The sequence below is a fragment of the Sorex araneus genome, chromosome 3 (assembly GCF_027595985.1).
Source record: "Sorex araneus isolate mSorAra2 chromosome 3, mSorAra2.pri, whole genome shotgun sequence".
NCBI classification, from domain to species: domain Eukaryota; kingdom Metazoa; phylum Chordata; class Mammalia; order Eulipotyphla; family Soricidae; genus Sorex; species Sorex araneus.
In genome coordinates, this window is record NC_073304.1 from 176,107,493 (window position 1) to 176,250,686 (window position 143,194).

Sequence of the window (143,194 nt, forward strand, 5' to 3'; positions counted from 1 at the left end):
TCATTTATTTCTTTTGTTTTGGGGGCCACACCTCCGGTGCTCAAGGCTTATTACGCCTGGCTCTGAGCTCAGGGGTCACTCGGCGGGGCTCTGGGACAGTGAATCGGGGTCAGCCTTAATCCCCCCATCCTGCGCCCGGACCCCTCCAGTTTGTTTTTATTTAGCTCAGCCCCAGCTTCTGAGTTCGTGGGGACCGAGCGCCCCCCACCCCGTCCGCACCCCACCCCACCGCTTGCTGCTTTCGGATGCCCAGACGACCCCCGCCTGTCCCTGACTGTGGGAGACCCCGACGTTCCACTTGTCACACAGTGGAGACGTGTCCAGGGCTTCCGGACAGTCCTGACCCTGGATTAGTGACCGCGGATGAGAAACCACGTGATCCGGGGCACGGGGTTGGGGGGGTTGTCATCACTGCACCCGCGCCGGGTACTGGTCCAGGATTCTGTCCTCCTGGTCCCTCCGTCTCTGTGTCACCTGCACACTCACACGGGCCTCTCAGACATCTGCCCCGCCCCCTTCTGCCGCTTCTGCGTTTGAATGTGGGTTTCCTGTGTCCCATGATGTTCAAATTAGAGCGAAGGGCGCTGGACCTGGACTCTGAGGCCAGTTCCCATCTTGGTGGGTTTTCTAGCCCTCCTAGCCTGTTTCCCAGCTGTTAGGTGGAGGCTGGTGCTCCCAGAGTCCGGGGCTACCATGCAGAGGTATTCTGTGGGGTCAGGGACAAGAAGTGCCAGTTAGTGACCGTCCGTGAAACCCCTTGGGAAGAACTGGGGTGGGGATGATCTTTCACGGCCAACGTTGATCGTTGTTCCCTAATCCCCAAATGTGAGTGTGAGCCTTGAGTTTTCTATTTTTAAAAATGGACTCTAAAAGTCTTGGGTACAATGACCTTTCTTTCAACGCTCTAGCGTCCTTTTACTTTCTGGGCTCAGCTTCTTCTTCTTCTTTTTTTTTTTTTTGCTTTTTTTGGGTCACACCCGGCGATGCACAGGGGTTACTCCTGGCTCTGCACTCAGGAATTACCCCTGGCGGTGCTCAGGGGACCATATGGGATGCTGGGAATCGAACCCGGTTCGGCTGCGTGCAAGGCAAACGCCCTACCCACTGTGCTATCACTCCAGCCCCTGGGCTCAGCTTCTTGAGCAAAACTAGGCCAAGATGAGATCTTGGTCCACTTCGGAGGTGAAGCCTTGTTGGAGAGATTCACTGGGGCTGGTTTATCCACACAATAAAAGAATTTCACTTCATGGTCTTTTGAATGTCTTATTATTGTATCATCGGGGCCACTCCTGGTGTTGCTCAAGGGGGCAGTGCCAAGCTGAGGGCTGAGCTGGGCACCATCAGAGCCACTGTCTTCAGGGGCTCACTGGCTTTTGCTGTGCTTCTGTTTCATATCTACTGCACAGAACAAGGTAAGTCTGTATGGAAGGGGATTTAGTCTCTGCTGACGCTTAAAGTTTTTATAAGTCAAATAGTTTTACTTAGGAAATATGAGAGAAGAGAGAGGAAATAGGGAAACTTGGAGAAAAGGGAGGGCATATATAACCCAACATGGCATGTGGCCAGTCCCAGAGTGGAATCCAACACTGCCTACTTTTTAAAAGTCCTGATGTTAAAAAAAAAAAAAACATTTATTAGCCCTCATACCATGTTCTTTTCCTGTATTAATGGTGCCTCGTTCTTTCTGGAATACTCTTTTCACTCTATGTCACAAAGTCCAGCCCATTTCCCAGACCCACATGCTGCCACCGTGGAGTTCCTGTGTTGCTGTAGCCACAGCACAGGGCACGCAGTCTTAGCACCTCACAGCAGTATATGGAGCAACTACTCTGTGCCTGGGAAAACCACAGGGATGCACAAGGACCCTGCCTTCGTGGGGCTCGGAGTCTAGATTGAGGAAGAGAGGTGATAGTAGGCATTTAAACAATAAAGAACCAAGGGCCAGAAAGATAACACAGCAGTAGGGCACTTGCCTCGAGTGAGGCCGACCCAGGTTCAATCCCTATCACCCTATGTCATCTGCTGAGTTCCACCAGGAGTGATCCCTGAGAAAAGAGCCAGGACTAAACCCTGAACACTTCTGGGTATGCTTCCCAAACACACACACACACACACACACACACACACACACACACACACACACCAAGAAAATTATTAATGCTGGCCCTCCGCTAGCCAGACTCGCGGATCTGAAGTTCTGCCAGTCTGCTGCAGTATGGGTGGGTTTCACTCCTTCATATGACGGCAACAGTTAAAGTGGTTCTTACCCCAGACCACATAATTACCTGCAATCCCACAGGATGCATGTAAGGTGATGGGGCGGGGCAGTGTGACCCCACACCAAAAGCCTCTCTCCCTTGCCTAGAGAAAGAGGGTCGTTTCTCCAAGACTGGCTTCCACCTGGATTCCAAGATCCCCAGGAGCATGGATTTCTCTTCCAAGACCGTGGGTCACCCTAGCCCCTCTTTCCTCTGCTACTGGCTTCCGGTTAGGTCAATGGCTATTTGCCATATATCACTGTACTCTTTGGACCTGCCAATGGTCTGACTGTAGCTCTTTTTTCTCTCTTTCTCTTATTGTCTGAGTATGACAGACTTGGCATCATTTAGAACCAGTTTTTCCAAGGCATATTTATACACATCAGTCGCTTACTAATTAGTAACAGCCTGGCCACTGTTTTATGCTTCACCCCAGGGTGGGAGCTTACTCACCCTCCTCTTATACAACATAGCAGACAACCAATATGCAATCGATCCTCAATAAAAGTAGTCGAGAAATGAGCAACTATTTGTGTAAAGGTTCCCAACCATTCTTCCTCGGACCATAATTCCTTTCTAATTGGCCTTCCTACTAACCTTAGAATTTGGCTCTAATTTTCCCTTCCTAGTCTATCAGTTCCTACTGAAACCACAAGTGCAGTTTTCTTCTTTGTGGAAGAAAAGCTGAGACTATGTGTGTGTTTCAACCGACCTCACCACCATCCACATGCCAATCACGTTGTGGTGACTTGGTCCTTCCACAGCCTTCATCGTTCAAGTCTTTCTTTTCCACATCCTCCACCCACTGTGTTTTGAACAATATGTGCTCATCTCTCCCCATTGCACCACAAATCGAGACAATCAGGTACCCAACCTTGGGTTTTCTTTCCTTGTAAATATATCTCCACACTCTAACGTAATTTTCCTCTTTAGGCACAGAAGAGCAACTATTGCCCTTTGCCCTGAATGCTGGCCCCACAGGCCTACTTCTCCTTTCTCTATTGGTGACCTCTTTCACCCAAGAAATGCAACATAGACAAGCTGTTAGAAATTTCTTATGCCATTCATTTTGATTTAATTTTTCGTGCTTGCATGATCAGAAACCCTTTTCTGTTGCCACATTGTCAGTAACCCCTCCACTGAGTTCCACAACCCCATGTGAGCTTGCAACCCACAGTGTGATGAGCTAGGTCAGGCCGGAGAGGCTAAGGGGTTAGGGTTATGGTGTTAAGGTTTGCATGCACCTATTCCAGTGCAACCTTGGCACTGCATATGGGCCCCCAACCACTGCCTGGACCCATCCCTGAGCACAGAGTCAGAAGTAAGTCCCCAGCACCACTGGCTGCGGCCTCAAAATGAAAAAAATGAAGCAGCAGCTAGGGTCAGTCCAGTGGACTGTCCTGTTTCATCTTTTGTCCCTCTCCTCTGGCTACTACCTTTTCACTTCTCTCTCTAGCCATCAACACAGTCAAAGTGTGCTTGGAAACCCGTGTTGACCCTGGTGCTCTTTGAAGGTGTCTGAAGACAAGCTGTCTGAATCAACACTCATTTAGAGATGACTCATGGCCCGTCCCTTCCCCAGGCAACTGCCTTTGTGGTTCCTCATAGAAGGTTGTACCTACCAACTTCGAGTACCCAGAGCGGGCCTCACGCATTGCCGAGCTGGCGCAGCTCCTGATTACCCGCCTCACCACCCAGTTTGCATCTTTTTATAGAGTACCAGGGACTGTTGGTACACAACTTTATCACAGGAAACCCGGAAGACTCTCTTGCCTGTAAATAGGCATTTGTAAGACAGATAACAGACAATATAATAGGATGCTACATAGGAAGTTTGTAGAGTCCCAAGAGGTAACAGGGTGGCTGGAAACTGTGATAACTTTAATCAATGCAGGAAGTTTTCACAGACTCCAAACTTGCCAGAATTCCCCCCAATCCTCCTACCCCTCCGCCCCAGTAGTTCAGAAGCAATTACTTATTGGAATGAAGTAAAGTACTTGGTGGAATTTGCTGGGCAATGTTCTAGAAGAATGGTATTGCTTCCACCTGGATGTTAAGACATCTGGGTTTAACCTCTGTCAGTTTCACCTCCAAAGTGAGAACAAGTACATCAGCCTTAGGGTGGGCTGGGCTAAATTAGAGACTCATTTGTATAGTGCTTGGAATGGTGATGGATCCAGGGTACCCCACAAGCACCCCTCCCCCCATCTCCAGCTGTGTTCCAACTTGATGGAGTGTCTGTCACAGGTCACCCTGAGTTCCGCAGCAGATGTGGGCCAGGCAGCGGTGGGCAGTCAGCGATGCCTTGCTGAGCAGTAAGGAGTGAGTATCCCCCACGGAGAAATTGCTCCTCTCCAGCCTGCCCCTGGCCCAGAGGACGTACCAGAAGGAGGGACTACCTGGGCACTGCTCTGCCCTGTCGCTTGCGTCACCTCCACCTTGGGTCAGCCCTGGGGACACCGAGTTCAGTCTGCCCCACTCAGGTGTTTATGTGGCCATTGTTGTACTGAGCATCACCCTTAGGAATTTATTTGACTAAAAGCTCCCCACCCAGAACCTTCTTTCCCCGGCACATGTAGGCGGAGCAATGGGCAGGTTAGGCATTTCCTGCCCAGATGATTTTGTAGGTGGGGTGCAGTAATGACCTACTTGTTTATTTTTAGTGCACCTCTGGTCTGAAGTGCTGTGATGGAAAGAATTGGTCGTGGAAGCTGTACGGATTGGCTTCAGAAGCAAACTAGAATGAAGACCTGCCAGGAGTGATCCCTGAGCACAGAGCCAGGAGGAAGCCCTGAGCATGGCCGGGCGTGACTCCACTCATCCCCAAATCTGTCATTGTCATTGTCATTGTCATCCTGTTGCTCATCGATTTTCTCGAGCGGGCACCAGTCACATCTCCTTTGTGAGACCTGTTGTGACTGTGTTTGGCATATGGAATACGCCACGGGGAGCTTGCCAGGCTCTGCCGTGTGGGCGGGATCCTCTCAGTAGCTTGCTGGGATCTCCGAGAGGGGCGGAGGAATCGAACCCAGGTCGGCCGTGTGCAAGGCCAATGCCCTACCTGTAATGCTATCGCTCCAGCCCATCCCAAATAATGATAATGATAACATTTGTTTCACAGTCGGTTTTCATGAGAACAATGGCCTGTGTTCTCATGTTACGATTGTTAGTTCGGGAAGCCTGCTAGTGGCCAGCATGGATCTAGAGTGTTGGGAATGACCTGTCAGGCCAGACAACAAAAAATTTGAACCAGTATTTTGTTTATTCCAGAGACCTCTATTGGACTTGTACCCCAGAATAATGGAAAGTTAGAGATTAAATGTTTATTGGACAAAATTACATTTAAAACAGTCTGGCCATTTCAAACCATTGAAAGGATCTAACGGAAACGTTAAAGCAAGTTATTATTACACATATACATTGTACATGTTTCTCACTCCAGTAAGTGGACTCCTGGGGCTCTTTTATTTCAAAATCATTTCCAATGGAAGATCCACATTTATACTTTTTACTGCTGCACTATTTACCTCACAATCATCATAAAACCTAAAGGCTTATTTGTGTCTGTGGCACAGAAATGTTCGTTTTTATTTCAAAGCTGGGTATTTCTGATTCTTCTGAAAATGTATGGAATGAATTCATTTTCAGGTAAGTAGCACTGAAGATCAGCTTTATTACAGATATTAAGTTTTTTTTTTTTTAATGGATACCATGGACTGGAACAATAGCACAGCGGGTAGGCGTTTGCCTTGCACGTGGCTGACCGGGGTTCAATTCCTCTGTCCCTCTCAGAGAGCCTGGCAAGCTACCGAGAGTATCCGGCCCTCATGGCATGAGCCCGGCAAGCCACCCGTGGCATATTCCATATGCCAAAACAGTAACAACAAGTCTCACAATGGAGACATTATTGGTGCCCGCTCGAGCATATCGATGAACAACAGGACAACAGTGCTACAGTGCTACTGTGGATAAGACATCTGTACGGAATTCTGGACACTCTCCAGACCACCAATATTTCACTTCACAAATACAGTCAGACTGTATTTCCAACAATGAGTCTCAGCTTTTGGGTTCGCAACATTTGTTCCCATTGAGGTGAGGGCATTTCTGCTACTTAGTTACTATGCAGAAAGGAAGGGAAAAGATTCTCTTGGCTTCCTGTCCAGCAGGATTTGAACTCTGTGTGCTGAGTTCTGGCCGGCCACAGAGATACAAAGAGAGAATGTGGGGCCTTGCAGCTTCAGGAGACGGAGATGCAGACAGCTGTCCACAGAGAAAGCTCAGGCAGCCTAAGTGCCGGACTGGAGCTGTGGGGGAGGACGCTGGAGAGAATTCTATTCTTCAGTGCCCACAACTTTCCCACTCACCCGGAAAACTCTCCACCCAAGCCCTGTCCCTTCTCAGCCCCATGGCAGGTCGTCGTGGCACTCTGTCACATGTGGTCTGAACCACACAGTGCTCACGAGTCTGGCTGCGTATCCCCTGGCTTCGTGTGCCCAGGGGTAGACGCCACAATACCTAGCGGCCTGGATGAAAGACTCACGTTTGTACTCCTGAAATCGCTCAGAAGAGCCAAACTTAGGAACCTCTTTCTTCTTCTGTTGTTGCCTAAGGGGCATTTCTTTCTCTTTAAAACAAAAATTATTTGAGGGCTGGAGAGATAGCACAGCGGGTAGGGCATTTGCCTTGCACACGGCCCACCCGGGTTTGATTCCCAGCATCTCATATGGTCCCCTGAGCACCGCCAGGGGTAATTCCTGAGTGCAGAGCCAGGAGTAACCCATGTGCATCGTTGGGTGTGACCCAAAAAGCAAAAAAAAAAAATTTAGTTTTACAGAGTTGTTCAAAATATGTGCTTGCATTTAATATTTGAACTCCAACCCTACCACCGTTACACCTTCCCACCATCATACTTCGGATGTTTCCATCCTAAACCCCAACCCCCTGCCTTAAAACAGCCTTAAAACTGAAATAATTTATTTTGTAATGCTGTTATGAATAATCCACTAAAAGTGATCCAAGAAAGGTTTCTTAGAGGAAAGTGTGTGAATGTTGTTGTATTTCACCCAGGAGCCATTAAGCCCTTCTATAAGAGATTAGTAACATATTGTTAAATGTTGAGCCTTGGTGCTTATATGTATATATTGTCACTGTCACTGTCATCCCATTGCTCATTGATTTGCTCGACCAGTAACATCTCCATCGTGAGACTTGTTGTTACTGTTTTGGGCATATCGAATATGCCACGGGCAGCTTGCCAGGCTCTGCCATGTGGGCGGGATACTCTCAGTAGCTTGCCGGGCTTTCCAAGAGGGACGGAGGAATTGAACTCGGGTTGGCCATGTGCAAGGCAAATGCCCTACCCACTGTGCTATCCCTCCAGCCCTATATCACTGTATCACTGTCACCCTGTTATTTATCAATTTGCTCGAGCGGGCACCAGAAACGTCTCCATTGTGAGACTTGTTGTTACTGTTTTTGGCATATCAAATACACCACGGGTTGCTTGCCAGGCTCTGCCGTGCGGGCAGGGTACTCTTGGTAGCTTGCTGGGCTCTCCGAGAGGGGCGGAGGAATCGAACCCGGGTTGGCCACGTGCAAGGCAAACGCCCTACCCGCTCTGCTATCACTCCAGCCCTATATATCTGTATAAATATATTACCCCCTATAATCAGTTGCCTTCTACTTTAAACCCCATCAAATGTGGTGTGCTACTCTGGGTACACTGGTGGCGTAAAGTATGAGATGTTGCAGCCATGTGGTCCGGGAATAGATTCCCTCACGGGTGAGGCCTGTCAGAGCATGTGGAGCGAGGCTGTGAGCATGGCAGCGGTTCAGTTCTGGAGGTTTTTGGCTCCTGGGGCTGGCTCCACTGGGGCAGGGGGATCTCACCTGCTCCCTCCCGGTTGCCCCAAATGCAACAGCCTGGAGCCAGTATGGTGGCATGGCTATGGTGCTCTTTTCCGAGAGATTTATTCCCAAAGGACATTTCTTCTGAAGTAGCTTAAACGCGAAAACACTTTATGCATCCACGACCCGTTCATTTTCACCATGCCACTGAGCGTTTCTGGGGACACACTTCTGTGGGGGAGGGTCTTCCACCTACTTGATTCCTGACAATGAGCTGCCAGGACATCGAGAATAACCAATGATAACTAAAAAATAAGAATGAAAATAGTGATCACTATTACAGCACAGGGCATAAGAACTAAAATGTCCAGGGGCTGTCCTGGGTCTCGGCCATGATTTCTGTGCACTCTGGAATCAAGGTGAGAAATTCTGTTAGAATGTGAGAAAATAAACCCCCCTGTGGCCCAGGGATGTGGTGTAGAAGGTAGGGCCTGTGCCTTGCATGCCCACAGCTACCATGTGTTCTCCTGAGCTCTGCTGGTGGGGTCCCTGGGCAACCAGCAGGAGAAATCAATCAATCAATCAATCAATCAATCAATCAATCTGCCGCCTGTCTTGCTAACTGCATCATCTCAGTGCTCCGTCAGAGCCAGTACAGGCGGAACTGCTACAAATGGCAGAACTGAGGTGCCACAATTTGGGTGGTTGAACGGGGGAGTGAGACTCCAGCGATGCCCCCCAGAGGGTCAGTTCACATCACTGATGCTCACCCACAGGGCTGGACAGTCTAGTGCCAGGGCCCGGGATGCAGAAACTCTCGGCTTCTGCAGTGTGGGGGCCACCAGGGCTGCACTCAGTGGTGCTGGAAGGGTGCATTCCTGTTGGGGTTTGTCTTGGTTCTCTGGCCCCCGCCCCTGCACTAGCTAGCTGCACCCCCGCCCCCACCCCTGTTTTTAAAGTTGGAGAAGCAGCCAATCCAGACAGGAGAGATTTCAAGGCTCTGCGGCCACAAAGAGGTGAACCAATATGTTTTTATTTTCAGCTTGTCACCTCTATCTTTTTATAAAAACAAAAAGTCTAGGGGTCAGAGTACAGCGAGCGGGGAGGGTGCTTACTTTGTACATGGCCAACCCAGGTTCGATTCCCGGCATCACATATGATCCCTGAGCACAGAGCCAGGAGTAAGCCCAGAGCACCGCTGAGTGTGGCCCCCAAAACAAAACAAAAATGCAAAAAATCTGCTTTAGTGACATAAAATAGAAATTCAATGCTGTTTTTTCCCCTATTCCCTGTCCTGATCTTGTTTCTTGAGCAAACTTCTGGGCCTCTGAGGTGCCTCATACGTGAATGTAAACCACTTCCTAAAGTGGCTGTAAATGGGGGACACAGCCAGGAGAAAAGTGAAGACTGCCACACCAGTGCTTCTCTGCTTCCCACAGCCCTGAGGGGAGTCAGCCCCAGGAGTGGGTGTCTCACCCATTAGCCGCCAAAGCTCCTCCTTCGGGTTGTTGTTCTCCATAAATGGCAGCAAATCTGCCATTTAAGGAGAACATTTAAGGAGGGGCACTAGCAGTTCAGTGCTAATGGAAGGTGACAAGCTGAAAACAAAATCCATAATTTCACATTTATGATATAAACATGAACTACAGATCTTCTCTCCTGCATTTGGAGAGCTTGCTTAGAAATTTCCCAGGGCATGCTCTTAAAGGGATAGTGTCATCAAGATCATGGACAGCTTTTCATGGTGGGTGAAATTGGTTCTCCGTGCCCGGAGGGGAGGGAGCCAAGGAATACTAGGGTCAGCAGTCTTGTATCAGAATTGCTGGAGTAACTGTTTTCCAAGTCAACAGGGCTGTGAATCCCAGGGCGGTGGCACCCACGTGGGTGCGTTGGCTTGAAAACTCTCCCAGGGGATTTGAACAGCTGAGCAAGATCCACGTTCTCAGGAGGCGTGCGCAGTGCTGTAAACATGCTGGCCGGGCATGTATATGCTGGAACGTGTTCGAGCGTGCTGCGGGCCTTCAGACAGGCCTGCTGTGAGCTGATGAGGTGATGCTGTGATGGCTTCTGTGCATTAGGAGACGAGAGAATCACGGAGAAGCCTTGGAGCATTTTTCCCCGCGCTCCCGAGAGAGGACCAATGTTTCTCTGCCCACCATGAGCCTCGGTCCATGCTGCAGCAGTCACGGGAAACCCCATGGATTAACACGCCTTAATACGCCGCCCGACAGAAACACCAAGCCCGGTAGAGTCCATTAAAAGCAAAGGGCTCTTGGAAATAACAATTTTGAGACATTTTAGCTGCATGACTTTCACCCACAGGCTAACTGGCACTGTCGGTGTGAGCCCTGAATGCAAAGATGGGAGTAAACCCTGAGCACTGTTGGGGATGACCTCGAGCCAAACCCCAACAAAATCCATGAACCAGCCTTTGTCCACCTTCTTGCCGCTGTGCTTTGGGGTCTGTTACATCAGTTAATTTTTCTTGGCCTAAACACGCGCTTCTTTGGTTACCGCGGGTTGGAAACACGTGTTCCACGTCTCCAATCCTTGGCTTTAGCAGACGCTCAGACCCAGCTGACTGCCAGTGAGGTGGCACCTCCACAGAGCCCCGGACCTGGCAGCAGCAGCCACCTGGGAGGCGGGACCCGGCAGGATCCTGACTTCTGGCGCTGCTGCTTGCTCGCAGCTGCCACCTCCTGGGAGAAAGTGCCTACTACACTGTGACTGTGTGCTTGGCTCAGGAACAATGCCTGAATTTTCCTTCATTTAGGAAAACTCATCAAGGCTTGTCTAAGCCCTGTGCCCCACTTCCGAACCCCCGGCCTCAGTCTCAGTACCCTAGAAATGATGGGTATGAAAACACTGTTTCTGGAGCATTTGCTTCTGGCATTGGGCTGGAAGAATCAGTAAGACACTGAGAACATTTGTTACTCCTGGGGAGCATCTATTCCATCCCTAGACCCACCAAAAATGATTTCACTAGGCGCGGGGAACATCTTTTACCTTAATATTGTGGTCAACTTCTCCTTCCGGCCCCAGAACCCAACTCGGCTGAGCTTCTTGTCTCAGATGACTTTTCAGAGCAGTCTGTTTCCATTGCGGGGTGTTGAATTTCATGAAGAACACCATAATCGATGTTAATCAATTATTAATCCCTCACCCTGACACTATCAACAGGGTTCCTAGAGAGTCTGAAAAAGTCGATTCGGGGCCTTGCTGACTTCCTGTTCACAGCCACATGGTCCCTTCCAGCCAGAGTTTCAAACAGGTGTGGAATGACAGCCCAAGACAGAGCTGTGTCGTTGGTCTTTTTAGCACTTGACAGTGGAGAATCTCAGTTCCCAGTGAAGAACCTGGACACTACTGATATTGAAGGTTTCAAGTCATCATTTACTGTGTCACTCTGTCCTGCCCCGTTGTGGCTTTTATTGCAAAGACTAGGGATACATACACACATGTACTTGCACACACAAGAGCAAACATGCATGCACATATATACATACATGAATACACACACCACACACATGCATGCACACACGAGCACGCAGATGCAAACATGCATGCACATACATACACACCACACATGTATGCACACATGAGCACACATATGTACATGCACACACAGATGCAAACATGTATGCACACACATACAAGAATGCACACACCACAGACATGAGCATATGCACACACACACACATTTGTGGTGCTTTGTGCACCTCCTTGTTGCAAAACTTGCCGGAGGTGTGGTGGTGCTCATGGAGCCACACACTTTAGCTGCGTGTCTGCACAAACCTGGCTGCAGTGTGCCCGAGACCACACACTCTGACTGTGCTGGGGCTCAGAGTGCTCAGCCCTCTGAGTGGGACCGGGGGTGGGGGGGTTGAACCCAGTGTCTCGCAATTGCCACACAGGAACTCTTGCCTCGGAGCCGGGCCCTGGGGCTCATGAGTTTAGTCCTGAACACTTTGAAAGAAGGTCAAGGTGGATCGAGGTGTATGATCTAAACCCTAACACGGAGCCCTTTTATTCACATGAGGACAGGCATGAATGTGGGCGCCAGGGCCCACGCCCGGTCTTCCGCCTCTGCAGACATGCTCTGCTGCCACTCTGCTCAGCGAGGTGTGCAAACGCCAGGAACAATTCGCCTAGGACGGGGCTTAAGGGCCCTTTGAGATCCAAATCAACTCCAACCTTGGTTCCTAAATGCCTGGAAGTCCCAAATATGCCAGAATTGGGGCAGTGTGTTCTTCTGGGGCAGCTTGGCAGGACTCGGTGTTGCTGAATTGACACTGTTTTTCTTCATGGTGACAACTTGGTGACATAAGCGCAGCAAGGGCCCTTGGACATACGGACTGCCCAGCCCTGGTTTCTAGAGGTTTGGGTCTTTTAAATCCCATTTTCCCCAATTTGGTTTCTCCTCTCCCCTTTCCTTTGTTGCTGGGATGCTGTGGGTACACTTAGCTGTGGTACCTGCTGGTTGCAGTGTCTGCTGATGTAGTGTCCGTGGATGTGGGTTTGGTGGCTGTGGTATCTGGTAGCTGTGAAGTTAACTGTTCTGGTGTCTGCTGATGTGGTGTCTGCTGGCTGTCGTGTTTGCTGGCTATGGTGCTTGCAGGTTTGTGGTGCTCACATACACTTTGCCCGCTTCAGTGCTCACTTGAGAATGTTATTTATATCAGTTCCTTAAGCAAACTCTTGTTTCTCTCCTAATTCCCACCACGGAAATGGTGAAGCCCTCATGTCTACTAATTTGCATAGATGGATCTAAGAAAATTTTCACATATAAAATTGACAAAAGTAAATCTAAAGTTTACTAAAATTTGCACAGGAAGGAGTATTTTTATTCTGAAATACAGATACCCAAAGAGGAAATACACTTGCTATTCATCACTTCAGCTCAGTTGTCCTTATAATTTCTCCAGGTTCATTATATCTTGTTTCATAATGTCCAGTTCAGACCTCAAAGCTTTAATCATTTGTTTTTTGAGCTCAACTTCTTTTAGAAGATTCAGCTTTTCTTGCTCATAATTCTGAAAACAGATTCAGTCAACTCGGTTATATAAGAGTAAAATGAAGACATCATATACAAACAGTTCTTGCCCTCAACTCTACTTCACGATTCACTGCTTCCTAAGTAACCTTCACATTTTAGTCTGGAAGAACCCTGTGGCTCTTCACTTAGAAACCATCCTGATTCTCGGCAGTACTTTCAGACTAGATTCAAGGTCATGCTAATTTGAAGGTAACTGCTTCGAGGAAGTAGAGTGTTGGTAGGTTAACACATTAAGTCATCCCTGCCTGTGCTTAAGTTTTCCCAATGAAAACAGCTTTATTTGATCACGAAAAGCTCTACCAGTAGCTCTGAATAAAATGGAGAAATAATAGGCTAGGTAAAACAAAGAAATACTGAACCAACCTTTTGTTTTAGAAAGAAATCACCCAAGAAATGCTCTCAGGATGAACCCCTGAGTGAATTCCGGGCTGAGGCAAAAGCATTACAGAAGCTAAGGACAAAGTTTCCGATAAACAGGCTGCCAGTTCAAACTCCTTCAGCAAGCTTTCAAAAACAAGCCAAGGGAGGGAGCCGGAAGTGGGTACAGTAGGTGGGGTGCTTGCCTTGCACACGGTTGACCCAGATTCGATCTCTGACATCTCATATGGTCCCTTGAACCCTGCCAGGATTGAGTGCAGGGCCAGGAGTAAGCCCTGAGCACTGCCGAGTGTGGCCCCCAAACAAACAAAAAAAAGTAAAAGAAAGCTATATTAAACAAGAGCTTGTAATATTCATATTAGTCTCCCCACACCTTGGGGCTAGAGAGCACAAAGGTTAAAGCACTTGATTGCCACTGAGCTTAGCCCTACAGTCTATGGTCCCCTGAGCACCGCCAGTAGTGAGCATAGAGTTAGGAGGAGCAACTCAGGAGCCAAAAGCCGCTACAAGCCTGAAGTAAGGACTAGTCTAGTGAGAATGAGGGAAATCTTTGTGGATCAGCTCATACCAGACTTGTGCGCAGCGGAGGGGGGAGGGAGATCTATTTAGTCTGGAAGAACCCTGTGGCTCTTCACTTAGATCTATTTGGATGTTGGATGGCGTTAGCTGGGCTCTGATCTGCTGCAAGTTCTTCCTGGTCAGCAGCTGTGGGGGTGGCCTAGGACAGGTGATGGGGGCTGGATGCAGCAGCAGCAGCAGATGCAAATGTTGCCTAGGTCAGTGGTGCTGGGGACAGGTCAGTTTCTTAGTGGTTACTTAGGGGTTAAATATGAGAAACAAGGGTCAATTATTGTATAAAACTCATGGATTTGGGGTGTGTGTGGCTTAGGGACTAAGGGGCCTCTCCTGGTGATTTTCCTCTGACTTGCAGGCTGGCTCAATGCTATGCCCAAGGGACACCAGGGACATTTGGGTCATGCTTGGTGGCATCCAGGGTTACACCTGGCAGTGCTTGGGGGACTGTCAGGCTGGGAGTTGAGCACAGGTCCTGAGGCATGTATACCTGAACTTTCTCTCTACCCTGAACTCCTAGATTTCAGGTTCAAACAATTGGCTGATGTGATTCTATTTAGTCTATTAAGCTAAAGAAATTGTGAGTGGCGGGTTAGAGAGGGGCTGGAGCAATAGCACAGCGGTAGGGCATTTGCCTTGCACTCGGCTGACCCGGGTTAGATTCCTGAGCCCCTCTTGGAAAGCCTGGCAAGCTACCGAAAGTATCTCACCTGCACGACAGAGCCTGGCAAGCTACCTGTGGTGTATTTGATATGCCCCAAACAGCAACAAGTCTCACAATGGAGACGTTACTGGTGCCCATCGAGCAAATTGATGAGCAACGGGATGACGGTGACCATGAGAGTGGGTTAGAGAAATAGAACTTCAGGTAAGGCACTGCACGAGGCTGCTCGGGGTGTGATCCCCAACACTGGACTTGGACCTGGGCCTGGCCAGCAGTGATCCTTGAGCACTGAACCAGGGGTAAGCTCTGATCGGGCACAGCTGGATGTGCCACCTTCCTCCCCTCCCCGTGGCCCCCCAAATTAAAAGACCCAAAGAAATAGCAAATGAGTGTTTGGTTAGTAAACAGGGAGCCAACCATTCTGTTTAATGTTACTTTTGATAGGCATTTCAGTGGGTATTTAGGCATTTCAACACACAAGTCTAGATTTTGGGTCCACTAAGGCCTGGCCCAGCAGTATAGGCCTTTCACATATTATCTAAACCAGGAAAGAAATGAGGTCACATAAGCAAAGTGCAGGCAGAATAAAATTTAAAATCTCAGATGCAATAAGGAGAGCTCGTGCCACTTGATATTTTTCAAACTCAGGAAAGGGTTGGCAATTATAGTAGATATTTCATTTAACTTATGGGAGTAGGGGATGGAGGAACCAGATCTTAAATCATTAGAAAACATCATAAGGTAATACACTGCCGATAGCTCATCGCCTCTGTAAGCGGGGCCTGGGTCCTACCTCCGTCATGGCTGTCATCTCGTCCTGACATCTATGTAATTCTCTCTGAAGCCTGCTTTGGCTTTCCACCAGCTGCAAACCAAGCTGTGCAGATTTCAGTTGCTCTTCTTCAAGTTTTTTGATTATGCCCTGGAGATCTAAGGCTCCATCGGACGCCATTGTAGTTTTAGTCAACTCTAAGTAGGAAAAATTAAAAGCACTCAAGCTTCAGTTAAAAACTCTACAAAATGATAAAAACACATCAGTGTTTATCTCTGTGTATCTCCAAGATACATGGTGGCAGGGCAGTTGTGCCCCACCTTTGCGTCTATTATATATAGTCTCACCCCATGCTGCTGCCCTATAGTAGGACAGCACCGGTGAGCTGGCTTCGAGGGCTGGAGTACCTGCTTCACGTTTCTCTCTGCCAGGCCTACCTCTCCCAGCTGGAATGGCCTGGCTGGGTCTTTAATCTTCTTGAATTGTTTCTCACCTTTCCCTGAGGACTGTAGGATAACATGGGGTTTGTCCTTTTAGCCTTGCCGCAGGGAACTTAGTTTACCTTAAAGCAATGTCCTTTCTGTATGGACACAGTAAGAGATATATCAGACTTAAAGTTTGGTTCTTCCTGAGGACATTCACTATATATTCCAGAACACAGTCCTCAGGCCAGGTTAGTCTTCCTAATCCCAGCAGGGTACTAGTCTCGTCGTTACTTTCGGATCATGACAGCTTTTATCTATGACCATGTTCTCAACCAATAGTTTAGTATTGTGGTGCTTTGGCCTGGCCCATTTTGATGCCAGGGTAGCTCACAGCTTGCCCTGGGTCCATTCCGTCCCTCATCAGGACCTTGTTTTTGGGGTGCTAGGAACTAAGGGCAACTGAGTCGAGAAAGCAGATGCCCAGGAGTAAATATTATTGGAGTCAATCAGCTCCCAAGTTACAAAGCATTAACATTAACTGTCTTCCTGTGTCCATACAGAAAGGACATTGCTCTAAGGTAAACTAAGTTCCCTGCAGCAAGGCTAAAAGGACAAACCCCATGTTATCCTACAGAGGACCTCAACTCTTTTCTCCTACCCCAAGCCTCTCCTACTGAGACATCCATAGCCACATACTTTAAATGCCACTATTCTATGGAAGTACCTCCTGGAGAAACTGTAATGGGAATTGAGCTGTGCCTGCCCCACGTTCCCTACGGCAGCTCCCTTGGTGGCACTCCTAGGCCCTGCCCTCTGCCCCCTACTTCCTGGGTCCAGTCCTGGAAGGAATTTCAGAGCCTCCAAGCATCTTAGGACAGAACCAGTTGTTGCTATAGTGACACTCATGTTTCACTTTGCCATGTGCAAAGTGAAGATTTTTACAGTGCAGATTTTTACAGAGAGTGATAGCACAGTGGTAGGGCGTTCACCTTTCACGCGGCTGACCTGTGTTCGATTCCTCCGCCCCTCTTGGAGAGCCTGGCAAGCTACTGAGAGTATCGCGCCCGCACAGTAGAGCCTGGCCAGCTACCCATGGCGTATTTGATATGCCAAAAACAGTAACAAGTCTCACAATGAGAGACGTGACTGGTGCCCACTCGAACAAATCGATGAGCAACAGGATGACAGTGACAGTGACTCATTTAAGTCCACTGAATGACCTTATGAGGTAGGTATTATTTTCTGGAAGGAAACTGAGCCCCAAAAGGAAAATATGTTGGTGAAGTGTTCGGACCAGAACCGGAAGGAATGCAGCCTTCTGCCCGCAGTCCAGGCCCCTGGTGCATGCGAGTGAGTGCATGTGTGGGGGCTGGAGTAACAGAAGCTGTGCTAGGTGAACAGAGCCCAGTGCCTAAAACAATTAAGCAACAAGAACTGAGATTCAGTGAGCTTTTCTGAATCCCTGTAACTGTTCAAAAAATTCTGTCTTTGGAGTCCTTTTTAATTTTCTCATTTGAGGAATTGCCTGTATATTTTCTTTTCATCAGTAGCCTTTTCTTCCATGTTGGATCATCCTATCAGCAATTAAACATGATGAATTCCATCTTTCAAAAAAAAAAAAACAAACCCACAAGCTTTTCTTGACCCCACTCACCTCCACCCCCTTTATTCATTCCTCAAATAACAGAATTTATAGGGGCAGGGGGTTTGCATCAGCTAGGGTCAGTTTTGTTACCTTTTTTACGCATTTATCCTAACTTTTGAGGATGTGGTTCCCACCCAGTGGAATGGCTCTTGTCAAGGTCTCTAAGGAGTCCTCATTTCCTTGACATCTGAGAGTTTCATGCTCTCCTTAACTGTGTTGGAATGCTGTAAGTGCCTTGCTTTCCTCTTCTGCAGATTTCTTTTTCTGAGCTAGACTCCACTATGGAAGATGGATCTGGGTTTGAGCACTGGCAATGAGGACACCTTCAGGCCACAACACAGCCAGTAGTAGACCCAGAGTCAGAGGCCAGTTCCCATCACTGCCCTACACTGAAATGCACGAGATTCCATCTTCCCTATGGGAGGCATTCTAGCCCAGGTGCATCACAGACCAGCTTAAGTGAGGCGGTCTTAAATGTGCTTTGGCTCCCTTCGGGCCAGGGGAATGCTAATCCTCCGTTGTCCTGACGTCTGCCAGGTGCAATTTCATTTTGCATCTTCCACTGTCGTCTGAGTGGGCCCATGTGCTCAGCGCGGTGCAAAGAACGCGGAGAAGTGGCTATCTGCAGTCCTGTCTGGAAGATGCCCCCGCTACAGAAGGTGAGTCTCCCTCATCATCACAGACAGCGATGCTCCAAACGCCCAAAGAAGAGGTGCTGAGCTAGAGGCTGGCGCTGGATCTGCAGGGTCGGGGCGGGGTCCTGCCACACGGCAGGAATGAGCTGCATGGGAGGAGACCATACTCCTAAGGGAGGAGACCTAAGCCATACTAACAGTCAGCCACTCTTTTACCTGGGTGCTTGGGGACACGCCTGGCGGTGCTGGGGGCCAGCGCCCTGCCCGCTGCACTGTGGCCAACGTCCCCGTTTGTGACCCGGGGAGGGGCGCAGGATCAGGGGTCTACACAGGCGTCCCACGGGCGGCACGGTTCCTCCCTAACCATTACCTTTGGCACACGGCTCACCTTCTCCACCGGTGAGCCTTTCCTTTCGCCCTACCCACGTCCTGGGACCTAACCCAAGCCCGCTTGCCTCGCTCCGGCTCTCACCCCGCGAGCAAAAGTCCCTGCACCGGCTCCCTCCGGCCCCGAGACAACGGCCGGGCGCCGCGGGGGATTGTGGGAGGCGCGGGCGCCGCGCGGGGCTCCTGGGAAACGTAGTTCCGCCCGCCAACATGGCTGCGCCCAGAGCCCGGTAGTGAGTGCGAGCGCCGGAGCGAGCACGGGAGAGGTGAGACCTCGTGGGGGGGGGGGGGGGGTTGCTGGTCATTGGCCGGCCTGGGGGCTCCGGGCTCCGCGCGGGCCTCAGCTGTCGGGGTGGGAGGGGCGCGTTTGTGGGGGTTTCCCCGGGTTTGGGAACTCGGGCGTTTGTGACCCGGGCCGGTCCCGGGACTTCACTCCTGTGGCCCCCATCATGCGCCCTTAAAATGGGGAGGCGCCAACAGACTCCGCAGCTGGGGTCCCCGCCGGTTGTTGGGGGGATTCACTCAGCCTGGTCAGGGAGCACGGGAGCCCCAGCTGGCCTGGTCTGTCTTTCTGCAGGACCCAGGGACAAGGGACAGGGCTCCCCGAGACTCAGCAGCAGCGACCCCTGCCAGTTGTTGCGGGGAGTTACTCACTCTGGCCAGGCAAACAGCCCCAGGCTGGCCCTGTCTGTCTTTCTGCAGGACCCAGGGACAAGGGACAGGGCACCCCCAGATCTCAGCAGCTGGGTCCCCTGCCAGTTGTTGGGGGCATACACTCACCCTGGCCTGGCAAACAGCCCCTGGCTGGCCAGATCTATCTTTCTGCAGGACCCAGGGACAAGGGACAGGGCACTCCTAGACCTCAGCAGCTGAAACTCTTGACAGTTGTTGGGGGGATTCACTCAGCCTGTCCTGGCAGCACAGGAGCCCCAGCTGGCCAGGTCTGTCTTTCAGCAGGACCTGGGGACAAGGGACAGAGCACCCCCAGACTCTGCAGCTGGGACCCCCTGCCAGTTGTTGGGGGCATACACTCACCCTGGTCTGGCAAACAGCCCCTGGCCAGCCGAGTTTGTCTTTCTGCAGGACTACCAGGCACAAGGGTCAGGAGACAGACAGACACAGACAGACATTCAACCCCCAGGCCACCCGCGGGCGCACATCGAACCCCAGAACCTAACTACGTGGTACTGTTTATTATCTGATGCACGCTCTTGTCCTTTCAGTGTGCCATGGACAGCGGTCACCGAAGTAGCTGCAAACTTAGCAAAGCTGAGAAGAAGTCTCTGAGGAAACAGGTCAAAGCCAGACACACGTTGCTGAGGCATGAAGGCATCGAGGCAGTGGCCCATCCCACCCAGGTGACTGACTGTGCCTGCCGTGGGTGCAAAGGGTGCTGTGCTTGCAGGAGAGGCTGCCCCTCTCTGTTCTGTATCGTGCAGGGATGGTTGAACTGCAGGGCTCAGGCCCCATGCAGTTCCCTCTGTTATGCGGGCAAGAGGCTTTGCTGGGTGAACATTAATAGCAGCTAACGCTCTCTTTGCTGTTTCCAAAGCTTACCTAAATTAACATTTCTATGTAATTCCCTGAAAAACCTATGGAAAGGGTGAGAAAACTAAGGTCCTCAGAGGTTATATATGATCCTTGGTATAAAATGACAATAAAATCCTCATTTCAATGATCCTAATCCATTCTTCTATTCCCTATGTCAGTCCGCATTATAAACCATTTTTATTTTATGCTGTGAAACATTTTTTTTTATTCGTTAGATCTTATTTACAGAGTATTTTCATTATCTCATGGCAATTATTTAATAATAAGTATCTGAGGGACTCTGAGAACTTCTCAGAGCATCGTGCGTCCCTCAAGGCAGGCTTCTGCTCCGCCGTGCGCCTCATCTTAAGTTAGGAGTGACTACTTAAGGGAGACTTAAGGGACTCTTTGAGACAGAGATCTAAATCAGTATAAGGTCCATTCTGGGATTTAATTGTGGGGCGTTTCCTCTGGGTTTGGGGACTTCAGTGTTTCTGACCAGTATCAATCCAGTGACTTCACACCTGTGACATCATTAACAGTTAATTGGACTTAATTAACTATTAGACACTTCAGAGTTGGGGAAGGGGCTCAGACTCAGCATCTCATACAAGCACGGCACGTGTTCTGTCACCTGAGCCACCTTCTGCCCCTAGAAATGTTTTTTAAGTGCAAAGACTGCATGGGCACTAGACCCTTAGAACTAGGATAGAGATGTGGGGAGAGAACTCAAAGGGGTGGCGTATACTCAGCCGGTGGTACTGAGCGGTGTCCAGCCTCAGGCCAGGACTACCAGGAGAGGCCTGCTTGGCCTCGGGACACTGCTGGGATGACCCTAGTTTTAAATAGTCACAATCATTGGAATCTAGAAAGGAAATCAGTTTAACTGCAGAATGAATTAGATACTTGGGATTTTTTTCCTAGTATAGCAAAAGTGTTGATTCTAGACACTGACAGGAATAGATTTTTCCTAATCTCTGCCTTAGCTTTATCTTTTTATTTCTCAGTTTTCCTATAAAATTCACTTTGTAGAATCTCTGAAGATTTTAACAATAATTGATAATTGAGGTGAAGCATATAGCACGGTTTCTGACAAAAAAATATCTGCAAGTGTTAAGCCCTTCCATTTTTCCTCTCTCCTCTTTTCAAGTTAGATTTATGGACCCCCCAAAATTACCTTTTGATTTTTATGTGTGATCATTTTAGAAACAGCAGAAAGTTGCTTTAAAATCTTATTTACAAAATAGGAGTATTTTTAATTTCCAGATACTTAGTTCAATGTTCATTCATGCTTCATATGGAATGATAAAACCGAGGGACCAGAGGTAGCTTAGCGGGTTGGAGCACATGCTTTGCACTCAGGAGGCTCAGGGTTGATCCCCCGACACCATCCAGATAGAAACAGCACCAGCCAGGGCTGGCCCCCAAACGAACAAAACTTGCAGAACTGAATAACCATCAACAGAAAACTTTATTCTTTAATAAATAAAGCTCTGTAGAAAACTTAATGCAAGAACAATCTTATTTAAAACTCCTAATGAAACTCAACGGGTTCCTGTCAGTTGCTCAAGTTATTTTCTCTTTTTGTTTTCTTCCTTTTGTTCTAGAACCTGGTTGTGGCCAATGGTGGTTTGGGTAATGGCATCAGTAGGGACCGGCTGCTCCCTGTTGTAGAGGAATGTGGCCCCGTGGATGCTCTCCTCATGCCTCCTAATAAGCCCTACTCATTTGTAAGATACAGAACGACGGAAGCATCCGAGAAAGCCTATGCTGCCCTCAATGGAAAAGAAATAGAGGATGATTTAGGACAGAAGATCATTCTGTACTTGAATTTTGTGGAAAAAGGTATTCTCATATACCTATCTTTTAAAAATGCTTTCTTTTTAAAAGTTTCTTGTGTGTGTGTGTGTGTGTGTGTGTGTGTGTGTGTGTGTGTGTGTGTGTGTTATGGTGACATTTGAATGCCTAATTACTGTGACGTCAGCTAAGAAGCTCCTTTTAATTTAACAAACTTACTTAAGCCCTTGTTTGTGCCAGGCACAGGTCTGGTAGGTAAAGGTTAAGACAGAGCCTGCCTTTAAGGAGCTGGATATACATATAATATATACTTCCATTATGTATGGTCCTTAGTTTGGAATCCTGGTACTAATTGTGTTTTGAAAATTTACTGTTGACAATTCAGGTTATCATTTTATTTCATAGTGTCTGTCCAGAAGCTTTTAGCTAATTGCTTCAGGATTCATTGTAATCCAAATGATTATATGTCAAGTTTCAGATTTATGGAGGAACATCTTTAGCTATTCAAACTCCCTAAAGCTTTGTAGGGCATCTGAGCATCTGTCCAATAGAACTTTCTGGGTGGGAGAGAATGCCAGTGAGCTGAATGCCTGCCCAGGTTCCATCCCCAGCACCATATGGTCCCAAGCACAGCCAGAGATGATCCCCACGCTCTTGGTTTCATCTGGTGTGACCCCCCCCAAGACAAACAGATGCAAAAGGACTTTCACTGGTGACCAAATTGTTCCCATAGTCATACCTGTGCTTTCTGGTATCATGTGATCCAGGAACTGAAATTTTACTTGTATTTATTTATTTTTGTGCTACACCCAACGTGCTCTGGGCAGTCTCTTCACTCTGTGCTCGGGGCTCACTCCTGGTGGGGCTCGGGGCTGTATTCTATGCCGGACTCAGCCATGAGCAAGTCCAGCTCCTGACCTACCTACTAGCTTTGCTGCACAGGAACTGAATTTTTTTTTAAATTTTTAAATTTTATCACCATGTGGAAAGTTACAAAGTTCTCAGGTTTATGTCTCAGTTATACTGTATTCAAACATAATCCCTTCACCAGTGCCCATATTCCACCACCAAAATCCCCGGTATACCCCCCGCCCCTCACCCCAACTGTATAACTGATGAATTTCACTTCATTTTCTCTTCACCTTGATTACGTTCTATATTTCAACACAAAACTCACTATTGTTGTGGGAGTTATACCCCCAAACAAGATAACCCTACTAAGGAAGCATTTGATAATTAGTTTTCCATTAAAAGATTGTATGTTTTCAGGTTTTAGAAAAGGTCGCGTGGCTGCATTAGCGGCCTCGCGGCTCGGATGTGTCCCAGTCCCGAATCCTGGAGCCGTGTTAGTTGCTGCTCAGTGTCGCCAGGGCTCCATCTGGAGAAGGTGTGCAGGCTGCACCTCCTCCTTCCGGCTCCCCGGTGTTGTTGGCCCCAATTCGGGTCCGGAGCATTTTCCGGGCCGCGTTGCTCACCAGAATGCCTGGCCGCTTCTCTAGGAACTGAATTTTTAATGTAAACTTATTTAAATTCAACGTAAATTTATTTAACTAAATTAATTCAGTTAATTTTAAATAGATACTTTATCCACTAATTTATAGAATTACTTCAGGGGTTATTATAGCTTTATTACACTTATTACACTGTCCCATGGAAATGAGATGCAGTAGGATGAACTTTGATTTTACTGCATCACTGTATCACAGTCATCCTGTTGCTCATATATTTGCTTGAGTGGGCACCAGTAACGTCTGTATTATAAGACTTGTTACTGTTTTGCCATATGGAATCTGCCACGGGTAGCTTGCCAGGCTCTGCCGTGTGGGTGAGATACTCTTGGTGGCTTGCCAGGCTCTCTGAGAGGGACGGAGGAATTGAACCTGGGTCAGCCATGTGCAAGGCAAACGTCCTACCCACTGTGCTATTGCTCTAGTCTGTGTGCTATCGCTCCTCTCCACTCTTGTTCTTTTTGAATGTTCCCACCTTAATTCTAATGATGCTGAAAATATGAAACATAAAGTTTAAAAGAACATCATCTGAGTACTTCAGCTAGAACTTTGATTTAGACACCTAATATATTTCTATATTTTATATGTGTGTGTGTGTGTGTGTGTGTGTTTGTGTGTGTGTATTTACCACCTGTAGAGGCAGTTAAAGAGTTCTTTTAAAATATCTTGTGGGGGTAGGTTGATAAATATAATCCAATCTAATTTTTTTTTTCAAAGTGAGACTCAAAAGAAACTTAAAGCCTTTAAAAGTTATTAGAAGTGATTATTCTCATTGTATTTAATTTAAAATTTGACTTAAGTTTAAGGCATTGAAAAAAAACCAAACTGGGTTACCAGATAGGAATTCAAACCCTGTCACCACGTGCTCCCCAGAATGGTCTGTTCGCTAATACTAAATGTAAATTACTGTTTCCTTTATTTAGTCAAAATATTGTAGGGAGGAACATTCCCAGTGGAACTCAGGGACTATTTCTGGCTCTGCGCACAGGGCTCAGGAAACCTGAGTTACCAGGGACCGAATCTGGACCTCCCGCACACAAAGCAGACCTCTCCAGCCTCGTCAGAATTCATCTCCCTTTTCATTCTAGAGATGAACCTAACTAAAATTTTGGAGGACAGTGGGATTTCAGTTATTTTTCATGCCGTAGTGTTTTTATTAGAAAGTTTTATGTTGTTTTACATTTTCCTGCTACTTGAAGACCTGAGGTAGCTTCGAGATCACCAGGGCAGGGCTGGAGAGACAGCTTGTGAAGGTCCTTGCCTTGTGATGTGGGCAACCCTGTTTCTACCCCCAGTAATGGGCCAGGAATAGGCTCTGAGCATCTTGGGGTGCGGCCCCAGCCCCCAGACTCTCAACCGCCAAGAAAAGAACATAAGAGCAAAAATGAGATTTTACATTCTTGGTGTTCATTATTTAGAGACAACCTGATTTTCCAGTGTAGAGAAATACTGTAGGTTGTATATGAAAACTTGTTTCTTAGATTCAAAAAGTGACTCGGTCATGTTCAAAGAGAAAACCTATTAAGTACTGTTGTGCTTCTGTGAGTCATTGCAGTAAACAAAGTGGAGCATGATTTTCAGCTCAATCTATATGTCATGTAGCATTCTTGTTTCTAAAAATAATAATTGGGAGTCTTATGAACTGACAGAGCTACTGGACAGAATTTGTATTTTGGGACTTTTAAGTTTAGTGTTTAACTACTTCCATTTGGTTTCTCACAGTACAGTGGAAAGAATCGGGATGCCAGGCCTTACCTCCAGGCCTCACAGTAATAGAAAATATTGTTTCTTCTGAGGTTGAACAACTGCTTCTGGAAAGTATTAACTGGACAGAAGATACAGACAATCAAAATTGTAAGTAAGATACTTTGAATCTGATAATTGAAAGTTTTTGTGAAATGCCATGTCACTGCTCCCTCTTTTCTCCTCCTCCTTTGGTTTTTTAAAACTCTTAATATTTTCTCAGAATTACTGAATGGAACCTGGATACATTGTTAGACAAATCATGTCAACAATTCTTAAGAACATTTGAGATTAGTAGCATTGATATAGAACTCTCAGTTTTAAGCTCTACACTGATTGATATTTATTATCTAGCATTTGGTCTAATGTTTTGAAGCCCCTCTGCAGATTAATTTATTTGACTCACTCAATCCTAAATCATATTTCCTCTTAAGGAATCAACAGTTCAATACCACACTATTATAGTGTCTTAAACGCCTCTTGAGAGCAAATGAAAATTAATCTGATTCTTTCTAGATCATTTGCAATATGTACTTAACTCTTTTACACCATGGGGTCCAACTCTTTTAAGTGTCAAAATTTTGGATTTAAAAGAATAGTGTAATAGTATAGTCCCCTCAGCACCCGTGGGATTAGGCCATCGCCCTGACTGGTTTGACCCTTAAACAAAACTAAAGAACAGATCTGAGGTAGAATAGTTAATTTTGTTAAAGACACTAAGATGCCAGTTAACAAAACTTACCTTTGCTATCCTGATTATTATTTTTTTTCAGTTTTATTTCCTTTTATTAAAGAACTATAGTCTATAAAGTTATTGATAGTTGAGTTCTAGACATATAATATTTCAACACCAATCTCACCACCACGATCAACTTTTCCCCACCAATGTTCCCAGATTCCCTTCCTACCCCTGCTATCCTGATTATTATCTGCAGTACTGACATGGGAATAGATGAAAGAATGAAATTCTTTTTCTGCTAAATACTTTATTTTCTTCTCTTTGCATAGTTCAGAAATCCTTAAAACACAGGCGAGTGAAGCATTTTGGTTATGAATTTCACTATGAGAACAACAATGTGAATAAAGATGAGCCGTTACCTGGGGGTAAGTAATTGTTAACAAATGATACATGGTGGTCCAGAAAAAAAATTGAAACATATTAGAAAAATATGTTTCATTTGCCGCTTGGAGGAAAAGGTTTGAAACAACTGATTAAATTTAAAACACTTTAAATTTATAGTTTTGTTTTGTTGTAAAAAAATTTATGTACAGATCTAAGCTAAAGTCCCATTTGAATACTATCTTTCTCCCTTGCTTTTCAGAAGTATAACTATTAACAACTCAGTATGTATTTTCCAAGTCTTTAAAAAAATGAGTTTATGTTAAGGGTAGTTATCTAGAAAAGCTTGTCATTTTTAACATGTAGTATTATATGGCATGTTATAAATTCTATGATCATGTAGCACGTGTATCACTCCAGCTTGCTTGCTTCCTTTCAGGATACTTAGTGTGGTTTGATTTGGACCATACCTGGGTTTATCCTAGCTGCGTTGCCCGGTTGCCCGGCGGTGTTCCGGGGGACCCGGTCAGGGTTTGACCAAACCTGGTCCTCCTTGCATGCCAAGCATGCGCACCAGCCCCGTCTTGAACACCTTCATCATTTTTCATTGTGTTGGTTTCTCCTTTTTGTTAGTTTTGCTTGTTTCGAGTTTTCCCGCGTTAGAGAAATTTTGCAGTGCACATCTTTACGCCCCCGCCTCCCTGGGGCCCGATGGAAGTTTCTCAAGAGGGAATTCTTCTAAGCTGTCCACTTGTTAGGTCAAAGTTGTGTTTATTTAAATGTGTTGGTAGATACTAAGAGAGCACCCGCACATTCTCACTGAGTATGTGCCATCCTTTCACACTCACTCCCCGGCGTACAGTAGTGCAAAGCTTGAGATTGTGCTTACTTTTCCATGAATGAATTTCTTTTTGAATCTGCCATTTTTTTTTTTTTTTGGAAAGGATTGCCTAATTGAAAAAAAAAAGTTCTATATATATATGTATATATTATGTATAGTATAGTATGTATTTTGCTTGTATTTTGAATATAATTTGTTGAAGTCAAGTTTATCTTTGTTTTTATGACTTTGCTTTCCTCATAACATTTATGAGTCCAATAAAAATTAGTTTCTTAATAGATAGCTTTTTAATAATTTTTAAAAATAGTTTTTAATAGTTTAATAGTTTTTTAGTTAGTGTGGGGGTTCTTTGTTTCTTTTGGGCAGGGTGGGGGCACATCGGGTGGTGCCCACAGCTTTTTCCTGGTGTTGCTCAGGGAACCACGTGTGGTACCAAGGCAGTACACCTGGGTGGGCCACCTGCAGGTCAGTCATCACACCCCTGGCCTACCTCTCCAGCATGAAAGTGTGTTTTTAAAATTATTCAAAACAAGAAAAAGAAAGCATTTCTTTTTCCTTCATATGCTAATTTCCTGTACATGCTGTAGTAACATTTTATAATTTAACTGCTATATTGCAAAATGCCAAAACGATCAGCTTTGTCCTTTTGAGCCTCTTATTTGGTAAAATCAGTGAAATGGGGCTCAGGCCAGTTACTTGAAGGACTGCTGTGTGTGCATGCTGTGTGTGCTCGACCCAGGGACTTAATCCATGGCACTTTGTGGTCCCTGAGCACTGTCAGGAGAAAAAAAACCCAGTATTGTCAAGTGTCACCCCCAAAACAAAACAAATCTGTGCAATAGCTTGGTGAGACTCAGGACCAGCAAAGCCAGAGAGATGGTTCCCAGGGCTGAACACATGCTTTGAGTGCTGTGCTGGGTACCACAGGAGCAACCTTCTAGCACCAATCTGGGAGTGGTATCCCAGCACCTGGGCATGGCCCCCCCAGTACAGCAGAAAGGATTCAGGGGAGTTGGGGTCCACTCTTGATAATACTCTGCTTTTTGCAAACTTTATAAGAAAGTTTCCTTTTGCTTTTCTTGTGACTTTTTCTATTTATGTCTGACTGCTAAATGATAAAATGATTTTTATCACAGTGACTTTTTGTTTAATTATAATGTAAAACAGGCTAAGTCAGAATTTTAATGTTTTTATCTTTGTAATTAATAATTTCAGGTCTTCCTGACCTTTGTGAGAGCATTTTGGAGGCATGGTTGAAGGAAGGTTTCATTACCTACAAACCAGATCAGTTAACTGTAAACCAGTATGAACCTGGACATGGTGCGTATTTCTTTAAAAGAAATTCTTGTCATGTATGTTTCATAACTAAATAGAATATGTAGTTCTCTAAGAGCAAAGATGTTACTTTTTAACTCAGACTAACTCTTAGCCTAATATGCTTGTTACCTGTGTGATTTAATTATTTGCAAACCTATCAGAGTAGGGACAAACTGATAGTTTTTACTTGTGAATATTTTTTTGTGTTTTACTCTAATTCAGAGAGGAAGAAAGCTGCTTCAAAAACATAAACAAGGGGCTGGAGCGATAGCACAGCGGATAGGGCATTTGCCTTGCATGCAGCCGACCCGGGTTTGATTCCCAGCATCCCACATGGTTCCTCGAGCACTGCAGGAGTAATTTTGAGTGCAGAGCCAGGACTTAACCCCTGTGCATCGCCGGGTGTGACCCAAAAAGCAAAAATCAAAAACAAAAACATAAACAAAAGAAACCAATAATATACAACTACAGAAAAGGAAATTAGTTACACGATATTTCTCTTTTTTCTCTGTTAAGGTAGAAACCAGGGCCAGAGCTGTAGTATGGAGGGTGGAGCATGTGGCTGACTCGGGTTGATCCCTGGCACCACATATGATTGGTCCCCTGAAGCCTGCAGGAGTGATCCCGGATTGCAGAGCCAGGAGTAAGTCCTAAGCACCACTGGGTGTGGCTCAAAAACCAGAAAAAAAAATATGGAGGACAGTTCTAGGTTGACATGGTTGTAAAAAAATCTTTAGATTATTGATATTTTTCATTTAGTAGTATTTTTACATAATTGTAAAGGTTTTATTAGCTGCAAGAGTTGTCAGTTTTTTGCATTTATTGCAACTCATTATAGTTGCTCATGTTACAGATTAAGCCTTGAGTAGTAATATTTTCTTTTTTTAAAGTTTATTTCAGTGTAGGAGTACTGCTATTTATTTAGCCATTGAGTAAGCTGATTGAATTGGGCATGAACTCCACATTACTTTTTAAAATTTTTTGATTGAATATCCGTGAGATAGGTAGACCATTACGAAGCTGTTCATAATTGGGTTTTAGTCATACAATGATTCAGCACCCATCCCTCCACCAGTGTACATTTCCCGCCACCAATGTCCCCCATTTCCCTCCCACCATCCCCCAACACCCTATCCCACTATTAGTATGCTTATTCTCCAGACCCAGAGTTCCAGGGGATAAACCAGTGTTGTCTTTTACATCTTTCTCTTGGGCCCGAATGGGCGGGGATAAGTACTCTGGCTCAGCATTTATTTCAGAGACTTTAATTTAGATTTATTTAACTTTATCCCTTTTATATCCGATCTTTCCTTTTTGCTCTGATTATGAATCTCCTGACTAACAATGTGCCGCAATGCGATATTCGGACTTGAGTGGAGTTGACAAAGGTAGTGAGTGATGTGTTGTCCTGTCCCCCTCAGGGATCCCGCCTCACGTGGACACACATTCAGCTTTTGAGGATGAGATCATTTCTCTCAGCCTGGGCTCAGAGGTAAATATTCACTCATTCTTATAAGCACTCAGCAGATGTCCTACCTTACACAATGCCCTTGTCCTTGGCACCCCCCATGCCCCCATCTTCCTTTCCCTGTTGCTGTGTTTCTGTGGTCCCGGGTGTGTGTGTGTGTGTGTGTGTGTGTGTGTGTGTGTGTGTGTGTGTGTGTGTGTGTGTGTGTGTGTGTGTGTGTGTGTGTGTGTGTGTGTGTGTGTGTGTGTGTGTGTGTGTGTGTGTGTGTGTGTGTGTGTGTGTGTGTGTGTGTGTGTGTGTGTTTGGAGATGGTGAGATCTGAGGTAGTGTGTGTGTTGGACTGAAGGTCTTCCCCGTGAAAGGCAGGCTCTCACACTGTGCTGCCATAGCCCTGGGCCCTCCCACAGTTGGTTGTTTTTTGGTTTTTTTTTGGCCTTTGGGGCTGTACTTGGCACTGCTCAGGGGTTACTCTTGTTCTCCACTCAGGAATTAGTGGTGCTCCGGGGACCATATGGGATATGTGGGGATCAGACCTGGGTCAGCCACGTGCACGGCAAGTGCCCTCCTGTTGTCCTGTCGCTCTGGCCCCAACCCCCCACAATTCTTAATTCAAACGAATTCGAAATTTAAAATGAAGAGTAAGTGAAGGTGCAGTCTCTCCTTCTAGGCATTCAGAATTTAAATGTGTCAGCTTTATAGATATCAGAAAAACCTCTTTAATTAATTTTTTTTTTCCACATTTCACTTTTAGAAGTTAATAAAACCCAGACTTCCCTGATTCAGCGTGTGGCTTGATGTGGCATCGCCATCGGGTGGCAAGAGGTAGTAACTGCAGGCTGGAACATTCATTTATTTATCTTGTGGCTTTTCTTTGGAAGCCCAAAGGCTGCAAAGAGATTTAATTTTATCGCTATTATTTTAGGTATCATGGCCAACCATGGTATTAATATTACTGTTTTATGCTTACAGTTCACATTACCACATTACCTACCTCCAGAGGGTCACTCTTACGCCACCATTAACTCAAAGGCTCTTTCCCCTAATATATCTGGTACCCTTGGGCTTCATTTTTTAAAAAAAAATTTAAATTTTATTTTCATAAAGTTGTTTACAATAATTGATTAGCACTGCACTGTAGCACTGTTGTCCCCTTGTTCATCTATTTGCTCCAGCAGGCAACAGTAATGTCTCCATTGTGAGACTTGTTGGCATATCAAATATGCCACGGGTAGCTTGCCAGGCTCTGGCTTGTGGGCGGAATACTTTTGGTAGCTTGGTGGGCTCTCCAAGAGGGATGGAGGAATCGAACCCGGGTCAACCGCGTGCAAGGCAAATGCCCTACCCACTGTGCTATTTATTGCTCCAGTTGCAATATTTCAGCACCAATCGCATCACCATTACACCTTCCCACCACCATTATTTTGGAGTTTCCTATCACCACTCAAGCCTGGCCCACTGGCAGATGCTAGATAATTTATTCTGTATTGCTTGTTATGAAAATAGTATAAGATGTCTTAAAGGCCTATCTCATAGTGACTCAACAACAACAGAAAAGTATGAGATACTGCCCAGCCACAAAAGTGGCCACGTGCTCCTGGGATCATAAAAATTTTAATAACTGGGGTCTGAAGCCATCCCTGCAGTGAGCTGCTTGGTTCTGAGATTCATTTGTGAGTCTCTAGATCATGGCCATTAAGCATAAAAGGCACCCAGAGGCAGTTCATGGGTGTGACAGCCAGGATCCCTGAAGGGCAGGGAGATGGGAAGGGGTGGCCCAGTCCCGACCCTATGAGGCCTGCTGTTTTCAGTCACTGGTCCCGCATATCTGGGTGGTTTTTTTTTTTTTTACTGGATTTAGTCTCGTGTGGGGGTTGGGCCTCATTCTGCCAGCACCAGTCCTCATGCTGCACAACAGAACTCTGTGATGGTGTGACCACCACTTAGTGACAATATGTGAATGTAGCGCATAGGGGTGCCTGATTTGGCTGAGGAGCTCTATTATTCTGACAAAACTGGGCTGAAGAGGTAAGACAGCGGATAGGGTGCGACCTTGTGCATGGCATCCCTATGACCCACGTGTGATCCCTGGCATCCCACATGGTCCTCACAACCCTGCCAGGAGTCAGCCCTGAGCTCCTCTGGTGTGGCCCCCAACAAGCAAATGGTAGGTGTTCTCTACATTTGTTTAGGTTTTAAGGCCCACCTCAAGCGCTACTCTGGTGAAGTGCTCCAGGTGCCACATGGTGCCAGAACCCCAAACGGAGGGCTGGAGTGATAGCACAGTGGGTAGTCATTTGCCTTGCACACAGCCAACCCGGGTTCGATTCCCAGCATCCCATATGGTCCCCTGAGCACCGCCATGAATGATTCCTGAGTGCAGAATCAGGAGTAATCCCTGAGCATCGCTGGGCGTGACCCAAAAAGCAAAAAAAAACCAAAAACCAAAACAAACCCAGAGCCCCAAATGGGGTCTGTAGCATGTGGTGCATGCATGCTTCTGGGCCAACATGCATATTTAAACAGGGACACACACTCAGTGAGGTTGTGGGGGTGGGCGTGCAGTGTTGGGATGGAACCAGGACCTGTACATGTTTATTTTTTTTCCTTTTCAATATGAGGCTACAAGTTCAATCCCTGGCAGTGCAAAAAGGAAAAAAAAACAACTGGTAGGAGGATGATGTAATGGGTCTTTCCTCTCCTAAGCATTTTATTTAATATGAAAAACTCTATAGGATAAGTATGAAACTTTTCATACAGAAGAGTCAACTCATACAATAAGAACCTATAATCTATCTCATCCAGTCTGCTGTCAGCATTTTAATATTTGCGTTACCAAATATCTTTGTTTACTCTCTATAAATCTATCTTTTTTTTTTTTTATTCCTTATTGGGGTGTTGAGGATTGGTGCTGAAATGTTTTGGGAACTGAGGTACAGAGGAGTTGAGTGACTGATCTTGGGTTGTATGGTTGATGAGTGGAAGAGGATCAGAATGCTTCAGCTCCCGAGTCCCGCCACCTTGCATTTGACCCTGACCCCAGGGCCTTGCATATCCTGTAAGATCCTCAGCCCACTTGCGTCAGACTTTTCCTGGGCTGACTGTTCAGAGCACTGATTCCCGAGCCTCAGCCCAGACCTCTGGGGTTTCAGTCTCTATGGGGGAACTGAGTTCCTTGTTCTCTTGATTTCTGTGTGCACACAAGTTTGTGAACACAGTTTGTGCTGGCTGTGTTCTTCTAGAAGCATTACTGTGGCTTGATCTCCGTTAACTTACAAAGATAGAATCAATGAATCATTCTTAGGTGACGTTTCAGATTGATGTCTCTCTCTTCTTGTCTTTACTCCAAGACAGTCATGGATTTTAAGCATCCGGATGGCGCCACGGCGCCCGTCATGTTGCCTCGTCGGAGTTTGCTAGTGATGAGGGGAGAAGCGAGATACCTTTGGGCCCACGGGTATGTAAAACCAGCTCTGACTCTGGGGGCGTTCTCATTCCATGCCACCCGAGAAAATCCCACCATTCCCCCCTTCCCCCAAATAAATACCTCATGGATATCTCTGCATAGCGTACACGGGCCTAAGTTTTGGAAAATAGAATCCTTTCAGCCTCTGTTGGGCCAAGATTGGGTATGTGGGCTCGGGAAAGAGTTTGCCAGGTTATTACAGACGGAAAAGGGTGTGCTGACATCAGAGGAGTCTGGGTGCCTCCTCGTGTCCCTCTGTGCTGAGGGTGCAGCCTCCTTCTGAATGTGGGGGTTGGCTCGCTCGGGCCTGGGGCCAGCTCCCCATCACTCAGCAGCCTTCCTCCTCCGGGAAGTCTTGTAGCCTCTTCTCCTTTTACTCCATCCATCCTCATCGAACTCTTGCTTCTTCAGTCCCCCGGAGAGGTGCTGCCTTGTGGTGGTTTTGGTTTTGGGAGATTTATTTTCTGCATTTTCTTCTGAGTCCCAGGTCCTCATCCTGTCTCTTAGCTTTGTGATTCTTCTTGGAACAGGTTTAACTTGCTTTTCTGCAACCATATGACCCCTTAAAAAAATTTATTCTCGGGGCTGGAGCAATAGCACAGCAGGTAGGGCATTTGCCTTGCATGCATCCGACTGGGTTCAATTCTCAGTATTCCATATGGTCCTCCGAGCACCTCCAGGGGTAATTCCTGAGTGCAGAGCCTGGAGTCACCTCTGTGCATCACCGGATGTGACTCAAAGAGAAAAAAAAAATTATTCTTTCCTTTAGTGTCAAAATGGAGGTTCTGTGCTCCAGGCTTCTCATTCATGTCTACTAGTTGTCAACATTTTGATGCTTCATTTCTTTCCCATGTTATTATCTTTGCTGAGTCATTTTTGGGTAAGTCACGGGCAGAACCGTTGGCTCTTTTTGGCTTCACTGAATGTTCCTTAAACACGAGGACGTTCAATCAGGGGCTGGCCAATATGACTTGCAGCCCAAGTGAACCCTCAGACTCTATAATTCAGCTCTGGAGCAAGTGGTTATTATATTTTTATTTGTCTATTCTATGTCATGCTAGGGATGGAACCCGGGTCCACACGGCAGGCGGGTGCTTTGAGCCACGTCTGTCAGCACAGGCTTCCCTGAGAAGGGCCTTCTGCTGCTCTCATGGTTAAATCCCCGCACACACGCCCCTTTGTGCTGCTTGCCGTGACCCAGCCCTGTGACTCCTGGTCAGTCATTTCAAATTTTATATAATTAGTCAGTGTTCAGTTTTATACAACTTTTTTTTTTAAAGATGGTGTTTTATACAACTTTTATCATCTGCTAGAAACTTATTTTTAAGGAAGCCAACTGCCTTTCTATAGACTCTCCCTCAGTTTGCATGAGTTTAAGGTACATCTCCTGTAATCAGAACATTAACTGGATTCTGGATTTGACTTTTGATTAGTCAGATCATCTTTCTCTCTGAGTCCTTCGTTGGTTTGTTTTGGGGACCACCCTGATGCATTAGGGGGTTACTCCCATTTTGGTGCTGGGGTGGGTGGAGGGTGTGGGCAGGTATGCCTGGTAGTACCTGGAGAGCCGTGTGGGCCTGGACATGACCCTGGGCCTCTGCTGGGCCATTTGTGCTCAGCTCACTGCGCTGTTGCCCCAGCCCCTTCTCCTTTCACTGTAATCACTGGTTCTGGATTTCAGTCATCATCTGTTTCTGCTCGTCCTATCTGTTCCTTCTAAGAAAAATTTCCTTCTTTATTTCTTTTCCTTTACCCCCTTAAATAATTTATTACTTGTACGGTATTTATCACAACCACCCTGAAGATAACTTTCCTAAGACAAAGTCTTCAAGTTCTTTCATTTTTCTACAGTGCTTATTAACAACTCAGGGAATCCAGTAGATACTTGCAATGAATTTTTTTTTTTTTAATTTTATTGAATCACCATGAAATAGTTACAAGCTTTCATGTTTGGGTTGCAATCTCAAAATGATCAAACACCCATCCCTCCACCAGTGCACATTCACCACCACCATTATCCCCGTATATCTCCTTTTCCCACCTTCCCCCTGCCTCCACAGCAGACAATATTCCCGATACTCTCTCTCTACTTTTGGGCATTATGACTTGCAGCACAGGCACTGAGAGGCCATCATGTTTGGTCCATTATCTACTTTCGGCATGCATCTCCCATCCCAACTGGTTCCTCCAGCCATCATTTTCTTAGTGATCCCTTCTCTATTCCATCTGCCTTCTCCCCTCCACTCATGAAGCAGGCTTCCAGCTATCCGGAAATCCCCCTGGCCCTTGTATCTCTTCTTGATTTGTTCCGTTTTCTTATTCTTTAAAAGGACTTGAAATGTTTTTCTGAATACCATGCAAAATAAATTACTGTGGCTTTATTCTTCAGAATCACACCCAGAAAATTCGATACTGTTCAAGCATCCCTGGGTCGCACAGGCGGAATCATCCAGAGTGATGCGGGAGACTTGACTTTACGCAAGAGGGGGGTACGAACATCGTTCACCTTCCGGAAAGTGAGGCGCACGCCTTGTGACTGCAGTAAGTACACACCTTTGTTTCTTTTGTAAAATTGAGTCAGTGGAGTGTGAGGCGTGTTCAGGGCCCACCTCAGAGGACCGGGGAAACACTGGTCTTAGCTTTCCTGGTGGCGTTTGTGGTAACCTGCCTCAGGCCGCTCTTCCCTGCACTGGCCCAGTCCGGTCGATCACACCTGGGGGCAGGGGCTGCATCTTCTCTCTGTGTTTCTCTCGGTGCCAGCTCTCCAGCCTGAGGGCCTGTGCTCTTACACATGGACCACGGGGAAAAATTTGATTTATTAAAGTCACAGTTCAGTGCTATAAGGTAGGATGTTGCATTATTACTTGTACAAAAATAGGTTTTGTTGGAAACAGCAAGATTCTAAATTGCTTCTTATTAACCCATGGGGAAAGTTGGGGATGACAAATTACTCTGTAGTTGGTCGATAACTCAGCAGCAGTGTATGTTTTAGTCCATTGGGAAACTTCAAAGGGAAGAGAAGAAAACCCTTGCCATGACCCCCCCACCCTTCAGGCCAGGGCACTTGCTTTGCATGTTGGAGTTCCTAAACTCATCCCAGCACTGCTGGATATGGCCTCCCCAGAAGCAGCCAGAAAAGAAGGCCAGACATCTAAGATTGTAAACGACTGGGGTCCAGAGGCATCTCTGTAGGGTGCTAATCCATTTTGGGATTCAATTGGGAATCCCTGCACCAGGGTCTGTACCAGAGCCTCGCTTGTGGAAGCTCATGATCATGGGAGCTTTCATGGCCGCACGACCTCTCATGTTCAAAGTGAGAAATAGAAAATAAATTATCAAGCATCTGCCCCTGACAGGCAGGCTTGAATGGTGGTGGGAAAATTCGAGCAAACTATAATTCCCAAAAGTAGAGCGAGAATATTGGGGAAATTGTCTGTCATAGAAGGAGGGTGAGGAGTGGGATGGGGTGGGGGATACTGGGGACATTGGTGGTAGAAAATGTGCACTGGTGGAAGGATGGGTGTTCAATCATTGCATGACTGAAACTCAAACATGAAAGCTTTGTAACTGCATCTCATGGTGATTCAATTAAAAAAAAAAAAAGAAGGCTGGACAGATAGACAGAGTTCAACGGGCTCCAGTGCATGTTTGCCCAGAGGAGCAACGCTTGCTCGTGGGCACTGTGTGGTCCTCTGAGTACTGCCAGGAGTCACAGCCCAAAACCGAAGAGGCAAGAGACTTCCGTTCTGTAAGGAATATAATGGCAGTGGTAGATCGATTTTATATCTATGGGGTTTAATTATGGGTGGTATTTACCTTTTGGATTGAATTATAATTATAAAACATTTTACATTTTTTTAAAAAACATCTTATTATATCTACAAGGTTTTGTCCTATTAGAAAATCAGGAATCTCAGGCCCTGGAAAGTGCTCAGCATACTGGAGCATCAGTTTTGCATGCTGGAGTCCTGGCTTTCACTCCTGGGACTGCATAGTCCCTGAGCACTGAGCCAAGAGTAGTACCCTGAGCATTGTTGGGTGGGCCCCTGAACAAAACAAAACAAAACAAAAATGACTTCTGTCTTCAAGGAACTTAGAAATCTATTTGTAGAGCAAACTAGTTTTCTTATGCATGTTTCTTTATATGGATATTAACAAATATTAATGATGCTGTGAGTAAATTTGATTGTATATTAACTTTCTGGGGTTTTTAAAGTTCCAGACCACTGTTTGGATACTTTTGCTCAGATCTTATGAATTTTTAAGTAATAATGGTTGTTCTGACCTTGATAACATGTGAGTTCAGTGTATTCATGATTTCAAGAGAATTAATTTTTTTTTGTTGCTTTTTTTTTTGGGTGGGGGTCACACCTGGCAATGCACAGGGGTTACTCCTGGCTCTGCACTCAGGAATCACTCCTGGTGGTGCTCAGGGGACCATATGGGATGCTGGGAATCGAATCCGGGTCGGCCTCATGCAAGGCAAACGCCCCACCCGCTGTGCTATTGCTCCAGCCCCAAGAGAATTAATTTTTACTAGGATCAATTAAGATGACTGTAATGCATATTTTAGCGTAATTTGCTAACGTAATTTGCTAGCGTAATGATTTGCTGACATAATGTAACTCACCTCTTTCCACTCATATTTTATGTCCTTAAGCTTTGCACAGATGCACTCTTCTTAAAGGTCCCCTGGCCATGTTCAGAGCAGCCTGGGGACGTTATCGGCGACTGCACTTCCACTCCTGTTCTCCTGTTTCAGGCTTTCCCAGGCTTTGGCATCCTTCAGTTTTCTTCTAGGAAATTTCTGGAAGGCCTGATTCTGTGGCCTAATTCTTCACTACCCCAAGGTTTCCACCGATCACCTTAGCCGTGTTCATGATGTCTGTGGAAACGCTTCTCCTTCCTTATTACTGAGAACACCGCCCATGAGGAGTTGGGGGTCCCAGCCTTGCCTGAGGATGAAGGGGAACAATAATAGTGGAAGTCAGGGAAGGATTACACCGAGTCTCCTAGCCTGCCAAGGATAGGGAACAACTTTTGCATTGATCCGCGCCGTTGTGTACTGGTGCCCTTGGCCATCACCCTCCCCGTGGTGTCCCCAGGGCGCGCTCCTTCTTCTGTGGGGCTCCCACTGCCCAGGTCCCAACCTTGGTCCCGTGACTCACAGTCACTGAGACAGTCAATGCTCTGTGCTTCAGATGTCTCATCTGCAGACTGGGGCGAGTGCCTATCTTACGGTGTTCTAGGAAGCTTAATATAGTCCAGAGAAATGACTTGAGATGCTGCACATTAAATCCTTGTGATTACAGACAAATTTACATTTTGCTTCTAGGTCTCACTCTTCTGAGAGCTTTAAGGCCCCCAAAACTCCCCATTCCTTTATAAGACGAAACCCTAACATATGTTAGTTTGGCTATTTCTCTGCTGGTTATTGATGGCCATCGACATTCCAAGATTTCTTTTTTTTCTTTTTCTTTTTGGATCACACCTGGCGATGCTCAGGGGTTACTCCTGGCTCTGCACTCAGGAATTATCCCTGGCGGTGCTCAGGGGACCATATGGGATGCTGGGAATCGAACCTGGGTTGGCCGCTTGCAAGGCAAACTCCCTACCCGCTGTGCTATCACTCCAGCCCCCATTCCAAGATTTCTCACTACGAGAACACTTAATCCCCCAGGTGGAGCTCATCAGGGTTAGGTGTGTAGAATTGTGGTCATGGGCTGCTCCTCTTTTATATCATCCCCCGCACAGAGACTCCTGGCCTTGTTAGGTCAGAGCTTTTCTGGTTGTTTCTGGAACCACGCCTAGCAGCTCTTGGGGCTACTCGTGGCTCTGTGCTCAGTGCTCTGTCATGGTGGGACTTGGGGGTCTGTCTGTGGTTCCAGAGATGGAACCTGGGTCTGGCAATGTAGGGCAAGTGTCTTACCTATTCAAATCTCAGTGTAATTTTTCATTTTAGTAAACATAATATCTTCTGGATCGTTCAGTTAAAAATGAAAGGTGAATGTTGCCTTGTCTTTTCTGTAGAGTACCCTCAGGTCTGTGACAGCCAGATGGCGGACACCGCCCCCTCTTTCCCAGAGAGTGACAAGGAAGCCTCGCAGCTGGAGCGGGACCATGTTCATCGAGTCTATGAGGAGATCGCCGGGCACTTCAGCAGCACACGGCATACCCCCTGGCCACGCATCGTGGAGTTTTTGAAAGCCTTGCCAGCTGGTTCATTAGTGGCCGATATTGGCTGCGGAAACGGAAAGTATCTTGGCCTCAACACAGAGTTATTTATGGCAAGTCATTGTGGCTCCTGGCTCCCTTTGGGCCCCTTGTCAGCATTATTGCTCCCATTCCCATGATACAGTGTTGGTCTGTGGTTCTGGTTTGGGGGCCACACTCAGTGGTGCTCAGGGGATGCTCCTGGTGGTGCTCTTGGGAGTGTGTGTGGCGGGGACAGAACCTGGGCTCCAGCGAGCAGAGTCTGTGCAGCCGGCCCTCCCCACAAAGGCCATGCAAGGAAAGGATGAGCAGCAGATAGGAAATGAGTGAACATGCCCATTCACTTTCTTTTTTTAGCTTTTTTTTTTTTCCCATTGAATCACTGAGCTACAGTTACAAAGCTGTCATGTTTGAGTTTCAGTCATACCATGATCGAACACCCATCCCTCCACCAGTGCACATTTTCTACCACCAATGTCCCAAGTATCCCTCCCCCTGCCTCTATGGCAGACAATTTCCCCCATACCCTCTCTACTTTTGGGCACTATGGTTTGCAATACAGATACTGAGAGGCTATCACGTTTGGTCCCTTTTTCTCTTTCAGCACACATCTCCCATCCCGAAATGATCCCTCCAACCATCATTGTCTTAGTGATCCCTTCTATATTCTAGCTGCCTTCTCTCCAAGTTCATGAGGCAAGCTTCCAACTATGGAGCAATATTCCTGGCCCTTGTCTCTACTTCCTTGGGTGTCAGCCCTGTTCACATTCTTTCCTGCAAATTTCTTTATTTTTTTGGAGGTGAGGGTGGGTGTAGGGTGAGGTGGGGTTGGATGCTTACATCAGTGGTACTCAGGGGTGACTCTTGGCTCTGCACTCCGGGATACTTGTGACGGGGCTCAGGGCGCCATATGGGATGCCGGAGATCAAACCAGGTAGTCCATATGCAAGCCCAGAGCCCTCCCCACTGTCCTGTTGCTCCAGGAACTTTTCTCACTTTTCTTGCTGAAGGTTAGGGATATTGGGACTTGAACTCAGGCATTCTGCATACAATGCTTGTGCCCTGGCATCTGAACTTTCTCCTCAGCCTCTGCTTTCTTTTTTCAAATGTGTCATATTCCAAAAATGATTCAGTGTGATCAATTAAATGATGGCTAGAACTTCCCTTTTCTGCCAGTCATTTTTATTCTAGGAGCTTTATTTCTGGCCACTATTTTGAGTTTCTTCTGATACCTGGTAAAGTAACAAATGCTGCCCAGGAAATCAGAGTTCTGACAACGTTCTGGTTGTGCGAATGGATTATATCATCATGTCTGACCTCTTCACCACAAATACGGGCTCTGTCCCCTGCAGCATGCCTGTCGCTGCTCACGTCGGGTGAGCAAGACATCCTGGACTCCTTTCTTTGTTCCAGATCGGCTGTGATCGCAGCCACCGTCTTGTGGACATCTGTAGAGAGAGGCAGTTCCAGGCCTTTGTTTGTGACGCCCTGGCAGTGCCGATCCGCAGTGGCTCTTGTGACGCCTGCATCTCCATCGCTGTTATCCACCACTTGGCGACTGCAGTAAGTGTCCTGTGGCTCCCAGAATCCGGAGCGAAAGGGCTGGGGCTGTGACTCCTTGCCGAGCATGCCTGGAGCCCTGGGCCCGATTCCTGGCACGGCTGGGAGTGAACCCACCAGGTGTAGCCCCAGAACAGGACAAAAAATAAACAGAAAAAAAAGGCACAAGACTTTGAAACTAAAATGCTGGAAATATTCATGAATTTTACTGATTTGACCCTCATTTTACCTCTTTTCTCTCCATTCTCTTTTCTTATAGTGTGTCCCAGTTTTTAAGAAAGGGTGTAGATAGTCAAATAATAAATATAATCAAGATGTGTAAATGAATTTATAAATCAATATGTGGGGGGGGGGAGGTGGGAAGAGATAGCAGACCAGCAGTGCCTTCCGGAAATGCCTTCCCCGGCACTTGTTGGGCCAAGTGCTCAAGGCTTATTCCTGGCTCTGTTTAGGGTTCTCTTTTGTTGGGGTTTGGGGAATCATATAGGGTGCCCTGGATTAAACCTCTGTTGGCCATGTGCAAGACAAGCACCCTAACCACTATACTATCTCTCTGGCCCTCTGCTTCCTTTTTTCTTCAAATGTTGTTTTAATTTTTATTTTATTTTTGGGTTTTTGGGCCGCATCAAGTGATTCTCAGGGTTTACTTCCTGGCTCTGCATTCTGGAATCACTCCTGGTGGGGCTCAGGGGACCGTATGGGGTGTCAGGGATGGAACACGGCTCAGCTATGTGTAAAGCAAGTGCCTACCCACTGTACCATCTCTTTGCTCCCCTTTTTCCTCTTTTCCTTTACATGAGATTTCCCAGAGCATCTAGCAGCCCTGGAGCCAGTCATCTATTCCTGCTTCCCCTCTGCCCACTGGCTGTCACCGGCTTTCCTCTTGTCTTAGGAGAGAAGATTAGCGGCACTTCAGGAGCTTGTCCGGCTGCTGAGGCCCGGGGGGACGGCGCTGGTGTCCGTCTGGGCAATGGAACAAGAGCACGACAGTAAGAAGTCCAAGTACCTGAGAGGAAGTGGAGCAGGCCTCGGAGAGGAGGGACCCCACGACGGGGCCTCGGAGCAGATGCCTGGGGTGGGTGAGGGGCGCCCAGCCTGCTCTGAGTCCTTGGACAGCGGCCCCACCAGGACAGCCGCGCCCCCCAGACTGCCGGTCCACACGAACAGGACCTCCTTCCGTTCCCAAGACCTGCTGGTTCCCTGGCACCTCAAGGGGAACTCCAGAAAAGACTCGGGGGTCACAGTGCCAGGACCTCCAGGGCCTGTGCTCCATCGCTTCTACCACGTGTTCCGGGAGGGCGAGCTGGAAGGCGCCTGCCGGACTCTGTGTGATGCCAGCATTCTGCGGAGCTACTACGACCAGGGGAACTGGTGCGTGGTGCTGCAGAAGCGCTGATGGGGAGGCAGGGCCGGACGTGGGGTGGAGTTTGGCTGGAATCCCCCACACCGCCTGTGTCCTTCTGAGCACTGCCAGGAATGAGCCCTGAGCACGGAGCCCGGAGCGAGCCCTGAGTACAGAGCCAGAGGCGAATTCTGAGCATGAAGCCAGGAGTGAGCCCTGAGCACAGAGCCAGGAGCGATCCCTGAGCATGAAGCCAGGAGTCCCAGAGTACAGCTGGGTGTGGTCCCCAACCCCCAAACAAAACCAAACAAAAAGGCTTGCCAATGGCTATGAATATATCACTCACGGAAGAAATGTGCTGTTTGGTTTCTTCAAGACTGGTAGGCCACCAAGACGGCAGTGCGAAGGCTGGAGCTCCTGCTTTGGGTGCCGGAGGCCTGGCTTTGTTTCCTGCCACTACATGGTTCAAGCACCAGCCCTGGAGTGGCCCCTGAGCACTGCCAGTTGTGGCCCAAATGCTAACAACCAATCAAACAGCAGAAGGATGAAAGGATTTTACTTCTAGATAGAATCAACGCTCCTGTGGAAGTCTATTTTTCCGTGGACCAGATGCCCTCAATACGGCCACTTGCTATCTCATAGCGCAGCATCCCTCAGGGCAGTTTTTCTCAAAGGAGACAGACCGCTGTCACTTCTCTGAGGAGGAGCTACTGGGTCCCCCGGACTCCTTTCCAGGCAGCTGGGATTCGGGCTCCCGGCTGGCTCTACTTCTGCTGCAGCTCTTTCCAACTATATCTCAGGTTTCAGGAGACACCCAGGCCCAGGTTGCAGTTTTGACCTCTAGCAGTTGTTCTTCTAAGCAAATCAGGGACTGGACTAAAGTAGGGATCAAAATATGAATCTATGAATAGATTTGACCCAGTGGTGCTTGGGGGCTACTCCCAGCTCAGTGCTCAGGGGTTACACCTGGCATTGCTTGGGGACTGAACATGGGTCTTCATGCAAATTATGTCTGGCAGCCCTTTGAGCTATTTTCCTGGCCCCTAAATAGAAATGTGTTGTCTACTACCTCCCCCTAATTTCCATTTTGTACCCAGATCATCTTTATCCAAGATAAAAAGGGCTTATTGTAAGAAACGCTTTTTCATCTTTCATATTCAATTAAAGTTATGCTTAGCACACTTTTGTCCTAGTAAAGGCAGTGGAAAGTACGTGGTAGATAGTAATTTTCTGATTGAGGTTACATGACTTTAGATTCTGACGTCACCCTTCTGCATTGCCCAGCCATAAGATGTGAAGCACTGAGCAGTTTTCTTGAAGGACTGTTGCAAGCACTGAAAAAGCTAATGTACATTCTTTGTTCCTCACCTTTCTCAGCATGGGCAGCCCTCAGTAAATAGGACCCTTTCCCTCCCTGCCTCCTCTCCTCTTACCCAGACTTCAAAGCTTCAGTGAACATTTTAGTATAAAATTATTTTCTCTGAAGCAAAGACCTAAGCTTGCTCCTTAAACTTGTGATCCTCAAAAGTTGTCTTTGAATTACTGTGTTTTCTCATTTTTTTCCCTTTCTGCCTAGAATTTCTTCTAGGCTGGTCAGCATAACATCTACAGATTCTGTGCCCATTCCTTTCCCTCCTCTAGTCCCACCAGATCATCTTGTTATGTGACGTCCGAATGTCTAAGCCAAGACTGACCGGCTCCTGACATGGCCCAGGCTTACGTGATGTCTCCAGCTCTGATTATAAGGCACAGCTCTCCCGGGAAGCAGGCTCATTTTAATCCAATTACATGCGCACAGCATAGTTAGCAGAGTAAATCTACTGCTGGGGAAAATAACTGTGATCCAAAGCATCTGTGACTTCAGGACAGTGCTCTATAGAAACATGCGCTGGCTCTCATCTGTTACTATGCGCAATTAAGAGTTGATTGCTACTTAAATCACAGTGAGTTTTATGCATGAGAAAAGATTTTGTTTTCCCGGTTTCCTTATTCATAATACTGAAAACTACCTCCCTGTAGCCTCATCTGCCCCTGGTCTAACTTGCCCGGCCACACAGTGGCGCTGCAGAGCTGCTGGGGTGGAGGGGTCCACTCTGGTTCTACCGAGTGCCGGGCACAGGTGACTGAGCAGAGCCTTGGAGAAATGGACAGCACTTCCACGGAGAAGCAAGGATCTTCAGTCACTGGGATCAGAAGTCGAACCAGTTCTGCCCTAATGATTCAGTGTCAGTTTTCAAGGGATCCAAGCCAGACCATGGGGATTCTTGCTGATCTGGTGGGAACCTGAGTCGTACAGGTAGAGCTTCAGAAGAGGATGGAAATAATACAAGCAAGGAGCCAGGCAGGACAGGACAGCAGACTGGGGAGAGTCCAGATGAGCCTCCCTCCCAAATGAGCCCTCAGGACCAGCTCAGACTTAGAATCCAGTTTTGTCTTAACCCCAGTGGGGGGAGAACCAGACTTGAGAGGACCAGTCAGGCAGATGGACCACGGGGAGGAAGGATGTGACAGGAAAGTAGCAGCTACAGGACATTCTGTCCTAGGAACTCAGAGTTAAAAAAAAAAAAGTTAAAAAAATAAGTTAGAAAAAAAATAAGCCAAGGGGCTGAAGCAATAGTGACTCGCTGATTGGGTGCTTGCCTTGCATGCACCAGACCCAGGTTCAATGCCTGGTGTCCCACATGGGCCTCCAGGAATGCCAGGAGTTATTATTTTTTGCTTCTTGGGTCGCACCTGGCGATGCACAGGGGTTACTCCTGGCTCTGGACTCAGGAATCACTCCTGGCAGTGCTCTGGGGACCATATGGGATGCTGGGAATCGAACCTGAGTTGGCAGCGTGCAAGGCAAACGCCCTGCCTGCTGTGCTATCGCTCCAGCTCCACTAGGAGTTATTCTTAATGCAGAGCCAGGAGTCACTTTTGAGGACCGCTGGGTGTGACCCCCCAAAAAAAAGCCAAAAAAAAAAAAAAAAGCCAGGAGCGCTCCCTGAGCGTGCGATGCTAGGAGTAAACCCTGAGCATGGTCGGGTATGGGCCCCAAAGCAAAGCAAACCAAACCAACCCCAAAGAGACTCTTCAAAGCAATGCTGCACATTTTTGCTATCTGGCATGCCCTTCCCGACCTCCGTCCCTCCAGCTGCCTCCAGCATAGGGACACTGGCTAAACTCCGTGCGAAACTTTGGGAGGGACAGATTTCACTTTGGATAACTGCAAGAGAAAATAGGTGGGGGAAAGCCTCGTTAGTATCATGCAAAGCGCGTCGTAAATGCAGACCAATATTAAACCCGCCTGGGCCTTTCGTACAAGAGCCGGCCGGGGAACCTAATGTCCTGCGAACCCCGAGGCCTACGCATGCTCCGTCGACGAGGCGCGGCTCCGCCCCCTGGCCGGAAGTCGCGCGTTGTTGATTGTATTACGACCCTCGTAGCCCGAGTGCCTGACGACTGCCTCGCTTTACGACGACAACAAGCATGGCGGCCGCCAGCGGCCGGTTTGAAAGTGAGAGGAGCATCGCGGAGCGGAAGGAGCAGGCCCGGGCCGCCAGGGCGGAGGCGCTGCGCCAGGTACCGCCGCGTCCCGGAGGCTGCCCGGGCGGACAGAGCCCCGCAGTACCGCACGCCATCCGCGCCGGGGTCTCCGCGGGGACCCCAGACTCGGGGCGTTTCTCCCCGCCGGCGGCCCGGCCGGGGCTCCCGTTTCTCTCCTTGCAGTCTCTTTGCCCGTCCAGCCAGCGGCCGTGACAGTGCTAGCAGCATCGTTAGAAACGTCAGGGCTCGGGGGCTCACTCTCAGGGCCGCGCCCACGACCCTGGTGCGACCCTGGTCTCACCGCTCCGCCAGCCTTTACTGCCGGGGTCGAGGCGAACCAGCATCTGACCCAAACGGAAGACCCAGAAAACCCCGCCCCGCACCGGCTGGGACAGAAGTCTCTGTCCTCGCACAGTCACGGGGAGGACGGGGCTTGCGAACCGTCTGGGGCTGCCTTAGTACTTGGGAAGTAACGTCCGTTTACACACGGGTTTCTTTCATTTGCTTTTGGTGGTCAGTGGCCAACGCCAGGCCTGCTGGTCTCACCTGGACATGCTGGGGGGGCCCTGGCAGAGATCCCGCAGCCCCCTTGACTGCCATCCCCGTCCAGGGGGGTTGCTGTCGCTTATTGAAAACACGCTTAAATGCAGATAAGGAGGAAGGAGAACTGAGTGTGTTCAAAGTGGGTAAAGGGATGTACCTGATAACCTTTCAGTATCTGTATTGCAATCCATAAGGCAGAGAGACAGACAGACAGACACACACACACAGAGGAACGGAGAAAAGAGAGACTTGACATGGGAGGGGGAGGATGAGACTAGAGGGGAAACTGGGGACATTGGTGGGAAAGGTACACTGGTGAAGGGACAGGTATTGGAACATTAGCACTGTAGCACTGTCACACTGCCCTTTAGTTCATCGATTTGCTGAAATGGGCACCAGTACTGTTTCCATTGTGAGACTTGTTACTGTTTTTGGCATATTGAATATGCCACTGAGAGCTTGCCAGGCTCTGCCATGTGGGGAAGATACTCTGGTAGCTTGCCGGGCTCTCCGAAAGGGATGGAGGAATTGAACCCGGGTTGGCTGTATGCAAGGCAAACACCCTACCCACTGTGCTATCTTATAACGATATATATAATAATTATATATATATATATAAAACAATGTATATAACATATATGACAACTTTGTGACTGTATAGCTCACTGTGATTCAATTACAAAAAGAAAAGGAAGGAGAGAGAAGACAGAATGGCCTCAGCCAGACATGAAATGATTGGGGAAGGAGCAATGTCTGACTTCTCCACAGGAAGCAGCTTGGTTTCATAGCACTGTTTCATAGCACTTCGTCCAGTTGTTCATCGATTTGCTCCGAGCGGGCATCAGTCACGTCTCCATTGTGAGACTTGTTGTTACTGTTTTTGGCATGTCAAATATGCCACGGATAGCTTGCCAGCTCTGCTGTGCGGGCGAGATACTTTCGGTATCTTGCCGAGCTCTTAGAGAGAGACAGAGGACTTGAACTCGGGTCGGCCACGTGGAAGGCAAATGCCCTACTCGCTGTGCTATCACTCCAGCCCTTCCTGACTTATGCATAGGTGATACTGTATCTGAAAATTCTTTTACTCCAAGCAGTGCTCAGGGGGCCTGGGACCACTCTATGGTGGTGCTTGGCTGTTCTGCGATTACTCCACTTAGCATTGCTTTGTGGGATGAGGAACCACCAGCCCCCTAGGACTATACCCAGCGCTACCGAACATGTCTCTTTTCCAAGGTTGTAGGCTATGTAAACTGCCACATATTTTAGAGTAGGGCTGTTAGTACAGTTTGAGAAGGACCAAATATGGCTTAAAATGGTAGGAAGATCCTTTACGAAAAGCTTACTCTATTTCACTATTCATGAAAGAGCAGTAAAGTTTGACTCATTTGCTTTTTTTTTAGGAAGATAACTCTCCCTGATTCTTTTTTTTTTTTTTTTTGGCAAGTAAAAGATTGCAGATATAAGGCATGGAGATCTGGCTACCAGTTGCAGAGATCTAGGCCAGAGCAGTGGAATGGCGAACGGAAAGAGAATGAAGTCCTTTTGGAGACAGTGTCAGGAGAGGGGGAGATCTAGAAAAGGTGCCAAGGTTCCTGACAAGGCTGACTTACTACAGATTGGTGGCGTGATGTGAGATCAAGGAAAGGAGATCTGATTAGAATGGAGCCAGAATCCCTGAAGGTTGGGATGCCATTGCCCGTCCCTGAAAAATGCACTTGACCAGCTGAAGAATTACCGTGTGTGTCCCCATTCACAATTGTATTATTGTAGCACTGTCATCCTGTTGCTCATCAATTTGCTTGAGCGGGCACCAGTAAGGTCTCCATTGTGAGACTTGTTGCTGTTTTTGGCATATCAAATACGCCACGGGTAGCTTGCCAGGCTCTGCCATGCAGGTGGGATACTCCAGGTAGCTTGCCGGGCTACCCCATTCACAGCAGTGATCCCTACCGTGGAAGAGAAAGGAGTTTGTTTTTTTGTTTCTGTTTTCATCTGTACAATTTGGTGCAAATTCCTAGAAAGGAACATAAGAGTGAAGGGAACTCTACGAAAGTGGGGAAGTTTTTGTTCTTATTTTTTTGTTGTTGTTTCTTTTTTCTGAGAAGCCATTTGGATCAATTTTATTTTTTCCAGGCCAAAGCTAATTTTGAAAAAGAAGAAAGGTGCAAAGAACTTAAACGACTTCGGGGCGAGGATACTTGGATGCTTCCTGATGTGAATGAGCGGATCGAACAGTTCTCTCAGGTGAATTTTGTTTTATCGTTTGTTTGGATTTGGGGACAGGCGTTGCTTAATTCTTATTTTCCTTTCCTACAGTTTTAAGTCTATGCTATTTTGTATTTTTATGAGGTTATAACTGTAATTTTTTTCATAAATAGAAAAATGTATGCACACATTTGTATACACGTCTTTCTACACACACACATATATGTAATCTCAAACAAATTCACAAATAAAGCTAAAAGTTCCCTCATGTTTTTCACATGAGAGCTCTTAAGCTAAGTAATTTATTAGTAGTATTTATAGGAACATGAGATTTCTTTGAAGATCTTACTTATTTCATTATCTGCTTTGTCACACTTTATGAAATACTTTAGTTTTTTTGAACAGCTTTTTTTTCCCACCTCCAAATAATTTGTCTTAAAAGTAAAATTAAACTAAATTTTTTACCTCTTCAAAATGATTATTCATAGGAACACTCTGCAAAGAAAAAGAAGAAAAAAGACAAACATTCAAAAAAATCAAAGAAAGAGAAGAAGAAAAAGAGCAAGAAACAGAAATATGAAAAAAATGAGTCAACAGACAGTTCATCAGTAAGTATGCACTGGAACGAACCAAAATAGCCCCATGGGGAGAGCTGTATGTGAAAGAATAACGTGGGCTCGAGAGATGGTACAAGGCTAAGGTACATGCCTGGTGTGCCACAGACCCCAGCAAGCTCCCAAGCTCCCTGCACTACGGTGGCCCCGGGTGTTGTCCGCTTCACCCCTGGATGTCACCCAGTACTGCTGGGGTGGGTCTGGAGCCTCTGAGCTGTGCAGCGACAGCCTGGGTGGTCTCTGGCATCAAAGCCCTAAGCAGCACCAACCCTGGCCCCTGACACTCACCCGCTGGCGGGTTAGCAGAGAATCAGCCAGAGGGTCCCCGTGTTTCCTGAGAACTGCTTGGGAAGTCTTCCTGATCTCCCCAAAAGGGAATAATGGATGGGGACATACACAGAAGTTCTGTATATTTCACACAAGTCAAGTACTCACTAAAATTGCTTTTAAGTTACTTTGATTTAAACTTTCTAAAATTAAAAGCCAAATTATATAGAAGCAAAACAAGAATGTTTAATAGGTAGTTTGCAGATTGGAGAATTTAATCTTTCTGCTCAATGTCCTTAGAGCTCTGAAGATGAGTGGGTTGAGGCAGTTCCAGCCCAGCCTCCTGCCAAGGAAAAGGCCTGGAAAATAAAAGATGGAAAGTCAGAGGAAGAAGGCCACCAGGATGTTCAGGTATGAGTCTAAATGCAGATATAAATTAAGAATTGTCAACATGGGTTGGAGCCATAGGATAGTGGGGAGGGTGCTTGCTTTGCATGCAGCCCACTTGGGCATACCATATGGTTTCCCCCTTCCCCCCCCCACCCCCCCCACCGTGTACTGCCAGGAATGAGTCCTGACTGCAGAGCCAGGAGTAACCCCTGAGCACTGCCAGTTGTGGCTTAAAAGAAAAAAATAACAACAGTGAAATTTTAAGAGCAGATACATGGGGAAATGAAAGGCTTATTATTTCTTCAGTAGTCAAGTTTGTGAGCACATGCTCCTGGTGTACTTATTGGCAGAGATGCTTCATGAGCCTGCAGCTTCCTGGGAGAGGTGAGCGCTGGTTCCTGGCTTTCAGCTGCCCAAGGGTCCCTGGCTCTTAGCTGCGCTCTGGTCCCTGGCTTTCAGCTGTCCACTGTCCTGGAAATTTGGGCCTGTTGAGGTTGTTTCAATGACTTAGAATTTTCATAAAACTTTGGATCTGTAAAATTATATTTAAAAATACACAAAATACTATTATAAATAGTTTCAATATTTTAAATTCATGCTGTAGTGGCCCATGAAATTCTTCTCTTTTCGCTGGTATCAAAAGGTCAGAAGCAACCACGATTAAGGGCTTCCTCCCTCTGGTTGTCACTGGAGAGTGAGCTTCCCTCTGCGCTGTTCTTGTGTCCGCCTTTCTGGGTGAGGAACGTTGCTGTTTCTCTTTACTTCCCACCCTGCTCTTCTTAGTGGTGCTCGCCATCTAGATGTCACAGTTTGGGGGGGATGGTTTGTATGTGTTGAAGAATGCATGTCATGCCCACGCAGAAGAGAGCACTGTGGAAGGAGTTGTGTCTGAGTGCCTGTCACCGGTCAGTCCTGGGCTGGACGCATGCTCTTGTGAGTTCTGGTTCAGTTCTTTACATTCAGATCAAAGTGACTCTGCTTACTTGTTTTGTTTTTTAACAGAGGGATGAGTGGATGACCGTCGATTTTATGTCTGTTAAGACTGTGTCATCGTCGTCACTCAAAGCTGGAAAGGAAATTAGAAGGAAAATAGAGCAGGAAAAGGCCCAGGCACTTGAACAGGTAACTGGGTATAGAAATGCACTTGAACAGGTATAGAAATGCTTGGCATTTTCAAGAAATGCTTCAACAGGTAACTGAGTATAGAAATGCTTGTTATTTTCGATAAATGCTTGAACAGATAATTAAATGTCATTTTTTTCTTATTTGACTTTAATCAACTATTAAGAGCTGTACAATATAGTTTTACTTGTAAGTTTTTTCTTTGTTTTTAAATGGTATGTAATAAAATTAGTGAGAACACCTTGAAAAGGAGATATAAATTCTTTTAAAACAAGTTTCCCATAGGAAGTCAGGATATTTATATGTATACATATATTTTAAATTGTAGTTTATTTAACATTATATTACTGTTAATTACCATGGTTTTGACGAACAAAGTTACAGCTCCTTCTCACCCCCAAAGTGCCCACACCACCACTGTCCTTGGTCACCTGGAGTCCTTCTCTTCCTCCCCTCTCTGCCCTCACAGCAGTGCTTGGTAATCTCAGTTCTGCAATCAAAGACCAAGAGTTTGTTCTTTTTCAGTGTTATCTATTCCCTCTTTTATATCTCTATATAATGCAGAGGAGTAACACCATCTGATATTTGCTTCTTTCCTTCTGACTTACTTCACATAACATGGTGTCCTTCAGTTTCAGCCAAATTGCATGAACAGCTACATGGTATTCTATTGTGGACATATCCCATGACATATCCCAGATCTAGTCAGCTGTCAGTGAACATTTGGGCTGTTGCCATGTGCTGTGCATATGTCTTTTTGAAACAGTGTCTTTATGTTTTGGGGGTAGGGTATAAGGAAGCACTATTCATTATTTATTTATTTATTTATTTTGCCATATCTGGCAGTGCTCAGGAACTATTCCTGTTCTGTGCTCAGGAATCACTCCTGGTGGTGATTAGGGGACCATTTACAGTGCTTGAGATCAAACAGGGGTCAGCTGCAAGGGCCTTCATCCCTGTATTCTCTCCCTGGCCTTAGTTCTTAGCCTTGTGAGGAATATCCATTCTGAGTCAGCCCACATTCCCCAGCCACAGTGAGTGAGGGGCCCTATTCCTCAGCATCCCCACCAGCGCTAGCAGTTTCCAGTCTCATACATGCAGTTCCACCGGAGTGCGATGGCTATCCATTGTTAGGATTTGCATTTCCCTGAAAACAAGTGGGAACACGCTTTCGGTGCCTCCTGGCCGCTTGTTTGTCTTCAGGGAAGTGTGTTTTTCTTGAAGTCAGCATAAAAGTAAACCTCGCTGCACGGTCTCAAGCGAATGTTGCTCGACTCAGCATTGAACTTGGTTATTAGCTCCGACTCCACAGGGTTTGGGTTTGAGACTGTGCGGTCTGAAGCTCTCCAAGGTGAGAATTCACTGTAAACTTCACTTGTTGATGGGTAGCAGTTGGCAGAAGTGACCACCGTTCTTTCAGGGAGTCACCTCATAGGCTCAGAAACAGGGTCTGTGCTATTTTATCTCATAGTTGCGGAGCACTAAGTAGAGGAGAGTATCAGGCTAGCTTGGTCCTGAGAGCTGCTAACAGCAGACTTAGATCCTTCAAGACTACATCTAGCAGATATTTAACAGGTTTGCAGGGAGTGCCTAAGCAGCGCTCAGGGGGTCCGGGGACCATTCTGGTGGCTGTTTCGGTGTTTAATTGGGAGCCATCCTGGCCATCCTTGGCTCCCAGCAGTACCGAGAGGCCTGTGGGTGCTGGGGAAATCTGAGGCTTCTGCTTCCAAAGACTGTGCTCCAGGCTTCTGAGCCACCCCCGACCCTGCTGATAGATTCACTTTGAATTTTAATGGTCTTATTTTGGGGGGGGGGGGCTGGAGCGATAGCACAGCGGTTGGACTTTCGCCTTTCATGTGACCAACCCGAGTTCGATTCCTCCACCCCTCTCGGAGAGCCCAGCAAGCTACCGAGAGTATGGAGCCCTCGAGGCAGAGCCTGGCAAGCTACCCGTGCGTATTGGATATGCCAAAAACAGTAACAGTAAGTCTCTCAATGAGAGATGTTACTGGTGCCCACTCGAACAAATCGACGAGCAATGGGATGACAGTGACAGTGATTTTTGGGGGAGATCATTTCAGCCTGCTTGGGAACCACACAAAGCCTTTGTAAAGAGGTGCCATTTTCCTGGTCCCTTAGTATTTTTTGTTGGGTCCGGGGGAGTCTCAGTACTGCATACATTTTCACGATCATTGTCAGGAAGTGATCTCTGAGCCCAGAGCCGGGAGTGAGCTCTGGGTGTGACCCCCAGGCTTTAGTTTTTTTCCTTGGGCGGGGACAGGGTTGTGGCGGCAATAAAAGCGTTGAATGAATGAGTGAAAATTTAGATATTTTTTTCATGAAAGTTGTAAAAAGGCATGTCTTGGGTATTTAAATATTTGTCCAAGGTTATAACTGTGAACTGTCTCTGGTTTGTTATCAATATATTTTATGGTGAGTTGTTTGTAAGTGGTGATTTTTGAAAATGTTTTGTTCTAGTCTAGACTTCAGGAAAGAGAACTGAACCCCTACTGGAAAGATGGGGGAACGGGGCTGCCTCCAGAAGACAGTGGGGAGCCATCGACTATGAAAGGTACCTCTGTATTTGCTTGTGTTTCCCCGGGCACCTCTTATGACTTGCTATTCCAAAGGAAATAACTTGAGTGGGTTGGCAAGATGGTTATGGATTATAAAAATGCAAAATAGGGACCAGAACAATAGTACGGCAGATAGCATCCTGAGACCTTGAACATGGCCAACCTGGGTTCCAGCCCGGGCTTCCCATGTCCCATACGGTCCCCCGAGCCCTGCTAGGAGTGGTCCCTGAGCACAGAGTGAGGAGTAATCTCTGAACACAAACCAAAACAAACTCAAACAAAAATCACAAAATAAATGCATATTAATCCATATCAGATATTGATAATTGTTAGCTCTAAATCTTACCAATAGTTCTTTAGATATTTCTTTTTTTTTTTGCTTTTTGGGTCACACCTGGCGAGGCACAGGGGTTACTCCTGGCTCTGCACTCAGGAATTACCCCTGGCGGTGCTCAGGGGACCATATGGGATGCTGGGATTTGAACCCGGGTCGGCTGCGTGCAAGGCAAACGCCCTACTCGCTGTGCTATCTCTCCAGCCCCTAGATATTTCTTTTTGATGCTGTAATTTATCTTGGGGTCCTATCAAGCAGTGCTCAGGGGTGTCTGGGGTCTTTCCCAGTGATACTTAGCTTGAGTCTGTGGCCCCGCCAGGCCCCCCCACCCCCACCCCCCGGCCATATCAAAGGTGACCACGGTGTGTAGGGCAGTGCCCCTGTCTGACTTACAGTTCTGGCCTCAGGCCAGACTGGTCTTCTCTGTAACTGCTTGCTGACCACCCGGTATGAGATTTCAGGTTTCACATTAGGAGAGCCTGTGGGTTGATGGCTCAAGCTGTAGTATGTGCACTTTGGAAGATGATTTTATTTCATTGTTTTGGTTTTTGGGACTACTCCCAGGGGTTCCCAGAGGCTACTCTTGGGGAACACTCCTGCCTGTTCTTGGGAAGCCATGTGGTTCCTGGGGTCAAATCTGGGCCTCCTGCGTGTGTAGCATCTACCCCAGACCAGTGGATTCTCTCCAGCCTGGGAGGTTATTGTGTGTTTTCTTTGGGGGCCACATTTGGCTTGGCAGTTGCTCAGTCATTGCTTCTGGCTCTGCACTGTCTACTGGTGGAGGTGCTCAGGGGGTCACTTGGGGTGCCAGGGCTTGAGCCGTGTGCCGTGTGTGTAAGGGAGTCGGGATGCATGCCAGACAGTAACCCACCCACTAACCCACCCACTGTGTTTTCTCTTCAGCCCTAGAAGATTATTTCGATTATGATCTTTTTGGGGGTAAAAGTGACCAAGTATGTAGTTTTATTCCTGGTAAAGATTTTATATTTGAGTTTCTATTTTGAATGGATTATTTTGAAATTAGTAATAGTATATCACTATACTACTATTAATAATAGTGCCAATAACTTTCTATAAGAAAATGTAACAAAAACATTACAATATAGATGAAAGAAAAAAAAAAAGAAGAAAGTGTAACAAGTTTTTTGTCTGAGCCAGAACTCCAGGGCTGGAGCATATGCAGCACCTCATAACCCCAACCCCTGCCAGGGGCAGCCCTTGGGCATCGGTCTGGGAGTAGCCTGTGCCCATCAGTGTAGCTAAAAATCCCCACTAAAAAAGCAGGAAACTCAAACAAGTACTACATCTGTAAATGTCATGAAAATTATAAGAATTTTCTTCTTATCTTCAGGATCTCCTCTTTGCAGCATTAGTGAAATTGGTACTGACCTTAGGATACTGCTGTTATTTTCCAGCAGATGGAGACAAATATTTATGTCGCAAATCATATCTGAATACATAAATACAAATATGCCATTAAGGGCTCCAGCAGTAACTGAGTGAAGATCTTATTTCAATTGTAATCCATTCTAGTTACACAGATTCCAGTGTGGTGGATTATGATGGTACCTTCTCGTCCTGGTGATTTATCACTAGCATGTTTTTTCGGTTTTGTGTATAGTTATTGTCTTGGTTGTGAGAGGTCAGCTCAGCTGCTGCTCCCGAGTCCTGGCAGGTGGAAGCGTGAGGCCTCTGGGCTGTGTCAGAACCAGAGACTTGGGCTCAGTGCCGCCAGGCAGGTCTGCCCCGCACACGCCTGGCAGATACTCCAGCACTAGCGACGTGTTTATGTAGCTGTGTCCCTAGAGCTTCCTTACAGTATTTTATAGTGATCCCTGAGCACAGAGCCAGGAGTAAGCCCAATGCACTGCCAGGTGTGACTCTGAAGCCCTCCCCCCAAAAAAAAACCTCAAAATTGTATATGTTCAAGGAATCATTTATAATGCTTGTTATAGAAAATATTAATTTTATTGTGCTACATGAAAAGTGTAACTGACATTTAATATTGGAATTTAGTTTCAGTAGTAGAAGATGGTGGTTTAAGCTGGCTAAGGAAATCTTATCAAAGAATGAAGGAACAGGCTGAGAAACAAAATAGAAATTTTGAAGATGTCGTAGCTGAAAGATATGGGGTAAGTATTGCTTTGAGGGAGATCTACAGTCTTCAGAGTTCTAGGAGAATTTACATGTTTTTCTCTTTGTCACAGTCTTATCTAATGAGACATTTTGAGTAGAATTGCTATTCAAATCCATATGCTGCCAGTAGACTTCTTGCTTTTCATTATTACATAAAATTTTGTACCATATTTTTATGGGCAAATGAATAGACAATTTAAGCATGCAGAGTTCAGGTGTGCATTGTTTCCTGTGAAAATATTGTTTCTCATTGTGAGAATCTGAATGCCACAGGACAGGACAGCCTCCATGCCGTGCACCCCCAGAGGTGAGCCACTGCAGAAATGTTGGCGTGTGTCCGAGTTCTTGCCGAACCCCAGAGTCTAGGTTATATCCTGAATTCTGGAATGTGCTGTCTTTCTGAGGCAAGTAGGGCTGTGTGGCAGCGTGTGGCCCTTCAGAGCTGGTCTCTGTTCACCACCACCCTTGCATTATCCCTTCAGAGCCAGCTCTCCGTTCACTACCCTTGTGTTATCTGTTGTAGTTGCATCTGATTTCTCTTCTCATTCTTACTTAATTTGAAGAAAATAAATCTAGAAAGATACACTAGTTTGAAAATAATAGGCAATCAATTACTGAATCACTGTCATCCCGTTGTTCATCGATTTGCTCGAGCAGGTGCCAGTCACTTCTTCATTTGTCCCTGTTGTGTGCTAGCGTAGCATAATGGCATCTGCTCTGCTCGCTCTAGGAACACGAAGAGCACGTTGTTGTTACTGCTTTTGGCATATCAATTATGTCATGGGTAGCTTGCCAGGCTCTGCTGTGCGGGGGGGGGCGGGGGGAGGGTAAAAAAATAAAAATTCAAATAAAGAGATCACACAGCCGCAGATGCAGCCGTGTGCTCCAGGGAAAATGGCATCACTCTCTTCCAGGAACTTTGTTTTATAGTCTCTGGATCTTGGCCGTTGATGAGATTACATGGTGCTGGGTGGTGGCGGGGGGAGGAGTTTGTGGGTATTACTGCCAAGCTACTGGAAAATTTGGGATCTGGGTGGAGGAGGCCCAATCCTGATCTGAGTAGGCATGGAAATCTCAGCCACGGGTCCCGCATCCTGGGTTCCTCCGTTGGTTCCTTCATGGGTGAGACTCATCCGAGCATGTAAAGAATGGCCTTGAGCAACCAAAAAAAAAAATTAGTCTTTTGCTTTAAGAGTCTGTGAATATTTTGATATATTAATTAAAAAAAATTTTTTGTTTCTCCTTTCTTTTGGAGTGGGGCATATCCACTGCTTGGGATTGGTGCTCAGGGTCACTCCTGTTGGGGCTCAGGGGATTGTGTGGTGCTGGGAATTGAATCTGGCCCCCTGCATGAAGTCTGAGTGGTCGCCCATTGAGCTATCTTTCCGGCCCCTTCCTTCTTTTTCTTTTGAACACAGTTTTATAGCTGTAGACTGACAGAATCTATCCTGCTGCTTCCACTTACTTAGTTGAATACCAGTAAGTACCTACATTCTAATATTTATATATGGAGCAATAGCACAGCGGTTGGGCGTTCGCCTTTCACACGGCCGACTTGTGTTCGATTCCTCTGCCCCTCTTGGAGAGCCTGGGAAGCTACCGAGAGTATTTCGCCTATGCTGCAGAGCCTGGCAAGCTACCCGTGCGTATTGGATATGCCAAAAACAGTAACAAAAAGTCTCTCAACGAGAGACGTTACTGGTGCCCGCTCAAACAAATCTATGAGCAATGGATGACAGTGACATATACATATATATATATTTATAAGTCGGCCGCATGCAAGCAAGTGCCCTACTTATGGTGCCTCTCTCTGGCCCCACAGATCTCTTTTAAATGTTTGATGACTTATTTAATTTTTTTTTTTTTTTTGCTTTGTAGTCAATGGAAATATTTCAGTCAAAATTAGAAGAAGCCAAGAAGACTGCGTCAGCAAAAGAAGATTATGGACGAGAACGGTGGAGGAAGCCAACGTACTCTGATAATGCGCCAAGTCGTCAAGAAACTAGAGGATCAGACCCGTTGAAGTGTAACAGAAGTTCAAGGGACAGATGTGGCACAACCAGTCTTGCAGATGACATCCGTGAGCAGAAGTTTAGTGGAGATGAGAAAGATAGTAGACGTGGATCTGTAGATGCCTGTGGAAGAGGCACTGGTCCAAGGCAAAGTCAAGACTTTTCTTCTCTTGGAACTAGGAAACCCAAGTTCCTCAGACCCTCCGACGATGAAGAATTGTCATTTCCCCACAAGAGCCGACACGCGGAGCCTCCCTGGTCTTTTGCACGCTGTGGGTTTCGGAAACCCGGTGAGAACAGTGAAGAAAGTGTGGCAGCCTGGACTCAATCTGAGCGCAGGGAGGCGGACACAAAGCGTTCAGAGCCAAAGCCAGCAGAAACCGGCCCCACGGCTGACTGTCAGCGCCTTTCAGACATGAGAGGAAGGTCCCCGGGTGCGGGCCCAAGAGGTGACCACATGAAGCATCACCGGCAGGACCCCGAGCCCCTGTCTGCTGGGTATTTGTTCATATTCTTTCTTAGCTGACTCAGGATCCAGAGAACCGTAATGTCCTTTGTAGATCAGCTACTGGCCACGTATATTTTGCATACTTATCTATTCTTAAAATATGAAATATTTTATAATTTATCATATAGGATATAGTTTCAGTTTATGATGCCAGTGACCTGTTTCTTAGGTTTGATGGCAGAGAGGATACACAAAATGAGCAATTCTGTGTTTGCATTTTATGGATTGTATTTCGTTTCCATTTAACATTTGTTGCAGGGGCCAGGCCTCAGGTTGCTGAGGGACTGGTCCCAGCCTGGTGCTTGGGGATCGCTCCTGGTGGTGCTCAGGGGCCCCTGTGGTGCCAGGGATTGAGCCTAGGGCTTCTGCACGTGGAATATTTGCTCCAGCCCATCGAGCTATCTTCCCGGCCCCAATTTAGTTTTATTTAACAAAAAGAGCTGGCGAATTCAATAGCTGTATTTGCCCAAAATTTCTTGCTGTTTTGCAGTTTAAAATAAATGAGTTAATAACCCTCGTAAGAGGGTTGGTGCAGGAAATATTTTGGCAGATCTTGTTGCCACTGCCATATTGCTTTCAGAGGAAATGATTGCTCAGTATAGCGTAATTGTAGTCATTGCATAGCTGCGGGATGTCTAGGAGATTAAAGACAAATGCGCTGCCATAACCCCAATTTGAAATGAAAGGGTACGTGGGCAGTCCTCTGGGGAAGCATGAGTTAGGCTGGTGATTCGGCAGAAAAAGAAAGAAACCACCTCATCAATTGGTAAGTTCTAAAGACGTTATAGAGTTTCTGTTTTGTTGTCTTGGTTTGGGCCACTCCCACGCGTCCTGGGAGCGGACCCTTACTCTTAGCTGAGGGGCCTGGTGGTGGGCCGTGTGCCTTGCCCTCTGTGCTGTGTAGATGCCAGGGTTCTGGGAGACTCCGTTGGTAGAATAGGAAATGCAGGTTGGGGGAGGCGGTCAAACTGTGCTCACTTGAATGATCCTTAAAATATTTTGGGGGCCGGAGAGATAGTACAGTGAGCAGTGAGCAGGGTGCTCGGCTTGCTTGCAATGGGTCAGTTGCATGCAAGGTTCAAACCCTGGCACCGCCTGTGGTCCCCCGGGCCTGCCAGGAGTGATCCCCAACCACAGGGCCAAGTGCGGCCCTAAAACACAATTTTTTTTTTTTTCCAATAGCAGACAAACAGCAAGAGGTTTTCACAAACGACGGAATTGAGTGGTGTTAGGAGGCAATGGTGCCGAGCTGTGGTCTGTTAAATCATGTTTTAATGACCCCTGGAAGCTAGGGATTGGAAAGCAGAGTGCATCGCTTTCAGTGGGAAGCAGATGTGGGACTGAGGGACTGAAAATCCCGGTCTAAGGGGCTGCGGCTTAAGCGAAGGGGCACAGTGGGGGTTAGGGAACGTCTGAGCCTGTGGGCGCGAGTTGCACTGAGTGCACTTCACCCAGGAGCGCTCCGAGGGCCGGTGGACAGTTACTCGTCCCTGCGTGCTCCTCACGGAGGCAGAGTTCATGACACAGTCTCATGGTTCTTAGTTCATCTGTTCTGTAACTGCTTTATATTTTTATGTCATCTTTCAAGTGTAAGATTGATACACCCATAACACAGACAGTTGCCAAAAAGCTGCATTTTCTATCTGAGGATGGGATTCTTGTAAACTCTGTTGGTTTTGCTGTTACAAGTGGTTTGGGACTTTCTGTGAATTCCATGATCAGTGTAGAGGGAAGAACAGTGCAGGAGTCTTCTCCACACTGTCATGAGAGAAAGGAAACAAACAAGCCACAGGGCTGGAGAGGCAGTGCAGGGCTTCGGGCACCCTCGCCGCATCCCAGCCCCGAGCTCCATATCCTCCAGTGCTCAGGCTTGGGCTGTGCCTGGCGGTGCTTAGGGGCGTTCCTCGTTCTCTGCTACAAGTGCCCCTTCATTGTGCTCAAGGGACCCTGTGTGGTGCCTGGGATACGAAACAGGGTTGGGTGCATGCCAGGTAAGCACCTTCCCTCCTGCCTTGTCTCCCCAGCAGCCAGTGATTGGCATGTCTGTACGTCTGGGTGTGGACTGGCTTTTTACTTTCTTTGTTCTGTTTTGTTTTTGGCTATACCCACCTGTGCTTGGGTCTGACTCCCGGCTCTGTGCACAGGGATCACTCCTGGTGGGACCTGGGGGGCCGTATGGGATGCCAGGGATTGAACCCAGGTCAGCCACTAGCAAGACAAGCACCCTACCTGCTGTATTGTCACTTGGCCCCCAAATCGGCATGTTATTACAGGTGATGTTTTCTGGCATTTTCAAGATCATTTATTTATTTATTTTAGAGAAGCAAACGCAAAATAGTTTATTGAAAGAACTTTAGAGAAATATGAGGGCAGGGGATATATATATATATATATATATATACACATATATATATGTGTGTGTGTGTGTGTGTGTACAGGGGTGTGAGAGGAGAGAGTGGGGAGGGAGGAGAGAGGAGAGAGGTGAGAGGAGAGAGAGGGAGAAGAGAGAGAGGTGATGAGAGACAGAGAGAGAAAAAATGAGAGGGAGAGAGAGGGAGGAAGGGAGGTATCGGCAGGGTGCTCACAGGCTGGCCTGCACTCTGATGGACCTTCATATTCTTTCAGAGTCTCCTGTAGCTTGTCTCTTCCCTGGGTTTTATGGGGACCACGTGCAGCAGAACTGGGCTCCGTTCCCATTGGTCCCCTGCCGGTGAGTGTGTGTCCGGCTGGCCCATGCCCTGACCTGCTGTCGAGGCGGTTGGGGCCATGCCCACGGGTGCCTGTGCAAGTCCAGGGACCCAGCTGGGGCCTTGCACATGCGAGACATGTGAGGCATCCCTTGGAACTGTATCCCTGGCCCCAATTGTTTATTTTTATTTTCATTAACTAGCCAACTTTGCTTTTTGTGTTATTTGTGAAAGTGCTTTCTATTGGTCACAAGACTTAAGTAATTCATGATTTGTAAATTTCTCTTTTTCTTCTTTCTTCACATTCACTTCTTTTCCATCAGTTAATTTGAGTCTGTTTCCCCCCTGCAGAATTCATAATTTCTGTGGTGGTGTTACTTTGTTTTCATTTGTTTTGGGGCCACACCCGGCAGTGCTCAGGGATCACGCCTGGTGGTGCTTATTGGGTGCCAGGGATCAAACCTGGGTCAGCTTTGTGCAAGGCAAACGCCCTAGGTGCAGTAATGCTGCTCTGGTCCTTTGTTGTGTTATTGCAGTGACCGGGGCTCACATACCCTTGCTGGTCATTGGTCATGGTGCTCACTGTGGGGGTAACGGCAGGAGGGGGAATGGTGGGAGCATTTGCACATGTCAGCTTCAGGGCTTGAGTGTGTGCAGTTGAAGTGGTGTCTGCACCCATGTGGGTGCAGTGCCCACGCGGGTCACCTTGAGTCATGCGCTTGGGGGAATTGCGCCTCCTGGGCTGTATGCTGGTATTTGCATACTGTGCTAGCAGAGCCACAGGGATTGTGCCTGACATCTGCAGGACTGTGCCCCAAGTCTGACGAAACACTTGCAGTGCAGGCGTTACCAGCCACCGAGCTGCCCCTGCAGCCCCACTTTCAGTCTTAGGGTAATGAATGTTGGCGTATCGCTCTTGCCCTTGGCCCTCTCGAAGCCCCATGATAATCTTAGGTAGCCAGAAAGTCCTTGAGAGTATCCTATGTGACTAAGATCCTTAAGCTTATTATTATTAATTATTAAAAGTAAGGCACGGGTATATATTTTTTATTTTGCTGGAGCATATACTAGCTGTGTGTTTTAAGGAGTTGGACACTGGCAGTGGTTATGTAATATAAACCCAAACTGCAGTGACGTATTGTTTGGGTTTTGCAAAGTTGATAACAGGAACTAACCCATTTCATGTAACGGTTTAGCCTTTGAGTGCCATTTTTGCCATAATTGTTCGAGTAACCTGGAAGGACAGGGGAAGGAGAGTGTGAAGCTGTGTGTGGTCATAAGATCCAGGCACAAGAATGAGAATCCCAGAACAAGTGGGGGAAAAAAAAGAACAATTAAAGGGAGTTGCTCTGTGGACACAGCCATATATTTTAATAATGGTGTTTTATTTTTTAAAGCATCTGATTTTTGATATTTTATCTCCATTAAACATGTCAGTGTCCATTAGCATTGAAAATACTGGTAGTGTAAGATGTCTGTAGGATTCTTGGATCTCATCACTTTATCTACTGCTTTCATCCTACTTCCTCGTAGGAGACCTCTGGACAGGAAGAAACTGTCAGGGTGCAGATTCCGTGACAGACAGGTGCCTCTTGGGATGGGCCTTTGAAATTTCAGTTGCTTCCTGGAAACCAGCTCTGGCTGGTCCTCACCATCCTGCATTGTCCTCTCCTGACTGAATCTTTAAACTCGAGTCTCGAGATGGGAGGGAAGAGTTAAGTTTTTCCATTAGAGAGAAGGGTCGAGTGACAGAAATGACAGAAGCAATGCCTTTGCGCGGAAAATAATAGGACTCTTAAGGCTATTAAAATTGTGGAAGAGGCTTTACGTGCCAGGTTTCAGTTGGCATAAATGACGATCACCAGTTAGGAGACGGTAAAGATGGGAAGTACATTCGTGAGTCATGGGGTCAACAAAGTTCCCTTCTCACTGTCCCGCTCTGTCCCCTTTTTCTTTAGGGTGTGGATACTTGTGTGTGCTTCTATTTTGGTGGAAGCAAGTCAGCACCTAGTTTAGAAGCAAAAATGGGGATGACAGGTGGGGTCACTGAGTGAACAGCCCAGGTTAGTGGGGTAATGGGGTTCCAGGGTGTGTCGAAGGGGAGGGGTCAGCCTTGGTGGGAGTGCCAGGCAGGAGAAAGCGGCTTCTGCCAGTGGGTCGTGGCGGGAAATCGTCAGGCTCCTTGCTGGGATTAGGTTGGTGTTTTTCAGCCTGTGACCCCAGAATGTTGTTCTTTGGGTCTGTTTTGTGTGGAGCACAGTGAGTTTGGGAATTTCAGGAAGAAAGAAGGGAATCACTAGTTTGGTTCAAACAGCTCACAACATCCCAGTGTTGTGTCGGTACATGACACTGCTTTTGGCTTGTTTCATTTTTACCAACAATTGTGGAATCTTTGGAGCAAAATTGCTTTAAGATTAATGGTCCATATTACATGGTGTATTGCCCTACAGTTGTCCTTGCACTGAAATTTTCGAGATAGACATTTTCCCCTCCATATTTGAGTCGAAGAGCCTGGTCTTTCTTGGGAAGGAACAGAGTAGTGAGGGCGGAGAGGAACTGGACTTGGCGTTTGCAGCTCACTGTGGTGCTTTGAACTCTGCAGCCCCACGAACACGTCTGGTGACTGTTTTGTGCAGATGTGGAGTTTTCCTTTTGCTCTCGGAGGGTGCACTCTCAGGCAGTGCTCAGGGCCCATTTCTGGTGGTCCAGGGCCAGCTGGTTTCCTGAGAGGACCAGGGCATGCAGAGCTGCTCTGGGCCTCCGGGCCCGCTTGGGTTACTCCTCGAGGTGCCAGGAACAATGTGGACACTTGTGCCTGCCTTGACCCTGTGCTTCTCAGAATCCCGAGACTCTCTCTCATTTTCTGAAACAGAAAGGTTTGTTGGAAAGTAAATGGAGAAGGAAAGAAACCCCCCAGGCTGGGGAGAACTCACCACAGAACTCCCCTCTATACATTCTCTTCTCAAAGATATTTCACCATTGAATTTGAAGCATGATAATTGGAGAACTGGCTGGAAGGTTCTTCTCTGATGCTGTAACTGACTCTTGGTGGCAAGGAAGCTAACCATTATTGAATGCTGGCTCAGATCCATTTCTCATTTTCTTAGAATACTGAAATTGCTCTTTACTTATTACTGCATTTAGTTCTGATAATGTTGGAATTTTAATCATTTCTTGAGAGATTAAGATACTTGCCTAATCTCATAAAGCTGGTAAATGGCCGTCTGGATTTAACCTGATTCAAACTTTTTTTTTTTTAATAATAAAAGAATTTTTTATTTCTTGCAAGGAAGGTACAAGACGTGGTTGGCATTATAAAGAAATAGCTGTTGGTGCTTCACGGGAAGCTCCCCGCTCAAGAGCTAAGGGAATAGAATAATAGTCTGGTCACTGTCACTGTCATCCCGTTGCTTGATTTGTTCGAACGGGCACCAGTAACGTCTCTCATTGAGAGACTTATTGTTACTGTATCCAATATGCATGGGTAGCTTGCCAGGCTCTGCCGAGCGGGCTCGATACTCTCGGTAGCTTGCCGGCTCTCCGAGAGGGGTGGAGGAATCGAACTCGAGTCGGCCTCGTGAAAGGCAAACGACCAACCGCTGTGGACTGGAGCCATAGCACAGCGAATAGGGGGCATTTGCCTTGCACGCAGCCGACCCAGGTTTGATTCCTTCATCCCTCTCGGAGAGCCCGGCAAGCTACCGAGAGTATCCTGACCTCACGGCAGAGCCTGGCAAGCTCCCCGTGGCGTATTCGATATGCCAAAAACAGTAACAGGTCTCACAATGGAGATGTTACTGGTGCCCGCTTGAGCAAATCAGTGAACAATGACATTGCTACAGTGCTACAGTGGTATTTATATTTATATCTTTATCTGTATATATTAGTAGATATGCTGGTATATATTAGTAAGTGTGCTTTTTTGATGTATAATATTTGATGTCTTAACATCTCTGAAATCTTTCTTCTGAGAGCAATGTGGTGGATAGGTGGGTGGATAGGTGAGTGGATAGGTGGGTGAATAGGTGGGTGGATAGGTGGGTGGATAGATGGGTGGATAGGTGGGTGGGTAGGTGACTGGATAGATGGGTGGATAGATGAGTTGGATAGATGTGTGGATAGATGGTGGCTAGGTGGGTGGATAGATGGGCGGCTAGGTGGGTGGATAGATGAGTGGATAGATGGGTGCGTAGGTGGGTGGATAGATGGGTGGCTAGGTGAGTGGATAGGTGGGTGGATAGAAGAGTAGCTAGGTGGGTGGGTAAGTGGGTGGATAGATGGGTGGATAGGTTGGTGGATAGATGGTGACCTTTTACTTTATTTTTCAAAATTTTACTTTATTAAAGCATGGTGAGTTACAAAGTTATTCATAGTTGGGTTTCTGACATACCTATGTTCCATCCCTGCTCTGCCTCCAGTGTCAACTTCCCATGGTGGCCTTTTAAAAGAATGTGTTGTAGTTAAGGTCATGTGTTCACAATTCTGCAGACATTATCTCAGTGTATGTGTCACCTCACCATCACTAAAGCGCCCGAGACTCTCCACTGTGTCCCCTTCAGTCCTCCTACTCAAGCTCTCATTCCTTCCCTCCCTCCCTCCTTCCTTGCCTCTCTCTTCTCCCTTCCCCTCCCTTTCTTTCTTTCTCTCTCTTTCTTTCCTTCCTTCCTTCCTTCCTTCCTTCCTTCCTTCCTTCCTTCCTTCCTTCCTTCCTTCCTTCCTTCCTTCCTTCCTTCCTTCCTCCCTCCCTCCCTCCCTCCCTCCCTCCCTCCCTCCCTCCCTCCCTCCCTCCCTCCCTCCCTCCCTCTCTCTCTCTCTCTCTCTCTCTCTCTTTCTTTCTTTCTTTCTTTCTTTCTTTCTTTCTTTCATTTTGGGGCCACACTCAGCAGTGCTCAAGACTTATTCCTTGCTCTGTGCTCAGGGATCACTCCTAGAGGGGCTCAGGGAATTGAACCGAGGTTGGCAAATGCAAGGAAAATACCCTACTCACTGTAGCATATTCGAGGACCCATCAAACATTTTCTGGATGTCTCGGTTTAGTAAGAAATCCTGTGTTACCCTGTTTCTGGAGCACTGTGGCCATCTATTGGATTCATGAAAAAAGGTTTGAGATATACTAGGAAAACTGCCTGCCTTACTTGTCTTGTCTTTCCTCTCAGATCCTGTACTGTGGGGCTGGCATTAGGATGGGAAAAACAGTGGACTGGACAAAACTTGGTTGGAAGAAAACCCAGGCCAGGTCCTGAGGTATCTGGGAGTGAAGGAAGCCAATGGAGCACAGTACGGCGGGTCCTCACTGGGCGCCCGAGAATAGTTGCCCCGATGCACTCAGAAAGGGCTTGAGCTGTGATGGTGCCATTTGTCCTGCTTTGTACATAGAAAAAAATATCTATAATTTCCACAGAGACTCTGAACAGTACATTTTCAGAGCAGAGAATTTTGGAAAATTAATTGACAAGGAAAGAATGCAAATAGAGTGAAGTGCGTTGATTAGTAAGTCTAGATTGCTGTAGAGATACGATTGGGTTGCCTGAAATTCAAACAAATTATATTTGTGATACAGTGAAATTGACATGTACTTCAGAATTTAATTTGAGAAAAATTATTGAAAATCCCACACAGAGAAATCCAGCTAATGATACAAACACTGCCTGAGTCCTCAGAAGTGTATGCGGCCAATAACGTCTTCCTGCTTACGTGATTTCAGTGCTCTTGCTGTATCTCTAGACAGAAAACACACGAGGGGACACTATACGTTACTTCCTGAGGGTGTTTCACCTGCGACATTCCAGGTCTCGTGGTCCAGGCGCCGGGGCCTTGTGTCTCTCCCGCTCACTGTGGGGACAAAGGTCCTTCCAGGGTCACTGTGAGAGTCGTGCTGTAAACCCGCCCGACTGCTAGAGGTCGCTCTCATTGTCCAAAAGGAGTTCAGCTATGGCTGTTGGGGCAAGTTTGGAGTTGGCATCGTCTATTTATCTTGCTATCCCTTGCTCGGAGTATATGTGTAGTACCTATTAGGTTATTTCAAAGGAGCATGGTAAAATCTAGGAATTTGGGAAAACTAATGTGATGATGACTTTTTTTCTGTTAAAAAACGGCTTTAAAAACATGTAACTGACATATCACTGCATATATCTGTGTGAGCATAGGTAGATATTCGAGCAGTTTGTGTGCTCAGAAATCTTTCTATTCCTGTGAAACATTCACTCCCCCAAGTTTCCTGTTGCCTTCCATGAGCCCTCTTTCTGTCTCTCCCTGAACCTTTCCATTCTTCTTGGTAGTCTCTTGCATTACTTGTAGGCTAGTTTGCATTTTTTAGAGCTTTATATAAATTGGATCCTACATTACACACTGCTGTTGATCTGGTTTGACTCTGCTTAGCTCTTTAGAGCTTCATTGCTGCATATAACAATAGTTTGTTCCTTTATAGGAATGGATATTATGCTGTTGGTAGAGAAACCACAATTTGTTTCTGCATTTACCATTTGGAGGATGTTTAGGTTGTTTTCCCTTTGGGGCTATTATAAATAGATCTTCTTTGAACATTATGTACTAGTCCTTTGTATGGGTGTTTGTTTTCTTTCTCTTGAGTAACTACCTCAGAGAGGAATGTTAGATCATTTGGCAATTATATGTGCAAATTTTAAGAAACTGTCAGACTATTTTACTAAGTGGATGTGGCATTTTGCATTTCCACCAACTGTATATCAGTTTTAATTCCTTTACATCCTTGAGAGTTTGAGACAAACAATTTTGATTTTTTATTTGCTCCATTCTGTAACATTAATTATATTAACGAGCTTTTATTTTTATTGAATTTATTTTTATTTTTTGCAGGGGCTTTGGGCAACTGCAGGTGATACTCAGGACTCAGTCCTGGCTCTGTACTCAGGGGTCACTCGTGTGGAGATCAAATCAGGGCTGGCTGCGTGCCCTGACAGGCCACTTAACAACCTGGTTCCTTTTTTGTTGCCCCCATTTTAATTTTTAAAAATAATTTTGGTGGGGACTAGAGAGATAGTACAGTGGGTAGGGACTTTCTTTGCATGTGGCCAGCTCAGGTTTGATCTCCTGCTGGCCCCCGAGTGCAGAGCCAGGAGTCAGCCCTGCGCCTTGTCGGGTGTCTCCACTCTGGTTTTGTTGATTTGTCTGTTCTGCTTCTGTCTGTGTGTCCCTGTCTGCTTGCTGCTGCGGCACAGGGGCTGTGATCAGTGCTGCCTGGAGGTGGCCCCAGGGCTGAGCTGCACCACTGTGGGGTGCCCCCGCCCCCACCTGGGCTCCCTCACCCCTAAGTAATGGCTCAGCAGCACCCACACATCTTGGTCCCGTGTGTGTATTTGTCTTGTTGACTCTTGATGAACTTTGGATTCTGTGGAGCGAGACAGATCTGGCCACATACATGAGGTGGAGGCAGAGCTTGCTTCCTTCCTTCCTTCCTTCCTTCCTTCCTTCCTTCCTTCCTTCCTTCCTTCCTTCCTTCCTTCCTTCCTTCCTTCCTTCCTTCCTTCCTTCCTTCCTCCCTCCCTCCCTCCCTCCCTCCCTTTCTCTCTCTCTCTCTCTCTCTCTCTCTCTGGTTTCTTTCTTCCTTACTCTCTTTTCTTTCTTCCTTTCTTTTCGGTTTTTGCGTCACACCCAGCGATGCTCAGGGCTTACTCCTGGCTCTGCACTCAGGAATCACTCCTGGTAGTGCTCAGGGGATGCTGGGGATTGAACCCCGGTTGGCCGTGTGCAAGGCAAGAGCCCTCCTCACTGTACTGTTGTCCCAGCCCTCATTCACCCTGTTTTGTTCATTTTTGAGCCATACCTGGTGGTGCTGCGGGGCAGCTCCTGGCTTGGTACTCAGGAGCCACTCCTGGCATGGCAGGGACTGCACGGAACGCAGGATCTGGCGAACACAGCAGCCCTTCGAGGCGCCTCTGGCTGCAGCCTGCTCATCTGCAGCCGAGTACTAGACAGGGTTTACCTCACTTAGTACTGGATAGTTTTCCTTTCCTTTCCCCTTGACTTCCTTTTTCTTTTGGACATTTTCCAACTTCTGTGAGAACTTCTTGTTTTATGAACAAGGGGCCACTCCCAGTGATAACTCACCTGATACGAGTGCTCAGGGCTGGCAGTGCTGGGGGCCATGAGGGTCAGCCCTGCCGTGCTGAGGGTTACGGTGGGGAGTCAGCCCTGCAGTGCTGCATGCTTTGCCGTGGTCAATTAAAATGACATTTGCACCTTGAAGTTGTGGCTTGTATTGTAACCTGTATTTCTTGTACTTTTCATCTGGCCTGTTGAAGCAGAGGTAGTCCAGAGGCTGAGTCTGTCCACGTCCTGAGCACTGATGAAAAGAACAAGTTGGGAGCCAAGATAATCAAAGCAGAGATGATGGGAAATATGGTAAGACTTGCATGTTGTTCTTTTGGAGAATAGCAGTATCCGACTTCTTGGGAGTCATTCTAGATGTTTCTTAGCAATATGTACATTACACACGTCAAAAATAACTGTTGCTGTCTGGTCAAGTTAGGGCTTCTTATTTTTATTTATTTTTATTTTTTATAATTCACCGTGAGATACAGTAACAAAAATTTCATGTTTGAACTTCGATCATACGGTTATCCAACACCCATCCAAGTTAGGGCTTCTTAAGCCCTCCTCTTCTTCAGAGAATTAGGGATAGAAGCTCTTTGTTTTGTTTTGTTTTTGAACCCCAGCATGCAGTTCTCAGGGCTGACTCCTGACTCTGTGCTCAGGGATCACTTCTGGTGGGCTTAGGGGACCACAGGGGTGCCGGGGATGGAACTTGGTTAGCCCTGTGCGTGGCCAGCATCTTCCCTGCTATCCACTCGGGGCCTGGCCATGGAGATTGAGCAATTTCTCTCCCTCTAGTGCTCTTTTGGGCTGGTACTCCATGGAGCTTTATCCTGGGAGGCTTGTTCTGTTAATCCACATGACTAACTGCCACAGCGTTGAAGGAGTTTGTAATGAGACAAGTTCATCACAAATGTAAAATACTAGGCCATGGGTTGAGAAGAATTTAGATGTCGGCCACATGGGTGTTTGCTATGCTTGCTTTACTTTCAGCTCTATAAATGTGTAATGTTCTGCAGTGAGGAGTTTAATTATATGTCACACTCATTTTATGTATATTTCTATTCACAGGAATTAGCTGAACAACTTAAAGCCCAACTTGAAAAGGCAAATAAATTCACAGAAACCATAACACAGGTATCATCAAAGAAATCGGAAGTCAAGGTAAATAACAAAGTTTTGCTGGTGTTGTAGGATGATCTCATATAATGCCACTCCATGACCGTGGTGCTAGTTTAATGAATTGCATCACTGTGTGAGTGTGTTTGTGTGTGTGTGTGTGTGTGTGTGTGTGTGTCTTGAAATTCATTTACACAAAACAGCTTGCATGTGGCCGACCTGGGTTCAATCCCCAGGATCTCATATGGTCACCTGAGCACCGCAAGGAGTGATTCCTGAGTGAAGAGCCAGGAGTAACCCCTGAGTACCATCGGGTATGACCCAAAAAGTGGAAAAAAAAAAAAAAGGATCAAATGGCGTCTATGGCCCAGGGTGACACTGCTGTGGGGACCCTGGGGAGCTGGAGGGGCCCTCGCCTGGACAGCCTTTATTAGGACACAGGTCTTTGTTCTGCATGAAACAAGCTGTTCAAGGGTGTGCAGCAGAAAAGTCCGTTTTAACGGGGTCATTGAGGTTTCATTTTTAAGAGTAGAAGGAGCCCCGGACAGATTGCTCAGTGGGTTTTTAGCTTTGGTCTCACACCTCTGGTGCTCAGGAGCCACTCCTGGCCTGTTGTTCCCAGGCTAGCCCTGGCAGTGCTCAGGGTCGGAGCCAGCTCGCACATGCCAGGCATGTGCTCCAGCCCTTTGAGCTCTTTCTCTAGCCCCAGACTGCAAAGTTCTTTAATATTCCCTGTGGGATTTGTCTTTCTTAATTATGGTTTTTTTTTTTTTTCATTTTTCTCACCCTCTAAATCTGTGCCTATCTCTTCCCTGACACTTATCATTTGTGTAAGAAGGTTCTGAAGCTCTGGCTGGATGTCAGGGGATTCTCAAAATTGAAAGCAGTTAGCTGAAAACGGGAAGCAGATCTTCTGTTACATAACATTTCTTCTACTGCTTAAAGAGTAATTGACAGACTGTTTCTCATCCCTTGGAAACGACATGGCCCTTTGGAGCAGCTTCAGTAGAAGGCTTTTATCCCGTGGGTTATTTCACCAGAAAGGAAATCTTTCACCTGCTCTGCAGAGAGGTGATGCTTCCATTGTTACCTGGAACAATGGTTTTACCAGACTTGTGTGTAAACCAGCCTCTGCCAGCCCCGTGGGAAGATTCTACACCCCTGTGAAGTCATTCGCTCCACCAGGGACAGTGCTCTTACTTTTTACCTTTCAGGTTTTGGTTTTTAATTTTTATTTTTTAGGGTTGGGGGCACACCCAGCACTGCTCATTCCTGACTCTCTACTCAGGGATCACTCCTGGTGGGCTCGGAGGCTGTATGGAGTGCTGGGGATCAAACCTGGGTCAGCCATGTGCAAGGCATTTGTACTACCCATTGTACTAACATTCTGGCCCTTATCTACTTTAATAATAATTTTGGTAAGATATAAAAAAAAGTGGAAGGAAGGGCTCTATTTTACTGCACAGAAATTTGATGGCTTTTCAATAGGAAAATCCTAAAATACTTCAGATCGAAATTTTGTCCTTTTAGAGAAAAGAAAATCACAGTCATAGGGTAGCAAAGATGAATTCCTTTATTGCTTAGCTAATTTTGAAATGTTAGGTTGCTTGAACATGGTAAATCTGTTGATTGATTCATCTGTGAATATAGTTTTGGCTCTAGTGGAAAACCCAGCCCTTTAAATTGCTGATTTCACTTGCCTTTGCTTATTATTTTAGTGTTTTATTATATTTTTGGCCACACCCGGTGTGCTCAGGGGTTACTCCTGTGTTTGTAACTCAGGAATTACTTTTGGCAGTAGTTGGGAACCAAACTCCAGGTCAGCTACATGCAAGGCAAGTGCTCTACTCTCTGTATTGTTGCTCTAGCTACAAGAACTATTTATTATTTATTTAGTTTTTGCTTTTTGGGTCACACCCAGCAATGCACAGGAATTACTCCTGGCTCATGCATTCAGGAATGCTCAGGGGACCATATGGGATGCTGGGAATTGATCCCTGGTCGGCCATGTACAAGGCTCTACCTGCCTTGCACATGAAATGGTTGGCCCTACCCTCTGTGCTATCGCTCCAGCCCCCTATTTATTATTTAAAACAAGGGTTATGCTTTAGGTTTATAGCTAGTGCTTCACATGCTGCAGACAATTAAGACTTAGTTGAAATGTGTTTTGGAAGGCAGCTATGCTAACCACTATACCACCAACGCAACGGTTTGAAATGTTTTTTGTACAAATGTTTTTTTACCTTCTGTAGTTTGATTGTGAATCTTAAAGTGACCCATGAGCTTGAAATCAAAGCTTGGCTTTCCCGGAAGCTCTTCCTTATTGATATTGGGTCTCCATGTGACGAGTCTTTGGTCACTGAGTGATGAGATCCATTGAGTTTGGGAGCACTGCCAGTTTCATATCAGGACAAATCTTACCCAGATTTCTTATTAGGTTCTGATAGGCCTGGTGTAATGCCTCCCTGTTAATAATCGTTTAGGGCGGGGGTGGGAGGGTGGGGATCACATCATCAACACATTGATGAAAGAGAATTCAAGGAATTCGACACTGCTTTTTTTTTTTCTTTAAATAGTGTAGGGAATTTGGCTTATCATTTTCAGTAAACTGTGAAATAATCATTGCGTAATGGTACGGGAGGTTTAAAAATTTGTTTTCTCTGCTGGCAAAGAAGAGAAATATATTTTAATCTCCAGATACTTTGTGTGAAGAGGGTGTCATACATTTTCTTGAAAGAAGTTGAGGAATTATTGACAACCTAATTGCACTTGAGACTTCTATATTTTCTTGAAGAGCTTCCCTCCCTCCCTCCCTCCCTCCCTCCCTCCCTCCCTCCCTCCCTCCCTCCCTCCCTCCCTTTTCCTTCCTTCCTTCCTTCCTTCCTTCCTTCCTTCCTTCCTTCCTTCCTTCCTTCCTTCCTTCCTTCCTTCCTTCCTTCCTTCCTTCCTTCCTTCCTTCCTTCCTTCCTTCCCTCCCTCCCTTCCTTCCTCCCTCCCTCCCTCCCTCCCTCCCTCCTTCCCTCCTTCCTTCCTTCCTTCCTTCCTTCCTTCCTTCCTTCCTTCCTTCCTTCCTTCCTTCCTTCCTTCCTTCCTTCCTTCCTTCCTTCCCTCCCTCCCTCCCTCCCTCCCTCCCTTCCTTCCTTCCTTCCTTCCTTCCTTCCCTCCCTCCCTCCCTCCCTCCCTCCCTTCCTTCCTTCCTCCCTCCCTCCCTCCCTCCTTCCCTCCCTCCCTCCTTTCCTCCCTCCCTCCCTCCTTTCCTCCCTCCCTCCCTTTCTTCCTTCCTTTCTTTAACCATACCTGTTGATGCTCAGTGGTTATTCCTGTCTTTGTGCTCAGGGATCACTCCTGAGTGGGGTGCCAGGGATTGAATACAGGTTGACCGCATGCAAGGCAAATGCCCGACCTACTGTACTATTGCTCCAGCCCTCTCGAAGGGTTTCTTCTCGTCCTCTTGAGGAGATGTGGAAGAATGGTATTTATATGATCTATTTTCAATTATGGGAAAAAAGGTTTAAGTGAAACAAGCCAATCCAAAGTAAGTATTGTCCTTGTATGTACAAGGATATAAAATTTACTTTGGCCAAACTTAGTCCTCTATTAAATTCTTCCCCAGCTGGGGAGTTTCTCTCTTTCCCTCTTACTTTCTAATAACCTTTTGTATTTCAAAAAGAAAAAAGAAAGAAAGATATTCGCCAAATGATAGAATGTGTAACACGCTGTTGGAGATAGCTGTACAAAGTCGAGTAGAGTGTGTTTTTAGGAAAGCTAGAAGTATAGTTTTTAATTTCTAATGCTTAATAAAAATGCACCTTCTGAGTAATAACTGGAAAATACAGTAACAAGGATTTATGAAGAATAAAAAAGTGTTTGAGTGAAAGTAAACACCAGAACTCAAATAAATAAAACAAAAGAAAAATACTTGAATTTATCTCACATATTTTCTGTCTCATAGAAAATATTTATGGTGTTTTCCTCTCTGTGCAAAAATATATAGTAAATCACCATGCGGAATTCTTTGAATTGTTTAAAAATAAAGTTATAAAATCTGGTTTGGTTTAGAAATCTATGCTATATGAGCATCTTAGGATATGTTTAATAAGAATTACTACCACTAGAAAACTACTTTGTATTTAATTTTCTTAGTTATATTTCTAAATTATTACATTGAATTTTAATATTTATTTTTCAAGACAGTAATTCTGATTTACATGGATGTTATTACTACTTCTGCTGAAATTATTATTAGCAATGCATGATGCTTGTTGAGGGCACACTCAACCCTCTTGTGTTATGTTAATCCTTATTAAAATTCTATGGTATCATTTATTCTTATTTTTTAAATAAATTAAGTGCAGGATGAACTGAATCCCAATAAGTTCCAAACCACTGGCAAGAGAATAATGTTAGTATGTGTTAAAATTAAATAGGGGCTCGAGCGATAATATGGTATTAGCTTGCATAAGGTCGAGCCAGGTTCTATTCCTGGTACCGTATTCGAGCCCTGCCAGGAGTGATCTCTGAGCACAGATCCAGAAGCCCTGAGCACTGCTGGGTGTGGCCCCAGCCACACACCCCTTTCTAATTTTTTATAAAGTAAATAAAAATTACTTGAAAAAAAGAAAATATTGCTGGGGCTGGAGAGATAGTGCTGTGGCTAGGGCTCTTGCCTTGTACATGGCGGACCTAGATTTGGTCCCCTGAGCCCTGCAGGGAGTGATCCCCGAGAGTAGAGCCAGGAATAAGCCTCACCCACCACTGGTGTGGCCCCAAGACCAAACAACAAAACAAACTAGAAAGAAAGAAAATCCTGTCTAAATGTTCAAACCAATTTCATATGTAATAGTCATATAAGCTCTACACAAAAATTACAGTTATGGAGAAATACTCATGCAATCAAATAGAACTTTTTCTATTACAGTGATTTTATAAAGGGGCTGGGACTAAATAAATTTAAAAACGAAAAAGTTATTTTCACTTAAAAATTAATTTTTTTAAAGCACCATGATTTACAAAGTTATTGATGGTGGGTGTTAGACATAGAATATTCTTGCACCAGTTCCACCACCAGTGTCAATTCCCCCCCACCAGTGTCCTCAGTTCCCCTCCTGCCCTCCAGGCGCATTTCAAAGTTTAATATATATTAGCTTTAATAATTTGAAAGTTTTCAAGGAAATCAGACTTAGCACTTCGATAGACCTGAAGCCAGCTTCTAATATGTTGTCTCTCTTCATGATTGGGTAAAAGCCTAAGTAAATACCCTTTAAAATGTAATCATTCATTAATTTATGTTAATTGATTAGTTGAAGAAGAAAAAAAGTAGTGATAATTACTGCCCACTTAGTATCAAATGTGAATATAAGATCAATAGTTGGCATGTGTTTTTTTTTCCTTCAATTTCAGCAGGGCATTTAATCTTTGTTATATGGAAGTAAAATTGATTTTTAGTATTTGATTCTGATTTGAGAAAGAAATTGAAATGTGAATAAATTGCCTAGTAGTTACTTTAAATTGATTTTTGGTGAAATAGTTCTCTACTATTTTTTGGAGGGGGCATACCTGGCAGTGCTCATGACTTACTCCAGGCTCTGTGCTCAGGGATCACTTCTGGCACGCTTAGGGGACCATTTAGGATGCTGGGAATTGAACCCAGGCTGGCCATGTGCAAGGCAAATGCCCTCCTCACTGTGCTATTGCTTTGGCCCCTCTTTATGTGGTAAGAGCATTCTGTTCTTATTTCAGAATATTACTTATATTTATTGGTTTTTTTTTTTTTTTTGCTTTTTGGGTCACACCTGGCGACGCACAGGGGTCACTCCTGGCTCTGCACTCAGGAATTATCCCTAGCGGTGCTCAGGGGACCATATGGGATGCTGGGAATTGAACCCGGGGCGGTTTCGTGCAAGGCAAACGCCCTACCCGCTGTGCTATCAATCCAGCCCCCCTTATATTTATTCTTTACCAGGCATGAGTTGGCTAAATGTTTATAGGAAAAAATATTTTGGATTAAAAGTAGGATATAAATTCTATTAGAATGCAGAGATGTGGAAAGCATCTCAGGGATTTTAAAGGCAAGAACAGGGGCTGGGGTGATAGTACAGTGGGTAGGGTTTGCCTTTCCAACCAAGTTTTTGATCCATGGCATCCCGTATGGCCCCTGAGCACCTCCAGGAGTAATTCCTGAATGCAGAGTCAGGGGTAACCCCTGAGCATGGCTGGGTGTGACCCAAAAAGCCAAAAAAAAAAAAAGATAAATAAAAGAACAACTGGTACAGAGTATCATTGGCAGAATTAATTTAATAAATTTGCCTTTCCTTTAACTCTTGTCACCAAGTTTCCACACAATCTTCAAAGGAAGAACCTTTCTGGGGCCTGAGAGATATAGTACAGCAGACAGGGTGCTTGCTTTGTACCTGCTGTGTGATCCCTGAGTCCAGAACCAGGAGAAAACCAAGTGTGGCCCAAAATCCAAGCCCCAAAATGATGATTGTTCTATTTTATTGGGTAATGAAAATCTAGCAGACTTACCGTAAGCCACATTATGTCAAAACCATCATTATTTTGTGTTTTCTTGTATCCAGTCAGAGCGCACAACTCTCTAACACTAACTTCACACATGATCTCTGAATCCTTTCATAGGGTGAAGACGAACAGGAAGTGGTCCTGGTCCGAACAGACCGTTCTGGGCGTGTCTGGCCTGTGAGCGCGCCGGCACAACCTGCAGAGTCTTCAGGGGGAAGAAGGAAGAGACCAATGGTACTTAGAATCTGGGTCCAATGTGGAATTCCTCTGGCTCCCTGGGGGGTTTTCTTCGCATCAGACTACTGAAAAATATTTTTCAGAAATGTTGCTTTCTCATCCAGAACTTAGAAGGTTATAGTCCTGCTTTTTACAAGGTAAAATCGAATTCATTTATAATTTCTGGGTAAGGCTGAACATTGAGTACTTAGAGCAATTAAGTTGTTAGTGCATGTATCTTTGCTATTAATGCTAGTTTCTTTTTACATTGTTTTTGTGTTTCCAAGCAGTGCTCAGCCATTTGGACAGCTTGGGTCCTTCCCTGGACCACCCTGGCATGCTCCGGGCCTCCTGGGCTACAATTGCTGCTGACCATGTAGTGCTGGGGACAGAGCTGGGGTTGACTGCAGCAACATATGCCCTGTCACCCCTGCACCATCTCTCTGGCCCTCATTTGCATATACTTATTTACTTTTTTTCGAGTAGGGAGGCACACACGTTGATGCTCAGGGCTTAGTCCTAGCTCTGTGCTCAGGTTCCACACCTGATGGGGCTTGGGGGACCATATGTGGTGCTGGGGATCAAACCAAAGTCAGCTGTGTGCAAGGCAAGCTCCTCACCCGCTGTACTGTCACTCCAGCCCCTTTGTTTACATCTGTTCTCAACGTTCTGAGGGAAAACCTTGCTCTCCTGACTCATGGTCTGCTCCAGCTAATCAGACCTGCTGATGGACTATGCCTGCACAGCAACACCTTCATTACAGTTACTGTGATACTGTAGACACCTAATTTTCTTTTCTATCTTTCAACTCTAGAAATTAGCTTTAACCTTTTGTTTGTTTTCTTGTTTATGAGGTTTTTCACTTGTTAGCTTGCTTGTCGATCTCCCAGCAGAGTGTCGGACTCAAACCCAGTGCCTCCTCTGGCAGGGCATACAAGGGCCCTTTTAGAGTTGGATGCCCCTGCAGGCCTACACAGTCCTGACCTCAGTAGCACGTCTCTCTTCACATGTAGTATAGAATCAGTTGGTAGGAAAACCCAGGATGGAGTAGATGGGAATCAGAATATAAACTTTCTGATCTTCGATGTGGGTTTGCTAATACTTTGTCTTCATTTTCCATACGACAGCTGATGTCTGGATAGCTGAAAACTATTTTCCACCTTGAGGTGGTATTTTCATTCCAAGGATAAGAACAGGGGAGGGCAGGAGGGAAGAAGGGAGAGAAGGGAGGGAACCTTTTCTCCAGACTGTAGAGACAGTTGTATCTTCATTCGAGGACCTGAAGTCATAGGGATAGAATAAATGAGTTTCGGGTTTTTTTTTTTTTCAATTTATGTAATAGAAATTTTTCTACCTGAAAGCAGATAGAGTAAGAGCTAAAGTAGAAGGAAAGATTGTGATGCATTGTGGATTTTAACATGTTCTATCAGTTTTGATGCTGTTCCTTAGAAATATTTCAGAAACTTACACACTTACACATTAAATAACTTTTATTTTGTCTTAGGCCTCTACTCATGAAGAAAAATCAAGGGTTAGATACTTTCATGATGATGATGATCTAAGCTTGGATGATTTAGTCAAGAATGAGAAGATGGGAACTGCTGAAACTCAAAACAAACTTTTTATGAGAATGGCCTCTAAGGTAAGGTTCCTTCCAAGGACACTTCTGAATTTGAAAAGCTGGGTATTCTCGCTAGCAACTATTTGCTTTTCAGAAAAAGCTGTTTTTTTAGATCTTAACTTATTAAATACTTTGTAAGATATACTAGGAACACACATACTAGCATTGATTTGACTTGGACCATGTGTTTGATTGGGACAACTACTCCTTAGGGACTTTGGTTATTTTTATTTTGGTTCTGGTGTTTGAGCCTGGGGTCTCCTGGTGACTCCTTGCCAGGAGTGCCTAAGTGCTAGCAAGTGACCTCAGATCATCCCAGGCATGTCGCCAGCCCAGCCCAGGCATGTGGCCCCGAGTAACTCAGGTGTGTGGCCCAGGCCGCTGAGCAGACTCTGTCCAGCCCCGGGATGTGGCTTTGCAGGGTTTTCTCCACCTTCCTGTATTTTCGTGTGTGTGTGTGTGTGTGTGTGTGTGTGTGTGTAGGGGGGGGTGTTATATAATTCATGAATAAAAGGAGCAGTCACAGATGCTCCGGCTGGAGCTGTGTGCCTTATTCTCACACGCCTATCATGATCTCTGTGCTCTTAGAATTTCCTGGGAGATCATAGGTTTATAGCAGCTTCTTTTAGGTTAGAAAGTTTCTTCCTTTTAACATCACAGAAATGATTTGATTCTAGGAGGGAACATGACTAATTTTGCTGAACCTTCACGTTTTACCAATAGGGAAACTGAAGCGTCTGCATGTATTTTGTGTGTGTGTGTGTGTGTGTGTGTGTGTGTGTGTGTGTGTGTGTGTGTATGTGTAGGGGGGAGGAGAGGTGGGGCAACATATCAAATCAGGCTCCTGAGTGAGGGCGGCCGCCAGCGCCGAAGCCTTGGCTCTCTTCGCCTGAAAATCTGGCGTGGAGTCCGGCAGGGCTGGGGGTGTGGGGCCCTTCCAGGCCACGTCCCAGCCTCGCAGCCCAGCTTCTATCTTGCAGGGCAGCTTCTCTGTTTCACAGCGTTGCCTTTTCGGTGACTCAGAGGAATGGATAGTTGCTGATTGTTGCCTACATTTAATTGTCTCTGTACAATTTTTCATGTGTCACTTATTGGTATTTGGGAATAGAGGTGTGTGCTTTGCTTTTTCTCAAAATACATTCGATTGACTCCACCATTCTTTAAATATAATCTCTTCCATTTAAAATCTAGGACGTCAGTGTTTCCTTGGCAACGTAAACTTGGGCACATCTTCATGAGTTCTATATCCATCTTTCCTCATTAATTTTGTTACCACCGTGGGCAGTAGTTTTATCCTTTTTGTAGTGCTAGAGAATTAAAAATGAGCTGGGAGGGGCGGAAACTGGGAGGTAAACCAGAAGAAAAGGGAGACAAAAAGGAATGGTGATTTTTCTCTTAAATTGCAAGAAAACAGGACACTTTGGTGTCTAATAAAAGCTGCTGTTTCTACTAAGTTTTACCCAGATTTGTGACAAAGCTTGATATTTTTTTTCTTGCAAGTAGTCTTTAAAATACTCACTCCGTATTCCTAGCATTTGTCCTAGAGCCTGAATCCTTCGTTTTAAAACGCTCACTGAGCTAGCGTTCGTCACTCCTGAGCCATGAGAGCTGCCTGTTCTCGGGGTCTGTGGGAGGAGGGTGCAGCCACTGGGGCCCTCCCCACTCCAGAGGCAGCCTGAGGCACAGATAAACCTGAGGGACGAAAGGCTGAGTGAAGTCAGGGTGTGGTCCAGTGACACCACCTAGAGAATGTTTGGAATTTGGGTGTCATGTCATGATAAATTTTGATAGAGTTTGTTTTTTAAGAGATACAGGCATGAATCCAGGTCAGCCTGCTAAACAAAATAGTTGTCTATTTTATGAATTACAACACCCCCACCCCCTGTGAGAAAACCAGAGAATTAATTCACCTAACATGTTTTTTTCAGGTCCCATTTTATTTTTTTCAACTTTATGCTGAAGTACATGTACCAAAGTTTAACCATGGAACTTTTTAAAGCTTTTACAGTCCGGTTACATTTAGATTCGCAGTGTTACACAGTCATCCCCTTCGTCACTTCCAGAACAGAATCATCCCCAACAGAAGCTTTGTGCCAGGATCTAACTCCTCGCCCCACCCACATGTTCTTCAGCCCTGAGTAATCTCTGTATGTCTCTGAGCATTTTTATGCTCTGGGGGAGATACTTGGTTTAGTATCATCTCCACAGAATTACACAGAAGTCAACATTGTGTGTTGGATCAGAGTTCTGCCTCTGACTGCGATTGTTGTCCCTCTTCCAACAAGGCTTAAGGGAAGGATTCAGCTTTATACCTACCAGCATCCTGTGCTTGATGCAATAAAGCCGGATATTGGAAAAGTAAACATAAGATCACGCAGAACTGACTTCTGAGAGAAATGTGAATAAATCTTATGAACAGTCTTCTTGAAAGTGTTATCAGACTTAAGAGGAAAAAAGCACTTTCCCTGCACTCCTCAGTAGTTTCATGTTAAATTATTGATATAGCAAAGCCAGGATGAGGGGGATTACCTGCAACATTTCCAGTTCTTTTAGACCTGGAAACACTTCAGTTAAAATCATTGTCTCTTTGTTTATTATAACTAGCAGTGAACGTTTTTTGTTTGTTTACTTAGTAAGAGTGTGGGATGCAAAATCTCCAGTATTCTTAGTTATTACTAGACCAGACCTCTTACGCTCCTTAATGCCATCACAATAGCTGTGCGTATCCTCAGCGCTTTGAGGAGGGTTTCTGGGCTAGGATGTGCGTCATGTGAAGGATTCCTTCTCTGTTTCCATGCATGTTCCAGGGTGTGTGTTTACTTTTCTTGAGATAATCACTTGTGCAAAGAGCTTCATCCTTGTTCCAGGAAAACATATTTCTCTAATAACTTAATTTTAATTTTCAGATATTTTATGAGGAACATGAATAACAAGTCAGTAACCAGCTTAAAACTTCAGTCATCTGGGGCCAGGGAGGTGGCTGCATGGCAGAGGTCACACTTTTGTTTGTTTTTCATTTTTTATTTTTATAGAGTTGTTCACAATAATTCATTGCATTCAATATTCCAACATCAATCCCACCACTATTATTTTGAATTTTGCCACCGCCACCCAAACCTCCCCCAAAGGTAGATCCTAAATAATTAATTTTGTATTGCTTGTTAAGAATAATCTGCTAAAAATTATCCAAAATAGTTTCCTTAGAGGAAAGTGGTCACACTCTGTTTGTGCAAGTCACTGAGCTGGGTTTCTGGCACCAACCTAACAAAAAATCACCCTTTCATTCTCTGGCAGTGAATGACCTGTTGTCTTAGAGTACTCTGCTGTGGTTTTAACGGGGTTCTGTCAGTCTGTTCCCTCCCTGTCCCTGTTAAGGAGCTTCAGTAGCAAAGACTCTCATCTGTCCGGCGCGTCTGTGTAGCTGCTGACTCGGTTGCTGCAATGGGACGTGATTTACCAGAGCAGTTTTCATCAGTAGAGCACGTCAGCCGAGAGCTGCTGTCACAGGGTACATTTCATCTGAAGTTTCTCTCATTGGAAACTACCTAGTCACTTCCTAGTCACTTAATCCACACGCTTCGTCTCAAGGACGGTACATTTTCTCGTGCACTTTTCGGTAGTTATATGGATAGCGGAGGCACAGTCCCTTCAGAAAGGTGATGTTTGAAAGTCTGTTGTCAGTGAACTTGGGTTGTAGTGATCCTGATTCTTTGTAAAGTATGAGTTGTAGTTATTTGTGAAAGAGTAGGGTAATATGGTGTTTCACGGTGTAGTGCAGATGCGTAAGATAAAGACCAAAATCTGTTTCATTCTATTGACTTAAATAATTTGTTGTTTCTTGCATTTGTTGAAGTAGAATTTGTTTCACCTTGAAAAAAAATTCTTATCAGTGTTTAGGTTTTATAGTTTTCAGTTAACTTTTAGAAATGTATGGAATTAGTTTCCTTGTTTTCGGTATTGAGACTATTTTGGCATCATAAGTCATGTCATGGTTTTAATATGTGGTATTTTATGTCTTTTCTTTTGATGCTAATCAAATCTTGTTATGCTGTTGCCTAGCTTTTGAAATTTTTTTCAGACTTTAGGATTAATTTTATTACTGTTTCTTTTATGTACTATGGTTTACAGTACTGTTATTGATAGGGTTTTCTGCACACATTTTTGTATTTTTGCTCTGTATGTAACCTTTAATTACTGGAGAAGGTGCCTTTGGAGCCCTATTTTTATACGTATGTAATTCTAATGTACTTGCCTATTCGGTTTTAGACCAGAAGCACAATACAGGCAGCCAGTCAGAAGTCAGAAATGACTGAAAATGTGAAGTCCAAGTTGACAGAGCAGCATGGAAGCAGGCAGAGCCCAGAGACCATCCCTGGGTCATGGTAAATCACAGGAATCGACCCACAGCCATCCTGTATTAGGAAAATTTCTAAATCTGATATTTATATATTTTTTAATTGAAGTTTTGGTGGGGTGAACCGCCCAGGTGGTGCTCGGGAGGTCCCGGGGCCCCACCGGAGTGTGGTTCAGTGAGTGCCTGAAGGGGCGCTATGGGCACCAGACCATTGCTGGGCAGTCCCCGGTCAAGTCGGGGGCCATGTGGCCTGGGAGCAGAACATGGCTCAGGTGCATGCTCACATTTGTCTCACCCTGCTCTGTCTTCCGGATGTAAGCTCGAAAAATTTCCCACCGCCAGGACACCAGGCCACACAGCAGTGCTGTCTGGAAAGCCTCAGCATCTGAATTCAGCCTAGATAGGTAGTTTAGGAAGGCAGGAAACTTTCAGTGTTTGGAAACGCGATCTTTCACATTGACTACATTAAGAAATGTTTTTATATTGAAAGGGTAACCCCTTCGATGTTTTGAAATTTGGTCGTTCAAGAGAGACTCATTCTACCAATTTATAATAATAGTTGTATTCTAAACATCAGCCCTAGTTTGACACCTTCTTCATCGTTATCAGTTATTAGTCACTGTTTAAGACAATCTTGACTTCTCTTCCCTAGACAGTTGACTCAAGAGGATTAGCTCTGACTGAAATGAAGGGTGATTTGTATTCCGAGGGATGTCTGAAATAGAAGAAGCAAATGCTCCCATTCTGATTTGGAAGCGTTGTTGACAAGAGAGAGAAAGGCCCGTGTTGAGGGTGGAAGGAGAGCTGGGCAGGCTGCAGGAACGGTCCGGAGTGTAGGGTGAGAGAGGGCTGAGGGCCCAGTGCAGTGTGGGTGGGTCCTCGAGCCCCTTATAGAAGAACCATGACCCCTGGTGAGAGCTGAAGGGAAGGGCACAGGCTCTGGGGGGGTGGGGGGATGAAGAAGCTCCTGTCCAGAACTTAAATGTTCTCCTTGAGCTTGTTACCACGTCAGAAAAGCTGTTGACGGCTGGACAGCGACCTTCTGACAGAGCCACTGTGGAAAATGAAGGGCTTTTCTCACTGTGTTGAAAAGTGTGTTTATTGAGGACCCATTTCCAAAAGTCATGACTCTCCTGGGGCCTGTGACCGGATCCATGAGCAGAAGAAGATGCTCCCTTCACCACAACTCTCTCCCACCACCCCCTCCCCCCTGCAGCGGCTCTCCCATGTTCATTCTTTCAGTTTTGCAGGGGTCGGGGGACCAGACACTGAATTAGTATTATTTTTTATTTTATTATTATTTTTTTGCTTTTTGGGTCACACCTGGCAATGCACAGGGGTCATTCCTGGCTCTGCACTCAGGAATTACCCCTGGCGGTGCTCAGGGGACCATATGGGATGCTGGGAATCGAACTCGGGTTGGCCGTGTGCAAGGCAAAAGCCCTACCCACTGTGCTATCACTCCAGCCCTGAATTAGTATTTAACAGGTTAAGATGCCAGATACTCAGCTTAGAATAAACTAAAACTGGATTTGGTGACAAATTATTTGGCTGTTTGTAGTCTCTTGTGATTCCATGGAATTTAGGATGAATTATTTACTTCTGCAGAAACTGTCATTGGGGTTTTGAGATGCTTTTTAAATCTATAGATCACTTTGGGTAGTACTAATATCTTTCTCCTTTTTTTTTAAATCTCATTTTAAAAAATTGATGTAACCACTTACCACATTTTTCTGGTTTATTTGAAGAGGAGATTCTCAGAGTTTTAAAATTTATGGTGTACCATGGTGAACTCACAGCATATCATTAGTTTTTTAAAAGGACTCTAAGTGTAAAAACACACCCTACTGTTTCTTACCTCTTCATCTTTTTCCCTCCAGCAGTTTTTTCACTCCCCGCCCCCTTTCTTAAACTCTCTGTTTGTTAACAGTTGGTCCCCCCACCTCCAAATGTTGATTATCATTGACAAATGTAGAAAGATTTTGTATCTACTGTCCTTGGGTATCAGCCTCATGTTATGTTATTCTATACTGCCCAAATGAGTGCAGTCCTTCTATGTCTGTCCCTCTCTTTCTGACTCATTTCACTTAGCATAATACTCTCCAATGTATGCCCATATATAAGCAAATTTCATGACTTCATCTCTCCTAATAGCTGCATAGTATTCCATTGTGTAGATGCACTAAAGTTTCTTTAACCAGTCATCTGTTCTAGGGCACTTGGGTTGTTTCCAGATTTGGGCTATTGTGAACCATTGCGAGATTGTAACCCAAACATAAAAGCTTGTAACTATCTCATGGTGATTCAGTCACTGTCACTGTATCACTGCCATCCCATTGCTCATTTTGCTTGAGTGGGCACCAGTAACATCTCCATTGTAAGACCTATTGTTACTGTTTTTGGCATATTGAATATGCCACAGGTAGCTTGCCAGGCTCTGCCATGCAGGCAAGATACTCTTGGTAGCTTGCTGGGCTCTCTGAGAGGGGCGGAGAAATCGAACTCAGGTCGGCTGTATGCAAGGCAAATGCCCTACCTACTGTGCTATCGCTCCAGCCCTGGTGATTCAATAAAATTTAAAAAAAAATCAGTGACACTGCAAAAAAAACGATTTTGAAGGTCCTCAGAGATGGTTATCACTATATCACTGTCATCCCGTTGTTCTTCAATTTGCTCAAGCGGGCACTTAGTAACGTCTCCATTGTGAGACTTGTTGTTACTGTTTTTGGCATATCGAATACGCCACGGGGAGCTTGCCAGGCTCTGCCATGCGGGCGAGATATTTTGGATAGCTTGCCGGGTTCTCCGAGAGGGGCGGAGGAATCGAACCCGGGTTGGCTGCATGCAAGGCAAATGCCCTGTTCGCTGTGCTATCGCTCCAGCCCAGAGATGGTTAAACATCTATTAAATTAAAAGCATTTGGAACAGACTGCAAAGAGAAGATAAAGAAAACGGCAGGCTAGAAGTGTAGTTATTGTTCTTAGGTAAATAAGTACCATATTTCAGTTGTGTGAAGGAATCACTCAGATTTAATTGGCAGGGCTGTACCATATTTAATCCAAACACTAAGAATAAATCAGAGAAGTTTGGCAACATGCGTGGAGCACAGATTTAAGGAATAGAAGTACTGACGTCTGTGTTCAAAAGATTGAATTTAAATGGAATGTTTTCTCTGGTCAGCTATGGACTTATTTTTAATAACTGTTTTTGTAACTATATCACATGAAAACATAGTTCCAGTTAACTAGATAGAGGTTACATATTCTCCTGCTACATTTCAGATAAGATAAATTCCTGTTGGGGATCTGTTCTCTTTGATAATTGCCCCCAACTTGATTGATTGAATTTTTTTATAGGTAAAAATTATGATTCTTTTAATGATGCTGTAGAGACTGAGTTAGAAATGCAGCTTTGCTACGTTTTTAAAGACATGTTTCTTTTGGGGAGGTGGCAGTTTGGGGGTTTGGGGTTTGGGCCATACCTGGCTGCGGCTGCTCAGGGTTGACTCTTGGCTCTGTGCTCAGGGATCACTGCGGACTCTGCTCAGGGGCTACTCCTGGCTCTGTGCTCAGGGCTGACTCCTGGCTCTGTACTCCTGGCTCTGTGTTAGGGGTCATTCCAGGCTCTACGCTCAGGGCTCACTCCTGGCAGGGTGTAGGGGATCATGTGTGGTGCTGGTGATTGAACTCGGTCCGCCACAAGCAAGGCGAGTGCTTTACCTGTTCTACTCTCTGTCTGCTCTGTTTCCTTTCTTTAACCGATTTTTCAGTTGAGTGAATAACAGTACTGGAGGCATTGTCGGAGCTGCCCCACCCCTCCCAGTGCCCGAAGACCTCCTAGGCCTTTCCTCTGCCCCTACCCTTGGCCCCTGCAGCCCTAATTCTGTTGTCTGAGTCTCAGGGTTTGTTTGCATTGGGGAAGCTCCTTTCTTGGTTTATCTCCTTTCTTGGTTTCTTCATTGTCCTGGATGCATATATCACCTGGCATTAGAGTCTCTAAGAAGCGCTGGCTACTGTTCCTGCCCTCCTCAGGTTTTTGTCTTGCCTTGCTGGTGGTGCAGGGCATCAGATGTGGGACTGGGCCTGCTGCAGGCTGGAGCACTGCATGGAGAGCCACCTCCGGGAGCAGGTAGTCCCTGGCCTCAGTCCCTCCAGCCAGCACTCTGCCTCTTCACCGTCTCCTGTGAGCTATGTGATGTTTAAAAAATGACCGCGAGATTTTTAATGAAGTTATTTAGTGTTGCTTAACCTCAGCCTTTTAATCTATCAAGTGAGAATGACAATTCCTATATCATGGGGATATTTGGATGAAAGGAAGCTTTCAATTTCTATTCATAGTTGCTAAATAGTGGGCCAGGTTGGAGTGATAGCACAGCGGGTAGGGCGTTTGCCTTGCATGCGGCTGATCCAGATTCGATTCCTCTGTCCCTCTTGGAGAGCATGGCAAGCTACTGAGAGTATCCCACCTGCACAGCAGAGGCTGGCAAGCTACCCATGGCATACTGGATATGCCAAAAACAGTAACAACAAGTCTCATAATGGAGACGTTACTAGTGTCTGCTTGAGCAAATCGATGAACAAAGGGATGACAGTGCTACAGTGTTACATAGTGGGTCACTGTTGCTGTGAAGATGCCTAGTGACCAGCTCTCATTGTTGTCCAGGTGTGCTCTACCCTGCTGGGACAAAGACCTGAAGTCAGAGCAGTCGTTTTTAAGTCGGGGCCGCTGTTTGTGCAGGGAGACGGGCCTAAAGAGGAGAGAGGCAGACTCGGGAGACTGTGTGCTACTTAGGAGGGAAGGGATCAGGTGTTCCAAGAGAGACTGGGCCCAGGAAGAGCTCTGTAATAACAGCAACTTGCATCTACAAGCCCTTCCTGTGTGGGTCAGCCCTGTGCTACAAGGATTAAAGGAGACCCTCTGATTAGATAACATTGTTCTTCCCATTATTAATTTACAGAATATGGTGGCATTAGATTTTCTGAGATTAGACAGACTGGTGTTCTGATTTACCAGGGACGTTCCGACTTAGAAATCAAGCTCTTATCATTATGCCTTTCGGGGGCGGGGGGAGGCACTTGGTAGGCCATGCTGGAGTCTGGCTTGATGCCGTTCATAATGCAGAACAATTTGAAGGCTTCAAGCAGAGACATAAATAAAATATGTGTGTGTGTGTGTTTTAAAAGCATCCCCTTGCTATAGCTTATACGGGAGAGGTGTGGAGAAGGCCGCTGGAGATAGCAGTTAAAAATGCCTCATCTCCTATGGAGGCTGCATACTAATGTCAAAGCTAAAGTAGTTACTTAACCTTTCTCTGGTGTCCTCAGTTATTAGATGGCAATGATGATAGCCCCCACCTCACAGAACTAGGAAACAACCAGATCTCATAGAAACGTGTGTTGTAGATCAAGCCGCCAAATTGCCCCCTCTGGGCTGAAAACTCGTTGGCCTTCTCCGATCCACAGACAGATGCCTTCCTGTGGATCAGCCCAGCTGCCCTCTCACCCCGCCATAAATGGTCCAGCCTCACAGCTCCTGGAATGCCTAGCTGACACCTCCCCATTTCCACTGCTCTGACAGCCCAGTAGGAGCACAGCAAATTTGACGGGAGGTCACCTAAAAGCCGTCCGAGCTCAGTGATGGCATCAAAACACAAACGGCGCCTCAGCACCAGCCAGTGCAGTGTGTCTCAGATGGGGCTAAGTGGCATCATTGTGAGAGGGCCTATCGATCAACCCTATCGATCTGTTTTCTGATAATTTGCTGTTTGTTGTAATAAGCAATATGAAGTGAATATGCCTGCAAAGGGGATGGTCTTGGTGGGGGCTCTGGAAAACTGGGGGCCGTGCTGGTGGGATTGGTGTTGGGCCATTAAATATCCAAAATGTCTATTATGAACAACTATAATTTGTAAATCATGGTGTTTAAAAAATTAGAGTAGAGAAACGTAAATACTCAGCATGATGATCGTGATGATAGTTTGAATTTTGAAGAGAAGCTTGCATTCTAATTAAAAAATTTTTTAATGTAAGTTTTATTACAGAACTTACAGAAATGCCTTTGTCGACTCCGTATATGTAGACACTTCCATTCTACTCTCACTCCTGCTCTTTTGCTTTACCAGTTTATGGGAAAAACAGACGGAGACTATTATACTCTGGACGACATGTTTGTCTCCAAGGCGGCTGAGCGACAACACCGGGGTGAAGAGGAAGAGAATCAGAGGAAGAGGGCCATTGCTGAGCACCGGAGTCTGGCAGCGCAGATGGACAAGTGTCTGTACTGTTTCGACAGCTCCCAGTTTCCTAAGCACCTTATTGTTGCAATAGGAGTCAAGGTAAGGAATAAGACCTTTTTTTTTTTTGTGTGGCATATGTAGATTTGTTCCTTTCTTTATCCTCTTCTAGGATCTCAGGAATCCTTCTCTTATTCTGAATAAGAGAAACATTAGATTCTGAACCTAGACTTTGAGTAGAAGCATGAGTTTTATTTGTTTTTGCTTTGTTTTTGTTTTAGATTTGGGCCCATACCTCAGAGTGCTCAGGAGTCACTCCTGGCGGTGCATGGGGGACCACATGGTGTCAGGGGCAGAACCCAGACCTGCACCCACAAAACATGCACGTCAGCCTTGTGAGCGGCCCCTCCCCTGCCCTCCCCCTCCAAGAGAAAAGTATCTTCCACATCAGTTCCCACGAGTCTTGGATCTCTGTTAGAGTGGGCTGATATTTAAATGGCAGAAGTTCACACTTTGCATGATTCTGCTCCTTGGAGTAATGGCACTGGACAAGGCCTCAGTTCTCGTGCCCTGTGTCCTTGATACTGTAGTAAATCTGTTGCAGTTCTAGAATCAATAATGATAAATTTGAGTTGTAAACATATTTGTATGTGTGTAAGCATCCATATCAGCTCCTCCTTTGTCCTCCCAGTAGTTTTTCAAAATTGCTAATTTTGTTAAGTGAATAAATTCCCTGTGAAATATCTCTGGCTAGGACCTAACAAGACTGACATAGAGAACTGTAGATATGGCTTGGTGTGGTGTGTGTCTCGCATGCATGGTCCCTAGCACTGCAAAACAGAGAAGGAAGTTAAGATTCAGTCCATTTGTAAAGTGTCCTGTTCCTTATGGACATACATGCTCACCTCCCGCACGATGACTGCATCCTACATGTGTATGCAGGTGTGATTCGAACCCAGGCCATACATCAAATATTTATCTAAGATACTTTGTGTATACCTTAAAAGTAGCACCAGCTTATAGGTTTGTAGACAGAGTTTAACAAAAGCCTGAGAAGGTGCACTTTATTTCTTTTCGCCTCCACCAATGAGAGGCATCGGTTACACTCAAGCTTCCATTAGTTACCTTGTTCTTGCACAAACATGTTGGTGCAAGACTTTGTATTGTTTCAAGAAGGTCGTCAGGACAAATATAAAGTGTTATATTTTTCCTTGGTAAAAACATTGATGTGAAGCTGTTAAAACTGAGATCTGTGCTATAAATTTCTAGCTTAATGGATGCTGTTTCTCTGGCTCTACAATATTGTTAAAGCTAAACATCTTTAAAACACTCCACCAAGAGATAGTGCTTTCAGGCAGGTCTGCCTCGTTCAGTGTTGGCAGTTTCCTCAAGGCTGAGACTAAAGCTCAGTGTTCCGCCCTCTTCCCCCAGGTTTACTTATGTTTACCCAACGTCCGGTCCCTTACTGAGGGGCACTGCCTCATCGTGCCTCTGCAGCACCACCGAGCAGCGACCTTGCTGGACGAAGACATCTGGGAGGAGATACAGGTTGGTAGGACGCCACTCACGATGCTCTCCACAGGCTTGACGCTGCACGAGTCCCAGCAGGCCTGACGCCTTGGCCGCTGGTCTCACTCCCTAATGGAAGCACTTTTGGACATTTGCATAGTTTCAGCTGTGCCCAGAATTTGATGTTTTCCACCACTCATATATTTTATTTCTCTTATGCATCTCCCATTTAGAAAATGGCTCTCTACTAAATTAACTGATAAAATAACTATTTTTTCATCAGTCTAAGATTTTGGATCTCTGCTTATGTGAAGAATGAGATTATCATTCTTACTGCAGTAAGCTAATAAATTTGAGCGGAAATATATTTTCAGATACTAAAAGAGAAACTCGGAAGTCACAAGCTTTATTCAGCAGTTGTCGTATTTCCGCTTGTGGGACCGACAGACCTACTCTGTTCTTTTTTTTTTTGCTATTTTTTTGGGGGGGGTAATCACATCTGTCAGTGTTCAGGGGTGACTCCTGGCTCTGCACTCAGGAATTACCCCAGGTTGTGCTCAGGGGACCTATAGGATGCCACGGATCAAACCCAGGTCGACCGCATGCAAGGTAAACTCCCTACCCACTTTACTATCGCTCCAGTCCCTGAGCTTCTGTGTTCTAATTTTGTTACTGGATTTCACTTTCACAACTTTAAAAACGTAACATGGCTCAGCTTTTGAATTCAGGGATTTGTTTTTGTGGCTGATTCTTCAAGAGATTGAAAGACACTACATGGTAGCAGTCACTATCACTGTCATCCCTTGCTCATCGATTTGTTTGAGTGGGCATCAGTAATGTCTCTCATTGAGACTTATTGTTACTGTTTTTTGGCATATCCAATACACCACGCGTAGCTTGCCGGGCTCTGCCATGTGGGTGTGATACTCTTGGTAGCTTGCTGGGCTCTCAGAGAGGGGTGAAAGAATCGAACATGGGTTGGCTGCGTGAAAGGTGAACACCCTACCGCTGTGCTATCCCTCCAGCCCATGGTAGCAGTACTCCTACATTATTAAAAAAAAAAAAAGGAAAAAAGAAAGACACTACATGGGTGAAGTTGCTGTTGAATTACTTTAAGACCTCATAATGAACAAAAAAAGAAAGAAAAAAATTTTGCTTTTCTAGTGCTTAATGAAGAGTAGGGATTACAGGGACGCCCACCCCCACCCCCACCATGCCCCCAGTTAGAAAATGTGAAAAATTTAAGACTTGCATGAAATTCTCTACTGATCTTTTCATCAGGCTGTTAAGAATGCCAGAAGAAAGGATGTTTATTTAAGTTTTGTGTATTTATTGAAATTTTGTCACTCTCCGACTCTCTGTGATCTTTATGTTTATGTTCTGCAAGCTTCAACTCCTGCAGACCGTTATTGTGGACGGCCTAGCATGGGTAGGGGACTCCACATCTACATTTTTGATGTGGAGTAGGACATTTTTCCTAGCTGCAGATGCCTGTGCCACAGAAGTGGGAAGGGAAAATGAAGTTTGAAGCACGAGAATGAATTTTAGAGTTCCTTTGAAACTTTCTCGGAATGCCTTTTATGTGTGCTGGACATGGGCATATGATTTCACTGTATCAATGTCATCCTGTTGTTCATTGATTTGCTTAAGCGGGCACCAGTAACATCTCCATTTGTCCTAGCCCTGAGATTATAGCAGCCTCTTTTTACTTGTCCTTCTCAACGGTGCTGCATTGGAGGCTCTTTCAGGGTCAGGGGAGTGAGGTCCATTATTGTTACTGTATTTGGTGTATCAAATATGCCAAAGCAGGCTTGCCAGGCTCTGCCGTGCGGGCACGATACTCTTGGTGGCTTGCCGGTTCTCCTAGAGGTATAAGTAGACAATGAGAGGTGGCTGCGTGCTTCTGGGAGCTTTGTTTTATAGTCTCTGGATCTTGGCTATTGAAGGGATTACACGGTGCTCGGGGCAGTTTGTGGGTGTGGTTGCCAAGCTACTGGAAAATGGGGGATCTGGGTGGAAGAGGCCCAGTCCTGATCCAAACAGGCTTGGAGATCTCAGCCTCAGGTCCTGCACACCTGGGTTCCTCTGCTGGTTCCTTTATTCATGAGGAAGCAGTCATATGATTTAGTGGCTCAAATCTTCTGTACCCAAGTGTGAGGCTGAATTTGATCCTGGGTAAGACTGCCCCACGTGTCGTGCATGGTCACAGAGGCCCTGCCCCTGCCCCCCAAGCACCACAGCTGAAGTGTGTGACTGTGGCAGAGTGCCTGTGCTCTCTGGCCACCGTCCCAGCCCGTGGACAGCCACTGCACAGCAAGGAGGGAGGGCTGGGGAGCGAGTCACACATGCACAGACAGGGCTTAGCATAAAACTGTGCCAGAGAAGCTTTCGAGTAATGCAGGAATCAAGGCTGTGGGTTCTGTATTTTTGTGTGAAATGGAGCTGCGTGGTGAAAGGTATTGAGATGTGTACAGAAGGAAAAAATTCTCTAACATAGCCAGAGCATGTGACTGTAAGGTAATCTAGGTGTGGGAAACTTCACTCCTGCCTAAAGGCCCAGCATGTTTCAGACTAGATTACAGTTTAGCAGGTTTTATAACCCAGATAACATTATAGAAGATTGAGTGAATGGGTAAAACCAAATCCTTTCATATAAATAATAGCAGTATAGCTTTTTTCTGTGTGATAAAAGTAAAAAGACTAGAAATTGTCGGTTATTGTAAGATAGTGAACAAATAAAATTCCTGAACCCTGCTCCAGAGAGACAGGAAGGCTGAGAGGTTTGTCTTGCATGTAGCTGACTCTGATCCCGGGAACCACTGGGGTCCCCACCCCACACCCTCCCTCCGCCCTACCCCACCAGGAGTGAGAGCCTTAAGCACATTGGGTATGCCCCAGAAACTAAAATACCTCAATTCAAGTGCCTTTACATTTTATTACAGTTTTAAAATTTTCTGAAGTGTGCAACCACTCTGATTATGTCCTGACTAATATCCTTATGATCTTTCTCCTCTTATAAAGAATATCTTGACCTAGAAAGAAAATGATCAGCACAGGCAGGAGCCACTTATTTCAAGTGATATTTTTAAATCATCTTCCTCTAGTAACATTTAAATTTAAAGCTTCTGTTTAGCAGAAAATGCAAAGATACATTTCAGCACAGCATATGGGAATAATCTCTAATTTCAAATGGATACAATCCAAATTCTTATTTTTATTAAATATAGTATAACTTGGTCCTCTTTCAATTGTGCTTGAACACCCTTCTTAGTTTGGGACATATGCTTGAACATTGTTGTCACCAGACACTGTGGGCACTTAAAAAAACACTTTTTTAAAGTTCAGGTATCTTTTATTTGGGATGGAGGGGTGTTAGCTGTGCTGAGGGCTTACTCCTGGCATTGTGCTCTGGGATCACTCACGACAGTGCTTAGTAGGCTACATACTTGGGGCTAGAGTTGTCTGTGTGCAGGGCAAAGGCCTTGGCCATCTCTCTGTGCCACCCCTCTGACCATAATATCTCTTTAAAAATTGTTACCATATTTCTTTTGGATAAATACCCATAAGTGGAACTTGCTACATCATATGGTAGGGTTTTTGTTTTTTGGATGACTGTCTATTGCTTTATGTAGTGCATATATCAATTTACATTTTCATAAATTTAATTTTCCATAGTAAAGTTTTAAATGTCGAGTGGGTTCTCTGTTTATTAAATTGTAATGTCAAGTATGTTGCAGACATAAATAACTGTCTTATGAAAGTAAGAAAACAGACCATTACTTTCCTTAAGTCTTTCTTTGTTTTAACAGTAACAACATGAGGTGTTCACGACATTTCAAAAAATTTCCTTTAGGGATAGACATAGTACAGCAGGTAGGGCACTTGCCTCATACCAGCTGACCTGGTTTCAGTCCCTCTCACCCTACGTGGTCCCAAGCCCCTCCACAAGTGACCCCTGACAAGTGTCACTGCAGTGTGGGTTGACACGGGGCCCAGATGAAGTGGCTCATTCCTGGGCAGCCACAAGTGTCCTTAGCGTGTACTTTGACTTGGGGCTAGTCTGACTGTTCAGAAAAGACTCCAGTCTCTTTCCTAGAAAATCAGAGTTTGCTTGCCCATTATTCTGGGAACTGAGTGGGTGTGGATGGCTGCTGCTGCAGAATGCTGAGCGTTTCGGAAACCGAGTGACGTTCCCTGTACCTCTGTTCCAGGCTGTGCCAGGGGTGGGCCTCGCTTGAGGCTGATTCCATGGCGTGTGGCTGGCATGGAGGGGGAGGTAGTGTGCTGCATGCCCCCACCCTGCCACATCCCACCTGCCTCAGACCCACCCCCTAGTGCACTTGCTGGATGTTATGGGGCAGTTTTCTCCTTCTCTTTAGCCAGGTCTAGTACAGTCTCTCTCACCACCCCCCAAATGCTGTTTTTGATGAATCATTCCGTGATTTCTATGTTTTGCTAGGTCTCATATCTACATCTGGGGCATCTTAAGGGTTTTTTAATTTAGAGAACCTGAGTAAATTGTGGTCTTATTTTTACATGATCAACCTAGGATAGCTTGTATATTTTTGTGGAAAATAATTTCAAAATCATGTGTAGGGCCAGAGAGATGCCCTACATCAGAGGACAGAGCCAAAGAGATGCTGAGTGGGTAGGGCCAGAGAGATGCTAAGTGGGCGGGGCCAGAGAGATGGTCAGAGGCCAACGAGATGCTTTGGATAGGGCCAGAGGAATGCTGAGTGGGGTAGGGCCAGAGTGATGCTGAGTAGGCAGGGCCAGAAGGATGCTGAATGGCCAGAGATGCTCAGTGGGCAGGAGCATAGGCTTGCATGCAGGAGGCCCAGGGATTCAGTTCCTGGCACCACCTGGTCCCCTAAGTACCTCTGGGAACAATCCCTGAAAAAATGCTGGAAGTAGCCCCGAGATTCACCAGGTGTGGTACTCAGACGTACTTGTTTCATATTTTTTAATGAAGAACTACAGTATTCCTAATAGAAATTTTAGTCTAGTTGTCTTAACTCAGTGAGGAGTGGTGATCAGGTGAGTAATCCTAGATCAGAAGTGTGGAAAGAAGTGGGTTCCTAAAGGATGAAGCTCTTAGGGATATGGGAATATCATGTGTCCCTGAATCATGGGGTCTCAATAGCTGTCTGAAGCAAAAACGAAGGTGCTGGAGAGATAGGACAGCAGGTAAGGTGTTTTCCAACCCAGGTTTGATCCCTGAAATCCCATATGACCCCCTGGACCCCACCAGGAGAGACTTTTGAGTCCAGAGCCCAGTGTAAGCCCAAACCCTGAGCACTACTGGCTATGGCCTAAGACAAAAAAACAAACAATAATTCATATACTTAATAGGACTCCTTTATTTATAGAATTAAGGGACTTCTTGGATATATTGAGTATTGAATGAATGATGCAAAAAGAACCACACACAAAGAAGATGCTCTGAGGACAGGGAAACAGTTCAAAGTGAATTCCCCTTATCTGTTACAGAATTGAAGGCTGCTCCCTATTCAGAGAGCCAACCATTTTGGGCATATAGATGTATTCTGTATCAGTTTTGCCCATTTTTCTATTTAAATTTGATTTTTATCTCATTTTCTCATTTCAGTTTACCAGAACCATTTCCAACAAATGCATGACATGTGCAGATTGATTTTCAGTTTAAAAATGGTGAAATGATGTGGTAGATTTAGAAAGTAAAGTAACCATAAGGTAAATTATAAGAGTTCAGACACTTTTTACTGTGTGTGTATTTTTAAATTTTAAAGGGATTTATTGTGCTTTTTATTTTTTCACATTTTGACTTGAGCCTTTTCCAAGTGCTTTCCTTCAGATATCCTCTAAAAGCTTCATTTGCCAAGCTATTTCTCTTTCTTCAGATGTTCAGAAAATCATTGGTAAAGATGTTTGAAGATAAAGGGTTGGACTGCGTCTTTTTAGAAACTAACATGAGCATGAAAAAACAGTATCATATGGTATATGAATGTATTCCTCTCCCCAAGGAAATGGGTGACATGGCTCCCATCTATTTTAAGGTATTTCTAGTTTTGCATACATATATTTTACCACACTACTGTTTTATCAGTGTTGTCATCTTGTATTTTTTTCCTTACGTACTTATAAAGAAACCATGAGAAGTTCTGTTGTGTAATTTCTGGAGAATGAAATTTGAGATCTTCACCTTTTAAAAACATGCTTAATTATAAGTATCAATATACTATCAAATCTATGAGTATGATTTTCTCATTTCTCAAGTGAAATTAGTGCTGTTCCTTGACGTACATTCAAGTCAAAAGTGTATCAATAGAAAGTTTATCATTGAAATAAACTGGGAACAAAACTAGCTGTACCCCAACTCTATAACTTGCATTCACTGTGACAAGTTATTGCAGTAACTAGCATTGAATACGTCATCATGGTATTCTTGAAAAGAAACGAACCTTGGTGTGTACTTGGGTCATGGAATAAATAACTGTAGAGTTCTTAACCTCATTTTTTTCAAGCTGTTTTTTTTCTCCTAAATTGTCTGATTTGATACAGACCTAAATGCAGTACAATTTACAGACCAACATAAAGGCACAAATGTAGAGCCATGTGTGAAATAACAAAATGCATTGAAGAAAGATGTTGATGTTTTGTGGTGTAGGAAGGTGGTGAGGTGGTGTAGGAAGACTTGCAAATGGACCATTTAGACAGTGTACAATGGTAACATTTATTTGTGTCTACTCTGAATCTCAATATAAGGATTATAAAACCTGAAATGATTCACTGGTGGTAAGAATCTTCTTTCTCTAGAAAATTTCAGTCTATCTGATTATTTGAGTTGAGGAATCATGCTGTTAATGAATTGGAAGATAAATCAGCTTTCCTCTTGCCAGTTCTATGTTGAGCGGAATCTGTTGACAAGCTGTGTGGTTTTGTTTTGCACATTTTCAATAGTATTTTGAACAATTGTGGCTAGATGCTAGAGCATTTGAGGTAGAGAATATGTGTCTCAGTGATAAGGTTTTGGGATGAAGTTAGTATGAGTTGAAAATAAGTGAAATAATGGTATCTTGGCTAAAGATAGGACTTGAAAAAAATCCCCGAGTTCTAATGCTAAGTAGCAGAAATTACAGTCTTAATTCAAAAGAATGATATACCAAGTGTAATGTACCCTGTAATTAATTTACTATTTAATTTTATTTTTAAATCGTTTCTTATGTTTGCTTTTATGTTTTCTTTAAATTAACGAATGACTATTTCTTAGAAAGCGATAATGGAATCCGATGAAGAGTGGTCTATGAACAAAAAATTAATTGATCTCTCTTCGAAAGATATCAGAAAGTCTGTAAGTATCATGTTTTTTTAATATAAGAAATAACTTTAGGGTTCAGTTTTTCATTGAATTTCCACATCTTATTAGGAATGGACCATTGGTTACTGAGGTGATGTAAGTAGTTCTGCAATTAAAGAAGTAACAACCTTCCACCTCACTGGGACTAACAAACACTCATTTGAGTGCTTGTTCTGGTCTCTGATCCTTTGCCATTGTCCCCTGAATGGCTTTGACACCAGGGTGCTCAGGGACTAGCAGAAGAGGGACTCCCTCCCTCCCTCCCTCCCTCCCTCCCTCCCTCCCTTCCTTCCTTCCTTCCTTCCTTCCTTCCTTAGATCTAGGGCTTCCACAGGCCAGGCTGGTTCTCTTCCACTCAACCCTACCCCTCGGCTGAGAGAAACCTTCGTTTACACAAAAATTATGATGAGAGGAATATTTTCCAAGAGACTCTGATTTGAATTTGGAACTTTAAAAACACACTCAAGTTTTTTTTTTTCAATGCTCCTTTAAGTCATCATTAAGGTAGAGTATGGGCTTATTCTTCAGTGATGTAATTAACTATTCCGTTTTGATTTGCAGACCCACTTTTAGACAAGAGTACATGGAGCTTGAGTTCTTCTATACTGCCCTCTGTCTTTTCTAGGAATATAAATTAAATGAAATAAAATTCTATTATTAGAATGGTAGTTCCTTTCTTTTTTTCTAATTATAAAAGTAATTTAGTCTACAAAGACTTCTTGACTACCTGCTATTTATCTGACACTGTTTTAGGTGGTTTTTATACAAAGTGGAACAAAACAGAAGATCCTTCACTTTACAGAGCTTACCACCAGTGCAGGTGCTGGATCTTTTGCTAATTTCTTATGCCATTAAATACTCTTTTTGAACACAAGTCAATAGCAATGAACAGTATTTCGCAGTAGAGGCCAGAGCAATAGTCCCAGAGGGTAAGGTGCTTGTCTTGCACGTGGCCACCCCAGGTTTGATCTTTGGCATTGCGTATGGTCTTCCAAGTACCACCAGAAGGACCCCTGACACAGAGCCAGGAGTAAGCCCTGAGCAGCACTGAGTGTGACCCAAATAATGCACCCCTGCAAAAATAAAATTTCAAAATTGAAAATTTTTTTTTTTTTTGCTTTTTGGGTCACACCCGGCGATGCACAGGGGTTACTCCTGGCTCTTCACTCAGGAATTACTAATGGTGGTGCTCAGGGGACCATATGGGATGCTGGGATTCGAATCCAGGTCGGCCGCGTGCAAGGCAAACGCCCTACCCGCTGTGCTATCGCTCCAGCCCCAATCAAAATTGAAATTTTAAGTGAATTATGCATTTGCTATACTCTGTATGACTGACTGTAGTTTTCTGCCGGTAAACAAGTGACAGTATACCTTTTTTTTTTAACAAAAGAAAATTATTTTTTTTATTAAATTGTTCATTACATTCTAAGTATCAAGTGCTATTGAAAAAAAAATGCAATGACTTTCCAGTGTACAGTTTAGGGCCAAGTAGCCCCATATGCTTTTTTAGTTACAACTGTATCCCTTACTTCTAAGACGTTATTGAAGCAAATTTATACACTAAAATAATCTAGTATTAAAGGGTAACATGATACCATTTTAAATATCTGACGTATGTTGGCAGTATGTGCTTGAGGCTGGTAGTAGACATGTTCATGCCAGTCAGGTTAATTAAGTTAGAGTGATCCAAGACATGTAGATATTAAGTGTAGAGCATAGTATTATTAACTCTGAACACTTAACCAAGCATTAAATCCACCTCAGCAAATTTCAGTCCAAAATCTTCTAAACTGAGCAAGTGTCGCTTTTGCTACCATCATGCTAGAAGGGTTAAAAAATTTGGATCCACTTAGCTCTTTGCAAATGACGTGCCTTGCTTCTCTTTTTTTTTTAATTTTTATTTTATTGAATCACTGTGACAAAAGTTACAAAGCTTTCAGGTTTAAGTCTCAGTCATATAATGATCAAACCCCTATCCCTTCACCAGTGCACCGGTTCCCCCACCAAGAACCCCAATATACCCCCCTCCCACACCCACCCCTCCCACCTGAGTGGCTAATGATCCTCACTTTATTCTCTCTATACTTTGAATACATTTAATATTTCAACAGAGAACTGACTATTATTATTTGGAATTTTCCCCCAACAATCAAACCTGCTGAAACGGCATCATTTGATAATTTGTTTTCCGTTGCTGAGAATGAAGATTATATGAGCTCTCGTGGCCTTTGGATTTCTGTTATTTTAGCTCAGTTCACAGTCTAGATGCATTTCTATAAGAAGTCTCTGGGTGCCAAAATGGGTTAGTAGACCTTCCGGATCATAGTCTGTAAGGAGCAGAGGGGCTGTGTTGTGCGTGGCTGCAACGGATCTCATCTGTGCAGTATATCTTAAGTGCATGTTGAAATCTGTACAAGTGTTGGAATGCAGAGCCTTGTGCAATGGCAGCTGAGTATTCAGCTTTGAAATACTTCACTTACAACAGTGACTGCCTTTTGTAGTCACCACCTACTGTGTTCTGTGACTCTGTGAGGGTTGAAGTAGAGAGGGTGTGCGGCTGATGACTTCTTGAGGCTCATCTGAGCTTTGATTCAATGACTACATGAATGGAACTGTGAAGATTACGTGAGTCTAATTCCAGGGGTGATCACTTTTTTTTGTTTGTTCAGGTTAATGGCTATCTTTTAATTTTTTTATTTTTTTTTAATTAAAGCATATTCAATTTTATTAAATCATTTCCAGAGTATAATAATAGAATAGTTATAGTGGGAACAAAACATAAAATTTAAAGCAGATACATGGAAATAATTAAAGAAAGAAAAGACATAAATATGCACAAATCTTTAATCAATCAAGAGGCTTTTAGCTCACAAAGAAAAAAGGAAAAGAAGAAAATTTATTTGAAGAAATGCTATCAAGTTAGTGTACAAATTTGATGAAACACATGTATCTGAAGAATTATGAAGCTCATTGAAAACAAAATGAGATGCACTTGTATTTGCTTTTCCTGAGTATTATGATTTCTTTGCTGTGGAGTTGATGGGAATAAAGGAAACGTCCGATGCAGAGAAGTTCCATGATATTAAGTTTCCGACTTCCCTTGCCGCCTGGCAGCTCTGTGAACAGTGCTCTGCTTTCTCGGAGGGTGTGGAACCAAGTGTAACAGGAAACGTTGGCAGGAATGCCACCACTATTGGTCTCTCAGTCACAGCCCAGTGTGAGCCATCAGTGGTAGATACCCATGTCATCGTGTTAAATGACCTAAGAAACGTGGTCGTTTTCACATGACCACTTGGGATTTCATGAACTTTTAAAAGTTAACTCTTCGTCAACTTTGTTTTTCGTTGGGTGGGGAGAGGCTTAGACCAAACCCAGTGGTGCTCAGGGACTAGTGACTATGCTCAGAAGTGACCCCTGACTGCTTGGGGACCAAATGTGGTGCTGAGGATCAGAGCAGAGTCAGCCACGTGCAAGGCGAGCACCTGAGCGCTCTCTCTCTCTCTCTCTCTCTCTCTCTCTCTCTCTCTGTCTCTCTCTCTCTCCCTCCGTCCTTCCCTCCCTCCCTCTCCCCCTCCCTCCCCTTTGGCCCCTCCTTTGAACTTTCAAGTGTGATTTTTGGTTAGAATATTTTACTCATAGTAGCAATTCAAACATATTTAGCACCAGTGGAGGGCTATTTTTGAAACTAAGGAAAGTCTACTTAAGGAAAATTTGGATTTACCCTAAGACTAACACAAGAATAATTATAGAAGTCGGAGGGACACCTGGAATATTTAAAGGGAAGGGGAATTTAGATACTACTGTTCTTCTACCATGAATACTTTTATTTAAAATTAAAACAATTTTAAGGCACCGTGGGTTACACACTTGCTCGTGATCCAGTTTTAGGCATGCAGTGTTCTCACGCCAGTCCCATCACCACAGTCAGCTGCCCTCCGCCGCTGTCCCTCGTTCCCTCTGCCGTCTCATTAATACGTGTCTTTTAGATCTGCCATTTTGCCAGTGGCTTGCAGAGTGGTACCACATTTCCAAGTCCTAACTCACTGGCCTCCAGCGGAGGCACACATGCGCTGGGTCTGTGCCATGCTGACTCGGCGGTGAGTGCTCTTCCGGAGAGCCCCTCCTTTGAACACCGGCAAAGGCAGGTGTACCCTTTGCCGCTGGAGACCGGAGGAGTGTACTGGCAGCAGCCGTTCTTTGTAGAAAAGGAGTAATCCGCTCACCGTGCCTTCCATCTGGGCTGTGAGGCCACAGAACCTGGGTCTGGCTACCGGTCACCCATTGCTGCCCCAGCAGGTCACCACAGCCTCCGTGGCACAGTGGAGGCCATCCTTGAAGTCTGTGGCTGAGTCCTGCATTGTGAGAGAAATGCTCTTCTCGCTTTGTGCCTCCAAGGAAACCATTGACCTTCCTCCCTGGTTTCTCCAAGGACAGGAATATAATGAAATGTTTTACTTTGAAAGGTCATTTTCCAAGTATCTCTGGAATTGGAAATTCACTGTGTCCTAGTTTCTCCTGGGGGTTGTTTCGTTGCGGTCACGGGGAAAGGCCCGAGCACATGTCTGACTGAGCCCTTTCCGTAGGTCCCCAGAGGCTTACCTTACTTCTCGGTGGATTTCGGCCTCCAAGGAGGGTTTGCCCACGTCATTGAAGATCAACACAAATTCCCTCATTACTTTGGCAAGGTATGTTCTCAAATTTAATCAAATTCCAGAGTTTAGCATCTTGGTAATAACTGGTTTTTTTTGGGGGGGAAGGGAACTAAAAATGTTGAGCACAATGTACAGGGAAGTTGTGGTAAGGACTGTTTGCCCCAGTTTGTAGAGGGAGAATCTAGAAATGACTAATGAAAAGATACTGAAATGCAGGTGTTTGGTTGGGCCCCACCTGCCAGCTCTGTGCTTAGGGGTCACTCTTAGCGGTATGGTGGTGCTTAGGGGACCCTAAGTGCTACCAAGGATCGAATCAGGTTCAGTGGCATGCAAGGAAGCACCTACTCCCTACACCTCTCTTGGCCCCCTAGAATGTAGGTAGTTGTTATTTTAGTTTGTTTGGGGGTTATACTCAGTGCTTGGGGGCATGATGCTTGGTTGTCAGTCCATGTGCAGTGTTGAGAGTGACCCAGGAGCGCCAAGCATGCAAAACATTTGTTTCAGCCATTTAAGCTCTAGGGCCAGTCCAAAAATTGAGAGAGGGGAGGGAGAGGAGAGGGGGGAAGAGGAGAGAGAGCGGGGAGGAGACAGAGGGAGGAGAGAAGAGATGGGGGCGGCAGGGGAGAGACAGAGAGACAGAGAGAGAGAGAGAGAGAGAGAGAGAGAGAGAGAGAGAGAGGAGAGACAGAGAGAATGTGTTTTACGAGGGATCAAACCCAGGGCCTCACATGTGAGGCAAGTGCTCTGTTGCCAAGTAACCTTAGTCCACAAGAATGTTAAAGACAGTCAGATGTGTTGCTGGCACTAATCCTAAATTTGTTGTTTCTCTCCCCATTGTCTCTGTTTGCCCTTAAAGGGAAACAGTTTTCTCAGCAAAAGGAAAAGTTCCTTGTCCTGAGGCTTTTCTTGAATGATCCAGCAGCTCAGATCCCGGAAGGGTGTCCGGGACGGTGCTTTGACCAGACCTCCTCCCTCCCCTCTCAGGAAGTTCTGTGGTATCCACAGGCGGGTGCTATCCCTTAGCCCCATCCCTGCCGACACTGGGTGCGTCCCCGCACAGGGCAGCCCCTTGCTACCGTGTTAAGCTGCTACGTGGGTCATGGGCGAGAATATCCACAGTTTCACTGGGTTCTCTAGAGCCGGATCAGAGATGCTGGATTTGTCTTACTCCATCTTGTTGATTTTTTTAAATTCCAAACTGCCTCCCCCCACCAAGTTTTATAAATCTTGCCTATATTTTTCTCTACAGGGTGATTCAAAGCCATAAATCTGATTAATTTCTGTAGCTAACGGCACAGGGAGAGGAGCCTTAAAGAAATAATCTGGAATAATAATTAGACAAGTCAAAAATCCACTCCTTTGAAGACTTGAGAGTGTGAATTTTTAAATTAAGCTTATCTGTAATTTAATTTTCTATATACTTAGCTTAGTATTAAAATGTGATTTTTTTTCTTACCTCCAGAAAAAATATCTCCACCTATAAATGTAGAAGAAATTAGCTCAGAAAAACCCTACGTAACAGAGAGCACATTCGCCCTGAGACTCATACGCATTTAGCAACACAGTTAATAACTTTTTCTACAAACTTTACCAGAGCAGCTAATAAAGACCAAATTAATTAAATTTCACTTTCTGTTTTTCCTCTTTGCTGCTCTATAGTAGATATGCAATTAAGTAGCAACTGGACATAGATACACAGAACCTGGAATCACAGAACCTGCCTAGTTAGAACTAATGGCAAACAAGATTATTTAAATTAATATTTATGGAATATGCGAATACCCTTAGGGAGATGAATTTAATGTTATGTTTAGTAGCAGAGTAGACCAAGTGTCGTTCCCGTTTTCAGCAGCTATTATCTGTGTGTCTGTTTCTCGTTCCTTGACAGGAAATCGTTGGCGGGATGTTGGACTTAGAGCCGAGACTCTGGAGGAAAGGGGTCCGGGAGAGCTTCGAGGACCAGAGGAGGAAGGCGCTGCAGTTCGCACAGTGGTGGAGACCTTTTGACTTCACCAAAAGTCAACAATGTTAAGTTTGTTATTTCCTCTTCAGATGCCTTGGTTTGGTTTCCACTGCATCTCCCTAAGCCACTGAGGTGTGGCTGCTAGGGGAGGGCCAGGCTCCAGGCTCTGCCGTGTCCTTCCCCACCTGAGTCGTGGGGTAAGTCAGTGACCTGCCCTGGTGAACTCTCTTCATTTGCGACACCACAGGATGCTCCTGAAGGTTATCCAGGAACTAGAGCAAAGCACTGCCTGCAAGGGCATGGGTGGGTTTACTTTATTCAGTCTTTGACTTTTTAAAACTGAATTGGAATATTCAGCAATCACGGAAATTTCTACAGAAAAATTCTTCGTTTTCTACTGGTGTGTGTGTGTGTGTATGTACTCTTTTTATTCAAGGAAATTATTTGTCCCAAATTTAATAAAAATTAAATTAAGTATCATGTACTTTATGATTCATTTATTTTGATTTCTGGATCTTTAAATGCTGTTTTTGAATTTAGGTAAATTTTTTTTCAAGGTTTTGTTCCAATTGACACAGTTTACAATTATTTGCCGTTTGCAAGAAGACAGATCATCATTTTGGGGTAATTTGATAGGGATAAAACTATAAGTAATGTGAGAATCCCAATTGTCAGGAGCATATTTCTTGTTTTCTCGTTTTCTCTTGATCTGGGGTTTTCCATGTTTTTGTTGCTGTACTTGGCGTCAAGAGAAAACCATACACATGCTTACACAAATGAGTCGGGGGGTGAGAGAAGGTCTGGAGCTGCCCTAGTGCTCGGCCCAGGAGCGCAATGCTGCTCGGGATCAGCAGTTCTGGGGTACACTAGGGCTACCCCAGCAGTGCTTGGGGCTCCAGGTGGTGCTGGGGTTTCAGCTTGGGGGACCTCAAGGATGCAAGGCATTCACTCTAGCCCTTTGAGCTATCTCCCCATTCCCATCTCTGTTTGCTTGGGCGCTATACCTGGCAGTGCTCAGGCATGACCCTGCTCTCAGGGATCACTCCCACGGGGGCCCAGGGAGTATAGGGGGGACTGGGGAATGATCCCAGCTTGGCAGCATGCAAGACAGGCACCTTACCACTGTACCATCCCCACCTTCAGCCACAGCCCCGTCTTTAAAAAGTCCAGTAGGTTTGGAGCTGGATCTCAAGTGTCCCCATGAAATCATGAGTGCCTACCATCACAAGAACTTGTATGCATTCATAGTTACTTCTGAGATTGGCACACCATTCTTTCCTAAGTGTATTACAGAAAGAGAAATGTGTATGTGCTAGTAGTTTTTAAATGTCACAAACAACTTGCAGTTCTATGAGGTAAGATTCTTATTTATAAATTACATTTGAATATATTTATAAAACTTCTATTGAATATATTTATAAATATTCTGTGGTGTTTTATTTATTGCTGTTTTCAAATTATTTTGGTTTTGCCACAAAATCTGGGAGGAAGCTATATATTCATTTATTTAATTGCTGAGCTAATATTGTTTGCAGATCATTTTATTTGGTCGCAGTACTGCAGAAATTAGTTTCCCCGCACAGTTTATGTGACAGTTTAGAGGGAAACGACACAAGCATAATTACTGCATGGTGTAAGTTCTAACGTGAGATATGTGCCATGTCTATTCAGGGCTGTGCTGAAGAGCTGTTCTACACCTCTTGCAAAAAGACAGATCATAATTTTGAGGGTGATTTGATGGTGATAAAACCATAAGTAATGTGAGAATCCTGATTGTCAGGAGCACATTTCTGACAGGCTTTCTTAGTGGACGACCTCGCTTCCCCGTTTGCCAAGAAAACAACTAAATAGAAGAATATTCCCATCTCTGCTACCAGTATATAAGTGTCTGTGCTCATACGCTCATACACTCCTTTCTGCCTTTTTCTCACCACAGATAATTTATTTTTGTGATCTGTCACTGACTAGAGACCACATTTATGTCCTGGGTTTCACCTTCTTTTACCCACTTAGTTACCCCACTACCCTGCATAATTAGGGTCTGATTAGGGCATCCTCTCTCTCTAAGATGAATCTTCTTAGCATGCTGACCACTTTTCAGTGTAGGAACATAAACCCTCCTATCGTATTCTCCTGAGTCATTTTTCTTCTCCATTTGACAGCAAAACTCATTTGAAGATCACATTGAGGCCCAAGAAATAGTACAGCAGGTAGGGCATATTTGCCTTGCACGTGGCCAATCTGTTCTACCCCTGGCACCACATATAGTATCCCCAGCACCCCTCAGTGCAGAGCCAGGAGTAAGCTGAGCACTGTGGATGTGGCCCCCAAAACATACAAATGAACAAATCCCATGACTTTAAGGTACTTAGAGCTTAACAAGAGTGCAGGTGGAGCAAACAAAATCTCAAGAAGTTGTTTAAAAGTTAAATGTATTTAGCCCCTCTGTCAGTTCTGGGGAGTCTCCCCAGGCCTCTGTGTGAGAGTCCTGTACTCTGCACACCTCCCCTCAGAGATGGTGGGAAACTACAGAGTTCTAGTTTAATATCAAAACACCTGCATTAAAGTCCAGCAATCAACAGTTAGATTTATACCTGCACCACTGAAATGCCGTTAGGCGTGGTAGTTGAAACAGTGTAACAGAGGGATGAATAACAAACCAGGTCAGGACTCAGATAACAGGAAACTAAAGCTTCACTGTCAGTACTTATAAAACTCTACAAACAATGGAGGAAACAAAAGTGCTCAACGGCCCTGGCAGACAGGAACAGAAGTCCATACATGTCCTCAAGTTCTATAGTAAGAGTATGACAAATGGTCAAAGTTATCACAAAAACTGAAGACTGTCTGATAGAACTTGAGCTTATATGGGAGTTATCTAGGGGTTCTTGGAACCCTAGTGGAGGAAGTGGGTTCTCTGCTGAGTGTGGTATTGGAATGATGCATGCATTAAAAGTATAAATAATAGCCCAATCAATGAAGATTCCAAATCAACACTCTATGGAATGGCTAGGGAATTAAGTAATCACTCAACGAGAAATTCAACTCAATGAGAAATTGACTCAGAAAATGAAAGAACCCATACACATAGAATTGAAGTTCTTTTCAGCAGGTCGACTTTAGGGGGGAGAAACTCCAAACCAATAATAGTGAGTTTTTTGTTGAAATATTGAATGTAATCAAAGTAAGTTGAAAGTAAAGTAAAATTTACCAGTTACACATGCAGGGTGGGGGGCTGGGGAGGTGAGGGGGAAGGGGGAGGTATACTGTGATTCTTGGTGGTGGAATATGTGCACTGGTGAAGGGATGGGTGTTCAAGCATTGTTTAACTGAGACTTAAACCTGAAAGCTTTGTAACTTTCCACATGGTGATTCAATAAAAGAATACATTTTTTAAAAATAAAATAAAATAAAAAAATAAAACAGAAAAAAAAAAGAAAAGTTAAATGTATTTGATATGTATCCTTGTCTGTAAAAGTGCCTGGTAATAGAGTTGTAAATATTGATTCTTCCTTCTAAAGACTCCCTGTTAAGTTTTTGGATGGTATACCTGATTCTGTAAAGTGATAATCTGGTGTAAATCCCTCTTGCCCTAATAAGTGGAAATTTCCTGAGCATGAAGTCTTATTTGGGTCAAGGTTTGCATTTGTGTTATTCTTACTATGCTTGCTTTTTAATATGCAATTTGAGTTTCACTGCAGTGATGCAGTATTTCAAATATCTAATCAGATTTCTTGCCTAAATGTAACAAATTAATCATCTGTTTTGAATGTAACTCAAGGGAATGAGGTAAAAGTTATCATTGAAATTTATTAAATTATTAGATGGCATAATTTTTCAGAATTTTTGTGTGATATATTCATAATATTCAAAGATTTGGGAGTTTTTTTGTAAGCAGGAAATAAACTGCTTGCTTTTAGACATTATTTAAACATTTCAAGCTATTATTGTCTGTTAAGTTTTATCTCTGTAGATCTTAAATGAGAGCCAAAAAGTTCAAATCAGCAAATCAATTATTATTATTATTATTATTTTAATTTTTTGCTTTTTGGGTCATACCTGGCGATGCTCAGGGATTATTCCTGCTCAGCACTCAGGAATTATTCCTGGCGGTGCTCAGGGAACCATATGGGATGCTGGGAATCGAACCCAGGTTGGCCGTGTGCAAGGCAAATGCCCTACCCACTGTGCTATCGCTCCAGCCCCAGCAAATCAATTATTATTAAGAACTTTGAGGGGCTGGAGCGATAGCACAGTGGGTAGGACGTTTACTTTGCACATGGTCCACCCGGGTTCGATTCCCAGCATCTCATATGGTTCCCCCAAGCACTGCAGGGAGTAATTCCTGAATGCAGAGCCAGGAGTAACCCCTGAGCATTGCTGGGTGTGACCCAAAAAGAAAAAAAAATGGAATGCCTTAATATTCTATTAAAGCTTTTGTTTTTCTTAAGGGATTTACTCTAACAACCTTACAATCTAGTCTTTTAACTCAAAGGCCAGCTCTCCCTAAGGCATATGTGTAGTAGCAGCACTTGGACTTAAAGTGTGTCCTTGCCCCAAAAGAGCAGACAGAGAGTTAATGCTGACCATGCTTTTACCGAACCTTGGGGCTTATCCCACCACAGCACTAGGAAACATGAAATAAAAGTGCAGATAGTAAATATTAGTGAGGAAAAATAGGTGAATAAATAAGTAATGAAGACTTTTATTTAAACTGTCAGTACTTAACTACCTCCCTTTTGGGACAAACAAATACATATTTTGGATTTTTAAAAAAATTTTTTAATTTAAGGGCCGATGATTTACGATCCTGTTGATGACAGGGCTTCATGCATTTACTGTCCCAGGACTCGCCCGTGCCCTCTCCCAACCACCACCTCCCCGCCCACACCCTGCCTTGGAAGCCCAGTTTCTGAGTCCAGTTCTCTGTTGTCCCGCACCATTTGTTGCAAGGTTCTGTGCTTCCGTGCACCCGTATTTGCGAGAGAGCATTCTTGGTCTTTTCCTCTTCTAACGCACGGCACTCAGCATCCACAGAGTGGCAAGTTCCATGATTTCAGCTTTTTTCTTTTAGCCGAGTAGTATCCCATCCTGTTTTATACCACAGTTTCTTCATCCATTCAGTGCTTGGCAGTTCTTGGATTGTTTCCGGCTCCTGGCTAGTGTGGACAGTGTCCAGTGAACATAGGCGCACCAGTATCTTTTTGATGGATGTTGGTGTGCAGTGTTGTTAACGTAGCTTAGTGGCCGCATCTGAAGAAACTCAGCCTCTCCGGGCTTCCTACCAGCAGGTATGAAGTAGTGATGCATGGACTTCCTTATTGCCTGGTTAGTCTTTTGCATTGTCTGCTTCCCCCTCTGATGGAGGGTCCCTAGGGGCCATGTGAAAGTTTGCTTTCGATATGTATTCGAGCCAGTACCCTTGTTATGGGATAATCCAAAGTGCATCTCCTTAAATTCCACATTCAGTGTTTCCAACAGAATAAGATGACTTTCTTTCCCTTCAGTGGTTTAGAGCCCCCTCTATGTCCATGTGATAGTAATTATTTTAATAGGACAGAAAAATTGTTTTAGCTAAGTCCACTCTATCATTCAGAATGACATGGTTATCATTATCATTCAGATCATCAAACAAGTGGACAGTGGTGTTGAAATAAGGCATTGACATCGAGGGCACAAAGGGAGTATCCAGCTGCTTCTAGCAGAAGAGACAGGGAATAGAACAGCTCACTGTGGTGTGGCTTCCTGTTTTGTTTCTGGATAAGAGTATGAAAGAAAGCAATGATAAAGGACAGTGCTGGAACCATTAGCATTTGGATTAAGAACTGTGTCTTCGATGAGAAAATATTTGGGAAGGGGGACCTGAGAGGTAGTATAATGGGCAGGGTGTTTGCCTTGCAGGCAGCTGACTCACATTCAAGCCCCAGCATCCCTCTGGTCCCAGGAGCACCTGCAGGCGTGTCCCTGAGTGCAGAGCCAGAAGTAAGCCCTGAACATTGCCCAACCCCCCCCAACACAATAGCACCTGGGAAATGAATATTGCAAATCAGAATGTTCCAGTGGATAAACAATATAAAGTAGCGTGAGTTCAGTTGTTATCAATCATACCAGACTCAATTCTCATTTTCTTAATAGTTTTAATGCTATTTTACTGTCTGGATAAAATCCAGATACAATATAATCTACTTACACATTTTGTTTTTAAAAATCAATATAATTCTCTAACTGTAACAAAAGGATAAATGATGTTTTTCAGTGACTTGATTCTTGGCACAAATACCCGCACAGATTTCCAGAATTCTTCCTTTGGTCAGAACTGCCACTTTTGTGGACTGGGCTTGGGGTTTGCTAAGGTCATGGGGGGTTGCCCCGAGACATCACTGGAGCAGAAACCTGACAGAGTCTTTTGCTTGTTTGGGTGAAGATGCACAGACACCTCGGACACTTTGAGTAACATTTCCATTTCCCCGAGTTTTACTTCGGTGTTTGGGGCTGTATTGGGAAGGAACTTATGGGTGCCTGAGTCACAATGAGATGTGTAAGTACAGTGAGATGTGTCCCTCGATTAGTTCCCATGGTGGTGTTTCATTTTCCTGGAGAAAGAAATGAAGAAATTGTTTTGTTTGGTTGTTTGCTTGTTTGTTTGTTTATTTGAGTCCTGGGGTTTCTGAGGGAGCCGTGGCAACGGATGTAGATTTGTGTGTTGATACGTTGACAACACAGCTGAGTGCAATTTATTTTGTCTGAGTGTCTTTAAGTGGAGAAAGTTCTCATGCCTCTGTGGGAATCTTGGGCATGCTTGTGGCACTGTAGTTTGTGACGCAGCCCCTTACAGGAGGTCACTCTAAGTTGCCTGTCTCCGTGGTTCAGAAGAACCCAGTGTATCAGGATACTCCCCAGGCTGGGATCCTTCCCCCTGTGCCGACCGCAGTGGAGAGGGCCCATTCCAGCGGCAGTAGCGTGGAAGCGCTTCACTCCATTTCTCCTTGGTTCTCCCCACTCCTTTTCTTCTCCTACTGTTGACCCTTTCTATTTTTTTTTCTTTTTGGGTCACACCCAGCAATGCTCAGGAATTAGTCCTGGCTCTGCACTCAGGAATCACTCCTGGTGGTGCTGGCGGACTATATGGGATGGTGGGAATCGAACCTGGGTCGGCTGCGTGCAAGGCAAACGACCTACCTGCTGTGCTATTGCTCTAGCCCCTGTTGACCCTTTCTAAAGTGCTCAGGATGAGGGCATTGGAAAGGAGACGAGTGTCTCATGAGTTAGCTGCTAGGGTGAGGCTGGGCTCAGGGCCTGGACTGTTGTGTGACTGCATTTGTGACCTTTCGGGAGATCTCTGGGACGGTGGTGAGAGGCTGGAGGGCTGAATTTTCTCTCCCGTGCCATTTGCCTTTCTGCCCGAGTTTCCGACAGACTGTAGGTTCCATCTTCCCTGTCACAGTCCGTGTTTGGTCTTTGGGAGGCGTTCATGAGTCCTTTGTCTCCTGGAACAAAGGCGTGCTGGGCGCTGCCAGCCCTGCTGTGTCCACTTAGCGCTCACCCTAGGAGCCCCCCGTCTGCTCTCACTGGGGTGGAAGAGAATCCATCAGGTTTATTGGGCAGACCCCAGGCCTGTGTTTCTTACAAACTTGAGCAGAGACCTACCCGGCTTCCCAGCAATGCCAAGGGACACTCAGTTTTTCCTCCAGGGAAATGTTTCCTAGGGTCCTCTCTCATACTTTTGTCCTTCATGTGACTCTTGGGTTTCCGGCTCTCAAAAAGTCTGTTCCTTTTTCTGAAATTGATTTGGAACTTTTGTATCCATTGTACGGTGACCCTTCCATGGAATCCTCGAATTAACATTCAGTCCACAGGTAACTGCTGCAGTGGGGCAAGGAGGCTCAGTGGAGCCAATTTTAATTTGGCGCACACATGCGTGAGTGTGTGTGTGTGTGTGTGAGTTTGTGTTTGTGTGTGGCAAGACAAGTTTTACTGAAACTTCTTTATGTAAGGGGAGAGGGCGAATGGCACATACGAGAGAGAACAGGGCCTTCTCCATAGTGGAAATAGACCAGCAAAGAAACATTGCGACAAGCCAGCAAGATCCTTGTTCAAGGGAGAAGCTGGGCTTGAAGAGCAAGTTTTAAATTTGACTTGGCCCTAACACTCATTCTGTGATCTTAGACAAGTCACTTTCCAGTTTGCAACATGAAGGTCATCTGCATTAGTTGGGTCGTTGTACGAAGTAAGAGATTCCATATAAATCACTTAACCACAGACCTAGAAATACTCAGTCACTTGTAGCTGTCAGCCTCTTCACTTTTATTGCTTTGTTTTGGGGACTACACCTGGCTGTGCTCAGAGCTTCCTCCTGGTTCTGTGCTCAAGGATCTCTCCTGGCGGGGCCTGGGACTATAAGTGATGGCAGGGATTGAATTGTGCCAGCACGGGTGAACACCCTCCCCACTGTACTCTTTCTCTGACTCACTTTCCGTCTTGAATGGAGCACTGCTTTGGTGCCTTCGGGGTTGGCAGAGTTGGGAACGTCAGGAGGCATTTCCTGCAGTGTGGATTGGCCTGATGGCAGAGACAGAACAGCAATAGTGATGACGCCCTCCCTTAATCTCCCTGGATACAACCCAGGGAGACTCAGCGGGAACAAAGATCCTACATGACTGCTCTGTAGGAAACCCCAGTGGAATCTGTTTGAACCCCAGTGGAATCTGGTTGATGACTCATCTGATCACCAACCACGATAAAGAGCAGAACTTCCCTGAATTCCTAAGACGTAGATTATATATTCTTTCAGTAAGAGAGAAGTGCTGAAATAACTACAATATGTTCAACTACAAGTGAAATATCTGACTAGCTGTGACCTGTGAAAAAAGTATTGGTTAGTTTACTCCCGTTTATTACGGCGAGTTCTGAGAATTCTCTCAATCTTTAATCTCGGGCACGAAATGTTGTCTACCTACTAAGGCATCATCAGGTCTTTGTTGAAAATAAGAAATGGAAATTGCTGGGATCAGTAATGTGAGTCTTAAAATATTTTTAAGACAGTCAGGAAAACCTCTGGGCTCCCAGTCTCTGTTTGCACCGTACTCACCAGGAGGGTGCTACAAGGCCTCCTCCTGGAAGGGAGATTTCTAGGGGAAAAGCTGAATGGTGGAATTGGACAAAATAAAGGCATTTCAACAAGGTAGTTTATCCCCCCAACGCCTCCCCCTTTTTCTTAACGGAATATGGCAGATAGTATTACCTCTGTTTGAATGTGAACATCCTTCCGGATACTTTAGAAGACACAGACCCCAGCACACTTGACAGATTTCAGAAGTTTTCCTATAAATTAAAGAACTTATAATCTATAAAGCCAACTTAGGTATGGAGGTTTATCTTTAGACATTCCAGAAGAAAGTCTGGGACAGGTCGGGGAGAAGGACAAATCCGTAGCAGTATCATTTCCTGGGCTGAAGGTGTGGATGGCCATGATGTCCTATGGACATACACATGACATGTATGTGTGTGCACGCCTGCCTTGTTTCTAGGGCTGGTGAAGGGAAAATCTGGGGTCTATGCCCAAATAATCTTAACAAATGGGGGGTTCCTTTATTTAAGACATTTGTATTAAGCTGTGGCTGATGGTAAAAGCAAAGCAAAGGAGATGGAGAAAAGAGAGAAGCCAGTAAACCACAACAAATACCTGAAAAAATTGATCATTTTATTAGTAGCCATGATAAAGAGGTAGTTTTGTAATGAATCATTTTGTTGTTGTACAGAATCATAAAATAGAGAATTCTGTGGAAAGATCTACCTGCCATACCACTCTGAGTGCAAACATTTCTTAAGTCTGGAGTCAGAATAGCACCTGCACTAAGATACGTTAGGAAGCATCCTTTGCTTTCCTGTAAGCACGGACCTTCTGTGCAGCCGTGAGGAGGCTGTCTCTGCCCTCACTCATGTCTAAATGTGAGTAAATGGCCTCATCACAGGAGACCCAAGCTCCCAGAATCCCTAGAATCACAGGCCACACTAGGCCCTGTGTGGAGGCAAATTTGAAAGGGAGTGTCATTTTAGAAGGAATTAAGCCAATAGACTGCAACCTGCTGTGAATGAACTTAGCACCCAAGTGGAATTTTTGCCTTAAGTTGAGATTAATTCAATCCCAGATATTTATTCCTCAAGTTGCCATTTGCTTCCTCTTATGAAGAAGTAGCAAGTTAAAAGGGGTTTCTCTTGAAGGTTATTTTTGGTATTTTTTTTCTTTTATTGAATCACCGTGAGCTACAATTACAAAGCTTTCATGTTTGAGTTTCAGTCATACAATGATCAAACATCGATCCCTTTACCAGTGTACATTTTCCACCACCAATGTCCCCAGTATACCCTCCCCACCCCTGTTGCACCCTCCTCCTGCCTCTATGGGAGAAAAATGATGCTAATTCCTTCTACTTCCTTTCAGAATAAGTGTCCTATCTTACATTATTTTTCCAATACTAATTATGTATATATATTCATATAATGATTATACCTCTTAAATAATAAACGTTGTGAGTCAATACATATCCGCAGTCAGTATTTCTGATTTATTTCATCCCATCTTAGAGCCCCTTGCTTGTTATATGCAATATTTAAATGGAATTAAAAGTTTTCAGTTAGGTTGAATGGGCATCACCCCTCAATCACAAACACGGCACTGACAAGCTGCCCGCAGAGGATGTTGACTGAAGAGCTTTGCTGGTTGTGAAGCCAGGAGGAAAAATAACAGGTGTTTCTCTCCGACGGGTGTGTTTCAGTCTATCAGCTGGATTTGCTATCAGGTATGTTTGATCATCGTGGGAGGCATGAGTGCAAACCAAATATGTAGTAGTTTTGTTTACTTCATACGCAGTCATTAAATGCCTTTAGGAAAGAAGAAATTGGTGCATCTTGAAGCTCTCTCCCTGCAGCCAGTTTCCTCCTGCATCCTGTTGCATCCCCACCTGTACAGAGGAAATGAATCCACTCATCTAAAGCCTTCAGAAAGTTTGTGGTGGTTTTGTGCCACCCCTGGCAGTGCTCAGGGGTGATACCCAGCTCAGAGCTCAGGGGTCCCTCCTAGTGGTGTGTAGGGGATTGTGAGTGTCCGGACCCCGATGCAGGCCTCTTGAATGCAAAGCATGTGCTCCAGCCCCTTGAGCTATTTTGTGGCCCAAGTTTGCAGTTGTGTTCTTTTTTGTTTGTTTAATGTAGGGGTACTGCCATTTATTCAGCCATTGATTAAGCAGATTAAATTAGGCATGAACTCCATGTTACATTATTTTTTAATTCAGAATGTTTATTTTATTTATTTATTTATTATTCAATCACCAAGAGATACAGTTACAAAGCTTTCCTAGTTGAGTTTCAGTCATACAATGATCAAATACCCAACCCTCCACCAGTGCACATCTTCCACCACTAATGTCCCCAGTATCCCCCCACATTCCACCTTCCCCCTGCCTCTATGGCAGACAATCTCCCCCATACTCTTTTGTATTGCTTCTTATGATTAGCATAAGATGTTGCACAGCCAAAAGAGCGGCCTGTGCTCCTGGAATTCTAAAATTTTAGATAATTAGGGTCTGGAGAAATCTGCTGCAAGCTGCTCGGTTCGGGGATTCCTTTGTGTGTCTCTGGATGATGGCCCTTGTTTCCATCTTTTCCAGAGGAACTATTGGCATATGCTCTGCAGGGCGCACCCGCTCACCCGTGGTGTGCCGCGCCGCCAGCCCTAACTGCGACTTTTGATCTTTTTCAAAATTTATGAGTCTCTGAAATAAAGCCAATAAATGAGCTGGTAGAGCTGAGCTGGAGGTAGTTTGTGGGTGTGGTTTCACATACCTAACTTTTGACTGTTTAATTTCTTGCTAGACTTTTGGGGTTCGGCCAAAGGCACAGCGGCAATTTGGGGGTATCGGGAAACCTGGAGGCACCATCAGGCTGCTTATGCACTCGCCCCGAAGGCACAGGTTGACCTGCTGGCGGCACCATACCCCCGCAGTTGTGTTCTGAGAGCACTTACGTCTTCTCAAGCCAGTGCCCCTTCTGTTCTCAGCTATATGAATAATACTTCCATCTGGTGTTGCAGCAAGCTAACTTCCGGCCTGACCCAGGCTCTCACTGCACAAACAGAACCTGAGCTCAGGTGACCGATGAAGCAAAATCCCACGTCCAGGTGGAGATGCGTCACTGGCTCTGAAGTTGAGCCCTTCCAAATCCTTCGCTTCACAGCTGTCTTCCAGCCACACTCAGGATTTCTATCGCTGCACACCCAGACAAGGAATGCTAATTGGGCGTATTCACGATTCTCAGTGGGCAATATGGCTTGAATCTGATTTCCCTTTATCTCCAGGAAATGGAGGAGAGCTACATCTTTGAAACAGGCACATTCTTCCATCTGTATAGTGAAGGAAATGGCTGTTTGAATGGACACATCCAGAGACAGTATTTAAGTCTGAATGTAGTCAGGAGGGCTCAGGCATAGACGGTTCCTGACACAGAACAGGTGCCTAGTACTTGGTAACTGAATAAAGAAAGGGAATTTTTTTCCCCATGGGCTTCTGTCTCCTTAGCCTTCCCACATACACTGTCACTGTCATCCCATTGCTCATCAATTTGCTTGAGCAGGCACCAGTAACATCTCCATTTTGAGACTTGTTACTGTTTTTGGCATATTGAATACACCACGGGTAGCTTGCCAGGCTCTGCCATGCGGGCAAAATACTCTTGGTAGCTTGCCAGGCTCTCTGAGAGGAGCAGAGGAATCAAACCCGGGTCAGCCTTGTGCAAGGCAAATGCCCTATAGCTGTGCTATCGCTCCAGCCCTTTCACATATAGAAGATTCTTAATTGGGAAAGACACACATATAAATGAGCCTCATTTTTATGACCTTTATTATTCTTTATCCAAATTTCATTTTCATTGGCTTGTATTAGCTAACACTTACCAAAAATCTATGGGTATACATTTCTACACAATGGTTACACATGCATCTATATAAATTTATAAATTCAGGTGAGCTACTCAAACATGGAAGAGATAAAAAGAAATTTTAATACTGAGGTTCCATTTCTGATTTGTCTTTTGTCTTCATTTTCTAAGGAGGATTATGAAAATCTCAACGAATGCTGATCACCTGGAAGCTAAGATCAAATGAAACAGGGAAAAGTATTCTTGACTCCTGGAATGAACCATCGCGTTTCTTTTCCAAATATAACCAGGCTGTTAAATTGAACACAAGCTGTTGCCTCAGAATTTCAGCTTCATCCTCAAAATTAAAGATGTGAGCAGAGATGCACCCAAACTTTATAAAAGAGATGCATGGCTCATCCATGCCTGCCTGTACACAGATGGGAGAAAGGTTTCTCGCACCTCCGCTCCATGTAGGGAGAGGCTAGGAATGCCAAAGCGAGTAGTAATGAGCTGGAGAGACAGTACAGTGGGTAAGACCAGCCTGTGTTCACTCCCTGGCACCCCATACAGTTCCCTGAGACACAGGGAGTGGTCCCTGAGCACAGAGCAGGAGTAAGCCCTAAATACCACTGGGTGTGGCCAAAACAAAAAACAATCCCCCCACCAATAAATAAATAAATAAATAAATAAATAAATGAATAAATAAAAAGAAAACCAATGATGAAAGGAGTAAGGAATTCTTTGCCCTCTCTTCCATTTCTCCTTCCATATGGTTGACAGAAGATACCCAAGTCCCAGATCTGAAACTTTCAAGAAAAGGGAAACGTAGAGATTGCAGGAAGAGAATCCAGATCTCTGTCCTGCCTCAAGGCTCACCAGATCCCGCAGGTCCTTGCAGAACAGCGGGGTGAGTGCTTCAGAAGCACACTAGGCCCTGTACCCCATGCTTGAGGGGCCACATCCAACCCAGATGCCCATGGCTGCCTGTGTGGCTGGAAGTGCCTGGCTGAGGGCAGGACTGAGAAGGGAGACGCCGAGCACTGGCAGAGTGAGGGCGGTGTGAGGGAATGTCTGATGGTCCAGGGCTGCTGGAACCACAGGTGGGCCTGGAGCTGGGAGGACATGGGGTAGGTGAGGAACCTTGGGTCCTTGATGAAATGGAAACTTAAAAATGAGTAGAGTGGGGCCAAATCAATAGTACAGCAAGGAGGGCATTTGCCTTGCATGCGGCTGACCCGGGCTCGATCCCCGGCATCCCACCTGGTTCCACGAACACTACCAGAACCAACTCCTGAGTGCAGAGCCAGGTGTAACCCCTGAGCACCACAAGGTGTGAGCAAAAGAAAAAAAAAGTGTTTAAAAAGAATGAGTCCCTGGTTTGATCTCCAGCACCTCATGGTCTCCAAGCACTGCCAGGAGCAAGCTAGGAGCACTGAATCAGGAGTAACTCCACCAGACAAACAATAACAAGTAAACATAAATGATGATTAGTGGGAACAAGGAAGTGGTTCAAGTGGTGGAGCACGAGCCTTATAAGTGTAGGGCCCTAGGTTTGATCCGTGGACCCATGTGAACCCTTGAGCACTATCCCTGATCACTGCCACTCGTGACTCCCACAGCTAACAAAAGTACCCAACAGAACTGATTCCAGACGTTTCTGAGATGACCCACCCAAGACATGCTAAAAGATCAAACGACTAAGACGTTACAGAACCTCGCCCAGAGGAAAGATGGGCTTGTTCCCTGTGTGGTGATTCTTGGGGAAAGTTCCGTTGCCCTTTCTACCCCGACAGGCAGGAGGTGTCAGTGACTGGCTGTGCTGTGACTGTCTGCCCGCCTCCCTGGGAAGCCCCCCTGGTCTCCAAGGACGGGCCTGTCCCCCCTCAGCCCTCTCAGAAACAGTTGCAGAACAAGTCCTGCTTTCCCGGGGTGGGCTGGAAAGGTGCTCCTTTGTGGTGGGCATTTACCTGGGCGCTCTCTAACGGGACTCCAGCTAGAGCTATTGCTATTATTGAGCCTTGGGAAGCTGTAAGGAAGCCTGTTGTTTCTACACATTTCCTGGAGCGAGAAGCTGTCCAGAGGTACAACTCTGGCGAGCAGGATGGGCAGGAGCTGGGGGCCTGGGCCCCGGAGAAAGAGCCACGCAGCGCTGCCTTCCGGAGAGAGACTTGGCAGATATGAGAGGTGTCGGGCCTCCCAGCGCTGTCCCCTCGCTGGCCAGGCCCTGCCCACCCGCACTTCCTCTCCTCCAGGCACTGCCTTCCTGGCAGGTCTCTGGTGCCGGTAGCGCCAAAACCCCGCAGGCGCTCACGGCGGGCATGGAGCTGGGTCCCTGCAAACGCATCTTCTTGGGGATGGTGCCACTGGGATCACTGGGATCCTCCTGATATCTGCTTCACTTCTGCCCGCTGGACGGGAATGGGCTGAAGGCCTGGCCGAATTGGGCGAAGGAGGAGAGCTGAATACCGGGAAGGAGCACCTGCACCAGGAAGGAGCACCGCCACGCGGCGCTCTGGCATCCATCACCAGCACCAGAAAGGAGCGCCAAGGACCGGGGCTAATGGCATCACCACCAACGCTGCCCCAGGACTGTTGTCGCTGCCCAGCTGGGGAACTCAGACCCAAGCACCCACCATGCCAGGCTCTGCCAGGGCGGTTGTTTCCTCCCTATGTGTCGATGTCTATGTGAGGCTTCTCAGCTTCTTCCAGGCATTGATGCATAATCCGAGGCTCAGGTCTTCAAAATGCAGACCCTGGCCCGAGCTGGCCCAGTTTAATCCAGACACTATATATGGTCTCCCAAGCACTTCCAAGAGTGATCCCTGAGCACAGAGCCAGGAGTTTCATCCCTGAGCACCACTATTGCAGTTAAAAATAAAATGCAGCCTAGCCTCACAGACACTTTTTAGCTTCTGGTTCTATTTAGGGGTTTCTCTCCCCCAGTCTCCACGCACCCAGGAAGGGATACCATATGGGTCACTGGGTCACATGCCAGAGAGGAGAAGGCCTCCCGGCTTTGACCTGGACTTGGCCATGGAGGAAGAGAAGAACCAAATCAGGGGCAGGAGAAGAGGGCATTCAAGAAGATGCCTACGCCGTGCTGTTCAGGATTGATGCTGGGAGCTCGGGTTCCTGATGGCGGAGAGGATCTAGAATAAGCAAGAGCCACGGTGGCCGCCTCAGGCCCAGGGTACCCAGTTCGTGTCCACGGCAGCTCCATCCCAGGGGTCGCTTCTGTTTTCCGAGAGCAGCTTGGATACCTTTGTGCTGCTGAGTCCAAGAAGCAATAGGGAAAATGCTCTTGGAATTTTCATTCCTTGTCTTGTACTTTAAAAGCCCGTGTGTGTGTGTGTGTGTGTGTGTGTGTGTGTGTGTGTGTGTGTGTAAGGGGTGCCGCAGCCCCTCTGAGCAGATGTATATCCGACTGCAGACTTTGTTTGCTCCCCAATTAGGCTCCAAATGAGTAACTCACAATTTCCATTTGCATGGTTCATTTTGTTTCCCAATGAAGTAAATGATTATTTCTTGTTTCAAAGAAAGTCTTTTCAAGGACACCAGAGACAGGAATATCTAATCCTTTCAAATGAGAAACTCACCTCCCAGCAGGAAGTGTCCTACTGCTGACTCACATTCCAAGGAATGCACCTCATTTCCCCTACCTGGTGAAAGGTCAGGCCCGGTCAGTTGTGTGTGTCTCGGGAAGATGATGGGATGGTCCAGGGACCCCAGCTCCAACCACATGGGATGCAGGGGCTGCCGACTCATGGCCTGTGAGGTCTTGCATGACTGGCACTGTGCATCGAGTAAGGGTCAGTGGATTCTTACTCTGGAACCTGCTGGGGATGTCCGGAGCACTCAGCTCGGTGCACTGGGGATGAAGAAAGACTTTGAATTTTTCCAGACTTGGTTTTGTGCATGAAGAGTCCAGTCTTTGAGGAAAACAAAGCATAGAGCTTATAGTAAAAAATGTGGGATGGAGTAAATTCTAGTCTTTTCTTTCCTTGCCTAGGTGAGAGACCCGCTGAGAGGAGGGAGGGGAGGGAGGGAGGGAGGAAGATAGAGAGAGAAAGAGAGAGACAGAGAGAGAGACAGAGAGAGACAGAGAGAGAGAGCTGAGGAAGGAGCCAGAGCTTATAATGGACTTGACCCAGGGCAGAGCTGACAGGTGCCCATGAGGAAGGCTCACAGATGGCAGCCCCTGGTAAGTAGTAAGTAGTGACCAGTTTAACTAAGGGAAAACTGTCACTGGTTGACCAGTTGTCCATCCCATCTGGAGCCTCCAGGACATTTCAAGTCTTTTGTTGGGTTGAGAGGGGCCAGGTAAACTGTGGGCTGGGGAGGGGTGAGAGGTGAGGAGGAAGGGACAAGGGAGAGGAGAGGAGAAGACAGAGGTTCCTCTGGGGGATTCAGGGCATACAGAGCCCGTGGGGTTCCTGGGAAGGAAGATGTCCACCAAGTTCTGCACTGTGGAAACAGCTGAGAATCCAGGCCACTGCTGTGGTTCGGGTACCCCTCCTGTGACTTGGGGTGATGCAGAGCCTTCCCTCATTCACTGCTCAATTCAGTCCCTAGGAGAGAGAAGGGAAGATTAAGGAGGAGCTTGAGAATCTTAAAGTACTAGCTGTGTAACCCACAAAGAGCCATTTTGAGTTTTAAAGCAAAAATGATTAAATTCATTTTGAATTGCAAGATTTGGATTTCTGCCATTAGTGAAAGTGGGACCTTGAAAGCTAAGTCCAATAATAAAAATTATAAGTTCTACAAATTGGAGCCCAGGATTAGGTTTAAGTTTACACTCTATAAGATGTTCTTTTTTTATTATTGGTTTTTGGGCCAAATCTGGTGATGCTCAGGGGTTATTCCTGACTCTGCACTCAGAAATTACTCCTGCCAGTGTTCAAGGGACCAAATGGGATGCTGGGGATAGAACCTGACTCAGCCACATGTAAGACAAGCACTCTATCTGTTGTACTATTGCTCCAGTCCTCTAAAATGTTTTGTTTTGTTGTTTATTTTTTTATTTTTAAATTTATTTTTATTTATTTGTTTTTTAATTTTTATTTTTTTATTGAATCACCATGTGGAAAGTTACAAAGCTTTCAGGCTTAAGTCTCAGTTACATAATGCTCCAACACCCATCCCTTCACCAGTGCACATATTCCACTACCAAGAACCACAGTAAACCTCCCCCATCCCCGCAGCCCCCCAACCCCCACCCCGCCTGTGTAGCTGATAAATTTCACTTTACTTTCTCTCTACTTTTATTACATTCAAACAAAATCTGTATGTCTGATGGTGGTGATCTAGTAGATGCCCAGACCCTATTCTGGAAGATTCTCAGAGGGCATTAGAAGTGACACAAAATGAGAGAATATTTAGTTTAGGCCACTTGTGTGCTACTCATGGTGGATGCCAAGAACAGAGCAGAATTTAACTTTATCCCGAAGCTTTGGGAAGAGAAAGATCACTTTTAATGGGATTTTAAAACCAGATGCAGAAAAAAATATTGCCCTCAGATATCTCTGTTATATTTACCTGTCTGTAAGAAAATTTGTTACACTTAAAAAAGAAAAGGCAGCTTATAGTAAGGCAGAGGAAGAAAGAGAGCTCATCATTCAAATGAGAAAATAATTTTTGGCAGCCAAAGAGCAGTGCTTTTCTTTCCTTCAGTTCTTGTTTATGGATCATTAGCCACTTGACAGGAGAAATTGGGAGAAGACAAAATAAAACTGAAGAATTGAGGACAAAGAGCCCATTGAAGGTCAATCATGAATGAAAGAGAGAGTCTTGGTAATTGCCATTCATTGGGAAAATATAATTCAATTTATAAGGTGATTCATTTAAATATCTCTGTTGTATAGTGACAGAAAGGTGACCTTTTAGTAATATTTCATATTTTTTTCTGGGATTTCATCCAAAAAGAGTAGAAAAATCTCTATAGTGATTGCCCAGGAGTTGGGTACCATCTCTACAACTTAGCATACAACTATTCCTCTGAATCTATACCCAGGCTGGCATCAATCCACAGAAAGTTTGTTACCCACAAGTCATATTGGTTATGGGCTTTTTATTTTCCCTTGAAATTTCAATACTACTTTTGCAGCCTGGAACTCATCAATGCCTCTGGCTTCAACCACACCTTCTCTTGAGTTTCTCAGCCCATTTACTCTCTGTACTCATCCTCTGCTAAGTAAGGCACAATTGTGTGAATCATGAGTTCTGGGTCTCAAGGCTGCATCATTCTACCGGAAACAAGGCAGCAGGGTCCTATGCCACTCTCTCTCCCCTTCCCCCCATTCCCCAACTCCTGGGAACCATACCAGTCATCAAGCAGACTTATTCCAGCTTCTCTGCTCTAGAGCTCAACATTGAGGTTTACATGGCCTTGCCTTAGGGGGATTAAAAGTTCTAAGAAAACTCAAAGACAGTTTGGAATCTCATTCTTGGTAAGAGATAGCCAGTGAAATGTGACTCCTTTCAGGTCTAATTTTTCCTCATTCAAATAAGCTTTTCTGCAGAAATTGAAGAAGGAAATACAGATGATTCAAAACACAGCTTATTGGTGAAGGCAGGCATTGGAATGCCGCTAACTTCACTAGCCCTGGTGGGAGGCAGCACCACATTTGTGAATGCAGCTGCTTCCTGCACCCTCTGAGGCATGGCGAAATGGACCTGGAATTTTTGTTTCCTGGGACAAAGGCTGAAGCTATTGAATGGGAAAAGATGCAAAAGCAGACAGATCCCAGCAGAGAAATCACAGGTTTATCTTGGCATGGACAAAACTCTGGCCGGAAACACAGATCAGTGGCAGAATTCAGGCTTGCATATGATATCCTGGGTTTGATCCCAGGCACCAAAATGTTTTGTTTACCAAAATAAACGTGTTTACACATTTTTTTAAAGAATAAAAAAGGATGGCTTTGAAGTCTGTTCTCTGAAGTTTTCTCACTTTGTGTTTCTTTTTATTTTTCTCTTGGCTTTTCCTTCCCACTCTCCTTCCACCCCTTCATCTCCCGACAGTTGCTTCCTCTCATCTGCTCTCGCCTTCCCAGTGACCATGGCTGCAATCATTATATTTTCTAGACATAACGTTTTATCATATGACTTGATAATAGGCTAGCATATATATTGGTGTGAAAGTCATATGTTATAATCAATGCCACACACAGTTGTGATTGATGTATATGTATATATATACTTAAACAATTTCTGATCCATAATAACCAATTTTGGGTCCAGAGAGATGAGAGTATGGGGTAAAAAGAAACATGCCTTGCACATGGTTTGACCCCCAACACATTAAAAATTCCCCTGAGTATGGTCAGGAGTAAGCAAGCCCTAAACACAGCTGGCATGGCCAGCAAACTAAAAAAAAAAGACTTTCTGGCTTATTTCCTTCTTCTTGTTCCTAGCAGAACCACTCTGGTTTCTCGGTCTCACCTAGAGAACTGACTCGGCAGAGCAAAAATTCTGTCAGTGTGTGCACGGCACCTGTCTTCCTTCATTCCAGAATCTCACTTCCCTCCCTCTGGAGAATAATTCCACAGCCCCCTCTGGTCCCTAAGACAGATGAATTGCACTTTCCTCCCTTGGGGCCATTTTTCTTTTCTGACAATACTTCCCCACTGCCACAGGGACGGGAATGACAAGGCCAGACTCAACTAGCCTCCCTAGTTCTCTCCTGGCACCTTCTTTTCTTTGCATTCCTCCCCCAGGTTGATCATAGGCTCTTTTCTTTCTAACTAACGAGCACCTAGGTGGGATTGGCCAATGCTCAGCGCTGGCTAGCAGGACTACCTGAAGGTCACTTGCCAGCACAGGGTGAGTGGCCTGCCGACCGGCTCTGCTGCCCCTTTGCTCGTTGCTCCCCTCTGCTGCAGCCTGCTCCTCTCAGTCGAGCTCTCGCCTCTTTTCCCAGTATTTCCCAGACACTCGCCACTGTTCTAAGGTACTTCTGCAGGCCACTGTCACACTCAGAAATGCCATCTGCTGGAAGGGCACAGGCACTAGAATAACATGGAACATTTGAGGTCCTTTGGAGCAATTTGGCAAGTGTAAAGGCAGCAATTAGGGGCACAGGATCCCCCGATACAGACGTGCCAGGGGTGGTTGGAGAGAACTTCCTAAATTCATGCATGATCAGGGGCAAGGAGGGAGGGGGAAGCAGTGGTGCTTCCCCTGAGAGCTGTCCCAGTGTTGATGTCTCAGCCCTGTGTGACAGGGGCCGGGAACACTGTGCAGCTGTCCTAAGAGGATGTGGTGGGGGACGCGGGACTTCAGGGTGCACCTTGGAAACTGGCAGCTCATCTACTGAGCAGAGCTGGGCCCATTTTTCTTCTTACACCAAATTAGCTTCAAGGTCTGTTGGCTTGTTGTGCAAACATGTTCTCAAGCTTGGGGTCAAGGTTCCCTGGGAACGTTGAGACTGTTCTGCCCCCGTCTTGGATGCAGACCTGCGGAGGTTGGGGGGAAAGGGGACGGCCTTGCTTCCAGACCCAGAGCCCCACGCTCTGCACACATGGTCGGCTTTGAACTGTCCCTGCAGCGTCCTTTGATCTTCCTTCCCAGGACCCCTGGAGAGTGCTGACTGCCGAGTGGCTCCTTGGCAGGCTGCGTGGACACGTGGCTCCTGGTGAGAATGGACCTGCAGAGCAAGAAGCAGAAGTGTGGCCCTGAGCATGGTGACTCTGAGCTGAATCTGCACTGGCCAGAGGGTGTGACGTGATGGTGTTCCCAGGGAGATCCTGCCAGCGGAGTGGCTGCTGGGCCTCCCCCTTTGTATCGTCCTGGTCTCCCCAGTCCTTCTAGGGGCGGGGAGCCTTCCTAAAGATAAACAGGGTGCAGGGAAGAAGTGAATCCCAGAGAGGCTATGGTAGCTTGTATCCAATGGGAATCTTTAAGAGACCCAACTCTTACTGGCCTCTTGACTCCCCTTTCCTGAAATGAGTTTTTCATTGAGTTCCATGTCTACACCACTATTAAAGTTGTTCCTTTGTAGCATCGGCCCTTCTCACCAACTCACTGCCAGCATTACCAGATCTATCACCCCACCCTGCTTATGTTTGGCCAGCAGTCTGGCCCTGAGATGCCACCTGGCTCTTAGGGCCAGTTTGGAAATGGCCTCTGCCTGGTTTCTCTGGAACCCTCGCTCTTGGGCTCTTGAAATCCGGCCACCCATGAGAAGTCAGGGGGTCAGTGGGAGGCCACGAATGTGCTACTGGGGCAGCCCCAGCTTGTCCCAGGGTCTTCTTGAGTGGTCAGTAATACCGACTGCAGCTGGGTAAGGGACTCTAAGTAAGCACCCACCCTAGCCTCAGCCCACCAAGCAAGTGCTGGTGTTAAGTCTCGGTGTGGCCTTGTGTACACTAGCTCATTAGGAACTCGGCAGATTTGTTTTAGATTTCAGATCTAGGACTGGAAGCTATAGACCAAGGTCACACTGATTACACGAGTCACAACAAGACAACAGCATTCAAGCATGACTGCTGTTTGGTGCTTAAAAACATTACAGAAAAAAACAAGTTTCTTTGCAAGCTCCTGGTACTTTCACAAAATACCAAATACCCACTCTCAGCCAAATGGAAGGCCCGCCCCTGCTCTGCCAGTCACACCTCTGTCTGTTCTAGTCTTCCCTGTGAATAAGGCTTTCTGGGTACCCTGCTTGGTAAGTCACAGCATCGCTCCGGTTTCTAAGAGCATCCACTCTCACGCAAATCCCTTGCATTTCTAAGACCCTTTCCCCACGTGCCAGACTCAAACCTGTGACAAGTTCTCTCTGATCTGCTTTTATGGAGTTACAGGTATTATTTCCTGCCCCCCGCCCCCCCCACAGGATGACAGGAAATGTTTTTAGCTGTTGGCATGTCCTTAGACTTTGGCTGAAGGGCATTGATGGAATTGAGAGGGGAAAAGTTGATTATGTGAAGTTTTACTATCATGAAAAGAGCACTGTGTAATGGGCCCTAATAGATCCTTTGACTCTGTAGGTGACTAACCTTTGTAAAATAGATTAAACAGTTCTGTAAACTTACTAAGATAGGATGAGTCCAGTGACTTTTTCTTTTCTGCAGAGAAGATGCCACCAAAGGTTCTGACTTTATTGCCCTCAGAGCTGACCTGTTCCATATTTAATGTAGCACTCTAATCTCAGCCTGGCCCCTGGCCCCCACTTCACAATAAAAATATTAGATTTTTCAAATTCTCTTTGAACCAACCTTGTTATACTGTTGATGCCCTCATTAATCCTCACTCTGTATTTAGATGCTGATTGTGTTGCTTGAGGCCAGTGCTCTGAGAGTGGGGACAATCTGAAACGTGGACAGTGTGGTGACATGTGGGAGGCAGTTGGTCGTGAGTGGGGGCGTGATGTGAAGCTGGGGGCGGGGGGCTGGAAGGGGAGTGGAGGGTGCTGGTGAAGCAGAAGTGTTCATCTTGACAAACCCAATTCACCCTGAGCCAATTTGACCCTCCCCGCCCCACCGAATCCCTGGATTCCAGGGTGCTTTCATTCTATCTCCTGCACAAAAGGCTGGCTGTCTTGGAGATGTGACTGCATCACCCTCAGACTTTTCTTCTTTGCTCTAAATAATGTAGGGGCTCGCCAAATATGTATCTGCATTTACAGCATCTGGGAAAATGTGCAAGGGGTTTAGAAAATGATCATGTCAGCAGTGGGACTCTCCAAGTGATCTTTGACCAGAAGCAGTAGAATCTCAGCTGGGTGGAGAATGAGACAGCTTGGAGCTTTGTTCCCTAAGGGCCCAGGATAACCCTGGTTGCTCAGTGTGGGGGAATAAAACAAAAGCAGGTGGCTTTCCAGCAGTCAGTAAACGAGTCCACATTCAGAAAGTGACAGAGTCCACCACTGGAAGCAGAGCCTCAGAGCGTGGGTCTGCATGCTAAACAGGCTTATTCAAGAATTGTGTTCCATGTTGATATTGTAGTGGAATAAGAAATCCTATAGCTAGATTAACTGTCACTGTCACTGTCATTCCGTTGCTCATCGATTTGCTCTAGCGGACACCAGTAACGTCTCCATCTTGAGACTTGTTACTGTTTTTGGCATATTGAATATGCCATGGTAGCTTGCTAGGCTCTGCCGTGCAAGCAGGATATTCTTGGTAGCTTGCCGGGCTCTCTAAGAGGGGCGGAGGAATTGAACCTGGTTGGCCGAGTGCAAGGCAAACACCCTACCACTGGGCTATCACTACAGCCACATCGAGATTAATAAAAAGACAAAAACAAGGTGACAAATTCAATTCATGGTGCCTGAATGTGTCAACCTCTCTGCCTCCCCCTCAGCCCCCACACACATTCTCATGAATGACTCTTTAGAACTTGTATTCTTACCTGTGAGGTTTATCAACTTAGGTTTTCAGGAATGTGGGCCAGGGACATTGGTCTATCGCAAATGCCGAAGTGGAGGCATGCCTCTCATGTGTGAGGTCCTGGGTTTGATTCCTGGCATTGCACCCCTCCCTCACCCCCATAATTCAGAGCTTTCTTGGCCATCCAGGAGGCTCTTGGTACACTGGGAAAAGATCTAGAAGCTTCAGGCCCTAGGTCGACCTCCAAAAAGATGTCTTGTTTTACATGTTTGATTTTAAATTTCTTCTTTCTTTCTTTATTTATTTTCTTTTTTCAGATTAGGAACCTGAAGAGATGATCTCATTACGAATTAAGGGACAGCGACTCATTGATTGTTCTTGTATACTTTGGGTCCTGGTCATAAGAGCAGACCAACCATACTGTGCCATAGAAGACATTATTTGTCTTATCACTTATTTAACAGGTATTTTTTGAAACTCACTAAATGTTCGGTGAGGTGATGGGAAGGCAGGTAACTGGGACGGACATTTACTGCTCTTGCAAAAATTAGTGGTGAACGTCACGAGGTGTTCTTCAGGGCACCAACTCAGCTTCACAGACACTTCCTGTGCCAGTGTCAGCCCTGTCCTGGGTATGTACTGAGCTAGTCACAGCAACAAGAACTGCAGAGATGCCCCTGAGAGTCATGACCATGTGTGTAGACAGCGTTGTAAGGAGTACATTTGAGTCCGCCCAAAATATGAAAAGAGGCACATGCACACAGATTAGTAATATTTTCCCAAAGAAAGACGGGAAACAAAGTATTTATACATCAGCTCCAACATATTACTCGAGATGATATTTCTTATAGGTGATCACTTTCTCTTATTTTGGGGGCTCCCATGTGGCTATTATGGGGAGGGGGACTGGGGGTCACTCTGGTGGTTCTTGGCCAAGCTGGCTCATGTCTAATACAAGGGCCTGAGGCTGTGGTGCTGCCTGGGCCCTGGACAGGGACCACCAGGGCCGCTGTCAGGGGTGTTCAGGGCCTGTTAAGCCCCGAGCTATCTCCCGCCCTGATCTCTTCTCTCTCCAGAATACTTGCAGACACCAGTGGAACAACTTTCTGTGATTCCAGAGAAGTCCTGCTTGCAAGGAGACCTTGAGAAGAACAGAAGGTGACAGCCCATGGGAAGTGGCACAGGCAGGTCTGAGCTCCTTGGGGTCCTGGGGAGACCACAATGGTCACAGATCATCTGATTTAAGATTCGGGAGGAAATTATGAGTCAGTAACATTTTAAAGTTTAGTAAGAGGTCCAGAGAAATAGTACAGCAGGTAAGGCTCTTACCTTGCATGTGGCTGTCCTGGGTTTGATCCTTGGCGGCCCTTGTGGTCCCCCAACCACTCCACTGTCAGGAGCCACTCCTGAGCCTAGAACCAGGAGTAAGGCCTAAGCACCACTGGGTGTGGCCCCCCACAAAAGGAAATGTTTATTAAGGAGGAGAATGATGGCTCCAGAGTGGAATAGAGGTATTTCCGGTCATATCTCTTTTTAGGTAAAGCACACAAAAACATGAGCCCAGTTAAGGCAAAGAGATGGGCATAAGTATAATTCCAAATTAGAGCATGAGAATTAGGTGGCTGCAGGAAGAGTAAGTTATGTGGTGGCAGGAAGGCGTGGCCTGGAACCTCCCAGAGGAGACGAATGAGAAATAAGCCAGTTCACTTAGCTTGCCTCTAGAAATTTTCAGTAATTACACATACCAGATGCCAAGGAAGCATACACCCAGACCTGGGGGAGCAGCTAAAGGACCCTTACAGCTCACTGTGGCACTCCCCACCCCAACCCCCTGGGGAGCCCAGAGACTGCAGACAGGGCAGGAGCAGGTGTCAGATCCAAGACTGAGGGGCTGTGAAAAGTACAGAGACAGAGATGAGACTCCAGTCTGCTTCCTGGATGAAAGACAAAATCCAAAGCAAACAATGGTAAAAATACACAGACTGAAGAAATGTTAGAAGCTAGAGTTAATTACCTTAGAGACTTAAAAAAAATCCCAACAGATTTAAGGGTATTAGAAGATATTTCTAAAGGGTAAAAAACTATTAGAAAAAGAAAAGATAGCAACAACAACAAAAGGGCCGGGAGAGCTCACTGAGTGGGGGTCATGCTTGGGGAGCAGTGGCCCCATTTCCACCTGGTCTCCAACACTGCTGGGAGACCCCCGAGCAACACCTGGGAACAACCAGAACACAAAACACCACACAAAAGAGCTCACATGGAACTATTAAAAATCTTCCACTAATCATCAGGGAGATGCAGATCAAAACAACCATGAGATACCACCTCACACCACAGAGACTGGCACACATCCAAAAGAACAAAAGCAACTGGTGTTGGCATGGATGTGGGGAGAAAGGGACCCTCTTACACTGCTGGTGGGAATGCCGACTGGTTCAGCCCTTTTGGAAAACAATATGGATGCTTCTCAAAAAATTAGAAATTGAGCTCCCATTTGACCCAGCACTTCTGGGAATATATCCTGGAGAAGCAAAAAAGTATAGTTGAAATGACATCTGCACTTGTATGTTCATCGCAGCACTGTTTACAATAGCCAGAATCTGGAAAAAACCCGAGTGCCCGAGAACAGATGACTGGTTAAAGAAACTGTGGTATATCTACACAATGGAATACTATGCAGCTGTCAGAAAAGATGAAGTCATGAACTTTGCGTATAAGTGGATCAACATGGAAAGTATCATGCTAAGTGAAATGAGTCAGAAAGAGAGAGACAGACATAGAAAGATTGCACTTGAATCTCGGGCTGGGGCCAATACTGGCTCGTGCTCTGCCGAGATTCGACCCGGGTGGCCATGCTTTTGCACGGCTGCTTTGCTGTGGAATGACCAAGATCCAGAAGGCAGCTACACTACTTCTGGTTCCAGCAAGTGTTTTCAGCCATGTCTCCAGACTGAGAACTAAGCCTTTGCCCCATGCTGCCCCAGGAAGGGAAATGATGCAATTTCCAACATAAATCTCCCTGGGCTCAACTACTAAAATACAGAAATCCTAAACCGCGTGGCCGTATCTCTTCGTTCTCATCAATGGAAAACTAATTATCAAATGTTTCCTTGTCAGTAGGGCCGTATTTTTGGGGGGTAAACTCCAACAACAATAGTGAGTTTTATGTTGAAATATGGAATGTAATCAAGGTAAAGAGAAAATGAAGTGAAATTTATCAGTTATGCAGGCAGGGGTGGGGGGTTGGGGGGTGGGAGGTATACTAGGGTTTTTTGGTGGTGGAATATGGGCACTGGTGAAAGGACAGGTGTTTGAGCATTGTATAACTGAGACATAAGCCTGAGAACTTTGTAACTTTCCACATGGTGATTCAATAAAATAAATTTTTAAAAAAGAAGAAAGATTGCACTCATCTGTGGAATATAAAACAACAGAATGGGAGACTAACACCCAAGAATAGTAGAAATAAGTACCAGGAGGTTTGTTCCATGGCTTGGAAGCCGGCCTCACATGCTCGGGGGAAGGGCAGCTCAGATAGAGAAGGGACCACCAAGTAAAGTGTGGTTGAAGGACCCGCTCAGGATGGGAGATATATGCTGAAAGTAGACTATAGATTGAACACGATGGCCACCTAATACCTCTATTGCAAACCACAACACACACAAGGAGAGACAAAAAAAAGGAATGCCCTGCTACAGAGGTGGGGTGGGGTAATAGGGGGTGGAGTCGGAGTGGAGGGAGGGATACTGGGATCATTAGTGGTGGAGAATGGCACTGGTGGAGGGATGGGTACTCGATCACTGTATGACTGAAACGTAAGCACGAAAGTGTGCAAGTCTGCAACTGTACCCCATGGTCATTCATCATCAAAAAAAAAAATCAGAACTGAACAGTATGGAAGAGGAGTTAAGAAAATTAGACGATTAATTCAGGATCAGAGTAATAGGAATTCTAGAAAGGGGGAAAAGGGTACTAGTGAAGAGCAGCTCAAATATGGGGAATTCTCCATAAAGAGGAATAGAAGAGGGTCTTGGCAGGACAGGTGATAGCAAAGCCAGGGGGCCTCCAGTATGGGGGTGCCTGTATCACAGTGAAGGTTCCAGAAGGAAAGCCAGAGGGAAGGAAGGAGCTGACATAGCAATGCAAACACATTTTCTTAGAGTTGAAGATAAGAATTTATGGGTTTAGAGTCCCCCAAACTGGGGCCAGAGAAGTAGGAAAGTGGCTAAGGCATTTGCTTTAAATGTAGCCAACCCTGTCTCAGTCCCTATCAAGAAGAGAGCTGGGAGTGACCTCTGAGTACAAAGCCAGTAGTATCCCCTGATACTGCAGGGTATGGCCTGAACCCTCCCTCCCTCCCCTCACCCCCAGATATTCCCAAAAATTTCCAAGGAAAAAGATGCAGAGGGCTGGGATCAGAATGACCCTTCGGCCCGATACCAGCTTTGGGTATTAGAAGACAGTGGGGAAGGAATTTACAAATTCTGAGGGAAAATGACTTTCAACACAGAATTTCACATCAAGGAAAATGATCAACCTGGTGCGAGAGAATAAGTGTACTTTAGGCAAGATGACAAAACTGTGCCTGCAAGTGTTGCCTTTCAGAAGAGCCTGGGAAACGTGCTAAGGCAAGAAGGAACGTGCTAAGCCATGGAAATGAGACTCGACACGACGTGGAGGCCACGAGAAGTCCTCGCAGACACCTAAGCTGGCGGGGGCACTCTCCTGGTCAGGACTAGGAAGAGAGATGGTTCCAGAAGAGTTCTCCAGGAGATAAATGGGTTGCGAGGATATGACAGGTGTGACCAAGAGGAAAATTGGACTGAGCAGCTTTCAGAGAAGGTGGAAGAAAAATTAAATTAATGCCAAAATGAGATCATTAAAACTCTCGGGGGGGAACAGAGGGACAAGAAAGGATCCATAGCTATAGTTTCTTACTTGGCTGAGTAGAAAGGATTTTTAACAGATACATCTGTGAGTGAGAAACATTTGGGGATAAATTAAGAATATGCAGGCAGGGACACAGATTAGTTATGAACCCATGTCTACTGGGCTTCATGGTAAAGTGCTCAGTTCTATTGCTTTGTAATTCCTGCTCCAGCTCCGCTTTTTCCGTCATGAATAAGAAATTGTGCCCAGCAGCTGGAGAGCTTGTCCAGGGTAGTGAGGTGCTGGCCTCTCCTGCTACTGATCCAGATTCAATTCCTGGCACTGCATATGATCCCCCGAGCACCACCAGGAGTGATCCCTAAGCACAGAGCAGGCACAAGCCTTGAGCACAGGAAGGTATGGTCTAACCACTCCCCCACTTAGTGGTCCCCAGGGAAATTACTCATAAGTCAGTGGTTTAAAAAGAAGAGCCTTCTATCCCTTGAGCATAATTTATATTGACACTAGTAAACAGTAAGGCATTTTATTAAAATGTTGGTTTTAGCACTTAAACCAGATTTATTCCAGGGAATCTAAGTAACTAAGTATAACTATACTTTTCTTTCCTTTATGAATAAATAAAGCATTCATTACACCTCTACCATGTTCTTGTATTGCTTTGCATGCCCTGAAGAAATGAATCTGATTCATTATTAGCTCCACAGTACCTAGAAAATTGGAAATTTTGTGATAGGCTAAGAATAGGAAAATGGAAGGCCTTTTGGAAGAATGTTTAAAAATATTTTATTAATGTACATGGCAATTCCTTCAACTCAGAGGGTGTCTGGTTTACAAAAGCAATAAGCTACATTTTTTAAAGGATATTTAAGAATTTAAAATTTGAGAATTCACACAATAATGACAACCAGCACTAACAGACCCTTTCTCCACTCTCTTGCCTGGCATTTTATCATCAACACAGGCAACTTACTATTTTTCTTTTCTTTTGTTTTTGGGGCCACCCCAGGTGGTTTTCAGGCCTTACTCCTGACTCCTGGCACTGTGTTGGGGGACCATATGTAGTGCCAGTAACCAAATCTGGTTGGCAGTGTGCAAGGCAAGTGCCTTCTACATTGTGTAGCCCACAACATATTTCTATTTTAGAAGGAGGGCGGCCAAAATGTATGAAAGACAACGTAAGTGGTGAGTGAAGACTTGGAGCTGGGCCTGTTTTCTCCTGGTTCCAGCAGTCTGGGAGCCATCCCTGGCTGTTCAGTTGGGTGCTGCTACTGAGTTCTTTGGTCCTCTGCTTCCACCTCAGTATCCAGGTGATCTCCTTAAGGCACCATGTCCTGAAAAGGGTCACTTTCACATGCCAACTGTTGCCAGAAATAAAGCACAAGCAACTGTGTGTACAAGGGCAGCGCCATCATCATCCATGCCTTCAATGAGCAAACCCCAGTGATGCACCAAACGTTTTCCCAGCTAACAGAACTCGGAGTTCCTCCAAAATGAGTTATTGTAACAGTTTCATTCTCTTTTTGCCTTGCAACAGTAACTATTCTGGCTAAAGGCTACTCTCATTTTATAGCTATTCTATATATAGGCTTGATTCAGAGATAAAGTAAGAGAATACATAAAAGGGATACTATACTTCGTATGGTTATTGCTGGAGTTAGATATTACCCTCATATTTCTTTGCAATTACTGTTGGGTGCTCTAAGGCATTACTATTAAAAGCAACTCACTGGTATGCAAAATCATACAAAGTTTAGGCTTTTGTTCTTTTGTTGTGCCCAGCGGCTGTTACAAATGTCTAGAACCAGTGCTGAAATGTATAGTTTTTTATGGTTCTGAAGGCAGGGGGATCAATACTAGCCCCTGGTGAGTTAGAGATCATCCTTATTTTATTTTAGGACCAGGGAACAAAGACTTGGAGTTACAGCATCACAGAATTTGGAATCAGACCAAATTTTTAATTTTATTTGTACTATTTTATTAGCTCTATGACACATGGACCAAGTTTCTCAGACCAGATTTTATTTTTCAAGCATCTTGGCTTTCCAGTTAATCAAAGAATCTATTCATAAAGCTGTAGTTAGAATTAACTGAAATAATTCACGGACCACATTAAGCATACTATTTTCAACATAGCTGCTACTCAATAAAAACGATGGTTGAAATAGTTTTCATCCTCATATTCCTGCCTTTTCACCCAGGTGATGGGTGTTAGGTTGGGACAGGTGTGATGTGACTGTGAGAGATGTTGATTGTAGACTTCTATTAGTATTCCCAGCTCAAAAATAGAAGATTTTTAAATGCATTCATGTATTTATGGTCATGAAAAGTGAGAAATTAAAAATTACAAATAAAAATCGGGTTCCTCCCCAGTTGTGAAAACTTATTCTTGAGTTCTGGCAGAATTGTCTCTCCTTCAACTAGAGGTCATTCTGGTTTCTAAGTTATAAACTTGAATGCAGGGGGCCACCTTGTACTGCTGTGAGCTCCTGCCTTTCTTGTGGCGTCATCAGAGATCTACAATTTTCTCTAGCAGATGTTGAAATCCAGATTGAAAAATTTATTAGTGATGTATTGAAAAGACTATATATCTTGAATAAGATACCATGTTGCAAACTGTCTTGTTTAGCAGGCTTACAGGGTAGTTAGTTTCCATAGAAACAGACTAAATTCTTCCTTTAGTACTATCCTGGAGGTCTCAGGAGACCTGAGAAATATGCCGTGAACTATCAAAACACTGCTTCTGCTGACATACGGAGAGGAACATTTGTTGCTCTGTCAAGCTGTCCTTGTGTGGCGACTGCATGCTGAAACTTCAGTTTCGATGCTGATTTTTACAAAGAAAATGCATCTTCCTCAGATACTCTTTAGTTGCTGACTGCAGGGATCCACAGACCAGTAATTTAAGAGTTAAACAACCTCCCCCCCCCCCGCCCCCCGCCACACACACACACACACACACACACACACACACATTGTGCTACTTCTAACAGTATTCATCATGTGCTGCATTCACTGGCTGTCATTTATTCATAGCTGACATTCATTTCATAGTAATTACATTTTGTCCTCATCTTACAAGATAGGTCAAGCAGTTCACGTTTTCATGGCCGAAAACAACCCTGTGGGGATTTTAAGTAGACCATCCCCAGGAAGCTTCTGGGGTCTGTTCATTTATGATTCTTTCTATTTAAATAAGATGGAGATGCTGATTGGCGCATGTTATGGGATGCTTTGAAATAGATGCTGTGTACCTTGAAAGATTAAAAAAATAAAAAACTAAAACTAAGCTCTAGTATTCTGTTTTTCAACCTAGATGGAAAGAATAATCCATTGAAAGTGATCAATCGCTATGAACTAGCAATAATAAACTCAATGGTGTGATCATAGCAGTGAGTGCACCTCTTACAGTAGTAGAATCTACATTTGGCGGGTAGAGTTCATTAGCGACGGGAAGCAGTAGAATTTTCAAGTTTATTTGCGTAATAGCCTGTTCTCAACTAGACCAATGACCTGTTTGTGCATGATTATCATATATTGCTGGTTTTACTTTTGGACTTTTAGCTGTGCATTAGTGCCCTGTTTAATGAATATCACACCTTTAAAAAAGTTATTTATCCGTCTTCTTTTAATGTTATGGGCCACTCCTGGAGGTGTGCAGGGCTTACATTAGCTCTGTGCTTAGGGATCATTCCTGGCAGGCTGGGGGGGGGGGGATTATATGCAGTGCTGAGTCAGCTGTATGCAAAGCAAGCACCCTACCCACTGTACTATTTCTCCAGCCCCTCTATTTTTCATCTCATATAAAACATACCACAGTAAAAGTTTCAGTGAAATCCCATAAATTAAAAAGAGGAATGTGAAAGCCAGCCATAAACCAGTTATGAGAGCTGTTATTATTTTGATGTACACTTTCTCAGGAATTATGTATTAAGAATCACAAAACCTTTTTAATGACAAAAACGGGAATTATACTCTTTTGTCAGCATTTTTAAATAAGATTGTATACCATCAATGAGATTTACATACGTTTTGATGTCTAAACAATAGTCCATTGATCTAGTAATTCATTTCAGTTTTTATTGAGATCCTAGGCTAATCATTACACACAGTGATGCGGATAACTAAAGCTCTTTTCTCTTATTAATCATTAGCTAGATTGTTTCACCATCTTTAAGTTTTTGTTCTTCTTCAGAACACTTGATAGCTGGCAAAGGAATTTGGAGGAGAGTAACATTATTTTGGGAAATTTCATATTTAGAGAATTGAGCAAAATAAAATCTTCCTGAAAAATAATTACCCTTCAGAAAATTAAAATCATTTCAACAACAGGCACTCAATGAATGCAGTTTAAGTCCCACATATCATGTGCATAATATGTATTATATGTGATATATTCTATATAACATATGTATGTTCTATATGTTATATCCAAGCCTGCTCGGATTGGGACTGGGTCTCTTCTGCCCAGATCCCCCATTTTCTAGTAGCTAGGTGGTCACACCCAGGGACTGTCCCTGGCACCATTTAATCCCACCAACGGCCAACATCCAGCAACTATAAAACCAAGCTCCCGGAGGAGAGCAACGCAGAGAGTCTCTTGCCCCCGAGCCTGGCTACTTTCACTGGGGCCCCTTGGAAGGGGTGGGCCTCAGTTTCCTTCCCTGCCCCGAGCAGAGCCCCCGAAGCCCAAGACCTCTGGAGCCCAGCCACAGCCATGCTCAAGGCCCCTCTCCACATGTTCAGATGAGCCTTGTGCATGAAGGAACCAGCAGAGGAATCCAGGTGTGTGGGACTTGGGGCTCAGATCTCCAAGCCTGCTCGGATTGGGACTGGGCCTCTTTCACTCAGATCCCTCATTTTCCAGTAGCTAGGCAGTCACACCCAGGGTCTGCACCCAGAGCTGTGTAATCCTACCAATGGCCAACATCCAGAGACTATAAAACCAAGCTCCTGGAAGCGTGCGGCAGCCATGTGACATCTTATAGCCTAGTTCTCCCTCTCAGAGAACCTGGAAAGCTAATGAGTTTCCTGCCCACATGGGAGAGCCTTGCAAATTCCCCATGGTGTATTAATATGCCAAAAGCAATAACACTGATGAGTCTCATTCCCCTGTCCCTGAAAGAGCCTCCAATGCAGCACCGTTGGGAAGGATGAGTAAAGAAAATCTTCTAAAATCTCAGGGCTAGGACGAATGGAGACATTACTGAGACCACTTGAGAAATTCGATGATCAACTCAACGGGATGATGATGATGATGATGATGATGATATGTATAATTTATTTTCTTTTGTAATGGGTCTACTCCCTGAAGAGCTGAAGGGACAGATGGTGTCTGGGGTAGTCCAGGCATACTCTCCGCCCATGAGCCACATTCTTGGTCTCCTTAGAGGTCAGTCCTCACCTCACCTCCAACTTATGAAGTAGATAATGATTGCTTGCACTGTAGTTCTCATTGTTATAACCGAGGAGGATGAGGCACTGTAATTGCTTAAGATTACAAACTCAATAAAAAGATCTGGGATTGGGGCTGGAGCAATAGCACAGTGGGTAGGGCATTTACCTTGCATGCGGTGGACCCGGGTTCGATTCCAAGCATCCCATGTGATCTCCCGAGCACCGCCAGGAGTAATTTCTGAGTGCACAAACCAGGAGTAATCTCTGTGTATTGCAGGGTGTGACCCCCCCCCCCCAAAAAAGGTCTGGGATTTGAACCTGGAGGGAGATTCTATCCCTCTTCCTGTTTCTGGCTCACTTCAGTATGGGTCTCTGCTTTCTGGGATGTGCACAAACGAAGCTGGTGACCTATGATAACTGCAACAGGATTTTCACTTTGCAGACCAAAAATTGGATGGGTCTGGGCTCAATGTGGGGGTTTGTCTGTATGCTGGAAGCAGCTGGGCTTAGCCCCAGGAGGGCTGCAGCATCATGGACTTGAGTCTTGTTCTGTGAATGGCTTAAGATGTATCAGCCGGGGGTACAGTGCCAGTGGGATGGCCCAGGGAGCAGAGGAAGTGGTGATGGTGTTGGAGGTGAGGGATACCTGCAGGAAATGACCCTAAGAAGCCCCCAAACCATCTCGTGTCAAAAGGAAACAGGACTCAGGCCTCCTCGCAGGCGAGAAGCTGGGTGCTATGAAGACAGAGGCTCACGTGCCTAAGAAAACACGCGTGTGTGCATGCCCTCGGTGGCACGTGGCCACGCCTAGGAGTGGGGGGTGGAGAGAGGAAAAGGAAGCGCTGGACCAGAAATGAAACCTACCCCAGCACATGCGCAGAGCCGCCTGAGGCACGTGCCTGCCCCACTGTGGACCCCCAAACTCAGGCCACAGGCCAGGGAAGCCTCGCGGTCGGCAGGAGGGGCCGCATGGACAGAGGGGCGCGGGCCTCGACGCCCCCGGAAGTAAGTGGGACCAGTGGACGAGTCTCCCGACTTTCTCCCCGCTGCTCGGTGGGCTGCCTCGTGGCGCAGGGGCCCGTTCTGTCCAGGTGATCAGCTGTGCCCTCAGCTCCCCGGGACCCTGTCAGCATCCTGCTCCCCCGCCCCCCCCTCGCTCCTCCCTCCCTCCCTTTAGTCATTGGCCTGACTTTCTGTGTTATGGAATTGCCGGGTTTAGCATCACGCCTCTGTTTGTGCGTGGTGGCTGATGCTCCAGTTCCCTTCCCTTGGCCCCTGTCTACCCCGACCCTCTGGTAACCTCCGTGTTTTCCACTAAGACTAGGAACTAAGTTTGTCCTTTGTAAAGCTTGTTTCTTGTGCTTTCTAGGCTAACTTCTCTTTGGAGCCCCAGTCCTTGGTCCTCTGTGAATATAAAAAAATTCTTTTTGTAGCTGTTGGAGTAATTTAGAAATTATTATTGTTCTGGAAAGTTACTCTGTCACAACTTACAGCACTACTGCCTTTTCACATTTCCCAGTGCCTGCTCCTTTGCACAGAAAAAGCCTGCGTTGACCACCAGCTGCTCTCTGATTTCCCCCGTTATGGAATAGTGTCAGAGAACTAGGTACATTTTGGCCTGTTACAAGAAGGCTGGGCATGCCTTTCGGCAGCTACACAAGCTCGACCCCGAAGGCAATTGAACTAATTTGGACACGAGCAGCTCCCAGAGAGGCCTCCAGACTGTGATGGGAGCCCCTGGCCCATGCTCCGCCAGCGGGGCAGGGTTTTTTCTTTCTCAACTCTTCCTTATTGGGCGCAGCAAGGCGACAGCCAGTTTTATAGAACACAGAATGCAGGTACCCCCCCCCGCGGGATGCCCAGGCGATCCCAGTGGGGCATTCACCGGTTCCGACCTTTGCTGATATTTAAGCACAGTGCCACTCGGGCACAGTCCTTTTGGTGGTTCCATGAGTTCAATCCCGGAGGCAATTAAACTAATTTGGACATGAGCAGCTTCCAGAGAGGCCTCCAGACTGTGATGGGAGCCCCTGGCCCATGCTCTCCAGGCTTCTCCATCATATGAGCACAAAAGGGAAGTAAAAGCTTGCAGGGATGCAATTACTGGCAGAATTTTACCTGGACTTCATACAAAAAAACCAAAATAGACCTAATATCTATTAATTGTCAGCAATGTGAAAAGGTTCCTTTTTTAGCAGGTCTGACTGTGGGGGGAAACTCCAAGCAATAATACTGAGTTTTCAGACCGAAGGAAAGAAATAATAAAAATTAGAGCAGAAATTAATGACACCGAAACCAAAAAAACAATCCGAAAGATCAATGAAACAAAGAGTTGGTTCTTTGAGAAAATAAATAAGATTGATAAACCGCTAGCAAGTCTCACAAAGAAAGAAAGAGAGAAAACTCTAATAAATCGAATCAGAAATGAAAAGGGGGACATCATAACAGAAACCAGTGAGATTCAAAAGATCATTAGAGACTACTTTGAAAGTCTTTACGCCACAAAAAAAGGAGAACCTAAAAGAAATGGATGGATTCCTTGATTCCTATAATCTCCCAACACTGAAGAAAGAAGACCTGGAATACCTGAATAGACCCATCAATGTTAAGGAAATTGAAACGGTAATCAAAAACCTCCCCAAAAACAAAAGCCCAGGCCCAGATGGTTTCACTGGCGAATTCTTCCAAACATTTAAAGAAGACCTATTGCCTGTTTTCCTCAAACTTTTCCAGGAAATTGAAAAAACAGGAACTCTCCCAAACAGTTTCTATGAAGCACATATCTCCCTAATACCAAAAGCAAACAAAGACACCACTAAGAAAGAAAATTACAGACCAATTTCCCTGATGAACACCGATGCGAAGATCCTCAACAAAATACTAGCAAATAGGATCCAACAACTCATCAAAAAGATCATACATCACGACCAAGTGGGATTCATCCCAGGGATGCAAGGATGGTTTAACATTCGGAAATCAATCAACATAATCCAGCATATCAACAAAAGTAAAGATAAAAACCATATGATCATATCAATAGATGCAGAGAAACCATTTGACAAGATCCAACATCCTTTCATGATGAAAACCCTCGCCAAAATGGGGTTTGGAGGAACTTTCCTCAAGATAGTCGAAGCCATCTATCACAAGCCTACGGCAAGCATTATCCTCAACGGGGAAAAACTAAGGGCCTTTCCTCTGAGATCAGGCACAAGACAAGGATGCCCACTCTCACCACTCCTCTTCAATATAGTACTGGAAGTACTTGCGATAGCTATTAGACAAGAAAAAGAGATCAAGGGCATCCAGATAGGAAGGGAAGAAATCAAACTCTCACTATTTGCAGACGACATGATACTATATCTAGAGAAGCCTAAAACCTCTACTAAGAAACTCTTAGAAACAATAGACTTATACAGTAAAGTTGCAGGCTACAAAATCAATACCCAAAAATCCATGGCCTTCATATATGCAAACAATGAGGCAGAGGAAAGGGACATGAAAAAAGCAATCCCATTCACAATCGTGCCCCAGAAAATCAGGTACCTCGGAATCAGCTTAACCAAGGAAGTAAAAGACCTTTACAAAGAAAACTACATAACGCTACTCCATGAAATCAAAGAGGACATGAGGAAATGGAAACATATACCCTGCTCGTGGATAGGGAGAATCA

The 143,194-nt window shown here is 45.4% G+C and overlaps 3 protein-coding genes across 5 annotated transcripts; 2 read left to right on the forward strand and 1 right to left on the reverse strand.

Annotated features, from left to right (window-relative positions):
* Positions 1–13,018: 13,018 nt before the first annotated feature.
* Positions 13,019–17,831, reverse strand: LOC129403507 (protein Spindly-like). The gene is made up of 3 exons (XM_055132197.1): positions 17,712–17,831; positions 15,573–15,748; positions 13,019–13,141 (listed from the first exon to the last, which is right to left on the reverse strand). The coding sequence occupies exons 1-3, from the start codon at positions 17,722–17,724 to the stop codon at positions 13,019–13,021; spliced, it is 312 nt and encodes a 103-aa protein (XP_054988172.1). The 5' UTR covers positions 17,725–17,831.
* A 338-nt stretch (positions 17,832–18,169) lies between these two features.
* ALKBH8 (alkB homolog 8, tRNA methyltransferase) lies at positions 18,170–43,850 on the forward strand. Of its 2 annotated transcripts, none has more exons than XM_055131649.1 (12): positions 18,170–18,280; positions 19,867–20,001; positions 21,781–22,018; positions 25,201–25,332; positions 26,230–26,325; positions 28,338–28,442; positions 29,861–29,931; positions 33,255–33,361; positions 35,760–35,911; positions 39,401–39,657; positions 40,997–41,146; positions 42,036–43,850. In XM_055131649.1, the coding sequence occupies exons 1-12, from the start codon at positions 18,203–18,205 to the stop codon at positions 42,537–42,539; spliced, it is 2,025 nt and encodes a 674-aa protein (XP_054987624.1). In that variant the 5' UTR covers positions 18,170–18,202; the 3' UTR covers positions 42,540–43,850. The 2 variants fall into 2 exon arrangements, with proteins under 2 accessions (XP_054987624.1, XP_004605211.2); XM_004605154.2 differs by lacking the exon at positions 18,170–18,280 and adding an exon at positions 18,842–18,909.
* A 2,078-nt stretch (positions 43,851–45,928) lies between these two features.
* Positions 45,929–105,473, forward strand: CWF19L2 (CWF19 like cell cycle control factor 2). 2 transcript variants are annotated; one of them, XM_055133693.1, is made up of 18 exons: positions 45,929–46,049; positions 48,690–48,800; positions 49,250–49,369; positions 49,943–50,053; positions 51,035–51,154; positions 53,633–53,726; positions 56,081–56,196; positions 58,079–58,710; positions 69,687–69,786; positions 70,549–70,641; positions 77,233–77,349; positions 78,836–78,973; positions 89,428–89,640; positions 90,970–91,086; positions 96,927–97,082; positions 98,297–98,377; positions 102,967–103,068; positions 104,924–105,473. In XM_055133693.1, exons 1-18 carry the CDS (start codon positions 45,957–45,959, stop codon positions 105,065–105,067), a joined length of 2,658 nt encoding a protein of 885 aa, XP_054989668.1. In that variant the 5' UTR covers positions 45,929–45,956; the 3' UTR covers positions 105,068–105,473. The 2 variants fall into 2 exon arrangements, with proteins under 2 accessions (XP_054989668.1, XP_054989670.1); XM_055133695.1 differs by having other exon boundaries at positions 69,690–69,786.
* The last annotated feature ends 37,721 nt before the right edge of the window (positions 105,474–143,194 follow it).

Excerpts from the sequence above, each read along its gene's own strand:
- LOC129403507 (XM_055132197.1), bottom strand. Across the intron at positions 13,142-15,572 it reads AGATGACAGCCATGACGGAG|AATTATGAGCAAGAAAAGCT; the intron begins GTAGGACCCAGG and ends ATCTGTTTTCAG.
- ALKBH8 (XM_055131649.1), top strand. The coding sequence starts at position 18,203 with ATGTGCTCAGCGCGGTGCAAAGAACGCGGAGAAGTGGCTATCTGCAGT. Across the intron at positions 22,019-25,200 it reads CTTGAATTTTGTGGAAAAAG|TACAGTGGAAAGAATCGGGA; the intron begins GTATTCTCATAT and ends GGTTTCTCACAG. Across the intron at positions 39,658-40,996 it reads TCAACACAGAGTTATTTATG|ATCGGCTGTGATCGCAGCCA; the intron begins GCAAGTCATTGT and ends TCTTTGTTCCAG.
- CWF19L2 (XM_055133693.1), top strand. The coding sequence starts at position 45,957 with ATGGCGGCCGCCAGCGGCCGGTTTGAAAGTGAGAGGAGCATCGCGGAG. Across the intron at positions 50,054-51,034 it reads AAGGCCACCAGGATGTTCAG|AGGGATGAGTGGATGACCGT; the intron begins GTATGAGTCTAA and ends GTTTTTTAACAG. Across the intron at positions 51,155-53,632 it reads AGGCCCAGGCACTTGAACAG|TCTAGACTTCAGGAAAGAGA; the intron begins GTAACTGGGTAT and ends GTTTTGTTCTAG.